Source organism: Phyllostomus hastatus, unplaced genomic scaffold (assembly GCF_019186645.2).
Source record: "Phyllostomus hastatus isolate PE091 unplaced genomic scaffold, TTU_PhHast_1.1 phas_scaffold_385, whole genome shotgun sequence".
Classification (NCBI taxonomy): Eukaryota; Metazoa; Chordata; class Mammalia; order Chiroptera; family Phyllostomidae; genus Phyllostomus; species Phyllostomus hastatus.
The window spans coordinates 12150112-12258282 of NW_025334026.1; the positions used below are offsets into that span (position 1 = coordinate 12150112).

Below are 108171 nucleotides of genomic sequence, written 5' to 3' on the forward strand. Positions count from 1 at the left end.
GCGCCTCACCCTCCACAGGTCTCTCCTCGGGCCGCAGGTCCTCACCGGGGCCTTTGTCTGAAAGAGAACACAGGATGCTGGGAAGCCAAGCTCATCATCCCCTGCACCCTGTGTTGCCAAAGTCAGGCCAGACAGGTGGGGAATGGCAGGCTGGCAGGCTCTGACACTGCAGCATGGCATAGTGACCCCCCAGAAGGGATCAGGGACCTCCATTTAGTACAGGCACCCCACCCTTGTCTCCATGTGAGGAGAGCAGGTGCACAGGCCAGGCAGCCCACCACATTTGGTAAGCAACGCCTGGCGGCCACTCCTTCATATAACACACTGTGTTCTGTTCCAGGCACTAAGGACACTCATGAACAAGAGAAAGCCCTGCCCTCCTGGTGTGCTGCAGACAAAACACAATGCCAAAGGGTGGTGATGCCAGTAAGAGAAACAGATTCACACGAGGTGACAGAGGGGAGGGACAGGTGGGGATGCACAGAGCCATCCTGGGCCAGGCGAACAGGAGTTGGACTGATGAGGTGGCTGGCAGGAATGGATTCAACCTTGTTTCCAGATGCTTGCCCGCAGGCGGCAAGGAGGCAGGACAGTGCACAGGGGAGGATTCCTGCAGGAGGGGAGCGCCTGGGCTGAATCCCAGTGTCCCAGAAAAGCAGTGGGATGGGAGAGACCTGGGCAGGGATGGGGTCAGACTGAAGTGATGGGTTTGGGCTGGAGGATGACATGCACATGTGGACACTGGGAGTGGGGTGACTGGGATAGGCCTCAGCAGAGACCTTTATTGCCAGGGCTCATAAACACGCAAGATAATACTTGGGACCCCTCACATGTGTCTCAGGAGCCAAGGGAGCTCCAGTGGGAATGGAGTTGGGAAAGACGTCAAGGAGAGGGGACAGCGAGCTCAGGAGGGGCGGCTGCCAGGTTCACCAGGAGGGCACAGGGGAGGGCAGGGGGCCCCACCTGGCTGGCTGTGCTGAGGCAGTTGGTGTCCACCCTGTGAGCAACGGGGAGCCCCCGAGCACAGGGCACCATCGGGTCACCATTGGACAGAGGATGGACTGGAGAAGGAATGGCTGGGAGCCCAGGGGCCATTCAGAGCCCTCTGAGTCATGCTGGTGAGGTGCCTAGAGGTTTGGCCAGGAAAGCAAGGACAGAGGAAAGGTGAGCAAGGGGGCTGGATTTACCTGCCCGCTTGCCTGCAGCCCTGGTGTTCTCTGGTCAGCCCCCAGCCCCAACCAGGGTGGCACCTGGTGGGTGGTCAGCCTGGGCAGCTGGTCTGGGGGTCTGCAGTGAAGCTTGTGTGCTAGGGAATGGCTGGACAAGGGGATTGAATCCAGGCTGCAGAGGTGACATGGGACAAACGAAGGGGTATCTGATTCTGAATACAAGTGGGCAATGCCTAAGGCCGGTCCAGCAGAAAATTCACAGAGGCAAAAAGTCAGTGACAGGAGGCGAGGCCTGGGTCACCAGGGCGGTGAGTCCACCAGCGTAACTTGACCTCAAACGTGACTTTCCATTCTGATTCCGAGAGGCCCCCGGTGCCCCTGCTACGCCCGGAGGCCCACACTTGTCTGGGTCCTGGAGGCTGAGCAGCAGCCGAGGGAGGGCTTCTGGAGAAAAGTGGCTTACTTTCCCGAGCCCGGCTCCCTCGGCCTCTCCCCAGGATGGAGGCTGCCAGTGACGCCTGCGGTTTGATTCTTTATGGTCTTAGTTATGTGTCAGGGAGCACAGGGGTGGGGCCCACACTGCTCCCTGGTGGCGTTGGGAGGCGGATGACAGGGAGAGGTCTAATGGTGGCGCCAAGGCTGTGATACACTTTCAGCACACTTTTGTGGGCTGTGCAGCCTGCAGGCCTGTATGATGGGCGTTGACCAAGGAACACTGCCACTCTTCTGCGGGACACCCGAGTCCTAGGCCCCCCAGACTCTTCCCTCTGAAGTTCTGCCCTGGGTAGGACTGATGTGTCAGCCCTGCAGGTGTGAACTCAGAGGCCCTCACTAGGGGCTCGTGTCCTGGAGGGACAAGGGATTTGCAGTCAGGGGCTCAGCACAAGTGTGGGCCTGGGGGCCAGAGAGCCCTCTACCACCACCACCAAGACCCACAGGCCTCGTCGAGGGGCTTCTCCCTTGGATAGGAGAGAACCTTGACCTCCCCACACCTGCAGACACCTGGGCAGGGGCAGAGACTCCACCTTCTGGCTGCTTCCAAATCTCCTTTTCTCCTGACCCACGTCTGCGGCAACAACCTCAGATGCCTCGTGGAGGAGGCTGGGATGTGTAAGAGTGGGAGATGCACAGAAGGCTCAGAGCAGAGCAGCCACTGTCCTGAGCACTTTCCTCATATCGAGTCATACAGCCTCCGATCAGCACTCTGTGGCATGGACAGTCACTAGCCCCATTTTACAGATGAGGAAAGTGAGGCACAGAGCAGTTAAGTAACTTGCCCAAGGGCACACAGCGGGGAAATGGTAGGGCAACCCAGGCTGTCAGTGCTGAGGTGAGGTCAAGAAAAAGGATTCACTTTTATTAAGCATCTACTATGTGTCAGGTGTGTTACAGGCACTTCTTCAGTTTATATTGACAAAACCTGAGAGAGAGGCATCACTGTCCCTATTTTTATAGATGAAGAAACTCAGGCTTAGAAGAGAAGCTCCATTCAAGGTTATTAAGATGCTTCAAGTCCAGTCAGCTGATGCCAAAGCCTCCTCGTCCAGGAAACCCCATAGGTTTGCTGCTCCCATGCCAGAGTCTACCTCTGGGAACATGTTTTGAAGTACCCTGGATCCACCTGGCTGGCATAGCTCAGTACATTGAGCGTGGGCTGTGAACCAAAGTGTCGCAGGTTCGATTCCCAGTCAGGGCACATGCCTGGGTTGCAGGCCATGGCCCCTAGCAACCACACATTGATTTCTCTCTCTCTCTCTTTCTCCCTCCCTTCCCTCTCTAAAAATAAATAAATTAAATTAAAAAAAAAAAGAAAGAAAGACAACTCATGGACTTGAGTTGAATTCTGTAGTGAAGAATTAAAAAAAAAAAACAAAAGAAGTACCCTGGACCCATCGCAGCTGAGACCATCCCCACCATGATGGGCAGTGGCCTTTAGGGGCAGGTGGGGACCGTGCTTGCTGTTTCACAAAGTCCTCAGGGGAGCCCAGTGAAGGGCTGAGCCTGCAGGGGGTGCTTGGCACACCCTAGTGAAGAATTAAATGAGCTCCAGTTTGGATCAAGGGAGACGTAAGGGTACATTGGGGAGTCCCTGTTGCTTTCTTTTCCCCTACCCCCTACCAACAGTCAACTGAAGGAAAAGAACTTGGGCAGCAGCAAAAGGAATTTAAGCTAGACAACAGTAGGCCCTGCCTGATGACTGATTACAATTTACCTCCAGAATCACTTATCAGGTGGGCCCCATCCCAGGGGTTGTAAAAGCACAGGAGAGGGCTTGGCTGCAGGTACTAGCAAGGTGAGGAGAGAGTGTGCTAGTGAGGGGAAAAAACCACTTGCTACCAGAGGGTGAACTTCTTTCCAAATAAGGTCGGGGGGAGGGGGCGGCTTTCAGACTCAGAGAAAGGCAAAAGCAAGCCTTGAAAGACAGACAGGTGGGAAGCTGGCCCAGGGGGCGGGAAGGACTTCAGTGAAGACCCAGAGGCAGGTGAGGTGGCAGGAGCTCCTGGGTGTGGGATGGCAGAGCAGCGAACAGGCTGGCTCGGTGGCTGGCACAGGCCGGAGAGCGTGCCCTGCACCGTGAGGGCCAGAGGTGGGGAAGGGTCTGAGCCAGAGACCCACCCTGTCAGACCTGACTTCTAGGATCATCTCCCAGGAGGCACCCACTGCCCCGGCCACTTGTCTTAGCCTCTCGTTCTCACCCCAGCCTCTAACACAGGACCCCAGGGTCCACCTGGGCCCTCTTCTCCTCTCGCCTCTCCCTCTCTTGTTCCTGGGCCCAAGGCCCTCCCAGGGCTCTCTGTCCTGTGCCAGAACTCCAGGAGGCCCAGTCCTGGGCAGGTGTATGTGTTCGGGGACGAAAGAGGGAGCTCCTCCTGCAAATGCCCAGCCTCTAAGAGAGGGGTCGGGTCCCCGTGGCTGTGGCTGCAGTGGCTGGGGAGGAGGGCAACAGTGGGGGGCTGGGAGCCATGAGCCATGACCCCTGCACACAGGAGACCCAGACTCAGGTCCGCTGGGACCACGCAGGATCAACCACTTAAACGGGCTAGTTCTAAACTGAAAATGAGGGAGGGGAAAATAAATCACCAAATAAAACCAAAAGACTATAAGGAACAGAGAACACAAAGTACAACACACAGCTCACCAGGAGGCAAGTGCTCAAGCATAAACAGAAGGAAGTCCCTGGAGAAGAGGACAGTGAGAACTGAGGCCAGAGCCTGAGCCATCACACACCGGGAAACGGGGGACGGGGGCTGGGGACTAAGTGAAGGGTGAAGCTGGAGACGGCTAAGTACTGCTCTGTGGAACCCAGGAGAGACCCGGGAGAGAACATCAGAAGTGACTGCATGGGTGATGGGCAGCTGGTTCCTCCCCTGGGGCAAAGTAGCCAGGAAGCCCTCAGAGATCAGGGACTTCCAGTCACCCCTGGGCTCCTGGGTGGGCAAGGCCTACAAGGGCCAAGAGTCAGGCAGGGACACTGGGAGCACCCTCTCTGTCCTCAAACACCTCCAGAAGCTGCCAGGGTGCCACACACCTGGTTTTCCTCCCACCTCCTGGGTTCCCCTCCTGGCATGCCTGCCAAATGCTCCTGGGTCCTGGGCCCTCTCCCCTCCCTGCCCAACACCCTGCCTCACTGCTAGGCAGTTGCTTGGCTTTAAGTAACACCTACATGCTGGTGACTCTCAATTGCTCTCTCCCCTCCTCTGCTGAGACGCCACCTCCCGCCTGCCTCCTGCATTACAGTGACCCCTCACCTATCACAGGAGTTACATTCCAGAGAGCCCCGAGATAGGTGAAAATCCACAAAGTAGCGGTATTATATTTATTTTATTATTTATATATATTTTAAGGCTTTATAAACCCCACCCACACTCCTATAAACCTTTCCCACTCTTATTAACCTTTCCCACACTCTTATAAACACTGCACATGCTCTTAAACACTTTCTACACTCTTAAACGTATGTAATTTTAACAACATATAAAATTCTATAAGGTTACTCACCAGTGAAATATACTACAACTTGAATGATGAACATCATGAATTATGTAGCTGTGCAGTACTGATGGCGATGAAGGTGATGATGATGAGATGAATGTCCTGCACAGCCAAGAAGAGTATTACAGCTCTTCTGAAGGCACCACTTCATCAGGCGCTTCATCAGGTGGTGCAGTATCTTCACCCTGGGCTGTAACTTCTATTTCCGCTGAAGGTGTAGGCGTAACTGATCTCTTCGTCCAAGTGATGAACATAGATGTGGGGAGTTGCTGGTGTTGCTTTTCATCTGCAGAGGCAGCTTCTCCATGCAGAGAAATGCTGAGTCCAAAGCGTCTCTGAAATTTGTAAAACCAGCCTGTGCTGGCACTGAATGAGGTTGGTCTGCTGGGAGAAGCACTCGACAGTCCTGTTTTTGTGTTGTCATTTTCATCTTCATCACGGTTGTGAACAGCTGTGCTTTCCGCAAAACTATCATAAAGTTTCTTTGCTTTCATCCTGATGGTGTTGGTATCCAGTGAGATATTCTTCTTCCTACAGTCATTTATCCACAGAGCCAGTGCAGACTCCATCCTCACAATGGCCTTATTGCGAGAAGTGACCACCCTCTTTGCAGTCTTGTTAAAAGTCATTGTTGCTGTAGACCTAATATTCTTCTCGTCTTTCTTTATGTAGCGAACAGTAGATTCGTTGATCCCGTAATGGCGGCCTACGGCAGCATAGCTTTTGCCTTCCTTTAACATGTCCAGAAGTTCCACCTTTTCTTTGATGGTAAGCATATTCCTCTGGCGCTTGGGTTCACTGCCAGAAGCCTTAGAAGGTGCAGAACGTTTGGGTGGCATCGTAGGGCTTGAAATAAATTCAAACTTTTACGAAACTTTCACAAAAACACAACATTGCAGAGCAACATTACGCGCAGTTGTCAGACATTGATGTGACGTGGACAAGGAGAGATGCTGAACATATGGACACAGTGTGCGAGAGCATACAGACCAATGCCTCTCACTGAGCCAATCAGCACCCAGGATACAGAACACAGTGCTGTGGTTGGTCGCCTTCCATTCCATCAGCCAATAGTGTGCCGTGTACAATCTCACACTGGCAAACTTGCACAAGTGGTAGCACCATACTGCATTTCTATTGTGTACAATATGGTATTTATCTGCTGATGAAATACATACTGTATTTTATTTCAATTTAATATTCTTTTAATATGTTTCAATAAACATTTTCATATTTTTATATCATTTTAAATATTTTAGGAAAAAACAAAATCATAAATATTATATAAATAACCTATGTACCTCAAAATTCTGCGATACAGCATAAACTCCATGATACAGAATTAGATATATTTAAAACACAGCTTATTGATTATGCTATTACAGTTGCCCCATTTCCACCCTTTCACTCCCCTCCACCCTGCATACCCTCTCCCACCCACATTCCCCCCTTTAGTTCATGTTTATGGGTCACACATATAAGTTCTTTGGCTTCTAAATTTCCCATACTATTCTTAGCCTCCCCATGTCTATTTTCTACCTACCATATGTGCTATTTATTCTCTGTACCTTTTCCCCCTCTCTCCTCTTCCCACTCCCCTGTGGCTAACCCTCCATGTGATCTCCATTTCTGTGGTTCTGTTCCTGTTCTAGTTATTTGCTTACTTTGTTTTTGTTTTTGTTTTAGGTGTGATTGTTAATAATTGTGAGTTTGCTATCATTTTACTCTACATGTTTTTTATCTCTTTTTCTTAGAAGTCCCTTTAACATTTCATATAATAAGGGCTTGGTGATGATGAACTCCTTTAACTTGACCTTATCTGAGAAGCACTTTATCTGCCCTTCCATTCTAAATGAAAGCTTTGCTGGATAGAGCAATCCTGGATGTAGGTCCTTGCCTTTCATGACTTGGAATACTTCTTTCCAGCCCCTTCTTGCCTGCAAGGTCTCTTTTGAGAAATCAGCTGACAGTCTGATGGGAACTCCTGTGCAGGCTACTGTCTCCTTATCTCTTGTGGCTGCTAGGATTCTCTCCTTCATTTTTACCTTGGCTGATGTAATTATGATGTGCCTTGGTGTGTTCTTCCTTGGGTCCAACTTCTTTGGGATTCTCTGAGCTTCCTGGATGGACTTCCTGGAAGTCTATTTCCTTTGCCAGATTGGGGAAGTTCTCCTTTATTATTTGTTCAATAACTTTTCCACTTGTTGCTCTTCCTCTTCTCCTTCTGGCACCCCTGTAATTCAGATGTTGGAACATTTAAAGATGTCCTGGAGGTTCCTCAGCCTCTCCTCATTTTTTTGAATTCTTGTTTCTTCCTTCTTTTCTGTTTGGTTGTTCCTTTCTTCCTTCTGGTGCACTCCATTGAGTCCCAGTTTCTTTCCCACCACTACTGGTTCCCTGTACATTTTCCTTTATTCCACTTAGTGTAGCCTTCATTTGTTCATCTAATTTGTGACCAAATTCAACTAATTCTGTGAGCATCCTGATCACCAGTGCTTTGAACTGTGCATCTGATAGGTTGGGTATCTCTTCATTGCTTAGTTGTATTACTTCTGGAGCTTTGATCTGTTCTTTCCTTTGAGCCACGTTTTCTGGTCTCAAAAAAAGAGACCAATGATGCTTGTTCTGCTCTCTGCTGGATTTCAGTCACTTCTGCTGCTTCCCCCAAGTAAACTGGGCCTTTCTGGTGCTGATTCCTGATTGGGTGGGTTTGTGCACATTCTAGGACCCTAGGGGTCTCTCCAGCGAACTCTCCTGTGAGGCTGGGAGTCTCTCCTGACACCTCAACCCCCCAGGTGTATTCAGTTGGTGTTTTGAGGCTTTATTTCCCCACCCTGAGACCCTAGGTTGCTCTGTTGTCTTGTTCCCCAGTTTCACCTGGTTTATCTGCATGTGAATGTGGGACCGCCGGTCCACCAAGTGCCTTGTGGGCCAAGCCCTCCACAATTTGTCACCTCGCTGGGTCTGCATGTTGCCACCTTGCATGCCCCGGGTCCGCCAGCCGCTGCCTTGCAGTGAGTCCCTCTCTTTCCAGGCCACCTGACTCCACCTCTCCTACTGGTCTGGATGAATGTGTCTATTTTATTAACTCCTTGATTGTCGGACTTCAATACAGTTCAACTTTCTGTCAGTACTGCTTGTTTTTTCCCCACCCTGAATTTTTGTTCTCCTTATTTTGGTTGTGCAAGGAGGCAGTGTGTTTACCTACACCTCCACCTTGGCAGGAAGTCCAATATATATATTTAAAAAAAACCCCGTGATACAGTGAAGCCATAATAAGTGAACTGCAATATAATGAGGGACGATTATATCTAATTCTGTATCGCAGAATTTTCGCTATATCACAGGATTTTGTGGCACATAGGTACTTATATAATATTTATGACTTTAATTATTTTTGCCTAAAATATTTGAAATGATATAAAAATATGAAAATGTTCATTGAAACATATTAAAAGAATGTTAAATTGAAATGAAATACAGTATGTATTTCATCAGCAGATAAATACCATATTGTACACAATAAAAATGGGGTATGGTGCTACCACTTGTGCAAGTTTGCCAGTGTGAGATTGTACACGGCACACTATTGGCTGATGGAATGGAAGGCGACCAACCACAGCACTGTGTTCTGTATCCTGGGTGCTGATTGGCTCAGTGAGAGGCATTGGTCTGTATGCTCTCGCACACTGTGTCCATATGTTCAGCATCTCTCCTTGTCCACTTCAGTTTATATGTGTTTATAAGAGTGTGGGAAAAGTTATTGAGAGTGGGAAAGGTTTAGAGGAATGTGAGAAGGGTTTATAAACCCACAAAATATATTTAAATAATAAAATAAATACAATGCCATTTCGTGCATTTTCACCTATCACGGGGTCTCTGGAATTTAATTCCCACAATAGGTGAGGGATCACTCCACACTTAATGTATGAATGTGTAGGGAGGGGGGGGGTCTTGTTTATGGCTCTTGACTAGGGTTGGGGTTTTAGAACAAGCCATTTTGCTCTGTTTATAAGAAACTAATAAATCTTAAACTACAATTTATTGGAAAGAAAAATATCTATTAGCAACAAGTTCCTCCCTGTGGAGAATAGCTCACCTATCATCTTAAGGCATGGCTCAGGCCCTTTTCCTCTTTAGCTAAATCTTTTAAAAAGACACATTCCTTTATTTAATACCAATACAGACAGGTGAGCTTGCTTGATTGTACCTATTCATCAAGGTGGTCGTTACCTTCCCCATTTACTCAGCAGTACCAGAGCATTATTAGAGAAATGCAGCAGAAGCTTTTGCAAATGATATGACTATTGTCCTACTAATGTTATTTATGTTATTGTTAATAGCTAAAAGATATATCAGAAAGCTTTTAAAAAATCAGTTATAATATGATCATGGTTCAGAGACTCATTCAAAATGGAAGAACTTAAAGTGAAAGCCATGCCTTTCAGGAGATGTAAACCCATACCCACTCCCTGGGGGGTAGGGGTGAGTACTGCTTGATCTAAACCCATCAAGACACTATCTTTCCCATGCCTGTGCCTGCTTCAGGAATAAGCACTTGACACAATTCTAACCAGAGAATTAAGGCCACATCCCAAGGTGTCCTTGCTCTCAAAGAAACATAGGTGGCTACTGTCTCTCCTGCAGAGACATATCTAGCTGTGAGGCCTAGACTACTGCATCTAGTTCAAGACCAGCCTCAGGAAACTATCACAAGGAAGGAAAGCCCTGGCGGGTGTGGCACACTGGACTGAGCGCCAGTCTGTGAACTGAAAGGTTGCTGGTTCAACTGCCACTCCAGGCACATGTCTGGGTTGGGTTGTGAGAGGCAACCCATCTATGTTTCTCTCCTCATTCTCCCTCCCTTCTCCTCTCTCTAAAAACAAATAACTAAAATCTTTTTTAAAAAGGAGGAATCTAGAAGAAGAGGAGCAAAGCCCCAAATGTCACAAGTTTCAATCACCCTATCTCTGATCTCCTTACTACATGAGATAAGCAACTCCCTGTACTAAGCTAATTTGAATAAGGGTTTTTGTTACCTCTGTAGAGACCCTAACTGCTGTCTTTCCCGTTCCAGGTTGAAAATTTTCTATTTGCTTTCATACTTGTTTGGCTGGCTACGGAATTTGAGATTCAAATCACTTGACTTAGAACTTGGAAAGAATTGCTTAATTAGCAGTACAACATCCTTTCCTGCTCAAAGTAGGTTTTTCATCAGTGTGGTTTCATTCTTTATGGATGACCTGGTTTACTCTCTAGACCCAAATGATTTTTTCCCCTTATCCTTAGGGCACTGAAATTTTATGAGGTGACTGATTTTTGATACTTTCCTTCTATTTTCACTTTAAGTCCGATGGCAGTAGATGACTCAGTATATCCATTTTTGTGTCTCACAGACAGAACCTTCTTTACAATTTACAAGACTAACAACCTTGTAACCAAATTCCATTGAAAACAATTTTAATATAAATTATTATGTTAGTACAGTTGTCCCATTCCCCCCTTTACCCTGCACACCCTTTCCCACCCACATTCCCCCCTTTAGTTCATGTCCATGTGTCATACTTACAAGTTCTTTAGCTTCTAAATTTCCCATACTATTCTTAGCCTCCCCATGTCTATTTTCTACCTACCATATGTGCTATTTATTCTCTGTACCTTTTCCCCCTCTCTCCTCTTCCCACTCCCCTGTGGCTAACCTTCCATGTGATCTCCATTTCTGTGGTTCTGTTCCTGTTCTAGTTATTTGCTTACTTTGTTTTTGTTTTTGTTTTAGGTGTGGTTGTTAATAATTGTGAGTTTGCTATCATTTTACTCTACATGTTTTTTATCTCTTTTTCTTAGAAGTCCCTTTAACATTTCATATAATAAGGGCTTGGTGATGATGAACTCCTTTAACTTGACCTTATCTGAGAAGCACTTTATCTGCCCTTCCATTCTAAATGAAAGCTTTGCTGGATAGAGCAATCCTGGATGTAGGTCCTTGCCTTTCATGACTTGGAATACTTCTTTCCAGCCCCTTCTTGCCTGCAAGGTCTCTTTTGAGAAATCAGCTGACAGTCTGATGGGAACTCCTGTGCAGGCTACTGTCTCCTTATCTCTTGTGGCTGCTAGGATTCTCTCCTTCATTTTTACCTTGGCTGATGTAATTATGATGTGCCTTGGTGTGTTCTTCCTTGGGTCCAACTTCTTTGGGATTCTCTGAGCTTCCTGGATGGACTTCCTGGAAGTCTATTTCCTTTGCCAGATTGGGGAAGTTCTCCTTTATTATTTGTTCAATAACTTTTCCACTTGTTGCTCTTCCTCTTCTCCTTCTGGCACCCCTGTAATTCAGATGTTGGAACATTTAAAGATGTCCTGGAGGTTCCTCAGCCTCTCCTCATTTTTTTGAATTCTTGTTTCTTCCTTCTTTTCTGTTTGGTTGTTCCTTTCTTCCTTCTGGTGCACTCCATTGAGTCCCAGTTTCTTTCCCACCACTACTGGTTCCCTGTACATTTTCCTTTATTCCACTTAGTGTAGCCTTCATTTGTTCATCTAATTTGTGACCAAATTCAACTAATTCTGTGAGCATCCTGATCACCAGTGCTTTGAACTGTGCATCTGATAGGTTGGGTATCTCTTCATTGCTTAGTTGTATTACTTCTGGAGCTTTGATCTGTTCTTTCCTTTGAGCCACTTTTTTTTGTCTTCATGCATCTGTTACATAGGGAGGGGTGGAGCCTTAGGCGTTCACCAGGGCGGGGCAAGCTATGTTGCTGGGTTGTGATGCTGTATGTTGGGGAGGGGTCTGAGAGAGAACAATGATGCTTGTTCTGCTCTCTGCTGGATTTCAGTCACTTCTGCTGCTTCCCCCAAGTAAACTGGGCCTTTCTGGTGCTGATTCCTGATTGGGTGGGTTTGTGCACATTCTAGGACCCTGGGGGTCTCTCCAACGAACTCTCCTGTGAGGCTGGGAGTCTCTCCTGACACCTCAACCCCCCAGGTGTATTCAGTTGATGTTTTGAGGCTTTATTTCCCCACCTTGAGACCCTAGGTTGCTCTGTTGTCTTGTTCCCCAGTTTCACCTGGTTTATCTGCATGTGAATGTGGGACTGCCGGTCCGCCAAGTGCCTTGTGGGCCAGGCCCCTCCACAATATGTCACCTAGCTAGGTCTGCGTGCTGCCACCTGTGCACCCTGGGTCACCCAGCTGCTGCTTTGCAGTGAGTTCTCTCTGCCCTGTGCGCCCAACCCTGCTTCTCCTACTGGTCTGAATGAATGTTTCTTCTTTAACTCCTTGGTTGTCGAACTTCCACACAGTTTAATTTTCTGTCAGTACTGCTTGTTTTTTTTTGTTTCTAAATTGTTGTCGTCCTTCTTTTAGTTGTCCAAGGATGCACAGTATTCTACCTAACCCTCAGTCTTGGCCGGAAGTCTCATTGAAACGTTTAGTTTAGCAATTACATTTCATTGTTTCCTAGAAAACTATCCTCCAATTGTTCCCTTTTAGAAGTATATCTAGTAATTGTTTCATGGATGTAATGGGAAGTGTCCATATATTTGTATTGTAGAAATCTGTTGATAAATGCCCTCTTAAGTTTTTTAAAACTTTTACTGTAATCTCAATAGAATCTAACAGAATAGAAAATACGAAAATGTATGATGCGGCTGTCATTTTAAAATGGAAACATTTATATATCCAATTCTGCACTTTAAAAAAAATTATACCTATAATCTTTTTAAAAATGTTTTTTCTCTTTATTTCTTTTTCGAGAAAGAAATAAAGGGAGGGAAAAGAGTGGAAGGGAGGGAAAAGGAGAGGGAGAGAAACATCAGTGTGTGGTTGCCTCTCACGTGGTCACCACTGGGGACCTAGCCTGCAACCCAGGCATGTGCCCTGACTGGGAATCGAACCGGTGACCATTTGGTTTGGAGCCCACACTCTATCCACTAAGCTACACCAGCCAGAACTGCCTTAGTTTTTTATTTTTATTTATTTATTTTTAGACAGAGAGGAAGAGAGGGAGATAGGGAGAGAAACATCAATGTCTGGTTGCCGCTCATGCACCCAACAGTGGGGACCTGGCCCACAACCCAGGCATGTGCCCTGACGTGGAATTGAACCCGTGACCCTTTGGTTCACAGGCCAGCACTCAATCCACTAGCTACACCAGCCAGAACTACACTTATTGTTTTAAAAAAGCTCCTTGTGCCCTGGGCAGTGTGGCTCAGTTAGTTGGACACTGTCATGTAAAGCAAAAGGTCACCAGTTTGATTCCTTTAAGACACATAGGTGGGCTGTGGGTTCAGTCCCCCATTTGGGTAAATGAGAGGAAACAGATACAGGTTTCTCTCTTTCATCCTCCCTGCCCCACTCTCTAAAAATAAATAAAATCTTTTAAATTATAAAGAAACAAACCTTGTCACAGCCTTTATTTCAATGCTAAACAATTTAGAGCATTCTACTATATTACTTTTTCCTCCCATTTTTATTTGTATTACTTCATTTATTTATTTTTAAAGATTTTATTTATTGAATTTTAGAGAGGGGATGGGAGGGAGAGAAAAAGAGGGAGAGAAAGATGAACCTGTGGTTGCCTCTAACAGGCCTCCAACTGGGGATCTGGATCTCGCATTCCAGGTATATGCCCTGACTGGGAATTGAACCCAGTGACCTTTCCGTCCACAGATGGCGCTCAATCCACTGTGCCATGCAAGCCAGGGCTTGTATTGTTTCATTCATTTTCAATCTTACAAGTTACATATATCTCCATATATGCTGTAAAAATTGAGACCTAAAAACAAGACAGTAATACTATACTACTACTTTTTTTAGTATATTTAGCAGGAAATTATTAAAGAAAAAGACAGTTGTATGCAATTAGGTGTAACAGGTGTTCATGTTCCAAAAGCCAACTCTGTCATAACTGACACAGACACCCCGACACATGGAAATTAAAACAATATATAATAATTCAAACTTAATTTAAATTTAGCCCTACTGACTATTTGTCAATAATATTTTAAAAAACTCACTAATCATGAACAAAGATAAAAGTCCAGGAAGTCTTACTTCTTAATCACAAAACGAATCCTTTCCTTTGCAAGTAATATCCTCTCAAGGCGAGGAATTCCGTAAGTAGACGGCCTTCTAAAAGGAATCCCTTCTGGAAGTCCTTCTACATAAAGATCTTCAACATGTGACTGGAAAAGAGGGTATGGGATCGTCACAGGACCTTTGGCTTTTATAGCTTGAGCTTTAGGGATGACAAGAGAAAGAGAAAAACCATTAAATGACAAGGATTAAGCACAAAACAGTTGACTATTTATTGCTCTGTAACTTTTATAGAACTTTGTATTTACTTCTGCTTATTATAGTTCAATCAGAAAATAGTACAGAAGAACTAAAAGGAAAAGAATACCAATGATGACTATGTAACTGGATCTGCAATTAACTAAAGTATGTTGTACAGTAATGTAGATATAGTCAGACTCTCTATTGAAATCTGAACCAAAAATGAACCCAGAAGAACACATCAGTTAATCTCAGGTAATGAATACAATATGGAATGAAAGAGGAGTATTTTTGAAACATTTAAAACATGAGTGTAAAAGAATTTTAAAAAACATAAACAGAAGATTTAACTAAAAATTCTAGATTTATTTACCCAAGAGGAAAAGAATACAAGAGTCTCAAAAATGAAAAGCATGGGGACTATTAAGAATCAAATACACTCAATAATATTGTAGTAACTTTGTATGGTCACAGACAGATAATAGACTGATCATGGTGATAGTAACTTTATATAATACATAAATGTCAAAGCATTATGCCATACACCTGAAACTAACATAATAATGTATGCTAACTATTCTTTTTTAAAAAAAAAGATTTTATTTATTTATTTTTAGAGAGGGAAGGGAGGGAGATAGAGAGAGAGAAACATCAATGTGCGGTTGCTGGGGGTCATGGCCTGCAACCTAGGCATGTACCCTGGCTGGGAATCGAACCTGCAACACTTTAGTTCGCAGCCTGCACTCAATCCACTGAGTATGCTAACTATTCTTAAATTAAAAAAGAACAGACTATAATGAGTAGATCTTCATTTTATTAAGCTATAAAGGGTCAATTTTTCTGAATAGGAGACATTTAAGTATCACTGAGTATTAAATATGTTTTTATGTGTGAGAAGAGAACTGAGATTAAGACAATGCCTTCCTCTCACTCAACTCCCTCTTTGAAACAGACTTTTGAGAGATGAAATGATATGATATTTGGGACCCTGGAATTTTAAAACATTCTTACATGAAAAAGAGATAGATGGGACAAAAGAGAAAAAAGAAAATCCTGTAAAATGTTAAAGGCTGTTGAACTTGAGTGATGAATATTTAGAGGGCCTTTATTCTTCACTTTCATTTGTGTTTGGAAATTTTCGTGATAAAAAGGAATTAAGAAGTATTAGTATGTTCATGCATAATACAGGCACATTTATAGTTCATATTAAAATTTCCACAGGTAAGCCTTTTGTCACTAAGTAAAACAATGCCAAGTTTTCTATGACTACAGACACATACCATACACATTTCACTCTTCTTTCAAAGGCTTCCGTCTCATTTAATTCACACAACACAGTCGCCTACAATGCTTTCTAGTAGCTGAAAGAACAGCGGAGATGCTCCTGACCCTGCCCGAAAGGCCCCAAGCAAACATGACTCCTATGGATTCCACTCCACCTCTCCTCCCTCAGAAATTACCATGACAACAGCTCAATTTTCTTTTGCTGGTATTTTACATAAAACTCTATTTGCTACATATTAATATCTGTACTAAAGTTTCAAGTCTACCATATTACATATTTAATATCTTTGTTAATATGCTACTCCTGAAAATCATATTCACATTGAACAATGCAAATAGCTTCCCCTAAGGCAATCACCATGTTATACTGCTTCCTGTGTAGAACATGTTTTCAGTTTTCACCCTTTTTTTTTTTTACATTTCATTTATTTATTTTTAGAGAAAGGGGAAGGGAGAAAAACAAAGAGGGAGAGAAACAGCCATTGGTTGCTACTCACGCACCCCCGACCACCCAGGCTTGTACCAGTGGCCTTGCAGTACTACGCTGAACCAACTGACCCACACCAGTCGGGCCAGTATTTGTTTTGAAGTGGACCAATTAAAATAACTGGCAAAACACTCTGACCACGGAGAAGTGAGATAAACCCCAGAGGGTGTGGCTCCGTGGATTGAGGGCAATCTGAAAGGTCCTCAGATGGATCCCCAGTCAGGGCACATGCCTGGGTTAGGCCAAGTCCCCAGCTGGGGATGTGCAGAAGCAACCAATTGATGTTTCTCTCTCTCTTTCTCCTTTTCCTTCCTTTCTCTCTAAAATGAATGAATGAATGAATGAATAAATAAATAAGAAAAGGGAGATAAATACTAAGAGAACCTTATAAAAAAAACGCTCAGAATTTTAACAAATACGTTATTTAATTCATTATTAAATTTACTCAAATTCTAATTCACGATAAATAGAGAAATGTTAATTTCAAGTTCATTAAAGTAAATAATGCCAATGTGGTTTATTGTTTAAATACTTAGAAAAATTTAGTCATATAGAATAGGACCACAGAAATTAGATTTCTAAGTTAAGTCACAATATTATACGATTTTACTTACAGTTGATAGCAAAGAATCCTCCAATAACAACAAAAACCTCAGCAAAACATGTATTTAAAAATAATTACAATTTTTTATTTTTCTTATTATCATTTCATCCTAACATGAGGACATTTTCATTTGCTTTTTTACTTTTTTATTTTTAGTTTTTAAAGATGTATTTATTTATGTTTAGAGAGAGGGGAAGGGAAGGAGAAAAACATCAGTGTGTGGCTGCCTCTCATGCCCCCGGCTGGCGACCTGGTCCACAACCCAGACATGTACCCCAACAGGGAACTGGACCAGCGACCCTTTGGTTCCCAGGCCAGCACTCAATCCACTGAGACACACCAGGGCTCATTTGCTTTTTTAGAAAGAAAGAGGAAGGGAGAGGGAGAAACATTGGTGTGAAAGAAGCACAAATCGGTTGCCTTTGTATGCACCCAGACAGGGGATTGTACACATCCAGACTGGGGGGTCACAAGTCTCTGTGCCTGGACAGGGGATGAACTCCCAACCTAGGCATGTGCCCCGACTGGGAATTGAACCCACAGCCTTTTGGTTGCAGGACAATGCTCAACCCACTGAACTATACCTGCTGGGGCTGTCACTATTTTTAAGGTGAGCATTTGATATATACCATCAGATGATGACAAACTCCTTGTTTCTTTTATTACTACATAGAGTACAGAATAGTAAAACAAAACTAACTTCTGATTAATTTAAAGTTACATATCAACATAAAGAAAATAAGGACATCTACATGAATACTAAATATAACATAACAGATTAAGATACACTATTATTTAAGAAAGTAATCTTCAATTAAATCTCTAAGAACCAGGACTTTGCAGCATATCTGGGTGGGGGGAGGGGCAAAGTCGGTTTACAGTTGTTTGTATGAAAAACAATGCAATTATTAATAAACAATACAAGAATAAACTTCGACCCTGACTGGTGTGGCTCAGTGGGTTGGACGTCGCCCTGCAAATCCAGAGGTTACCAGTTTTATTCCCACTCAGGGCACATACCTGGGTTGCAGCTCTCCAGTTGGGGGCATGCAAGAGGCAACCACCAATGTTTCTCTCCCTGTCTTTCTCCCTCCCTGCTCCTCTATGTAAAAATAAATAAATACATAAAATCTTAAAAGAAGAATAAATTCTTTCACATACTCACAACTGTAAATCTACTTTTCCCACCTTGCATATAAATAAACTCCCAAATATACATACTGAAAGTTTAAAAGAAATGCTTATTGATACCTAAAGGGAAAAAACTTTTTCTAAGCTTTGTAGAAATCTAGAAACAAATACTGTAACATCTGGACACACACTACCCAATAATCTTTTGAGGGACAGATATGTAAAAGTAAGGCACAGTTTACTAATAGAGCTGGATGTTCTCACGTTAGATGATCAGTAACTCCATTGTTAAAAACCTATGAACAAACCCTGGCTGGATAGCTCAGGTGGTTCCAGTGTTGTCCTGATACACCGAGGTTGCAGGTGCCACCCCTGGTCAGAGCACATACAGAAATCAACCAATGAATGCATAAGTAGGTGAAACGAGAAATTCATGTTTCTCTCTGTTTCTCTCTCTTCCTTCCCCTCTCTCTCTAAAATCAATAAATTAAAAAAAATTTAAGGAACGCTTATGAACAAAATATTACAAGAAGTTTTTAGTTTAGCTTACCATATTTTCTTTCAAACAACTCTTCGACTTGTTTGCGTAGATCAGTAATTCGAGCATTCCATTTCTCTGAAAATTGAAAGTTAAATCTCAGTAAGAAATACCTCTTTGGGGGTACTAATAAGTTCTGAGAACTACCTAACGTCTAATAACTGTTTTCTATATAACATATCCTCGTTTTTTAATAATCTATCTTCATTTATATAATTTTATTGCTTTCCTAAGAATTTTTTCCTTTTTGGTTCTTAGAATTTGTTCAATAGAGGCTGTTTTAAAATTGATTTTTTAAACACTTCATACCAAAGTCCCTCCTTTTAGCCTTATAACCTCTGAGAAGCAGGAGGGCAGAAAGACCGATACAACACAATAAACACTACAAAGGGAAGGCAAAAAAAGAGTGAAGTCTCCAAGGTCATTCAGGGATGTTTCTAAATCATGTCTAAGTTTTATGAACATGAGACTGTATGACAAGTTAAAAGATTAACACACCGTCTTAAAAGTATAACAAGCTACATGTTCTATGTACTCAAAATGGACATCACAAACACAATATGCCACTAATGTTTTCTTTAGTCCGTTCAAAAGGCTACTGGCAGTAGCGTTTCTGGTTAGATGAGCTGCTGACAGTTACACAAAGAAAAGAAAGAAAGAATGAAAAAATTAAAAAAAAAACGTTTTAAAACTAAGAAAAAATAATTAAATTACTAAGTCATGAACACTGATTTAAAGTCTACTAACTGTAATTAACATCACAAATGGAATGTCTTATGCTCTGGTAAGCCCAAACTATGTTTAAACAATGTAAAGTGACTTCAAACTGTCCATGGTTTTCCTCAGAGTAGATTATAAAACAGTAATACATTGGACAGCATGCCCCTCAAGAATGTCGAAACTTTTATCAGTAACACCAAGAAGTTCAGAATCAAAGAAAAACAGCGTGTGCTTAATCAAGAACTTACCAAAGTTGAACTCCCTCACTTTCCGCTTTTCCAGCATTGGCAGGTTCGGTGACTGGTGGCTGGGGCGGCTCGTTGCTCTTTGGTCTCTTGGTAGGTGGAGAATAATCATCATCTTGGAAAAGAAAACTGTCATCAGTGGGGGGACAGACTAAATGAATTACAGCCATCACTTGGTAAATCCTCAACACTCAAAAGATAAGGGGAGCTTGAAATCATTATTCCTGTACTGTCATTTTCAGCATATTTTTCCCAGTTACATTTGAAGTTTTCCTACTCTACTGGGGTGTGCTCAAGTGAATATACCTCATTTCCCCTGTCTTCTTCATTGTTTTTCCTTTTTTCTTGGCTTAATTTGAACTGTCACTGGAAATTTCTCCTCTCATTAACTGCTCTGAGATAACTGCCTAGAATTATACTCTTATTTTGTCTTTCAAAAAATGGTTTTGATGGAGACAGCTACCTACTATTACACAAATATATCAGAAAGGGGAGAGAAAATACAGCTTGACTGGAAAATTAGTTAAACTTACATAAAATTCAAGCACATAAACAAGGGAGGATGAACAACTATATATCAAGCACTTAAACACAGAATATAGAGAACTAAAGAAATATACCTATATTATTTGTGAAACAGGTAATACTGATTTGGTCAGTACAAAACCTATATAGAAGTGAGCAATCAGATATTTAGGCACAGAATACAGACTTCAAGAACACTTCTAGCAGGAGTTCATGTTAATTTGTTCATAGATAAGTCTGTAACGCAACACCGCTATGATACTTTAACATATCTAATGCTAGAATTAAGGACATTTGGCTCAAATAAAAAAAGTTCTCACTATCATCATATAGTCCCTGAAAATGTCACTGCACACTACTAACATTTCTGCTCAAATACCATGTGTAAATTATTGAAATAATAAGTTTACATCTATACTTTAAGTATAGGATAGAAAATAATTACTGTGTAAAAGATACTAGCAATAACAAAAGGTACCATTAAACTATAAGCTACCTTTTTAGATCAGTATACTTTTCATTTTCACTTTAAAGGTCAAGAAACAAGCTCAGAGAATGTTTGTTATACGACTTAATCATGTCACATCACTAGATAGTGCAGCAGAGATTAGTTCCACTAAACTAATAGGTAAATGCTCAAACAGATAACATGAAATCCAAGTTCAGCCTAATATACAATGTTTCCTGGAAGAGTAATGGGTAACTATTATATACGCTGTACATATTAATCCAGAAAATAATCTGCCTAAAGCCTGAAACATTGTGCATCTCATTGCTATCACAGCATTGAGTACAGACATTGTTGCTCAGGTGCACTGACTTTGGGTTCTTCCTATAATGCCCATGGATATCCCGGAAACCTGACTACAGGAGGAAAAGGTACCAATGTTACCAATACCAGATGTAGTGCCATTATGATCCAATTTATGTGCTGGCAAAAAAAAAAATGCTAATTTGGGGGACACTATTTTGGGAAAACATCATAAAGACAACTTACAAAACTATAAAAGCTTTCATGTGTTGAATACCACTGTAGAAAACCATGTTCAAATACAGAAAAAAATCCACAGTACAAAACTAGTGAAAAAGGACCAACTACTAGTAAATTAAAACATGACTATGTCACCTGGGTTTATAATTATTAAATTACAACAAGAATTAAAAATGGTCAAAAGACCTGTAATAGATTATTTAAGTAATTAGACTTAAACCTAAGTAGGTACATTTGGGAAAACATTAGGTATCATTCATTCACTTGGCCTTCAATTCTGGAGACATGCTGAAAGAATAAACCCTCTTTTCTAGCCTCCTAACAGATTTTTAGAACCCTAAGAGCATTTTTATGCTAGTTTTCAAAAGGTAAAAGGAAATATACTAGTTTCATCTATAAATATTATCAAAGCATTTTAAATATTTAATATGAATATTTCTTCCCAAAGATTGAACAATGATTTAAAACAGAAATATTTTCCCCATAGGCTAATGTTGCCTAAAATATTTATAGATCATCATTTAAACTGGTTAATTAAATTACATAAAATGAAAAAGAAAGTATAGCTGTAGGATGATAATGAAGAACTGCAATGATTATATTAATCTCAATGATCATCTACACTGTTTGAAACAGAGGCCAAGGTGAAAGGCCAAGAGTGCTTTTCTTTAGTGTCAAGACCTCACTTCTTCAGTCTAACCTAGTTTAGAACACAAAGGTTTTAGCAGTATAAATACATTGATAAAAGTAACCTCATTGATCATAAACAGAAAAAAGGCAAGTCTGGGAGAGTGTTTTTTAATAAGACAACAATGATTTCAAATCTTTAACAAAGATTATAAAAAATTAAAAAGTGTTACCACATTTCTGAAGGGACAAATAATGAATTTCAGTCTATTATATGTGAATGAATACAAACAGATTAATTATTTGTAATGATAAAATATCACACCACATATTACATTAAAAGAGTAATTCATTTAAATCATATAAATAAAACATAAAATTAAATCACAATAGCTATGAACTTAGCCACATCTTCCACTTTTTCTCTACTCTGCTGGAAAAAAACCAACCCTATAATTGGTATTAAGAAAGGATGAGAAATGTTTTTATTGACTGCAAAATCAAAATTATTTCTCTGCAGCAGAGAATATAAAGAAAACTCCAAGACTCTACCTCTAATACCTGGGTCCAGGAGATAGCACCATTTCTAAATATCATGGTGTTCCAATTTTATAAACAACCACTTTTGTGTAAAAAGATACATATTTCAGGATGCTTCAAAATTAAGCCCAAACTACTCATAGCATCAAAACTAAAAGCTTAAAAAAACAACTTTCAAAATATTTTTAATGTACAAAAACTATTAATCAGAAATGTTATTCTACCAGTACTGACACTAGTGATTCCATGACTTAAAAGATGGCAGCAACGGTCCCCAACTCAAAATTCGTACTTATAAAAAAACCTCTTTTTCTTTTAGCATCACCTTTACAAATATAGTTAGAGATAATACAGACTTCAGAGCTAAAATATGTTATATAATCTCATCGGTAAATGCATAAACAGAATATGAAGCTTTTTTCTGATACTTTTATTTTCATAACCAAATTGGTTGTGTTTTATCATACAAACTGTTACCCATTCAAAGTAAACAAAAAACAAATCAAAATCAACTACGCACTGTATCCCTTCTGAAATCACTCAAAGTCATTAATTACCCTTCACATTTCAAATTAATAACTGGCATTTTTCGCCCATGCATCCAGGTCATGACTCTACTCACAAAATCTTCACATGCTAACCTACTCAGTTACAGGTTCTGTGAACTCCCCAGTTACATTTACAAGATAAGCAGAGCTCTGACTGGTGTAGCTCAGTGGGTTGGGTGTTGTCCTGCAAACTGAAAGGTCCCTGGTGGATTCCCCATCAGCACATGTTCCTGGGTTGTGGGCCAGGGCATGTGACTGATGTCTCTCTCTCATGTCAGTGTCTCTCTCCCTCTCTTTCTCCCTCCCTTCCCCTCTCTAAAAATGAATAAATAAAAACTTTAAAAATAAAAAGATAAGCACAATAATTAATCAATGACAAACAGCATAGCATATCAGCCCTATCTGTAGAACATACCCAGAATCCAACCCCTTGTACCATCCTATTCTACCATCCTATTCTGAAGCACCATGTTATCTGCCCTAGATCATTCTAACAGCCTCCCAAGTTGGATTTCTGGCTTCCACTATGCTCTGCTCTCAGACTATTGCAACACAGCAGCTCTGTTTCTCCAAAGTGAAGGACAGAACCTGTTGCTTCTTTGTTCAACACCCTCCAGTGAACCTTGCCTACCTCACTCACTCCTAAACCCTTGGCGTCTAGTGCAGTCCTTCTCCCATACATACAAGTTGCTTGGCATTTGCAGAATGTTTAAATGAGCATTTCAATAAACGCAAGCCTTAATCATATGCAGCAGCCAAATATATACCTACATCCTAAGCATGAATTTCACAAAAAAGGATACCACCAGAGAATGACAGGTAATCCAACTCCTGAAGCTCTAAAACAGTGCTGCCCGAATTGTAGTCCATGTCCTGTATGAGGTGATGTGAACCAACTGCATGTTCAACTGCATTCTTTTGTTCAAATATTTATGTATATTTTTAAATGTATATGAGAAAGAAAGAAATATAAAAATTTCAAAGACAGTTTTACTTTGGAAGATACAAAATTCACTTTTAAATGAATCTGCATAAAATCAATTTAAAGGAAAAACTAAGTAATGAATAGGGTAAGGTTGGGCCACAGCAGAACGAACATATGTGAATGGCTCAGGTTTGGGAAACAATGCCCTAAAAGAGAACTGCATGCTTAGAAAACCTCTTTGAAAGCAAAAAACTTCCCATATTAGCTTGTTTCATAACAGCTAGATCTCAGACAAGGTTGAGCTAAGACATTCTCAGCACACATCAAAGATAAGGCTGTCAAAGACGGGAGAGCAATTTGATTTTACCCAAAAACATACTCATGGTGCTTATGAAATTAAGGCTTGCGCAGATGTATAATTCTAAGGGCTACTTCTCAAACCTAAGTCACACAACTTACAAAGGTGTACCACTGATTTAAGTATAGGTGGACCACCACAAATGGAAGAGCACACCACCGGCACTGGGTAAGGAATGTTATCCTGCAGAGATAATGCATCTGCATTAATGCCAGTCAGCCCCTTGGAACGCCACATAATTTCAAATGAATATATCAAACTTAAAGTAGTGTGGAAAACCTGACAAACTCAGACAACCAAGTCCTTTTTTTAATCTTTTCTATAAACTCTTTGGGAAATGCAGAAAGATACAACAGGAGAAAATAAAAGTCATCCATAGGCATGTGGAATGATCTTCATTTATCTTCTTCTTCCAGTATTTTTCTGAACAAAACTAACATCATTCTCTACATACACTTTTCCTTTTAAACTTGCCTTATTCATGAAAGGCAGGAATTCCTCCCCGCTCCCCAACTAAACATATGATAACAGGGACCTTTTTCTGGAACATTTACATTAAACAAACCAAAAAAAATCACAATTTCAGTGCCTGTATATTTTTTCTATTACGAAGATATGCCAAAAGATAATTTCTTAACTATAGATATTTAATGAGTTCCTACCATTGTGCAGTCTTTCCAGAAAACATAAATAGTATTTATTAAACATAATATGCACAAGTTCTCCTTTGACCTTCCTTGTTAATATCACAGACTTAAACTTTACCTTCCTTGATGTACTGATAAAAAACCGTCTAGGTGGCTTTATACACAGCAAAACCATTTAGGCATCCCTGAGAAATCATCAATGTTTTTTCTTGTGCAATCCTTTCACCTTCTTCTTGTACCATCTTGGTTGAAAGACAGACCCCAGTTTGACGCTGCTCCAAAGTCCAAGTCTTCACCTCCTTCCCCACCTCCGGCCACTTTGGAGGTTTTGGAGGTTTCCCTCGCATTGCCTTCTTCTGCCTTGGCATCTGAAGAAGCTTTTCTTCCTGTTGCCTCCACAACCTGATGACACTCTCTGTGGGAGGAGGTCCAAAGTGTCTCTTGGCAGCTGTTGTCATGCTTTTTAGCATATTTAATAACTTTTAGTTAAAGCTTCCAGTGTATGAAAATTGTTTCGACATTTTCCAAGGGATTTTCCCATAATTTCTCCTACCTAAAGTGTATGAAGAGAAATGTCGCACTGTTCCCCAGATGGTAATAAAGTCCGCATCCCCAATCTTATCAGCTGGATAACAATTGGCATCATCTATCTTACTCTGAGGATAACAATATATTGCTCTTCATTTCATTTTGTTGAACCGTTGGCCAAAACTGCTTTTGTTGTAAGTTCGCCATAAATTCAGCAAAACCAATTATCATATTCCAGGGTATCATTTTGCATATGGATATCGTTATTGCTTTCTAGACATACACTTTTAATGCATAAGCATACATAAAAGAATTCAAAGCATTTATATGATACAGAATTAGTACTATCTATGAATAATATGCATCCAAGCCCTGGCTGGCGTAGCTCAGTGGATTGAGCGCGGGCTGGGAACCAAAGTGTCCCAGGTTCGATTCCCAGCCAGGGTACATTCCTGGGTTGCAGGCCATAACCCCCAGCAACCGCACATTAGTGTTTCTCTCTCTCTCTCTCTCTCTCTCTTTCTCTCTCTCTCTCCCTCCCTCTCCCCCTCTATCCCTTCCCTCCCCAAAAATAAATAAATAAAACCTTTAAAAAAAATAATAATAATATGCATCCTTATTTTTCTCTAAAATTTTGGTACAAAATACACATTATACATGGCAAATACAGTAGCAATTTAATTAAGGTTGACATATAGTTTGTTCACATACATATGTGCCATAGAAACATCTACTCTGTAAAGTAATTATTTCCACAGACCTGGTATTTCATTGGTATTGTGAACAAAAGCCATCTAAATAGCAAAATTCTACTACTTGTTGGCAAGTTTGAATGCTAAAGCTTTTTGTAGTATGTTTTAGTTTAAAAGAATAAGATTTATCAGTCCTTCCAAAGACGTAAAATTGAAGATTGATGCATTTCAGGTTCATGAGCTATTTAGTTCATGATTATCATTAACATCTCTTTAAAAGTCTTATATTATAAAAAGCATGTGTTTCCTTTCCAAACAATTTTAATACAGCCGTTATCTGCTCTAAGATATGGTAAAAAATAACTTGGTTATTTTCCTATTTAAATCTTTGTCCTAATAAATTTTAATATAATCTATTTTCCCAATCTGTATAGAAAAGACAAAATTTTCAGTATTTATAATATTTATAAACTCTTAAGTTAGATTTCCTTTTCTGATGGTTAATGAGGTTTACAAATTAAAAAAACTAAATTTTTTAATGCTAAACTATAAACAATTCAAAACTGCTTTTAGGTTAGTAAAATTAGATTAATGATAAAAGAAATATATATATTATTTTGAGATTGAAGGATGAGGAAAACCTCATGTTAGGTGAAAACTACCAATATATTTATAGTTTTTTAGAAGCAATGAAGACATACATTTCGAGTAGTTAGTTGTTAAGTAGCCAAATACTATAAATAACCAAGTGACACCAAGAGGAGACATGTTATTAGACAGAAAGTGAGAGAGAGAGAGAGAACAAGATAAATCCGAGAAAAGCTATGCAGCAGTTAAAAAAAACAAGAAAAGATGAACTACCAAGATGTGTGGTTATGGTGGGGAAAAAAACTTATGGGAAATGTGATATATGTGTATTTTAAATGTTCATTATAATGTATATGTTGAAAGCATGTATTTTATAAAACTAACTATATACATGTGTATGTATCAAATTATTCTTAGATGTATACACAATCAAGTGAGTAGAGGGACTTGAGAACAGTGCAGATGTAAACATAACATAGTGTAATTTGTTGTTTTGTTTCAATATATTTCCTTAGGAAAGACATACTTTGAGGGAGAAAAATTTATAGGGGAGTAGTGTGGGACAATGTGAAAGGAAAAAATACATACTTCACTATTAAATATGAACGATGATACTGTTAACAATTATATTAGGTGAATTTTTAAATAATTCAGATGAGACTTCCAGCCAAGATGGAGGCATAGGTAGTCACACTGTGCCTCCTCCCACAACCAAAACTAAGGACAACAAGAATTTACAAACAAAAAAACAACCAGAACAGAGAGAAATGGACCGAATGGAAGTCTGACTCCCATATATCCAGATCGGTAAGGAGGGGCAGAGTCGGAGGCCTTCAGAGAGGGGTCGAGGGGTCCTGGCAGGAAAAAGCGGTGGCTGGCAGGCGCGTAGGGCACAGACGGCAGTTGGCGGACCCCACAAGCGCAGGGACAGCGCCTCCCCTGGGCGTGGGAGGCAACGAGCAGACCCGGTAAGGCGTGCAAGGCAGCTGGCTGTCTGCAGCCACACATTCTCGAGCAGACAAACTAAGGGAAAACGGGCAGCAACACAGACTGCACAACCCAGGGACCCAGCGCCAGGAAACAAAGCCTAAAGGCCCCTGACTGAAAACACCTGTGGGAGTTGAGGCTGGGAGAATCTCTCAGCCTCACAGGAGGCTCCTTGGGGAAACCCACAGAGTGTGAGAAAGTACACAAGCCCACTTGCCCGGGAGCCAACACCAGAAGGGCCCAATTTGCTTGTGAGAAGCGGCAAAGGGGACTGAAGTCCTAGAGAGAGCTGAACAGGCGCCGTTGCTCCCTCTTGGACCTCGCCCCCACATACAACATCACAACCCAGCAACTGGGGCACCCTGCCCTGGTGAACACCCAAGGCTCCACCCCTCATCGTAACAGGCACGACCAGACCAAAGGAATAAAGTAAAATAAAATAAAAAAGATGGCTCAAACAGAGTTAAAAGCCCTAGAGCCAGTTTTTTTAAGCGACCGAGAGATAGCCAACCTATCAGATGCACAGTTCAAAGCACTGGTGATCAGGATGCTCACAGAATTGGTTGATTTTGGTCATAAATTAGATGAACAGATGCAGGCTACGATAAGAGAAATGAAGGAAAATCCACAGGAAACCAATAGTGATGGAAAGGAAACTGGGACTCAAATCAATGGAAGGGACCAGAAGGAAGAAAGGAACAACCAAACAGAAAAGAAGGAAGAAACAAGAATTCAAAAAAATGAGGGGAGGCTTCAGAACTTCCAGGACATTTTTAAACATTCCAACATCCGAATTATAGGGGTACAGAAGGGGAAGAGGAAAAATAACAAGTGGAAAAATTATTTGAACAAATAATAAAGGCAAACTTCCCCAATCTGGCAAAGGAAAAAGACTTCCAGGAAGTCCAGGAAGCTCAGAGAGTCCCAAAGAAGTTGGACTCAAGGAGGAACACACCAAGGCACATCATAATTACATCAGCCAAGGTAAAAATGAATGAGAGAATTCTACAAGCACCAAGAGATAATGGGACAGTTACCTACAAAGGAGTTCCCATCAGAATGTCAGCTGATTTCTCAAAAGAGACCTTGCAGGAAATGGGCTTGGAAAGAAGTATTCCAAGTCATGAAAGGCAAGGACCTACATCCAAGATTGCTCTATCCAGCAAAGCTTTCATTTAGAATGGAAGGGGAGATAAAGTGCTTCTCAGATAAGGCCAAGTTAAAGGAGTTCATCATCACCAAGCCCTTATTATATGAAATGTTGAAGGGACTTATCTAAGAAACAGAAGATAAAAAATATGAACAGTAAAAAACGACATCAAACTCACAGTAACAACCATACATAAAACAAAGGCAAACTAAGCAAACAAATAGAACAGGAACAGAAGCACAGAAATGGAGATCACATGGAGGGTTAGCAACAGGGAAGTGGGAGGAGGAGAGGGGGGAAACGATATAGAAAATAAGTAGCATAGACAATAGGCAGAAAATAGACAGTGGGAGGGCAAGAATAGTATGGGAAATGTAGAAGCTAAAGAACTTATGACACATGGACATGAACTAAAGCGGGGGAAAGTGGGTGGGAGGGGTTGGGCAGGGTGGAGGGGAGTGAAGGGGGAAATAGGACAACTGTAATAGCATAATCAATAAAATATATTAAAAATAATAATAATAATTCAGGATAAACCTGCTCATCTGCATTCATGCATTATCTTTGAAGAAAAAACTAGGTTTAAAGCAACTTTGGCTATAAAGATTAGTTTAGAATATATTTGTACCTACTGATTCAAAAACACTTTTTAAGAACAGGTTATATGTTAGCCTAATAGTATTTTAGGAGAAAACTCCCTTTAAAAATTGACTTACCTATCATCACTTTCTTCTCCACTTTACTCAAGGAGATAACAGGGGTTACTGATACTAATTAGATCGAGCTAGCACAACCCAATAACAGAGTACAGAATTTGACTTCATGTGCATCCAGTCTGGTCATAGTTTTCATTGTTTATTTTCAATTCCCAATGACAGGGTACAGCCTGGTCCACTGCTCATTTTCACAGCTTACTTTTGTTGTCTAAAACTCCCAAAGCACTGGGTGCACTGCTGGGAAGTGGGCTGCTTTGGTTAGACATACACATATATGCATCAATTCTTATCACAAGTTTCCTTTAAGAATGAATGAAATGCATACTTAGAAATGTGAATGTGACAAGTGTTTTCATGACCAGAAGTAAACTTTTGGAATCAAGGCTTTTCAATAACTAACCTTCAATTGTCACCTCAACTTCAGGGTCCTCACTTGTTTCTGAAGGGACATGTTGAGTAGAATCTTGAAAAAAAATTCTAAAATGACATTCATTATAAAGCACTTTCTATGTTCCAACATTTTATTGATCTGATACTCCAAAAGCAGCCTACTATAAAGTTTTACTGGCATTTTATTTCATCTCATATTTACTAAAATACCTAGCCTCTTTACTTAGAAATAGGGATAAAAAAACAAAAAGTAGAAAACTTCTGGAAAACTATTAGGTAATACCAAGTTACCTGCATTGATGGACTCAAAAAACTTCTATTTTTAGGGGACTAAGGTTATAATAAAGTCGCAATTATTTCCCTAGTATAACTAGAAAACACTAAAATGAAAATAAAGGCTTTAATTTTTTCTTTCCTGTTTTTACTATTTCTCCTCTGCTTTCAGAAATCCTAGGAATGATTTAATTGTTAAATCCAACCACAGTTGTTTGCAGTGGGGACCTTTAGGTTAAGACAATGACAATAAAAATGCAAACAGGACTACATCCCCTAATTTTATATGCAAGATTCTTTTAAAAATTAAAAATTTCATTAATATTTGTATTACTGCACCAAACAAATATATGTACATCAGAATGTTAGTGCTAGAAGCTAGAAAGTATCTTTATCAACTCTCTTTGATTTTGCAAAGGTTGAGAGATTAATTGATTTGCCAAAGATTGTTTATTGGTTAGTAAAGGAATGAAGACCAGAACCCAGGTTTGATTCAACTCTATTAACACTGCCATAAAACAACAAAAATCTCCTCAAAAATAAAGTATGTAAAAGCCTAATATCTAATTATAGAATTGTAAACTGTGAAGTAATTCATGGTGCCTGATGAAACCTGCTCCATGTATATTATATATCGGTATTTTCTTGTAAATACCACCTCTGCAAAATAGAAATTTTGTTACATCAGAAGTATTTAATTATCTCCACACAGAAAAAAAAATTCATGTACACTATCTTCTAAAAAAACTGAAAAATCTAAAATACTGTTTAAAATGAGCATATTACTATTTCTGCAAAAAATGTATTCCAGTTAGAAACCTTACTTACAAAATTGAATTTGGAAAGATTAAGAAGTCCCTCCACTCAGAGAAGGTAAAAGATCAAAGTAATGGATTTTAAAAATAAAAAAAGCAAATATACAGACTATAAAGTTACAAAACAGACTTCATTTTTAACCTAGAAAAATAAGGTGCAACACAACCAGTCTATGAGAGAAGTAATTCTACAACAAGATTCGGTTAACTTACCAGTAATTTTCCTTGGGAACAATCTATAAAAGCTGTTTTTAAACGATATAAACCGCTTAGAAATAGGAAGCCATTCTACATCCTAACAGTTTAACTCAAGATTCCAGGAAATAAAAAAGCTGTACCACAGCTAAATATTCATTCAACCCTGAGAGTAAAGGAGGATGGCTGATAAATAGAGAATGTGGTTCATGGGGTAGTTGTGGGTATAAAATAAGCACAGAGGAAAACTTTCTTTTATTTATCTTATATAGCATATAGTATCCTACTTTCAAAATTGACACCATTGAATAGTTTGTTTAAAACTGAAATAGGGACTTCCAGCCAAGATGGGGGCATATGTAGACACAGAGTGCCTCCCCACACAACCAAAATAAGGACAACAACAATTTAGAAACAAAAAAAGAACCAGTACTGACAGAAAATTGAACTGTATGGAAGTCCGACAACCAAGGAGTTAACGTAGACACATTCATCTAGACAGGTAGGTGGGGTGAGTCTAGCAGCCATGGGAAGATGGGTCATGACAAAAAAAGCAGTGGCTAGTGGACTCCAGCGCGCACGCTGTGGCTGGCAGACCCTGGGCCATCCCACATTCATGTGCAGATAAACCAGGCGAAACTAGTGAGCCAGACAGACTCCAAAACACAGAGCTCCAGCTAGGGGAAATAAAGCCTTAAAACACCAATTGGAGGCCCTGGCTGGCGCAGCTCAGTGGATTGAGCGTGGGCTGCGAACCAAAGTGTTGCAGGTCCAATTCCCAGCCAGGGCACATGCCTGGGTTGCAGGCACGCCATGGCCCCCATTGATGTTTCTCTCTCTCTTTCTCCCTCCCTTCCCTCTCTAAAAATAAAAAGAAAAAAAAAAACACAAAAAACAAATGAACAAACAAACACCAATTGGAAACACCTGTAGGGGTTGAGGTGCCTGGAGAGACTCCCAGCCTCACAGGAGAGTTCCTTGGAGAGACCCACAGGGTCCTAGAATGTATGCAAGCCCACTCACCCAGCAATCAGCACCAGAAGGGCCCAGTTTGCTCGGCAGAAGCAGCAGAAGAGACCGGGATCAGGCAGAGTGGAGCAAGTGCCATTGTTCTCTCCCAGACCCCTCCCCCAAATACAGGGACACAACCCACCATGTGGCTTGCCCCGCCCTAAGGCTCCGCCCCTCACTACATAACAGCCGCATTAAGACAAAAAAAAATGGCCCGAACCAAGGAACAGATCAAAGCTCCAGAAGTAATACAACTAAGCAACGAAGAGATACCCAACCTATCAGATGCACAGTTCAAAGCACGGGTGATCAGGATGCTCACAGAATTGGTTTAATTTGGTTGCATTTTGGTGGAAAAATGAAGTCTATGCTATGTGAAATAAAGGAAAATACACAGGGAACCAATAGTGATGAAAAGGAAACTGGGACTCAAATCAATGGAGTGGACCAGAAGGAAGAAAGAAACGTCCAACAGAAAATGATGAAAAAACAAGAATTCAAAAAAATGAGGAGAGGCTTAGGAACTTCTAGGACATCTTTAAACATTCCAACACCCAATTATAGGGGTACCAGAAGGAGAAGAGGAAGAGCAACAAGTGGAAAAGATATTTGAACAAATAATAAAGGAGAACTTCCCCAATCTGGTAAAGGAAATAGACTTCCAGGAAGTCCAGGAAGCTCAGAGAGTCCCAAAGAAGTTGGATCCAAGGAGGAACACACTAAGGCACATCATAATTACATCAGCCAAGGTAAAAATGAAGGAGAGAATCCTAGAAGCAGCAAGAGATAAGGAGACAGTCACCTACAAAGGAGTTTCCATCAGAATGTCAGCTGATTTCTCAAAAGAGACTCTGCAGGCAGGAGGGGCTGGAAAGAAGTATTCCAAGTCATGAAAGGCAAGGACCTACATCCAGGATTGCTCTATCCAGCAAAGCTTTCAGTTAGAATGGAAGGGCAGATAAAGTGCTTCTCAGATAAGGTCAAGTTAAAGGAGTTCATCATCACCAAGCCCTTATTATATGAAATGTTAAAGGAACTTATCTAAGAAGAAGATAGAAAACATGTACAGTACAATGATAGCAAACTCACAATTATTAACAACCACACCTAAAACAAAAACAAAAACAAAGTAAGCAAATAACTAGAACAGGAACATAACCACAGAAATGGAGATCACATGGACGGTTAGCAACAGGCGAGTGGGAGGAGGAGAGAGGAGGAAAAGGTACAGAGAATGAGTAGCGTAGATGGTAGGTAGAAAATAGACAGGGGGAGGGCAAGAATAGTATGGGAAATGTAGAAGCTAGAGAACTTATGACACATGGACATGAACTAAAGGGGGGGAATGTGGGTGGAAGAGGGTGTGCAGGGTGGAGGGGAGTGAAGAGGGGGAATAGGACAACTATAATAGCATAATCAGTAAAATATATTAAAAAAACAACTGAAATAGGAACTGAGACAGTAATAATTATAATTCTAACATACTAAAGCTTTTCTTTCTTTAAAAAGTGTTAATATGGCACAAGATGATCAGGAAAAAAAGGGGCAACACTTTGCATCAGGAAGAGTTTTACTTACCACTTAAGTTTTCGTCCCCATATGCTTTACTAGTCAGTATAGTAAAAGAGGTATATTACATCTTAGGACTAAAAAGAAAATAAACCTGTTGGCTAAGAAGGTATACCAAAACAATCATCTTTTAATTTCCGAATAAGATGTCTTAAGGATAGTATTCTCTGTAATACAGAACACAAACATCATACAAATACAGCAAAATAAAAGTCCCTTTATTTCTAACCTTCTGCTGGTACTTCCATTTCTGCTCCTTCATTCCCCTCTGAAGAATGATGGCTTCCTAAAAAGAAAGTGAACCACATATAATAAACCAATAAAAACCTACATTGAAACACTGAAAGAAAAGAAACTAGGTAACAATGCAAACCATTTAAAATATATAATATGACATACACAAACTGATTCTTTAACTCAGTAGTTATTTCAAATAATGTGATCTAATTCAGAAAACATTTAACACTTCTATTTGAAAACTCAAAAAATTATTTTAAAATGTAAAATATATAGTGTAAACCTAAGTAGGTTTGGGGACTTACTGTAAGTTACTGTAACTATACAATATAACTACGCAGAGATGTTAGAATTTGAGAAATAGAACAATTAAGTTTCAATGTACCATGCTCATCTGCCAATGACTCACACATTAAAAAAAAACAGTAAATTCTTTTTTTGCTCATAGGTTCTATTAAGTCTAGATAAACAAGTTCAGGTTTTGCTGTGACATGTTTCCTGCTTTCCATTTTTACTATGGTGGAAGCTATGAAAACTCAATCCCCATTATTTATCCAAAGTTGAACTTAAAGGAAATTTGTAAGTTAAAATTTAAGATACTACCTTTAGTCTCAAAAGCATTTTAATGCAGGTAATATAATCTGCCTGCTTCTAAAAACTGGAACATAAAGCAATGTATCAGGTTAGGCAGTCACAAGGTAAACAGGCTCATCCTACTAGCGCAGAAGCTTTACTCATAAATAGGAAAATAGTCAACTAAAACATTAGAGAGCCACTTAGAATTAAGTACCCAAACTGCCCCCAAATAGTCATCCTCTAGCCTTAAATATATGAGCTGCTAACATGGAAAAGGTTGAAGATCCCTGCCTTTCTGTATAAATATACTACCTATGAGTAAAAAAATAAATCCCATGGGGGAAAGGGAAAAAAAATCAATCATTTACTTTGTCATCCATTGACAACTAATTTCAGAAGCTATACTAAACATACAACACTGAGACGTAGGTTCTGAATATATTTTACCTTGATTTTTAAAAAGCATTGATCAGTTTCAAAAACTGTCATTCAGTGTTCAGTGTTTTTGAATTTGAAATGTCATACTAAGGTCAAGTAGTTTTGGTTTTCGATATCTAGCTTTATGATACCATAATTATCTTGGGATTCTTTTCCACTTCATACTATGAAAACTCACCTGAGCTCAAAACACAAATCTATAAATCTAGATCAATGAATTATTCTTGAACCTTGAACTTTTTCCAATATATTTTCTCAACGCAGAGAACCTTCCTTCTTTTTTAAAACTTCAACATTTGGAGTTACGAAGCATTAGGTTCTCTGACTCTAACATCGAAAAAAACAAAGATGTGAGTGAGGTCAAAGGAATGGGAGGTAATGGACAAGAGACCAATTCTTAAAAAAGGACAGACTGGGGAAAGAATAACAACACTTAAGCTAGTTGTTCTACCCTCACAATTATTACAAGAGTGCGTGTAAACAATGATTCTTTGTGTCCTCTTTGTTCTGTCAAAATATGAAATAAGCAATTACACTTACATTCAAAAATCAAAGCTAAAGAAAATAAATCTAATGTGCTCAAAGCCAGCATAGATAGAAGCAAAAGCCATCACAAAGAGCCTATGGTCATCAAGTTAGGGAACACTACAAAAATTCTCAAAAAAGTATTCAATTAATGAACTCAGGGATTTATAAATGATCAATGTTTCAAAAAGCTAAGTATCAACATATCCTTATTGATATTTACATTACTAACTTTACAATAAAAACCTTACTTCTGACTATTGTGATATAAGGTATTTATAAATGTGTACTTTACCTTAAATATGAAAGTGTGTCATGTACCCATTTCAAGATTCATTACTAGATTCACAAAAGGGAAAATTGGTTTTGAAAAATTGTTGCTTGTGAAGTTCATTTATGTTTTTCAAAGAATAAAAAGGCCAATACATTTTTTCCTTTTCCATTTAGAAAAGTAATAATACAAATATAAATACTACAACACAGTCCGTCCAATATAAAGAAACATTGAATAAAAACAGTATGGGGGAAAATGGAAGTGAAAAGTTATATATACCTTGCAAAGACTTCGAAAGGGGGAGCTTGTCATCAACATCATCAGTTTCAGAAGGGCCTGCTTTGGAATACAAAGATAATACTTCAAAAACAATCCCAAAAATGTATTTTGGGTCACTTTAGTAAAGAAATTTGGGTGAAAGATATGGAATACTACAGCCTTTTCCTGAACAAAAAAAGGTAACATTAAAAAAAAAAAAAGACTGACAAAATGAGTGGTATCAATTTATAGTTTCAGTGAATGAAAAAATTGAGCTCAAATTCATAGACAGAAGAATTTTTAAAAATGACTAGACATGAAGTGAACAGGAATGATATGTCTAAAATGGTGAATATGGGTTCTTTTAAACAACAGTAAAAGGTTCAAAAAAGCAAACTGCAACTTTTACATCGTACAAATTATAAGTGCAAGGTTATTTTACAAGGTATATTTGTTCCTTCCTTGACAAATATTTGCTTAATCTTTTGTCTTACTGAAGAAAAATGCAGAATCAAGTTGTTATACCTTTCTTAGGATCTCTAAAGTCATGTGATTAAGCTACCAGTAAGCTTGAATCTCCTTTGAAATAGAAACATGACAGGGACTTCTGGCCAAGATGGAGGCATAGGTAGACACACTGTGCCTCCTTGCACAACCAAGATAGGAACAACAATTCAGAAACAGAATAACAACCAGAACTGACAGAAAATCGAACTGTATGGAAATCGGACAACCAAGAAGTTAAAATAGACCCATTCATCTAGCCCTGTAGGAGGGGCGGAGTCGGGCAGCCAGGCTCAGATCTCCGCACAGAGAGCAGAGAGCGTTGGGACCCGCACCTAAGGCATCCAGGGCATGCAAGACTTCAGTGAGTGGACCCTGAGTGTGCAAGCAGCAGCTGGCAGACCGCTGCTGAGGGGTGGCAAACAGCAGACCCAGTGAGGTGGGAATTGTGAAGCAAAGCACTGCGTGCAACCCAGGATCACAGCGCTGGGAAATAGAGCCTCTGGACATTGACTGAAAACACCTGTGGGGGTTGAGGTGCAGGGAGAGACTCCCAGGCTCACAGGAGAGGTCCTTGGAGAGTTCCACATAGTGCAAAAGCCCACCCACATGAGAATTGGCACCAAAGGGGCCCAGTTTGCTCGGGGGAAGAGGCGGAAGGGACTGAGGTCCGACAGAGAGCTGAGCAAGTGCCATTGTTCCCTCTCAGACCCCACCCCCACATACAACTTCACAACCCAGCAACTGGGGCGTCCCACCCTGGTGAACACCTAAGGCTCTGCCCCTCATACGTAACAGGCGAGAGCAGCCCAAAGGAAAAAAAAAAAGAAAAATATGGCTCAAACAGAATTGAAAGCCCCATTATCAGTACTTTTAAGCGACCAAGAGATAGCCAACCTATCAGATGCACAGTTCAAAGCACTGGTGATCAAGATGCTCACAGAATTGGTTGATTTTGGTTGCAAATTAGATGAACAAATGCAGGCTACAATAAGAGAGATGAAGGAAAATGTACAGGGAACCAGTAGTGATGGGAAAGAAACTGGGACTCAATGGAGTGCACCAGAAGGAAGAAAGGAACAACCAAACAGAAAAGAAGGAAGAAACAAGAATTCAAAAAAAATGAGGAGAGGCTGAGGAACCTCCAGGACATCTTTAAATGTTCCAACATCTGAATTACAGGGGTACCAGAAGGAGAAGAGGAAGAGCAACAAGTGGAAAAGATATTTGAACAAATAATAAAGGAGAACTTCCCCAATCTGGTAAAGGAAATAGACTTCTAGGAAGTCTAGGAAGCTCAGAGAGTCCCAAAGAAGTTGGACCCAAGGAGGAACACACCAAGGCACATCATAATTACATCAGCCAAGGTAAAAATGAAGGAGAGAATCCTAGAAGCAGCAAGAGATAAGGAGACAGTCACCTACAAAGGAGTTCCCATCAGACTGTCAGCTGATTTTTCAAAAGAGACCTTACAGGCAAGAAGGGGCTGGAAAGAAGTATTCCAAGTCATGGAAGGCAAGGACCTACATCCAGGATTGCTCTATCCAGCAAAACTTTCATTTAGAAGGGCAGATAAAGTGCTTCTCAGATAAGGTCAAGTTAAAGGAGTTTATCATCACCAAGCCCTTATTATATGAAATGTTAAAGGGACCTATCTAAGAAAAAGAAGATAAAAAACATGTATAGTAAAATGAGAGCAAACTCACAATTATTGACAACCACACTTAAACAAAAACAAAAACAAAGTAAGCAAGCAACTAGAACAGGAACAGAATCACAAAAATGGAGATCATATGGAGGGTTAGCAACAGGGAAGTGGGAGGAAGAGAGAGGGGAAAAGTAGCATAGATGATAGGTAGAAAATAGACAGGGGGAGGGCAAGAATAGTGTGGGAAATGTAGAAGCTAAAGAACTTATGACACATGGACATGAACTAAAGGGGGCGAATGTGGGTTGGACAGGGCATGTAGGTCGGAGGGGAATGAAGTGGGGGTAATGGGACAACTGTAATAGCATAATAAATAAAATAAAATAAAATAAAATAAAATAAAATAAAATAAAATAGAAACAAGACAAACTACCAGTTAATTCAGAATCCCCCTTTCCTGCAAATTCATACGCACTTTTTAATAACTTAACATGGTCCTTTCCAATTATTAACATATAAAGTATTTGGGGTTGATTACACCTTTACAAAGTGCTATAAAGATTATAACACATTTGCATATTGTTATTCCAGCACATTAGTAATGAAACATTTAAAAGAGAAAGAAAAGTGTTTTCAATGGCTACTTAACATGAAACCTCTTACATGAATATGAAATACACACTATCTTTGACTATTTATTTGGAAAATATCCTAAGGCTCTTTGGTTTGCTAATGCATGAGGAATTTCACAGAGGCACAAAACCACACATTATAAGCAAAGGACAGATCACAGAGGAACACAACTTTGTAGAATATACAAAAATTGTATTTGGAAGCATAGCTAAGAGCAAGGCATTGAATGAAAGAGACCCAAATTTATATGTCACATTCAGGGCCTCCTAGCCATGTGATCCTGGGTAAAGACATACAAAAAACATTAATTACATGATACCTAAGGGTACTAACAGACTTCTAAATGTTGCTTCAACTGCTTTTTCACAAGTTTAGGTATGTGGTATTTTCAACATTGTTCTGTTCTAAATTCTTTTTCATGAGGTCCTTGTTACATCAAAGTGTATTTCTTAGGCTTCCATTATACAGGACTTCTATTTTAAATAACCTGTTTTTACTAAGTTATAAATTACATTATGTTCAGGGAATGTTTAAAGGCTATCTGTGAACAAGTACAAAGTGAATATTTGTAAAAGTTCCATGATTTGTAAATAAATATTGATTTGATAGGTATACAGTTCTGGATATACTATAGAGTTCAAATATTCTACTTATCATTTACTTCTCAAAGACTGTGGATTTGTAAATATGTCATAATTATGTCAATTTTTTTTATTTTGAGGCTACATTGTTAAGTATACAAAATTAATGACTGCTTTATCAACTTGGTATCTTATTACTATATATATTATGTAATGTTACTATTCATACCTATCACTTCCTTTTTTGGCCTCAAATTAATATTGTTTAATTTATTCTAGCATACTGTCACAGACCATTAAAATTGCAAATGATCTATGATGTTTAATTTTAGGTAAATGTTTTAACAGCACACATTTGGATTTGACCCTGAGACCCAAAATGCTAGTAGTGTCTACCAATCGCTATGAAAATCGAGTATTACCAACACTCACATCTGAGTACCACTATCTTACAGGGAGACTGAAATGTATGCAGAAATATGTACAAGCCTATTTGGGGATACCAAAATTTTGGAAGAAAACAAATGTGCTTATGTAGAAGAATGAACAAATGATCACAATATAACTACCACAATGACAGTATTAAATCTACTTGTGACAAAATACATACATCTTGAAAACTTATACTGAATGACACACAAGAACACATACATAATAATATATATGGTATGATACCATTCATGTGAAGCTTAAAAACTGAGAAAATACTATACACAAAATATTTATACACAGATACACATGCAGACACCTCTGTGGGATTATATGCAAGGTAAAAATATAAAAGCCTTATCAGGAAGGACAACCTTCATTTCAATAAAACTTAAGGTTAACTCAAGAGGAACAGGGAAAAAGTGGTAATCTGGGAGAGCTCAAAGAAGGATGTCAATTACATATTTAACATGTTATGCCATGTGGGAGATGAGGACAACAAAAGATTTCCAGTGAACCTCGGCAGATGTACAATTTGTTGGTAGATTTTAAACATTTCATTTTAAAAAGCATTTTAGAAATATAATACAGCAATGCAAAAAATGGAGCACACCAAACAATATGTTTCACAAATTCTGTTTTACAAAAAAAGAGAACCTGCTGAAGGATTCTATTTACATGAAATACAAAAACAGACAGAACTAATCTAGGTTGTTACAAGTCAGGACAGGGGTTAGTGGCCAGGAAAGTAACCCAAGAGGAGCTTCAATGAGACTCACACCTAACAACAGACCTTTAGAACGCATGAAGCACAAGTGACAGAAATGAGAGGAGAAACAGACAAACCCACAGAGGCAACTGGGCATTTCTACACTACTGCAATTTATAGAACAGGGACACAGATATATGAGAAAGGATAGAGCACGTTTGTACCACTTTATCAATCAACCTTAACAAAGTTAAACAAAATTACACAAAGAATGTTCTCTAAGCACAATAAAAATAAACTGAAAATCATTAACAGAAAGATATCTGAAAAGTCCACAAGTTTTAATTTAGAGAAATTAAAACTATGAGAGCAAACTCATAGTTTTAAAAAAACTCTGTTTTTTTGTAAAACAGAATTTGTGAGACATATTGTTTGGTGTGCTCCAAGTTTTAATTTAGAGAAATTAAAACTACATACTTCTACATAAACCACAGGACAAAGAGGAAACCACAAGAGAAATTAGAAAATATTTTGAATTGAATGAAAATACACGTCAAAGTTCATGAGGTATTGCTAAACGAATGCTTATGGGGGGTAGTTTACGGCACTAAATGCTTGTACTGGAAAAGATCTCAAATCAACGATTTAAGCTTCTATCTTAAGAAACAAAATTAAAGCAACAGAAAACAAAGAAACATTAAGAGCAAACAACTCCAAAATAGAAGCTGGATCACTGAGGAAAAATATTTTTTGAGAAAACTCCAGAGCTGGACCAGTGGTTCTGTTTTGGGAATGATACTGTTCACCAGGGACATGGCAATGTCTGGACACATTTTTAATTCTCGTAACTTGGAAGTAGCTACTGATACCTACCTAGTCGTTAGAGGTCACGGAGTTTACTGAACATCATACAACACATAGCATACAACAAATAAACAAATATCAACAACAGTTAACTGTATGATCTAAATATCTACACTGTCAAGCTTGATAAACCTGAGCTAGACCAACCAAGAAAAAAATGAAAGGCACAAATCACAAAATTGAAAATGAGGGATCAGGATAAACCCTTACTAACATTAAAATTAAAAAAGCTTCAAGACAAAATACACAAATTCCTTAAAAGATATAATGTGCCAAATCAGTCAAGAATAAATACGTAAACTCAATAGTCTTATAAGTATAAAAAGAAATTTAAAAGTTAACCAAGTATGGGTCTTGCCAGTGTGGCTCTCAACTGGTTCGAGTGTCCTCCTATGGACCAAAAGGTCACAGGTTCAATTCCAGGTCAGGGCACATACCCAGGTTGTGAGATAGATCAGGGCACGCGAGAAGGCAGCTGATTGATACTGTAGTCTCTCTCCCTCCCTCCCTCCCTCCCCCTCTCTCTAAAAGCAATTTTAAAAATGTCCTTGGGTGAGGATGAAACATAAAAATAAAGAAATAAATAAAAATTAACCAAGTAGGGTTTATCCTAGGAATACCTGGCTGATTCCATATTTGAAAATTAATGCCAATTATCATTTGAATATTCTAAATAAGAAAAACCATGCAATCACCTCAACAGCTGCAATAAAAACCTTTCACAAGCACCCAATCACCATAAAAACTCTTCACAAACTGACACAAAAACATATACCCACAGCTGTCATACTGAAAGATTTTCTTCTCTGGACAAGGTAGGATTATCTGCTCTCACTACTCCAATTCAACATAACACTAGATGATCCCAGGCAGTACAACTAACACGAGGGGGAAAAAAGGAAAATAATAACAATGTCTATTTAGAAAAGCCAAAATATTGAACCAAAAAGTTGCTAGAGTAAGCGAATTTTAACTAGGTCACAAGATACAAGGTCAGAACGTAAAAAATCTATTGTAGTTAGCAATAGATAATTGGAAGCTGAAATGTAAAAGAACAGTACCACTTACTAACACCAAAAAAAAATTTAACTGTTTAGATATAAATCTTAGAAAGTATGTACAAGATCTCTATACTGAAAACAATGCACTGATGAAAGAAATCAAGGCGCAGCTAAACAGGTAAGACATACATGCCATGCTCATGAACTACAGGGTTCTGTATTAAGATATTTAACCCAAGTTACTCTATAGATTCAGCACAGCTGTCATTAAAATCCCTGACGGATTTTTTAACCAATCAACAGCTGATTTTTAAAATTCATATGAAATTATAAAAGTTAAAATAGGCAAAATAATTTTGAAAAAGAACAATTTTGAGGGACTCTTACAGTATGATTTCAAGACAATATAATTTTGGCAAAAGGACAGACACAGAGGTCAATGTAACAGAATATACTCAAGAAACTGACAGAGATGTAAAGGTAATGCAATGGAAAAAGAACAGCCTTTCCAACAGAGGATGCTGGGAAACTGGATACTCATTATCTTGCACTCTGTACAAAACCTAGGTCTAAACTGACAAGTCCTATGTGTAAACCCATACAAATTGTTATGATATAGAAGAAAAAATCTCTATGATGTTGGGTCAGACTAAGATTTCTTAGCTATGATACTTAAGCACAATCCATACAAGGAAAAAAAAAAACCCTAAGTATGCAAATCACACTGCAAAGGACTTTTACTCAGAATACACAAGGAACTATCAAAATTCAATTACTAGGAAAAATATCCAAACTTCATGGACTGTATCTGTCAGCTTGCTAGATTAAAACAAAACAAACAAACAAAAAAAACTAGTTGTCTAGCTCCCACCTTCTTCAACTGCATTTAAGACTGTATCATTTTAGACAATCTTTCTCCTCTCATAATATCTGATTTCCAACTCTTATTATTCAGGCATCATCTTAAAATCGCACTCCCAATTTCATAAGAGGACCAGAAAAAAAAAGCTTTCAAAATCCTGGTCGACATAACACAAATGTTAAAAACACAATATTAAAAAGAAAGGTAAACTTATTATTAAAAAAATTAAACAATCTGTTGAAAAAAAGAATATTAAAGTCTTTAATATATGTATGCATGTTTTTAAGGTACTAACAACTGCTATGAAGGCTAAATATCTTCCAAAATTTTAACTTTTTAATTAAAAACTTTCACATTTATCTCAAGCTTTTAGCCATGCAATTCCTAATCTCACAAGCAATAAAATGTTCAAAACTGACAGATAGAAATCATGGAATTCACCATAAAACAGTTTAACATATGGATACAGGTATTCATTCCCATGATTAAAACCAGAATAAATTCATTCATAACACTTTTATACTATTCCAGAACAGATAATGGCTTAGCTCTCTAAATGAACTAATCCTATATTATGCAAATGCATATTAAAACCAAAATGAGGTATCATAAGATATTCACTAAAAGGACTATACAGAATTAAGACTGACCACATAATGTTGACAAGGATGTGAAGCAACTTGAACTAGCATACACTGCTGAAGGAAATGTAAAATAGTATACTCATGCACTGTGCAAAGCAGTTTGGCAGTTTCTTAAAAAGTTGAATACCTACCACATATGTCCCAGCTATTCCATTTCTAGGAATCTACTCAGGAGAAAGGAAGGCATATTTCCACACAAGAATTTGCAAACAAAAGTTGACAGCAGCTTTATTTCCTAACAGCCCAAACTGGAAACAACTAAATGTCGATCAATAAACAAAGGGACAAACAAATTGCAGTATAGCCATACAATAGAATAATACCCAGAAAGAAAATGGAACTAGCTATTGCTATATGGAACACCATGGGTGAACTGCAAAACAATAGAATGGAGTGAAGCAATTCACAGCACACCACCCTCCAGGAAAAACAGTACATACTTGGTGACGATTCCATTTATATAAATTTCTAAAACATGGACACTAATCTAAAGTGATAGAAAACACATCAGTGGTTGCTTGGGGAGAGCAGCGAATTGACAAAGGGACACAAGGAAGCTTGGAGGTGATGGACATTTCATTATCTTGATTGAAGTGACCATGGTTTGATAGGCATACACAAAAAAACTAAACAGATTTTACTCTTTAAATGTTTTGATGTAATTTACACATGCAAAAAATTAAACTTTCTATGAAATCTAGAAAACATTCTTCTAAACTAAAGTCTATTAAGGCTTAAAAGCAAAATTCATTGTGAAATTATAAATTTTAATTCCTTCCTCATAATCAAGCAAAAAGACATGTAACAAAAAGTAGCTATAGCTTACTGTCTTACCTTTTATAGATTTTTAAGATAATGATAATGTTTACACAGTTATTTTTGTTGCACAAATACAATTATTAAAGTTTCAACACCCAAGCTGAATAGCTCAGTTGGTTAGAGCATCCACCCAATCCACCAAGGTTGTAGGTTTGATTCCCAGTCAGAGCACATATAAGAATCAACCAATAAATGCATAAATAAGTGGAACAACAAATCAATGTTCCTCTCTCCCACTTCCTAAAATTAATTAAAAAAATTTTTTAACGAACTATTAAAGTTTCAGAAGATCATTCATGCCTTACAAATATCAGAAACTGGAATTGAATTCTAGGTTGTGCTGCTTTTACTGTACCTTTCATAAATAGCAATGGCTTTTCTTTTCTATGTTTCCCCTGTAATTAAGTTTATTGTACTGCCTAATTTTTTAAATTTATTTTATTCTAGTATATATTACAGGTAAACGTGCCAATCAAGGAACAATAAATAAAATGTATTTCAAGAACTCAGGCAATTGATCAATTTAAATTTTCACCAGTAATACCTTTTGGAAAGAACAATTGTATTAGATACGAATACCTTGAATGTTATACAGATAGTAATCAGGATCTTCTGATTCTTCCTTCACTGTCACAGCTGCCATTTCCAAGGAAATACCTGTAAAAGCAAACGAAATTATATTACACTTCAGGACATTCAGTTAAGTGGTACAGGGAAATCTCTTCTGCCCTCCTAATAATGCAGTGTAATGCATATTTTAAACACTTTGAAAGATAAAAGTATGCTAGGCAGCAGGGGTTGGAGGTAGTAGGGGATGGTAGGGGGAATGACCCAAAATCCAACCTAGACAAAGTTTTAACTACTATTAATATTCTGGGATTTTTTGCTGCTAATTTTTTCTCTGACAGTTCTTGTCTTTGGAATTAAAGAAAATCAGTCACACTCTGTATTCATTCACTATTAAAAATACTTTTACCAGCCACTGAAAATTACTTGTGAGTATTGGTTTTAACAATCAATATTTCAGAGTAAAAATAGCATAATTTTTATCCATTTTAATAATGAAATACTCTAATTTTTTTCCTCCTAAAAAACTGCTTTGTTAATAAGGGTACAAAAACACACCTTTCTGTAGAATCCTTTGCCTACAATCAGAGGGGTGGTAAGTTGAAGTGCACTTTTGTAGCCAGATATAAAAGCAATCATGTTTTATAATTCCACATACAGAAAGGTCAAAATTAGGGAAAAGAAATCTTTGTTATTAAAACTGAAATAATGGCAATTATACCTCAATAAAGCTGAAGAAAAAAATAAAAATATATAGAACTCTGGTTAAAAAAAGAAGCAAGTGGTCGGCTTTGGGAGAAGAGTAATAAGAAGGGGACAGGAGAGGGCCTTCTTGGCGTATCACTACTGTTCAGTATCCTGATGTGAGTGTTTGGTTACAGAGGTGTGCTTTTTTTTTATTTATTTATACTTTATATGATATCTCAATGAAAAGTTTTAAGAAAGATTCTTAACAAATTCTTTAATAAATTCTTATTAAAGATATATTCCTCATATACAGGGTGGGACAAAAGTAGGTATACATTTGTTCATATGGAAAATAATACAATAATTAATAAGAATAACACAAGAGTAAAGGTGTATTCACAAGAGTAAAACTACTTTTGCCTCACTCTGTATCATGAGAAAATAGGGTGAAGCCCTGGCCAGGTGACTCAGTTGGCTACAGTGTCATCTGGTACACTATAAGGTTGCGGGTTCACCAACTAGTCAGGTCACATACCCAAGTTGCAGGGTTATGGGTTCAACTGCCAGTCGGGGTGAGTACAGGAAGCAACCAATCGATGTTTCTCCTTCTCTCTCCCTCTCTCTCTCAAATCAATAAACATACCCTCAGGTAAGAATTTTTTTTAAAGGGTGAAAACAGTAAAGGGATTAAAAAGTACAAATGGGCAGTTACCAAATGGTCACAGGGATGTAAAGTACAGCATGGGGAACATAGTCAATAATATTGTTAATAACTAGATATGGTATTAGGGGTGTCCTAGACTTATTTATAGGGGGAAGCACTTCATTAGTTATGTAAGTGTCTAACCACTGGGCTATATACCTGAAACCAATATAATGTTGAATGTCAACTGTAACTGAAAAAAAATTTTAATAATTAAAAAAATAAATGAATATCCTTTGTTGAGTGATCTAATGAGACTAGACCATAGGAGCTTTCAAAAAAAAATTGTTTTCCTCATATGATTACAGGAGTTAAGTAATACTCTCAGATAGCAAGCAGCAAGAAATAACAACAAGGTGGTGAAATCTGAATAGTCTAATTAATAAAAAAAAAAAACCCAAATGGGTGTCTGTACACATTTCAGACTAAGATACTCAACCATAATCATACCAGTCCTGTTAGGAACTTAATATTGCATTGGTGTCATGTGATTTGAGAAGCTTTGCAAAGAGTATTTTCAACTAAAGAAAATAGCTTTCACCCTGGTTGGTGTGGCTCAGTGGACTGAGTGCCGGCCTGCAAACTGAAAGGTCGCTGGTTCAATTCCCAGTCAGGGAACATGCCTGGGTTGTAGGCCAGGTCCCAGGTTGGGGGCATGCAAGAGGCAACCAACCAATGTTTGCCTCCCTCTCTTTTTCCTTCTCTTACCCTCTTAAGAATAAATAAATAAAATCTTAAAAAAAAGAAATAGCTTTCCAAAAGAGAGTTAGTTTGATATGCTAAAGGACATTTATCTCTAAAGCAACCAGCAAAGAAGGTGTTACTCTATGGGCTGCCATTGCCAATGGGGAAACTAGCTGGCTGCCAGAGCATGGTCAGGGAACATGTCTGGGATTCTGTGGGCTGCCTCTTCAGTACATCCTGTTTGTCAGTAAAAGTTAACAGAAAATCAAAACAAACAAAAAAAAGGCAGATCCACTGGGGATTCAGACCCTTCAGGAATAAAGGTCTGGGTCACCTCACCCAGCTGAAGAACTTTACCAGCTAAGGCCCTGGCTAACAGCAAACGAAACACAGTAAAATGGGTAACCAGTTAAGGAAGGTATAAATTCTTGTCATGAGTTGTAGAAACATGGACACTGTGCATAGTTTATTCCTTGTTATAAATATGTTTCTGTGAATATTACATATTTGGATATATTAACTGTTCTCCCTTATCCTTCACATTATTGCTTTACAGAAGTATATTGTTGGCATTTCCTTTACTGTTTAGCCGTTAGATAAGAAAATGCTCAAATGGGTTAGGAGTTATTCTGAAGAGGAATTAATACAGCTCATGAATGGACAGTAAACCCATCTCCCTGAGATGAGTACAATGACGGCTGGAGCACTGCATCACACTTCAGGGAGAGGGTGACGATGAATTATTCTGTAAAATGGAAAACTGTATACAATTAGATGGGAACAGTCCTTTGTTATACAAAGTTAAACTATGTGGAAAAGGGTGTGTGTGAACGTTGAGTAGCGAACGGGTAGCCTGTGCAGTCATTAGGCTGTTGTCCCAGTTCCAGATCTACCCTCTTAGGCTAGCAAACCAACTTAGGCTGAAGCAAACCAGCTGGCTCCTTGTGAGTTTCTTCCACAAAGGAACACAGCTAGGAGACCAGAGAGAAGAGGGACCTGCATCTTTCTCTTGGCTTCTTGTCAACACTCACTCACTGCTCGGTATACTATTTCAACCTACTGAAAGCAGACCCGTCCCATAGTTGGACTCACAATTTTTCCAACACTCCCAGAACAACTTTCAACATGTCCCCTAATAAACCAACCACAACTATATCAATAATCAATAATTTCCCAACTTAGAAGTCAGAATTAAGAGTTTTAGGGGTAGCAGCCAATTCCTTACCTTGTTACTTACATGATGACACCTTAGCATATTCCTCCTTTTATACAGTTAATAACTATAACTTGTTAATCTGTACATTAAAATTTTCTCCATTCAGCCCTGGCTGCTGTGGCTCAGTGGATTGAGAGCTGGCCTCTGAACCAAATGGCTGCTGGTTCCCTTCCTAGGCTGGGCACATGTATGGGTTGTGGGCCAGGTCCCCAGTGGGGGGCGCACGAGAAACAACCATACTTTGGTGTTTCTCTCCCTCTTTCTCACTCCCTTCCCCTGTCTCTAAAAATAAAAAATGGATGAAATCTTTTTTTAAAAAAAGCATTCAAAGGATTATTAAATTGTTTTCAAGTGTTTTTAATCCAAGTTATTATTTTATGTGGAATTTTTAACACTTACTGAAGTCAAACTCAGATTATGAATGTTTTGTTTTCAGTAGGTATGTAGTTGATTTTCTTTTTGTTCTATAAATATAACATCACCTTTAAAAGTTAATGGTACCGGACTTCTGGCCAGAATGGAGGTGTAGTTAGACACACTGTGCCTCCTCGCACAACCAAAATAAGGACAACAATTTAGAAACAGAAAAACAACCTGTACTGACAAAAAATTGAACTGCATGGAAGTCTGACAACCAAGGAGTTAAAGAAGAAACATTCATCCAGACCGGTAGGAGGGGCAGAGTTGGGTGGCCAGGCAAAGAGGGGTTGAGGCAAAATCCCCCCAAAAAACCAGCAGCAGCCGGTGGAGCAGGGCACGGAGCACAAGGCAGCTGGCAGACCCCGGGCAGTCCCACATTCATGTGCAGATAAACCAGGTGATACTGGGGAGCGAGACGAAACGCACAACCTAGGGCTCCAGCATGGTGAAATAAAACCCAAAACAACTGAAAAGACCTGTGGGGATTGAGGTGCCAGGAGAGACTCCCAGCCTCACAGGAGAGTTTGCTGGAGAGACCCACAGGGTCCTAGAACGTACACAAGCCCACCCACATGAGAATCAGCACCAGAAGGGCCCAGTTTGCTTGGGGGAAGTGGCAGAAGGGACTAGGATCCAGCAGAGAGTGGAGCAGGCACTATTGTTCCCTCTCCGACACCTTCCCGACATACAGCGTCACAAACCAGCGACATGGGTTGCCCCACCCCGATGAATACCTAAGGCTCCTCCCCTCACTACATAACAGGCGTGTCAAGACAAAAAAAAAATGGTCCAAACAAAAGAACAGATCAAAGCTGCACAACAAATACAACTAAGCAATGAAGAGATCACTAGCCTATCAGATGCACAATTCAAAGCACTGTTCATCAGGATACTCACAGAGCTGGTTGAATTTGGTTGCAAATTAGATGAAAAAATGAAGGCTACGCTAAGTGAAATGAAGGAAAATGCACAGGAAACCAATAGTGATGGGAAAGAAACTGGGACTCAGATCAATGGTGTGGACCAGAAGAAAGAAGGAAACATCCAACAGAAAATAATGAAAAAACAAGAATTCAAAGAAATGAGGAGAGGCTTAGGAACTTCCAGGACATCTTTAAACATTCCAACACCCAATTATAGGGGTACCAGAAGGGGAAGAGGAAAAACAAGTGGAAAAGTTATTTGAACAAATAATAAAGGAGAACTTCCCCAATCTGGTAAAGGAAATAGACTTTCAGGAAGTCCAGGAAGCTCAGAGAGTCCCAAAGAAGTTGGACCCAAGGAGGAACACACCAAGGCACATCATAATTACATCAGCCAAGGTAAAAATGAAGGAGAGAATCCTAGAAGCAGCAAGAGATAAGGAGACAGTCACCTACAAAGGAGTTCCCATCAGACTGTCAGCTGATTTCTCAAAAGTGACCTTGCAGGCAAGAAGGGGCTGGAAAGAAGTATTCCAAGTCATGGAAGGCAAGGACCTACATCCAGGATTGCTCTATCCAGCAAAGCTTTCAGTTAGAATGGAAGGGCAGATAAAGTGTTTCTCAGATAAGGTCAAGTTCAAGGAGTTCATCATCACCAAGCCCTTATTATATGAAATGTTAAAGGGACCTATCTAAGAAGAAGAAAAAAAACATGTATAGTAAAATGACAGCAAACTCATAATTATTAACAACCACAACTAAAACAAAATAAACTAAGCAAGCAACTAGAACAGGAACACAACCACAGAAACAGAGATCACATGCAGGGTTAGCCACAGGAGAGTGGGAGGAAGAGAGAGGGGGAAAAGGTACAGAGAATAAGTAGCATAGATGGTAGGTAGAAAATAGACAGGGGGAGGGCAAGAATAGTACGGGAAATATAGAAGCTAAAGAACTTATGAGACATGGACATGAACTGAAGAGGGGAATGTGGGTGGGAGAGGGTGTTCAGGGTGGAGGGGAATGAAGGGGGGGATGGGACAACTGTAATAGCATACGCAATAAAATATATTAAAACAATAGTTATACATTACTTTTAAAAGATGAAGTTGCTTTCATTCAGAGTTTTATCATAGAACCAAAATTTCAAAAAAAAACTGTAATGTAATCAAGTCATGAAGAGCTGTGTCCTCTTTAAATAAGCAAAATCACTCATGCCTCTAGAAAGGAAACATGGCAAGAAAGCAAGTATTAAGTAAAAGTTTCCAGATCACACTGAGATCTGACAGAACCTGAACAGTAAAAATAATTGTAACTATATAGTAGAAGTGGAAAAAGGAAAAGTACTGAAAGTAAATGGTACAGCCCAGACCAATGCAGCTCAGTTTGTTGGCTATCATCTGGCAAAGCAAAGGGTCACCAGTTTGATGTGTGGTCAGGGCACATGCCTATGGTGAGGCAGTTAATAGGTGGTTCTCTCACACATTGATCTTTCTCTCTGTCTCTTTTTCCCTCCTTTTCCCTTTCTCTAAAAAAGTAAATAAATAAAATCTTTTTAAAGAAAAGAAACAGAAAACAAAGTGAATAGTATAATAATGGTATCCTTGCCCTGGCCAGGGTGGCTGAGTTGGTTAGAGCATCAACCCGGACACCAAAGGGTTGAAGGTTCAATTCCCAATCAGGGTGCAAATGGGAGGCAACCAATTGATGTTTCTCTCTCCCCCCGCCGTCCTCTCTAAAATCAATAAACATTAAAAACATAATAATGGCCCTGGCTGGCGTAGCTCAGTGGATTGAGCACGGGCTGTGAACCAAAGGGTCGTCAGTTTGATTCCCAGTCAGGGCACATGCCTGGGTTGCAGGCCATGACCCCCAGCAACCACACATTGATGTTTCTCTCTCTCTCTCTTTCTCCCTCCCTTCCCTCTCTAAAAAGAAATAAATAAAATCTTTAAAAAAACTCAAAAAACATAATAATGATATCCTCATTTTCTATATGTTACCAGGAAACAAAACGAAATTTTAAAACTACATAAAATACAATGTGGTACAATGTGGTACTGGGATAAAAATAAATATTTGAGTTCAAGGAAATAGAAATAAAAGTAAATTTGGCCACATAACTTTTGACAAAGGTGCTAAGGCAATCTAATGAGGAAAGGATATCTTTTCTTTTTTTTTCATTTTCACCAATAACTTTATTGATTTAAATATCTTGAGTACATCAGCTATCTCTCACGTGGTAGAATGTTGATTGTTCTCATTTTTTTTAAATTTTTTTATTTTAATCATTGTTCAAGTACAGTTTTCTCCCTTTTACTCCCATTCCAGCCCACCCCCCCCAACCCTCCCCACTTCCCTCCCATTACCACCCTCCCCCTAGTTTCTGTCCATGTGTCCTTTAAATTTGTTCCTGTAGGATATCTTTTCAATAAATGGTGCTGGGAAAACAGTATACCTGCATACAAAATAATGAATTTAGATCTTTACTCGACCACATGCACAAAAATTAATTTTAAATGGATCTTAGGTCTAAACATAATAGCTAAAACTATAAAATTCAGAAGAAAACATAACCATAAAAATCTTTGTGACTTAGGCGGGCAAAGTTTTTCTAATATAATACTAGAAGCACAAGCCATTAAAAAAAATTGGAAAACTGGGTTGCATCCAAATAAAACTCTTTAGGCGTCAAAACAAAACAATTAAAAAATGAAGGGAAAAACCCTGACCAGTGTGGCTCAGTGTATTAAGCATCATCCCACAAAGTGAAAGGTCACTAGTTCAAATCCCAGTGAAGGCACATGCCTGGGTTGAGGGTTCAGTCCCCATTTGGGGCACATATGAGAGGAAACCAATCAATGTTTCTAACACTAATATTCTTTCTCCCTTCCTTCTTCTCTCTCTAAAAATAAATAAATAAAATCTTTTAAAAATTTTTAGGGGGATATAAGGGGACTAAATGGTAAGGGGGAAAATGCAATAAAATATAAATAAAGTTTTAAATGAAGAAACAAAACCCACGGACTAGAATATATGTATGAAACCTTATCTCTGATAATAGACCTGTAGGCAGAATATATAAAGAGCTCATATAACTCTAAAAAAAGGCAAGAAAACAAACAATCCAATTTAAAATTAGGCAAAAGATTTAAATAGACTTTTTAAAAAAGATTCTATTTATTTTTAGAAAGATATGAAGGGAGACAGAAAGAAGGAGAGAACCTTTGACATGTGAAAGATACATCATTGGTTGCCTCTCACATGCCCACAGAGAGGGACCTGGCCTGGAATCAAACCAGCAACCTTTCAGTTTGCAGGCCAGCACTCAATCCACTGAGCCACACCAGCTAGGGCTAAACAGACATTTCATCACACATGATATTTGAATAGTGAATAAGCATATGAAAACACACTCAAAATCATTAGGAAAATCAAATTATAACCACAATCATAGGACATTCTGGACACACTAAAAAGATCAATGATGGCCAGGTGTCAGGGGACAGAAATGAGAAGGCAGAGCACAGAGAATTTTTTGGACAGTGAAACTACTCTGTATGTTACTGTAATAGTGGATACGTGTCATCATACATTTGTTAAAATCCACAGAATGTGCAAGACACAACCCTAATGTAAACTATGGACTTTGAGATCATGATGTATCACGGTAGGTTCATCAATATGAACAATGCACCACTCTGATGTGGGAGGCTAATCGCAAGGGAGGCTGTGCATGTGTGGAGGTAGAAGGTGTATGGGAACATTCTGTACTTTCTGGCCAACCTTGCTAACACTGCCATAAAATGTCTATTTAAAAGCAAAAGAAGAAAGAAAAAGAAAAGAAACACCCTCTAGGACAGCTATAATAAAAAAAAGACAGATGATAACAAGTACTGACCAAGATACGGAGAAACAGAAACCCTCATACACTGGTGCTAAGACAAAAAATGGTGCAGCCACTTGGGAAAAGTTTGTTGGTAGCTCAAGTTAAGCACAGAATTGCCAGAGACACAGCAACACTCCTAGGCATTCACTCAGAAGAAAAGAAGACATATTTCCAAACAAAGATAAATAAGTGGATGTTCACAGCAGTGGTATTCAAAACAACCAAAAAGTGGGAAAAACTTAGATGTCTACCAAACGGTATTTGGATAAAGAAAAGATAGTATATTAGTAGAATGGAATAACATTCAGGTATGAACCACTTAAACGCACTATAACGTTTATTGAAGGTGAGCCTCAAAACATGATGCAAAGTAAAAGAAGCAAAACGTAAAACATTATGTACTCTTTGATTCCACGTGTATTAAATGTCTACTAAACTTGAATCAGTGTTGGGTATAGAGAGTGACTCAAAACGGGAACTAGGTTTCTAGTTGGGGTGATGGAAGTGTTCTAAAATTAGACTGTACTGACCACTGCAAAACTGTATACCTACTAAACATCAATGAATTATACACTTAAGATGGATAAATTCTCTGGCATGTAAAGTACCTCTCAATAAAGCTATCAAAAAAATCTATGTGAAATAACATTATGAACATAACATTTAAAAATAAGCAATCAGGAACCAAATATAGCAAAAAAAGCTTTGAGTTAACAGCAGTTTCCTTGGAGAGTAGAAAATGGGAGTATGCAAAAGGAAAAGGAGAATAAGAGAGTAGTATATTAATTTTTGTAAAAAAACAACAAAAAAAACCTAGCTGGCATTTTATATTATTATTCCAGTATAACTGAAAAGTAAAAACTATTAAAAAATTCTGTCCACAAAAGTGTAATTAGCAAATTTCTCTAGCTACCATTTATCAAACAAATTACTATCTTTTGAGTTTCGTATAATATGCTAACACTAACAAATAATGTCACCATTGAAATAAATTTGTACTTCTCATCAAAATAATAAGTAATGAGTCCAAATATAACCTACTATATTAAAAGGCTTCCTTACTTAAATTTCATAATTGCTTCTAAAAGCACCAGTACTTACCAGACTCTTCCGTCGGTTCAGTTTTCACTTTGATGGAGCCACAACTGAAAGGGAAAGGAAGCTCTGCATCGGTGAGGGCCACTCACACAGCATTCACATGCACTGCATCTCAGCATCAAATCATTCACCTGACCAAGCTGAATGCACACTGAATCAGCTTTTGGAATTTACGTATTTATTCCTTGAATATGACCTGTCGACTGAATGTAGTACTTTAATTCTAATTGAACATTTTTGGGGGTGGGGGGAGTATTAACAAAACAATACAGAGTAGCAAATTAACTTTCAAATTCCACTTTACCTACAAGGACTTTCTATCTACAATCTGATCATCAGACAATCACATCACTTTCACCCAGGAACTACTTTCATGCGGAACTAGTAAGTCAAAAACTGCATCTTCACAGGATCCCCCAATGATTCAATTGCATATTAATCTTCAACATGTGTGACATAGGCCTTTTCAATATTCCAGTAACTCAGTAATTTAAAAACTAAAACTTGGTGAAGTGTACAAGTTAATTAGTACTAATTAATTTTTTTACCTTCCACCTGGAGATAGCATTGACCTTTCAGTATCTGTTACCATCACACGACCACCTATATATACAAAAAAAGAGATTTAAGTTCTTACAACACTTGAAATATGACTAATACTCCCAAAGGTCCTAAATATAGAATGAACTGGGAGAAGGGAGTTCACAGTTGTGGGTCATACTAGAGTGAGTATTGCACTAGTTTATAAAAGTGCCTTTTGTGTTCCCTTATAAGGAAGGTAATTAGGGATGACAAAGATCTGACCAGTTTTATCCCCTCACCCACAGCACCCTCCCTTTAATGAAAAAACTCTTACTTTTGTCAGTGAAACAAACACAGCAATGTACTATTACTCTAGAATGTAGAGTAAGACTCTACTGATGTATAAACAATAAAAATTTCTATTAAGAGTAGAGCTGGTTCTGAGGACTCGGAAGACAGGGGCTGCTGACAAGTATATGGTTTCTGTTTAGGGTAATGAAAATGCTCTGAAGTAATATAACAGTGATAGTTGTACATCTTGTGAATATACTAAAACCCAATGAATTGTATACTTTAGCATCAAGAATTTTGTTCTGGAAGAACAGGAGGGAAGAAAGAAAGGAAGGGAGGGAGGGAGGGAGGAAGGGAGGGAGGAACGAGGGAAGGAGGAAAGGAAGGAAAGAAGGGGCTGCCCCCACCAAATGCTGATGAAGATGTAGTCTCATACACTGCTAGTAGGAATGGAACAATCATGTAAACTCAGTCCAGCAGTTTCTTTTTTTTTAAGATTTTATTTTTAGAGAAAGGGGAAGAGAGGGAGAAACTGAGGGAAACAGCAGTGTGTGGGTGCCTCTGATGTGCCCCACTCCACTGCAGATCAGACCTACAACCCAGGCATGTGCCCTGACTGGGAACTGAACTGGCGACCCTTTGGTTCGCAGGCCGGCACTCAATCCACTGAGTCACACCAGCCAGGGCTGTCCAGCAGTTTCTTAAAAAGTTAAATGTATAGCTACCATACGATCTAACTATTCCAACTTTACGTATTTATCAAAGTAATGAAAATATCTATTCACATGAAGACTTGCACTCAAATATGCATAGCACATTCTTTGTAACAGCCAAGTAATGAAAAACCATATTTTCACAGACAGGTGAATGACTGAACAAATTGCAGTGTACCAATACAATGGAATACCACTCAGCAATTTAAAAATATGGACTGCTGACACATGAAACAACATGAATTAAGTCTCCAAATAAGTCAAACCAAAAAAAGGTACATACTATATGGCTCCATTTACACAAAATAATCTAGAAAATGCAAACAATCTAGAGTGACAGCAGATCAGTGGTGGCCTAGGGAAGAGGGATGGAAGGACCAGAGGGAGGAATCACCCAGGGGTGTGAGGAAACTCTGGGGTAAAAGATGTATTCACAGTCTTGATTGTAGTGATGGTTTCACAGTATCAAAACTTATCAAATTATATACTTTAAATATCTGTGGGGTTATTGGATATAAGTCTCAATAAAGCTATTAAAATGTTTTAGAAGCAAAAAATATAATCCCACCACAATCACAACATTTCAATTACTTTGAGAGCTGGTATGGCAAAGAAGCCAAGTAATACAAACCCACCAATTGAGACCACTCACTAGAAAACACCCTACAGAAATACTCGTTAGTTCTGACTGGTGTGGCTCAGGGAGTTGGGCGTCGTTCCGCAAACCAGAAGTTCTTGGGTTTGATCCCATGTCAGAGCACACGCCCGGACTGCAGGACAAGTCCCCAGATGGGGGCGCACGAGGCAACCATGTATTGATGTTTCTCTCTCTGTCTTTCTCCCTCCCTTCCCCTCTCTCTAAACAAAATAAATAAACCTAAAAAAAAAATGTCATTGATTAATGCCCAGGTGACAACATTTGAAAGCAAGTTTCTAAAATAAAAGATTTCAGAAAATACAAATAGCAGACTTAAGTCTAATCTAGGAAGCTTTAAGGGAAAAAAACATAGCACAAAAAAAGCCTGAATTTTAGTTTAAACATGACAAAGAAACCTTCTTTCTCAGTCTTAAAAAGGACATGCACAGAGAAACAACAGCTACATCATAATGGCGGAAGCCTGGATGCCTTCCAGCTAATATCTAGGACAAGGTGAAATGTTTTATTGGATGTTCTAGCCCCATCAACAGAATTAAGAAATAAAAATCATTCATATTGCAAAAAAAATGAACTGTCTTGGTTTACACACAACATAATTCACCATGTAGAAAGCCCAGAAATAAAGTTAGGGTCAACTATTTCTTTTTTTTTAATATATTTTATTGATTATGCTATTACAGTTGACCCATTACCCCCTTCATTCCCCTCCACCTTGCACACCCTCTCCCACCCACATTCCCCTCTTCAGTTCATGTCCAGGTGTCATAAGTTCTTTAGCTTCTACATTTCCCATACTATTCTTGCCCTCCCCCTGTCTATTTTCTACCTACATCTATGCTACTTATTCTCTATACCTTTTCCCCCTCTCTCCTCTTCCCACTCCCCTGTTGATAACGCTCCATGTGATCTCCATTTCTGTGGATCTGTTCCTGTTCTAGTTGTTTGCTTAGTTTGTTTTTGTTTTAGGTGTGGTTGTTAATAATTGTGAGTTTGCTATCATTTTATTATACATGATTTTTATCTTCTTTTTCTTAGATAGGTCCCTTTAACATTTCATATAATAAAAGCTTGGTGATTATGAACTCCTTGAACTTGACCTTATCTGAGAAACACTTTATCTGCCCTTCCATTCTAACTGAAAGCTTTGCTGGATAGAGCAATCCTGGATGTAGGTCCTTGCCTTCCATGACTTGGAATACTTCTTTCCAGCCCCTTCTTGCCTGTAAGGTCTCTTTTGAGAAATCAGCTGACAGTCTGATGGGAACTCCTTTGTAGGTTACTGTCTCCTTATCTCTTGCTGCTTCTAGAATTCTCTCCTTCATTTTTACCTTGGCTAATGTAATTATGATGTGCCTTGGTGTGTTCCTCCTTGGGTCCAACTTACTTGGAACTCTCTTTGAGCTTCCTGGACTTCGTGGAAGTCTATTTCCTTTGCCAGATTGGGGAAGTTCTCCTTTATTATTTGTTCAAATAATTTTTCCACTTGTTGCTCTTCCTCTTGTTTTTCTGGTACCCCTATAATTGGGATGTTGGGACATTTAAAGATGTCCTGGAGGTTCTTCAGCCTCTCCTCATTTTTTTGAATTCTTAATTCTTCATTGTTTTCTGATCATGCTTCTTTCTTCCTTCTGGTCCACTCCACTGATGTGAGACCCAGCTTTCATTCCATCCCTATTGGTCCCCTGTGCATTTTCCTTTATTTCACTTATCGCAGCCTTCATTTTTTTCATCAAATTTGTGACCAAAATCAACCAATTTTGTGAGCATCTTGATCACCAGTGCTTTGAACTATGCATCTGATAGGTTGGCTATCTCTCGGTTGCTTAAAAGTACTGATTGTGGAGCTGTCATTCTGTTTGAGCCATCTTTCCCCACCCCCCTTCGGTCAGGCCAGTGTCTGTTACGTATGAGGGGCGGAGCCTTAGGTGTTCACCAGGGCAGGGCATCCGAGTCGCTGGGTTGTGACCCTTGTATGGGGGGGCAGGGTCTGAGAGGGAACAGTGGTGTTAGCTTCACTCTCTGTCGGACCTCATTCCCTTCACCCGCTTCCCCTGAGCAAACTGGGCCCCTCTGGTGCCAATTCCCATGTGGGTGGGCTTGTGTACCCTGTGGGACTTTCCAAGGACCTCTCCTGTGAGGATGGGAGTTTCTCCCTGCACCTCAACCCCCACAGGTGTTTTCAATCAGTGTCCCGAGGTTCTATTTCCCAGTGCTGTTATCCTAGGTTGTGCACAGTGCCTTGCTTCACAATTCCCGCCTAACTGGGTCTGCCGTTTGCCACCCCTCAGCAGCGGTCTGCCAGTTGCTGCTTGCACACTCAGGGTCCACCCACTGAGGTCTTGCACGCCCTGGATGCCTTACATTCCGGTCCCAAAGCTCTCTGCATGAGCCTGGCTGCCCGACTCCGCCCCTCCTACAGGGCTGGACGAACGGGTCTATTTTAACTTCTTAGTTGTCTGACTTCCATACAGTTCAATTTTCTGTCAGTTCTGGTTGTTATTCTGTTTCTAAATTGTTGTTATCCCTATCTTGGTTGTGCAAGGAGGCACAGAATGTCTATGTACAGGGTCAACTAACTTTTAACAAAGATGCCAAAGCAATTCTAGAGGAAAGAATAGTCTTTTCAACAAATTCTGCTGGCACAAACTGAGTATCAGTTTATGCCCTTACCATATACCAAAATTATCTCAAAATTGAAAGTATATCTAAATGTAAGAACTAAACCTATGAAACAGAAGAAAACTAACAAATCTTCAGGACCTTGGGGTTTGGCAATAGTCTCTTAATTTACAACATCAAAGCACAGTAATAAAAGGTAAAATGAATTTCACAAAAATTAAAAACTTTTGTTTCTCGAAGAACATTATCAAGCAAGTGAAAAGGCAATTTGTAGAACTAGAGAAAATATTTATAGGAAGAATATATAAAGAACTCTTATAACTCAATAATAAAAATACAAATAACCCAACTGAAACATGTAGAAAGGGCCCTGCTTGGTGTGGCTCAGTGGACTGAGTGCTGGCCTGTGAGCAGAAAGGTGGCTGGTTCAATTCCCTGTCAGCAAATGTGCCTCGGGTGCCTGGGTTGTGGGCCAGGTCCCCATTTGGGGGCATGTGAGAGTCAACCAATCAATGTATCTCTCACACATCAAAGTTTCTCTCTTTTTTCTCCTTCCTTCCCCTCTCTCTAAAAATAAATAAAATAAAATAAAATAAAACAAACCCCACAGGGAGAGGATCTGATTAGTCATTTCTCCAAAGAATATATACATTGAATGGCCAGGAAGTATATGAAAAGATACTCAACTTTAGTATCAGGTTTACACAAATCAAAACCACAGCGAAATACCATTTCACACTCATTGAGATGGCAAAAACAAAAGGAGTGTGGAGAAACTTGAACCCTCAAGCAATGCTAGTAAGAACATTAAATGGAATGGTCACTTTGGAAAACAGTTTGGGAGTTTCTCAGTTAAATGAAAAATTGCACTATGATCCAGAATTTCCACTCCTAGGTATACATATATCCAAGAGAAATTCAATCAAATACATACACATAAAAACTTGTTTAATTATGGTCATAGTATTAATGTTAATAACAGCCAAGTGGGAACTATCTAAATGTCTATCAACTGATAAATGGGTAAATGGCTGATATATTCATGCAATGGAATACTTAATATTCAGTAATAAAAAGGGAAAAAATGATGATATGCCCAACAGCCTAGATCAGGGGTGTCCAACCTTTTGACATCTCCAGGCCACAATGGAAGAGGAAGAGCTATCTTGGGCCACACATTAAATACACAAACACTAACAAGAACACAAAAATCTCTTAATGTTTAAAGTAAATTTATGATTTTGTGTTGGGCCGCATTCATAACCATCCTGGGCCAAGGTTGTCTCAAATCAATTATGCTGAGTGAAAAAAGCTAATTTCAAGGCCCTGGCCAGTAGCTCAGTTGGTTGAAGCATCGTCCCGAAGTGACATGTTGTAAGGATACAACCTGTGTGTTTCAATTATATAACATTCATGAAGTAACAGATGGGGATGATGGAAATATTTTAAAATTAGACTGTGGCAATGGTTATAAATTTCTGTTTTTTAATTTTTTAATTGTACATCTTCCAAAAATCACTGAATGATATACTTAAAATTGGTGCATTTTATGGCATGCCAATTATAATTCAATAAAACTTCTACAAATTAATCTTGTCATCATGATGAAAACAAAATAAAGATTATTTAACAGAAAACAAAATATGTTTGGGTGTGTATACATTATCCTTCCATTTTATCCTCACATTGGTTAAGAGGTTGCCAATGGCAATGGTTATTTATTTTGAAAAGTCTCAAATGAACCTTGCTCCAAGGAGTCCTAGTCTTCTATCACTCTTCCCATCAAATGGAATGGCTGACTTCCCCAAAGAAAATCCTGTTCAACTCCTCATTTCTTTAAGGGCTCATCTTAATGCTCTCTTCTTCATGAAAGCCTTCCTGGACTATGACAGAATCCTTCCTCCAACAAACTTCTGCAGCACTTTCTCTCGCCATTCCTGCAGCACGTCCTTGCTCGGGAGACTATGGATTTTTTTCATCTTTTCCATTAGACCAGCAGCACTCAAAACCTTTAATGCTTACACATAGTTGTGTATCCCCTCCCCACACAATCTTGTGCTTAATAATTCCATGCCTATGCAATAAATATTAAAGAAATGAAATCATATTCATACTGCAACCATAAAACTTTGAGTACACATCATAAACAAAGTAGCAGAGCTGAAAACTATTCTACTCGCAAAGACTTTTCATTGGTTTATATAAGTATCATAATGCCTCACTCCAAAATATCTTACATCATATTCTCAAAGGAAGTAAGAGAAATCATTACAACGTATTAAATTTGGCACAATGGATTCAGGAACGCAACCAGCTATCACGCAGGCAAAGCAGTCCCTTACCTAGGTGCTTCTTTGGCTCCAGGAAAGGTCTGCATTGAAAGAAAACAAAACAACTCTAAGAATACACAAACCAAAATTACTGGAGAGCATAAATTTAAGTGACTTCCACACTAAGCATGAGTTTTTCAAATATAATAAAATAAGCTGAATTATTCAATTTTATATAAATAGACTATTGATGGGCAAGGGACAAAAATACTTTACCTCTTAATGATAAATGAAATCCCTGCTTTGTTCTCCAAAATCCACTTCAGAGTCGCAAGATCGTAGTTCTCAGGGTGTTTAAAGGCAATTCCCTCTGGAAGCCCCTGCACCACCACAGCCGACTGATCTCGCAGCATCTTCTCATATGGAACAGGCACCACTGTTGATTTTCCTAAAGCTTTCCCTGGGGTAAGAGACAGTGGTGAGGTGAGGTGGGAAGAAGATAAACGTCATTCAACGTTAAGATTAAAATCTAAACCATCAGTTTATCATGGTTCAATAAATGCTATTCATGCTATCTTGTGGCATCTAATTTCAAAACTACTTTGAAATATCATAGGGCCCTAGTCCCATGTTAGCCAAAGTTCTAAACCAGCAACAAATCCAAAGGGCCGAAAAGCAAGTACATAAGATACTTATATAAAACCTACACAGATAGGAACAATGGTTGATTTCTTGCACTATTCTCTTTCCTCATGATGGTCCCACTCTGGTATAACACAATCTTTCCACTTACAATTCAGCCTCAGAACATGGAAACCTCACAAATCAAACTGCTACCACAAGAGGCAATTTTTGATTAATATTCTCATTGAAAACTTATTAGATGAGCAAAACCTACGTTTACAAATGACTGTATTCTGTCAGGCTGTCGGTATGTACAAGGCAGTGAGCCCATGGATGCTGGAACTCCATCCTCCAGAGTTCAATTTTATATACAATCTTACACCATAACCTATATCGCCCCCCTCTGACCACTTTTTTTTCTTAAAAGGGCTTTGGTTACCACATAATTGGATTAACAAAAGGTGGTTTTTTTCTAGGCAATTGGCATACATGTAAAAAACAAACAATTCCCTCTGGATGATTACAATGTGCCACTGCAGGTTCTCTGGTGGAGGACACTGATGGCAAAAGGCTATGCCTGTGTGAGGGAAAGTGGTATTCGGGCGATCTATGGACCTGCCCTTGATTTTGCTGTGACTCTAAACCTGCTCTAAGGAAAAACACAAACAGCTCTAATCCTGTATTTGTTTCTGGGTTCCATCAAACTGCAAATGGAACATAAGGCTGTTCCTAATGTTAGCACCCAAAATTTACAGATTAATTTATTCAATTTGTGAAAGTGTGTTGTATGATATTAAACTACCTTTTAGAAAACTCAGTCACATAATCTATCTTTCAGAAAATTCAAGTATATAACCTTACCATAGCAAAAGCAAAAATAGTCCTCAACAGTTTTTCTGAGTGCTTCAATCTCTACAGCATCTACACTCATCCGATTTGCCTGGGTTGTAGATTTCATTTTATGCATCTCTGCAGCCTTTTCCTCTTCTTCAACACCTGTAAAATAATTAATGATATACAAAGGCCTGTACCCATTTCTTATTATCTGGCTTTCAGTACGATTATTTTTCTAATATTCTAATACTTACGATGTATTATATAAGCACAGAAAGGAAAGGAAAGAGGGGGAACTTTAAAAATAAAAGCAAAACCCTTAGCAGGTGGCTCAGTTGTTTGGAATGTTGTCTGGTAGACCAAAAAGGTTATGGGTTTGATCCCCAGTTGGGAAATGTATAAGAAGTTAACTGATCAATGTTTCTCTTTCTCTCTCCTTCACCCCCGACAACTCCCTTCTTCTATCTCTAAAATCAGTAACCCGCCCCCCCCGACAACTCCCTTCTTCTATCTCTAAAATCAGTAACTATATCCTCGGGTGAGGATAAAGTATAAAAATAAAAAGCTAGCCCTGGCTGGCGTGGTTCAGTGGATTGAGGGCCAGCCTGTGAACCGAAGCTGCTGATTTGATTCCCAGTCAGGGCGCACGCCTGGGCTGTGGGCCAGGTACCCAGTTGAGGGCATGCGAGAGGCAACTGATCAACGTATCTCTCACACACTGATGTTTCTCTCCCTCTATTTCTCCCTCCCTTCCCCTCTAAAAATAAATAAATAAAATCTTGTAAAAATTTTTTAAAAGTAAAAGCTAAAAGTCATGTTACTTGAATGAAAATAAGAAATGATAATCATCTCTGACATAAGCATAGCTATAACTAAAAATCCTATAAATCAGTTACATGTTTTTTTTTAATTAATGAGACAGACAGACAGATAGACATCAATTAGTTGCTCCACTTATTTATGCATTCACTGGTTGCTTCTTATAAGCACCCTGATGGTAGATCAAATCCACAACCTTAGTGTGTGGGACCAGTGTTTTAACCAACTAAACTACCTGGCCACGGAAGCTACTAATTTTACCTTAAGAGTAATTTATCAGCTACAAACTTAAATAACGAAAGATTATCAACACAAAACATATTCTACGCTTGCAAAGTTCAAACACAACAGCCACAAGACAACTGTGGCTACTGAGCACTTGCAACGTTAAAAGTCCAAATTAAGATGTGTTTTATGTTTACCATGCTGGATTCTAAAAATAATATAAAAATAATATAATATAATATAAAATAATAATAGTACAAAAAATATGCAAAACATGCCATTAATAATTTTTGTTAATTACATGTTGAATGATAATATTTTAGATGTATGAGGTTTGAATATAACTACAAAAATGGATTTCACATCTTCTTTCTTTTTACCAACATAACTAGAAAATTTTAAATTTCACAAGTGACTCACATTACATTATTTCTATTGCTTTTCTAAACCGTAGAAAAGAGCTTTGAATTCTCCCCCAAATTTTCTAAAAACCTAAAGGTCAGGCTTAAGAAGACCTCTATTAATCCATATCTGAAAAATAATTTATAGAATTATCAGGTACCCAAGAATTCTATCCAAAAATTATTCACCATCCCATCAAATTAGTGTTAACAAAAAGAACGTGTGAATACTAATAGGCAAGGACTACAATTTGCAACTGAGGACAATTTCACTAAAGCTTAGCTCCAACCACTGAAGAAATCCATAAGCAAGACAGTACCCAGAACAGGAACAAATACATCTGCCAGTGGGATAACAGCATGCACGGGACAGATTGCACATGACATCATCGAAGCCACATTAGTATAAGCGAATATACAAACACAATGAAATTCTTAGAAAGTCATAAAATGATAAGAAATAGAAAAAAATTAAAGACAGATTACTACCATAAAGTTTAAAAGCTCACAGCTGGGTGGAGAGGAAGGAATATAATGAAGGAGAGAAAATGTTTTTTAAAAAGGAGTAAAAATATAATCGTCAATTGGAATTAATGAATTAAGAAACCTATTTTTCTATCAGAGAGATGCAATTTAAAACCACAATGAGAGGGACTTCCGGCAAGATGGAGGCATAGGTGGATGCACCGTACCTCCACGCACAACCAAGATTAGAACAACAATTTAGAGGCAGAATAACACCCAGAACTGACAGAGAATTTATCTGAATAAAAGTTAGACAGCCAAGAAGTTGAAGTAGACCCGTTCATCCAGACCGGTAGGAGGGGATGAGAGGAGGAGCGGGCAAGGGTCCCGGCCCGCAGAGATCGGGGAGAACTGGGTGCATAAGGCAACCGGGAGCGTGTAAGCCTTCCGGGATGCAGCGGTGGACCCTGAGTACGCAAGCGGAGGCTGGCGGACCCAGTGAAGTGGCATTGTGGACCAAGGCAGAGCGTGCAACCCAGGATCCCAGAGAAGGAACTGAGGTCCCAGGAGAACGGAGCTACCGCCATTGTTCGCCCCCACCCCCACATACAACGTCACAATCTAGCGACTGGAGTGCCCAGCCCAGGTGAACAACTAAGGCTCCACCCCTCACTGTAACAAGAGCGACCAGACCGGAAAAAAAAAAAAAAAAAAGGAGAGAGAGAGAGAAAGAGGGAGAGGGAGAGAGACATGTCTCCAACAGAAGAACAGATCAGTTCCCCAGGACTCATCCTTTTGAGCGACCAAGAAACAGCCAATCTATCAGATGCACAGTTCAAAACACTGGTGATCAGGAAGCTCATGGAATTGGTTGATTTTGGGTGCAAATTACATGAAAAAATGCAGGTTACCATAAAAGAGATGAAGGAAGATGCACGGAGAACCAATAGTGATGGGAAAGAAACTGGGACTCAAAACAATAGAGTGGACCAGAAGGAAGAAAAAAACAACCAAGCAGGAAAGAATGAAGAAATAAGAATTAAAAAAAAACGAGGAGAAGCTTAGGAACCTCCAGGACATCTTTAAACGTTCCACATCTGAATTATAGGGGTACCAAAAGGGGAAGAGGAAAAGCAACAGATTGAGCACATATTTGAACAAATAATAAGGGAGAACTTCCCCATTCTGGCAAAGGAAATAGACTTCCAGGAAATCCAGGAAGCTCAGAGAGCCCCAAAGAAGTGGACCCAAGAAGAAACACACCAAGGCACATCATAATTACATCAGCCAAGGTAAAAATGAAGGAGAGAATCCTAGAAGGAGCAAGAGATAAGGGGACAGTAACCTACAAAGGAGTTCCCATCAGACTGTCAGCTGATTTCTCAAAAGAGACCTTGTAGGTAAGAAGGGGCTGGAAAGAAATATTCCAAGTCATGAAAGGCAAGGACCTACATCCAAGATTGCTCTATCCAGCAAAGCTTTCATTTAGAATGGAAGGGCAGATAAAGTGCTTCTCAGATAAGGTCAAGTTCAAGGAATTCATCATCACCAAGCCCTTATTTTATGAAATGTTAAAGGGACTTATCTAAGAAAAGATAAAGAAAAAACATGTATAGTAAAAGGACAGCAAACTCAAAATTATTAACAACCACACCTAAAGCAAAACCAGAAGAAACTAAGCAAACAACTAGAACAGGAACAGAACCACAGAAATGGAGATCACATGGAGGGTTAGCAACAGGGGAGTGGGAGGAGGAGAGAGGGGGAAAAGGTACAGAGAATAAGTAGCATAGAATGTAGGTTGAAAATAGATAGGGGGAGGGTAAGAATAATATGGGAAATGTAGGAGCTAAAGAAATTATAAGTATGACACATGGACATGAATAAAGGGGGGATATGGGAGGGAGAGGATGTACAGGGTGGAGGGGAGTGAAGGGGGGAAAATGGGACAACTGTAATAGCATAATCAATAAAATATATTAAAAAGAAAAAAACACAATGAGATACCACTTCACACCAGTCAGAATGGCCATCATAAACAAAGTAACAAACAACAAGTATTGGAGAGGTTGTGGAAAAAAGGGGTCCCTAATGCACTGTTGGTGGGACTGCAGACTGGTACAACCACTATGGAAAGCACTATGGAACTTCCTCAGAAGACTAAAAATGGATCTGCCTTTTGACCCAGCAATTCCACTGCTGGGACTCTATCCTAAGTATACTAAAACACCAATCCAAAAGAACCTATGCATCCCAATGTTCATAGCAGCACAATTTACAATAGCTAGATGCTGGAAGCAACCTAGATGCCCATCAGTAAATGAATGGATCAAAAAACTATGGTACATTTACACAATGGAATTCTATGCAGCAAAAAGAAAGAAGGAGCTCCTACCCTTTGCAACAGCATGGATGGAACTGGAAAACATTATGCTAAGCGAAACAAGCCAGGCAGTGAAAGACAAATACCATATGATCTCACCTTTAACAGGAACCTAAACAACAAAACAAAGAAACAAGCAAAATATAACCAAAGACACTGAAATAGAGGACAGGCTGACAGTGACCAAGGGGAGAGAAGAGGAAATTTCAGGGGACAATGGGAAGGGTTCACGAACAAATTTAAAGGACACATGGACAAAAACTAGGGGGAGGGTGGTAATGGGAGGGAAGTGGGCAGGGTTGGGAGGGTGGGCTGGAATGGGAGTAAAAAGGAGAAAACTGTACTTGAACAATGATTAAAATAAAATTTAAAAAAAAAGAAACCTATTTTTACTTACCCATAATCTGCTTGATTTATCATAAATTGGATCTAACTTGATAATGAAAATTTATCATAATCTTAAAGACATATACATTATATACCTATATACATAGTCATCTTTATTGGTCTCTTTCTGTGTTTAAAACAAATGCTGTGTCACAGTTAATACAAAACTTATGGCCCTGGCTGGTGTAGCTCAGTGGACTGAGCATGGGCCTGCAAACCAAAGGGTTGCCAGTTCAATTCCCAGTCAGAGCACATGCCTGGGTTGCAGGCCAGGACCCCAGCATGAGGACTGCAAGAGACAACTACACATTGATGTTTTTCTCCCTCTCTTTCTCCTCCCCTTCTCATCTCTCTAAAAATAATTAAATCTTCAAAAAAAAATAAAAACCCAATAAAAGCTATGAACAGTGTTAGGTTAAACACAGATACAAAATTGCTATACTGTGAAAGGCAATAGGTAGTAGTAATGCCCTACAGTGACTTTCTCTGCTGCACTGGTGCCAGTGCCAAGTAAGTTCACCAACTGCACGACTCCCAACTGGCAGAACTCAATGAACCCTCAGTCAAGTCCATTCCACTGAGGGAGTTGGGGAGACCTGTTTAACACAGTATCATGAATGCACAGATAGACTTTTTTCAACACGTTGTTTATCAAGAAAAGAACTGCTCATCTGAACAAGAACTTTCAATCAATTCAAAATTTACGCTCTCTTTCATGTGTTTCACAAATTCAGAGTAAGGCCAAGCAAGGAGCACAGTATAATGAACATTTACCATTTTCTTAAACTCTTTGGTATTTATCCCTGTATGTTACCATGTCAGTGATTCATTTTGAGAATTTTGGTTTTTTTACATTTTATTTATTTTCAGAGAGAGGAAGGGAGGGAGAAAGCAAGGGAGAGAAACACGGATGTGAGAGAGAATATAGTTGCCTTTTCCGAGCCCCCAACCGGGCACCAGGCCCACAACCAGGCATGTACCCTGACCGAGAATGGAACCAGCGCCATTTCGGTTCGCAAGCCAGTGCTCAATCCACTGAGCTACACCGGCCAGGGCTCATTTGGAGCACTTTGCAATGTCTCCATGGATATTTCAGAAAGTGCTTTTTTAGTATACATCTCATTCTGTTTTAGAATATAATATGATGTGCTAATGCATAAATCTTTAGGTTTAATGTTTATGAAATACAAAAGCTAACAATACAATACTTACAGTATTTCACAAAATCTTTCTGAAAATCCTTTCTGGTGTTGACAAAAGCTCGTCCTCTCTCAGTTCCAACAACAAACATGTCTGTTTCATACACTGCGATGCAGGCCACTTCTGCCTTGGACTTGGCTAGTTCTTTACACTGAAATAGAAACAATGAAGTGATACATACAGATATAATTTAAAAGTACCGTTTCTGATGGATGAATAAAAAAATCTTATCACTTAAACAGTCTTAATACATGACCTGGAAAAAAATAAACTTTCTATTTTTTGGCTTTAAGTTATATACAAAGCCAAAGAGTCCCCATTTTTTTAAGGTGACTTTCTTTTGAATAGTTTTTTTTTTTAGATTTTATTTATTTATTTTTAGAGAGGGGAAGGGAGGGAGAAAGAGAGAGAGAAACATCAGTGTGGGGTTACCTCTCACATTCCGCCCCCACCAGGGACCTGGCCCACAACCCAGGCATGTGTCCTAATTGGGAATCCAAACGGTAACACTTCAGTTCCCAGGCGGCATCCAATCCACTGAGCCACACAAACCAGGGCTCTTTCTGAATAGTTTTTAACACTGATTTTAAAAAGAAGAAAGTACAGAATTTATAAGAAAAAAGGCAGCGATCCCTGAAAACAGATCCCATTTGATCTGTTAAAGGTCAAATTCACAAGAAACCGACTCAGGTACACATACAGGCTTACTGGAGAGCACTCTCAGTAACAACACCTGTGGAGTGTGAAGGGCGCAGGAGTCACAGGGAGTTGAACACAGACACACCTGCATCAGGAGCGCTCTGGAACTAAAATGGCCCTCCCCAAAGAAGCGGAGAGATCTTGGGCAAGGGATCCTCTAACGCACACAGTAGCTGGGGTGATAAGTGCCATCAGTCCTAAAGAGGGGTCTGGAAGTCACAGCATAACATCCATTACCCGTGGCCTGCGGGACTCTAAGGGCCCAGGATGGCTATGAATGTGGCCCGACACAAAATTGTAAATGTACTTAAACCTCATTTTTTCCTCATCAGTTTTCGTTACTGTTTGTGTATTTAATGAGTGGCCCAAGAAAACTCTTCTTCCAGCGTGGTCTAGAGAAGCCAAAAGCTTGGACACCCCTGCATTACATTATCCCACCTCCAGAAGTATCTCCATAGTTATACACAACTGGAATCACATTTAGGTGTGTATACTTTTACTAAGAATGGTTTTTACTAAGTATATTCCCATGAGATTAAATACTCTTTAAAATCTTAGTAAGAGTATACAATATAACACTCCATTTTATGAATATATAATAATTCATTTCATACGAACCTTATTGAAAATATTGGTGATCCTAATTACCAGTCCTAAAAGCAATACTGAAATATAATAATCTGGGAATAGAATATTCATGTGTATCTTGAATGACCTTCTCAGAAGAGACTGACACATGGAAACTTTGACTATCAAAGTAAATACTTTCTGCCCTGCCTGGGGTGGCTCAGTGGACTGAGCGCCGGCTGAGAACCAAAGGTTTGCCAGTTGACTCCCAGACAGGGCACATGCCTGGGTTGCAGAACAGGCCCCCAGTACAGGGTACGTGAGAGGCAACCTCACATTGAAGTTTCTCTCCCTCTCTTTCTCCCTCCCATACCCTCTCTCAAAAAATAAATAAATGAAAGGAAGGAAGGAGGGAGAGATGGGGGAGGGAGGGAAGGAAGGAAGGAAGGCAAGAAGGGAGAGAAAGAAAAGGAAGAAGGAAGGAAAGAGAGAAAGAAAATACTTTCTTTTTTATTCTCACCTGAGGATGATTATAGATTTTACAAAGAGATAGGGGAAGGGAAAGAGGGGAGGGGGGAGACAGACAGACAGACAGACAGACATCGTGAGAGAGAAACATCTATCAGCTGCCTCCTGCATGTGCCCTGACTGGGGATCAAACTCACAGTCTTTCACAGTGTACAGGACAATGTTTCAACTGAGTCATTGGTCAGGGCTGAAAAGAAATCCTTTTAAGGTTCTCAAAACCTACAAAAAGGGGAAAGCAAGGCTCTTTCAGTTTATACTCCCACTTGCACTTCTAAAAGAGCTAACAATTCCCTACCTAGCAAATATTATTGTTCAAGTTTCCAAGAAACATTTAAAAGGGTGATTAGTATAGTCAATAGGCCACTGATTGGTATTAAAATAAGAGTTTTGTACTTTAGATACTTTTCTCTCAATTAACATATCCTTTGCTAATTTTACTGTTGTGTTAGTAGTGTTTCCCCACTGATGCATAAAAATCCTCAATGTCAGGCGTAGAAAGCTGCTTACAGAATTAAATACACAATTACATCATTTTTCTGATTTTTAAATTTGTCTTAGTATAACTATTTTTCATTTTTACTCATCTAGAATTTAACCTGACACATGATAAAGACTAAATTTTTTCCCCAAACAGCCTGCTCTCATTCATTGAAAACCACATCTTTCCTCTATTTGTCTTTGATTTGTATAATAACCCTCTAATTTCTTAAATGGAAAGTGCTTGCATAATTGCATAATATTACTTTAAAACGTAATCTAGAATAAATAATGTTATACTTGCTGCAATGGAGAAATCTTCTGAACTATAATGAAGCCATAGTAGAGAACTTCCGACCAAGAGGTGAGGCAAAAGTTGTCCCCAGCAGGAAGAACCATGCTATACCAAAATTCCCTTACACTGCATTTGTATGAGATGCACTTTGGTTGCTCACCTGTAATAGCAGTGCATTCTGTTGCACTGTCCACCCTTTTAGCTGGACAGCCCCATCCCCAAAGGCAGTATTTATGAAACAACAAAGCAAGGTTCATGCACTGTCCAAGGATTAGATCACAGAAACCTATAGGCCAAGGGAAGGATGAAACCAGCCTATACACCTACAATTATACTTCATAACTACAACTAGGGGAACATGAGGAGAGATACTCTTACTCCTGCTGGTGAGGAGGAAATAAAAGCTGAGAATAATAAAGTGACCCACAAAGATGAGAAAACTCTAAAGACATTCTAAGGAATAAAGCAGATCCTATGTGACCCACCCTATGTTAATTCTATGCAGAGACCAGAAGAAAATATTTTGATATGAACAGAGTAGGTTTAATCTCTAAATTAATTAACATTAAGCCCCAAATTTTGGCAGTTTTTATGATTACAAGGAAGAAATAAGCGATTTTCAGAAAATAATGGTAAATAGCCACTAACCATTCTAAAATTTTGGTTTCTTTAAGGAGATCATTTTAAATTATTAGATAGAAAAAGAATTTTTGACTTCCGGCCAAGATGGAGGCATAGGTGATCGCACTGTGCCTCCTCGCGTAACCAAAACTAAGGACAACAAGAATTTACAAACAAAAAAAACAACCAGAACAGAGAGAAATGGACCGAATGGAAGTCTGACTCCCATACATCCAGATCGGTAAGGAGGGGCAGAGTCGGAGACCTTCAGAGAGGGGTCGAGGGGTCCTGGCAGGAAAAATCGGTGGCTAGCAGACACAAGTGCCCAGGGCGCAGACGGCAGTTGGCGGACCCCACAAGCGCAGGGACAGCTGACTGACTGGTGGCAGACCCTGGGCGTGGGAGGCAACGAGCAGACCCAGTGAGGTGTGCAAGGCAGCTGGCTGTCTGCAGCCACACATTCTCGAGCAGACAAACTAAGGGAAAACGGGCAGCAACACAGACCACGCAACCCAGGGACCCAGCGCCAGGAAACAAAGCCTAAAGGCCCCAGACTGAAAACACCTGTGGGAGTTGAGGCTGGGAGAGTCTCTCAGCCTCACAGGAGGCTCCTTGGGGAAACCCACAGAGTCGGAGAAAGTACACAAGCCCACCCACCTGGGATCCAGCACCAGAAGGGCCCAATTTGCTTGTGGGAAGTGGCAAAGGGGACTGAAGTCCTAGAGAGAGCGGAACAGGAGCATTGTTCCTCTCAGACCCCACGCCCACATAAACGTCACAACCCAGTGACTGAAGTACCCCGCCAAGGTGAACACCTAAGGCTCCGCCCCTCATTCATAGCAGGCGCTACCAGACCAAAAAAAAAATTAAGTTAAATTAAAAAGATGGCTCAAACAGAGTTAAAAGCCCCAGAGCCAGTGTTTTTAAGTGACCCAGAGATAGCCAGCCTATCAGATGCACAGTTCAAAGCACTTGTGATCAGGATGCTCACAGAATTGGTTGACTTTGGTCATAAATTAGATGAACAAATGCAGAGCACAGTAAGAGAAAGGAAGAAAAATGCACAGGAAACCGATAGTGATGAAAAGAGAACTGTGTTTCAAATCAATGGAAGGGACCAGAAGGAAGAAAGGAACAACCAAACAGAAAAGAAGGAAGAAACAAGAATTCACAAAAATGAGGGGAGGCTTCAGAACCTCCAGGACATCTTTAAATGTTCCAACATCTGAATTATAGGGGGTACCAGAAGGGGAAGAGGAAAAACAACAAGTGGAAAAGTTATTTGAACAAATAATAAAGGAGAACTTCCCCAATCTGGCAAAGGAAATAGACTTCCAGGAAGTCCAGGAAGCTCAGAGGGTCCCAAAGAGGCTGGACCCAAGGAGGAGCACGCCAAGGAACATCATAATTACACTACCCAAGATAAAAATGGAGAGAATTCTAGAAGCAGCAAGAGATAAGGGGACAGTAACCTACAAAGGAGTTCCCATCAGACTGTCAGCTGATTTCTCAAAAGAGACCTTGCAGGCAAGAAGGGGCTGGAAAGAAGTATTCCAAGTCATGAAAGGCAAGGACCTACATCCAAGATTGCTCTATCCAGCAAAGCTTTCATTTAGAATGGAAGGGGAGATAAAGTGCTTCTCAGATAAGGTCAAGTTAAAGGAGTTCATCATCACCAAGCCCTTATTATATGAAATGTTAAAGGGACTTATCTAAGAAACAGAAGATAAAAATATGAACACTAAAAAAAGACATCAAACTCACAGTTAGTAACAACCATACCTAAAACAAAAGCAAACTAAGCAAATAGAACGTGAGTGGAACCACAGAAATGGAGATCACATGAAGGGTTAGCAACAGGGAAGTGGGAGGAGGAGAGAGGGGTAAAGATATAGAGAATAAGTAGCATGGACAATAGGTAGAAAATAGACAGGGGGAGGACAGGAATAGTGTGGGAATGTAGAAGGTAAAGAACTTATGACAGACACATGGACATGAAGTAATGGGGGAATGTGGGTGGGAGGGGGTGGACAGAGTGGAGGGGAGTGAAGGGGGAAAATGGGACAACTGTAATAGCATAATCAATAAAATATATTTAAAAAAGAAAAAAAGAAAAAGAATTTTCCTAATGGGAAAAGAAAAAGGAATCTACAAACTATGTCATACTGCAATTTATGGGGTTAAACACTATCTAATACTAATCAACACTTAACACAGAAAGTACATAGCTTCCTCCTACTTAGAATATTTCATTTCAATGTGTCAAAAAATACCTAGCCCTGGCCAGGTAGCTCAGATGGTTGGAGGGTTGTCCCGTACACCTAAAGGGTGCAGGTTCAATCCCCGGTTAGGGCAGATACCTAGGTTGCATCAATCCCTGGTCAGGACACAAGCCATCACTGTTTCTCTTTCAAGTCGATGTCTATTTCTTTCCCCTCACCTTCCTCTCTCTCTAAAAATCAATTAATATATATCCTCAGGTGAAGATTTTAAAAAAAAAGAAACCAAGTCTGATGCTTTTTAAACAAAATCTATGAGATCAAACACAAGATTTCCAGCTACCTATTTAAAAAACATGATAAGCAAATTGTAATACTAGTATTTTGCTATAATTATGTTTAATATAGGTCTTTTGAAAAGAAAGAGCTAAAGGCTAACACACTACATGTTTAGAATCAGGTAGCAGAGTCAGGAAAATTATGAATGCACAGCACATCAAAGTAAAAGATATAAAATAGTGAATATGCTCTTATAGCCAAAATTCTGGTAATGTTCTTTATACAGATATAATAAAACATGAGCACCACACTATAATATACCAACTCATTCTGAGAAACTCAAATATTATACATAAAGTTAATGCTTGTAAAAAAAGGGATTACCTAAGATATTTGTAGATAAAAGTTGAAAGTAAATGTAAAATATTAAACATTTTAAAAAGTTAAAATATTCTGAAACTTGGTAATAAAATTTGATTTGAAAGGCTTAAATCCATACTATTACTCAAGCAAAATATATTATTCTTATTAGTAAACTGAAAACCATGTTTTACAAGAACAAACCAATCTCATCCACAAGTCCATATCCATCCAAATATGGGATGTTTGATAGAACTGTAAAGCCGTCTCACCATGGACTCAAGAGCTGACATGAGAAATGTTACCACCATCCTGCTCTCCGAAGACTCCTCATCCTCAACCGGCAGGCCAGACATTGCTACTTGGGCCATGATCCCTGTGTAAGAGAAGAAAGAAGAAAGTGAGTGTTTAGAAATCCTCAGTGTTCTGCTAAACATAACGTTATAGGTATGAGGTCCCCCACAGAGTGCTTTAATTAACACTGCATTAAGAGAAAAATTCGGCTCAAAAACCAAGTATTATTTGCCACCAACAGCTATCCTATAAATTAGAGCCTCTATCCTATAACTTTCCATTTAGTTTCTTTTTTTTAAGATTCTATGTATGTATTTCCAGACAGAGGAGAAGGTAAAGAGAAAGAGAGGAAGAGAAACAACAGCGTGTGGTTGCCTCTCACACTCCCCCACTGGGGACCTGGCCTGCAACCCAGGCATGTGCCCTGGCTGGGAACCAAATTGGTAATGATTTGGCAGGCCCTCACTCAATCCACTGGAGCCAGGGATCCATTTAGTTTTATTTCCATAAAATTAGGCCAGCATCATCCCCCCAAATAAATTCCAGAACAAGTTAAAATTTCTCCCAAGTAGAAGGAAGAAGTGATACACTTCACAACCTAGCAATAGTATATAAAAAAACAGCATAGGAAACAGATGCACAATTCCCTTTCTCCCATACACACAATGACTATAGAAACAGTACGTATAGTAAGCTGTGGCTGCATGAAGATAATTTCTTCTTTCTTACCAAAAAGGAAATGGTGCCCAGATTTGTGTGGCTCAGTTGACTGGGCACTGTCCTGCAAACCAAAAGGTTGCCAGTTCGATTCCAGCGTGGGCACGTGACTGGGTTGCAGGTTTGGTCCCCCAGCAGGGGCACATTCAAGAGAGAATCCATCGATGTTTCTGTCCCTCTCTCTCCCTCCCCCTCTCTAAAGATAAAATAGTTTTTAAAAAATAAAGGAAATGGGTTGAAGGACAAAGGTCATCTAAGATTTCTCTGTAATACAGCATATTACTCTCTTTAAAAGACACTTTCTGATACTTTGATATCAGCAAAAACCCTCAGCTGAATTGCAAGCACTATAAAAATACAACATATAATCTTTGAATAGCAAGTGTTGGCAAGAATGTGGAAAAATTGGAACCCTGTGCATTGCTGTTAGGAACATAAAATGATGTACGCACTGTAGAAAACCATATAGCAGTTTCTAAAATAATTAAACAGAATTACCATGATACAGAAATCCCACTTCTGGGTGTATACCCAGAGAACTAAAAGCAAGGATTCAAACAATATTTGTGCACCCATGTTCATAGAATTATTCACAATAGCCAAAAGATGGGAACAACTCAAATGTCCATTGTCATATAAATGGATAAACAAAATGTGATGTATGAGGTTTGTCTGGAAAATACCCAGCTGTTATTAACATAATGAGAACAGTTTGTGCAACATCCATGTAAAGTGGCAGCCAAGGAGAGTGGACTGGAATACACATGTATGAACAATGACGACTTCACTGTACTAATCAGTGGGGGCAGCAGATGCCATTGAGTGAGCGTGTGTACTGTGTGGCCATGGCATTCAAAATGACTGAGCAAAGCAGGGCATGGTGGTGCGTGCCTGTAGTCCCCACTACTTGGGAGGCTGAGGCAGGAGGACCGCTTGAGTCCAGGAGTTCGGGGCTATAGCGTGCTATGCTGATCAAGTGTCCCCACTAAGTTCGGCATCAGTATGGTGACCTCCTAGGAGCAGGGGGCCACCAGGTTGCCTAAGGAGGGGTGAACTGGCCCAGGTAGGAAACAGAGCAAAAGTTAAAAGTCCCATGCTGATCAAGATGACTGAGCAAGTAGAGCAATGAATCTGCATCAAATTTTGCATCAAGCTTGAACATTGTTCCACAAAAACTATTCAGATGATTCAGAGGGCCACAGCTATGGGCAACTGATGATGGGCAAGCCTCATTGTGACACTGAGCCCACTCATGCCTCACATCTCAGGCAGAGTTTTTTGGCCAAAATCAAATCACCAAATCACCCATGTGACTCAGCTCCCCTACAGCCCAGAGATTTCTGGCCTTTCCCACAACTAAAATTATCTTTGAAAGGAAGAGATTTCAGACCCTTGATGAGATTGAGAAAAATATGAAAGTGCAGCTGATGTATTCGGAGAACTGTGTGAGGTCCCAAGGTGCCTACTTGCAAGGGGAGTGAGGCATCATTGTCCTACATACAATGTTTCTTATATCTTCTTCAATATATGTCTCTATGTTTCATATTGCATGGCTGTATATACTTTCTGGACAGATCTCATATGCATACACATACATATACATACATATATACACAATGGAATTCAGCATTAACAAGAAATGAAGTTCTGACATATATGCTATGACATACATGAACCTTGAGAATATTCTATAATAAGGAAACATTATTCTAAGTAAAATAAGCCAGATACAAAAGGACAAATATTATATGATTCCACTCACATAAGACACCAAATTCATAGAGACAGAAAGTAGAAGGGTAGTTGCCAAAAACTTAGGGGAGAGAATAATGGGGAGTTATTGTTTAACACACACAGAGTTTTAACCTGGGATGATGAAAAAGTTCCAGGGACAGTGGTAATGGTCACACAACAACGAGAATGCACTAATGCCAGGGAACTATACATTTAAAAATGGTTAAAATGATAAATTTTGTTATGAATATTTTCTCAAAATGTAAAAGCAAAAACACCTCATGAAAATACTCTTAAGGCAAAACCTAAAGCAAATTTTTAAAAACACTCATGCTAAAAAACTGTTTTTCATCAATCAGTGTGCTAAATTAGATGTCTGTTAAAAGTTATCTCTTTCTGCCCTGGCTGGTGTAGCTCAGTGGATTGAGCACCGGCCTGTGAACCACAGGGTCACTGGTTCAAATCCCAGTCAGAGCACATGCTTGGGTTGCAGGCCAGGTCCCCAGGGGGGATGTGCAAGAGGCAACCACACATTGATGTTTCTCTCCCTCTCTTTCTCCTTTCCTCTCTCTCTAAAAATAAATAAATAAAATCTTTTTTTTTAAAGTTATCTCTTTTAATTTTGTTGAATTAATTCTAGTTTTAGCTAGAGATCAAGTAATCAAATGAAAGGATGGCTAAAAAATTAAAGACTGTAAGTTTGAATGCAAATTCTAAAAACATACCTATGTATATAATTAATTTACTGAATATGTGGTATCCCTTAACTAAAGCCCCAATATCCCAGAGAACATACGAAAACTACTTTGGTTAAAAATGTACCTAGCCCTGGCTGATATGGCTCAGTACACTGAGTTCTGGCCTGCGAACCAAAAGGTTGGCAGTTGGATTCCCAGTCAGGGCACATTCCTGGGTTGTGGGCCAGGTCACCAGGAGGGGGCGAGGCAGAGGCAACCACACAGTGATGTTTCTCTTCCTCTCCTTCTACCTCCCTTCCCCTCTGTCTAAAAATAAATAAATAAAATCTTTAAAAACAAAAAGTACCTAAATCTTTTCCTTACTATTAAATAGGATGATCTGTGGTTACTAAAAACTTACCTCTAGCCCTGGCTGGTGTGGCTCAATGGATTGAGCGCCAGCCTGTGAACCAGAGGGTCGCCAGATTGATTCCCACTCGGGGCATGTGCCTAGGTTGCGGGCCAGGTCCCCGGTGGGGGGCGAGTGAGAGGCAACTATGCTTGATGTTTCTCTCCCTCTTTCTCCCTCCTTTCCCCTGTCTAAAAATAAATAAATAAAATCTTTAAAAAATAAAAAGTAAAAACTGATCTCTAAAAATAAATTTTAAAAATCTTGGGAAAAAAACTGTTAAATATCTTCCATCTATTACCACGTAAATTAACTGCTAGACTAGATTTAGGCATCAACAAATAATAAAGTATACATAACTGAGGAAATGAAAGTTGATTAATAAAAAATGGTAATAAAACCAACTGACACTTATCACAACATATCTATGAACAAATAGAGGTAATTTTGTTCCTCAAAACAAGATCTCTATTATGAATGGAGACAGCATTAGGAAAAGCATCAAGCAAGAAAGTAATTAAATCAGAAAAAGTTTTCCCTAATTCTTTTCTCTTGAATAAATTTATATTAAAATAAAGCTCAGTCAAAATGGACAACAAATACATACTACTTTTCCACAATCAAACCATTCGCTTAAAATGCTGTCATTATTTCTGAAAGTTTGTATTTCTTAATGACCTCACTCTCCTTTTAATTCTCCAGCAAAAGAAAAAGTGTTCTCAATTTACAAATACAGTGACTTATCAAGGTCATATATCCACTCTCAGAGCCGGAACATAACACTAGGGCAATTTTACACCTATGTCCACTTCTCACTTTAAAATGTCATAAATTTGATATGATGTCATTCACACTTAATGTTAAGAAACAGGAGACAGCTGCCACACCAATAGTCCCACAGGAGTGCCACAAGCAATGAGAGGTCCTATCTCATTAGCAGAACTTTTCAGGAAGCATCTTCAAAGGCAAGAACCTTGAGGTCACCAAGTTCACTCAGGCTTGACAGAAAACAGCACATTCTGTTTGGGGCTTTCTGCTCTGCAGAAATGGGTGAGTTTGGATCACAACAGCAAATTCGCTGAACTGCTCTTTGCCAGTCCCAAGAGATTATTTGTTATTTCCCTTTAGTCAAGACTATTCATAAAACATTTTCCCCATGCCCATCATTCACTGACTGCTGCCTCTCTCTTCGCCCTTTCCCAAAAAGAAAATACTGCATCACACAGTGGCGATAACAAACACCAGAGGACATACCAGGCCAGTGATGTAAGCTTCTGAGGCATGAGGCACTGGTCCTCACAGAACCAGCCACCAAGAAAGCCAGTTGTGGGTTAACCAGACTACTAACAAAATCTGCAACTCCAATGGGTGGCACCCAGGCTCCCTTTCTATGAACAGAGAAGCAAGATTAAATCAGCCATTTCCTGTGAAAGTTCCTGACATTTCATGAGCGTCCTCATGTTCAAATGAGTTGGATAGACAAGAAAGAAAGAAACATCTAGTGATTATTCTCCCATGAGAGACCATGAAACAAAAAATTTAAAGGAACTAGAATGGGATATTTACTCTGCACTCGTAAGTAATGCAAGTAAGCATGATTTGTACCTCTGAACTTCATTAGTAATAGTTCTTTGGAACAAAAAGGAAAATGACCAAAATGATCATGTACTTCATAAAACATTAAATACAAAAAGGATGACTTGACCTCCTGAAATCTTTTTAAACAGAAATGGAAGAACAATTGAACTGAGACAATTCACATGTTGAAGCCAATGTTAGTTAGATAAGAAAACAACTTTGGTTTCTGCATTTGTAACATAATGTACTTGCTTCCCCCACTGTGATTGATGCTGCCTTGGGAGAGGAGTGGTGTGGGGAGAAAAGGGCATCTCTCTTTATAAGGAAGAAGGTAATCATCCAAGGCACAAAATCAGTAGTCAAGGATCAGCAGGAAGGGCATTCCTCCATGTGTGCTATGCCATAAGGTAGCCAATAGCCACATGTAGCTATTTAGACTTAATTTAATTAAGATTAAATAGAATTTACTTTCGGCCAAGATGCAGGCATAGGTGATCGCACTGTGCCTCCTCCCCCAACCAAAACTAAGGACAACAAAAATTTATAAACAAAAAACAACCAGAACAGACAGAAATGAACCGAACGGAAGTCTGACTACCATGCATCCAGACTGGTAAGGAGGGGCAGATCGGAGACCTTTGGAGAGGGGTCGAGGGGACCTGGCAGGAAAAAGCGATGGCTGGCAGGCGCGCAGGGCACAGACGGCAGTTGGCGGACCCCACAAGCGCAGGGACAGCTGACTGACTGGTGGCAGACCCTGGGCGTGGGAGGCAACGAGCAGACCCAGTGAGGTGTGCAAGGCAGCTGGCTGTCTGCAGCCACACATTCTTGAGCAGACACACTAAGGGAAAACGGGCAGCAACACAGACTGCACAACCCAGGGACCCAGCGCCGGGAAACAAAGCCTAAAGGCCCCTGACTGAAAACACCTGTGGGAGTTGAGGCTGGGAGAATCTCTCAGCCTCACAGGAGGCTCCTTGGGGAAACCCACAGAGTCGGAGAAAGTACACAAGCCCACCTGCCCGGGAGCCAACACCAGAAGGGCCCAATTTGCTTGTGGGAAGTGGCAAAGGGGACTGAAGTCCTAGAGAGAGCTGAACAGGCGCCGTTGCTCCCTCTTGGACCTCGCCCCCACATACAACATCACAACCCAGCAACTGGGGCACCCTGCCCTGGTGAACACCCAAGGCTCCACCCCTCATTCATAGCAGGCGCTACCAGACCAAAAAAAAAAAAATTAAGTTAAATTAAAAAGATGGCTCAAACAGAGTTAAAAGCCCCAGAGCCAGTGTTTTTAAGTGACCCAGAGATAGCCAGCCTATCAGATGCACAGTTCAAAGCACTTGTGATCAGGATGCTCACAGAATTGGTTGACTTTGGTCATAAATTAGATGAACAAATGCAGAGCACAGTAAGAGAAAGGAAGAAAAAATGCACAGGAAACCGATAGTGATGAAAAGAGAACTGTGTTTCAAATCAATGGAAGGGACCAGAAGGAAGAAAGGAACAACCAAACAGAAAAGAAGGAAGAAACAAGAATTCACAAAAATGAGGGGAGGCTTCAGAACCTCCAGGACATCTTTAAATGTTCCAACATCTGAATTATAGGGGTACCAGAAGGGGAAGAGGAAAAACAACAAGTGGAAAAGTTATTTGAACAAATAATAAAGGAGAACTTCCCCAATCTGGCAAAGGAAATAGACTTCCAGGAAGTCCAGGAAGCTCAGAGAGTCCCAAAGAAGTTGGACCCAAAGAGGAACACACCAAGGCACATCATAATTACATCAGCCAAGGTAAAAATGAAGGAGAGAATTCTAGAAGCAGCAAGAGATAAGGAGACAGTAACCTACAAAGGAGTTCCCATCAGACTGTTGATGGGCTGATTTCTCAAAAGAGACCTTACAGGCAAGAAGGGGTTGGAAAGAAGTATTCCAAGTCATGGAAGGCAAGGATCTACATCTAAGATTGCTCTATCCAGCAAAGCTTTCATTTAGAATGGAAGGAGAGATAAAGTGCTTCTCAGATAAGGTCAAGTTAAAGGAGTTCATCATCACCAAGCCCTTATTATATGAAATGTTAAAGGGACTTATCTAAGAAACAGAATATAAAAAATATGAACAGTAAGAAAAGACATCAAACTCACAGTTAGTAACAATCATACCTAAAACAAAAGCAATCTAAGCAAATAGAACAGGAACAGACCCACAGAAATGAAGAACACATGGAGGGTTAGCAACAGGGAAGTGGGAAGAGGAGAGAGGGGGAAAAAATATAGAGAATAAGTAGCATAGACAATAGGTAGAAAATAGACAGGGGGAAGGCAAGGATAGTATGGGAAATGTAGAAGCTAAAGAACTTATGATAGACACATGGACATGAACTAAAGGGGGGGCATATGGGTGGGAGGAGGTGGGCAGGATGGAAGGGAGTGAAGGGGAAAAATGGGACAACTGTAATAGCATATTCAATAAAATATATTTTTTTAAAGATTGTCTTTTTATTTATATAGAGGGAAGGGAGGGAGGGAGAGAGAGAGGGAGAGGGGGAGGGGGAGGGAGAGAGAGAGAGAGAGAGAGAGAGAGAGAGAGAGAGAGAAAGAGAGAGAGAGAAACATCAATGTGTGGTTGCTGGGGGTCATGGCCTGCAGCCCATGTGTGTACCCTTGTAACAGGGTGCAGCCAAGAGGGCAGCCTAAAATGGGGATCTGTAATAACATCCAGAAGAGCCTGGAGATAATTGGCTGCACGCCACAGGGCCACACCTGCCCAGAATCTGGCAGCTGTAGCCAATTGTGAGAGGAGCCGGAAATGGGGCTTCAGAGGAAGGTTGGCGCTGGGATTTAAACCGAGACGCGGCAGCCATTTGAGGGGGAGAACCATGCACAGCCCTGCAAGAGAGAACCACACAGCTTGAGCAGAGTGAAGACTCTCGCGGCCCTGAGGGAGAGAACCACGCGGCTCTGGCAGAGTGGGGACTCCCGCGGTCCGGGGAGACAGGACCACGTGCCTTTGCCAGAGTAGGGACCCCCACAGCTTTAGGAGATACGGTACTCTGCACTGGGCAAAGGGGGAAGGAAGGAAGGACTGTGTCTGTTTGTGGGTGCTTTAAGGGACTTTGGGATTTTTGATAAAGACATTAGATCCCTACTTTAAGTTTGTATAGCATTAAATAAACATTTCCTTTCCTTTTCACAAATCTCTGGCATTGAGAGACGTCTTTCCTCTGGCGGCGGACATAACAGTCCTGGGGGCTTCTTTCAGTAATACTATATCGTCTCAGGCCCCCCCTTGTTTGTTCTGTAACACCCTGACTGGGAATCGAACCTGCGAGACTTTGGTTCGCAGCCCATGCTCAATCCACTGAGCTACGCCAGCCAGGGCTAATAAAATATATTTTTAAAAAAGATTAAATAGAATTTAAAATTCCATTCCTCAGAAGCACTGGTACGCTTCAAGTGCTCAGCACCCACATGTGGCTAGTGGTTACTATATTGAAGTTCACAGACAAAGAGCATTTTCATGATCACAAAAACTTTTGGACTGCTATAGAGATTAATCTGTGTTGAATAAATTCTCATGCCCCCTTGAACCACTAGGGTGGTAGCTGTAGTAGAAGAATGAGTTAACCAAGTGAAAAGAGAACTTAAGGGAACACGAGCCAGTATACAAAGGTCCATCCAAACTCCACATGAGCATTCTTCACTGCCAATCTCCAAAGATTACTGGCACAAGGGTATCCACGTGGAATCGGGTAGCAAGGTAGATTCCGTGAGAAAAGGAACATAGAAATACAGTCTTGCGATAAGCTAAGGTTAACATGCATGTGAGACATCAGGGACACAGATTCTTAAGATAAATTAATAAAATTCTGAAGAGCCTAACCCGCAACGGGTGCAGTGACCTTCCCTCAATGATCAACTGGCACCAAAATGGAATCAATTTTCTTAACATCCTCGTAAATAAGTTAGCTTTTGCTTTTTTATTTCCATATTTTATAATTAGTAATACTGAAATATTAAATAAATAGCATGAACATCATTATAAATCTTCATACATAATGCCAAAATCTTTAATAGCTACCAGAAAAGTATATATATAGTAAATAAATCTCACTAACATTTTGAATCTATGACCTAATCACTATGAATACCTCATTACACTAAAATTGTTTAATTTCTCTGCTTACTACAGAAACACTTTTCATAGTTTCCATATTTCTTCTTGGGTGACTCATCATGTAAGCCATACTAAATTGATGTCTGATAATAACTACATATTTGCATAAATGGTCAAAAATTTTCTATTCCAGTCTGTTCTTTTAATTCTGGTAATCATTATGTAGATGCAGGTTCTTAATTATGCAGCTTTTCTATTATGTTTATTTTAATTCTATATTTGGAAATGCAGTATTTTTGTCTGAATTTTTCATTTAACCACATTTATGTCATTCTTTGTTCATTCTTTCTTGCATCTTAGACTTTTCTTCTGCTTGAAGTTAAATCCCTTATGGCAAACTGTTATTTACTAAAATTTCCCTTATTTTCTAAAGATATTTTCATTGAAATAGAAATCTAGGTTGACAATTACTTTTAAGATTTTATTTATTATGTTTAGAGAGAGGGGAAGGGAGGCAGAGAGGGACAGAGACATCAATAGGTTGCCTCGGTTTCCTCTCACACGAAGCCCCCCACCAGGGACCTGGCCCACAATGCAGGCATGTCTCCTAATCAGGAACCAAACAGGCAGGGTATCTTTCGGACTGTGGAAACAGTGCCCAAGCCACTGAGCCACACCAGTCACGGTGACAAGCAGTTTCTTTCAGCACACTGAGGTTATTTCATTATCTTTTGGCTTCCACTGTTGCTATTCAGAACTCATCTGTAATCTACTTTGAAGGTAATCTCCCCCCCAACCCCAACCCCCGTTTTTAAAAATGTTTTGTCTTTGGTTTTCTAGTTTCATTGTGTGTCTAGATACAGATTTCTTTTTATCCAGTATGTCTGTCATTCTCTGGGCTTCTTGACTAAGGATTACTAACATTCAGTTGTGGCAAATTCTCAAGGATTGACTCTTCAGGTACTATCTCGCCCCCTTTTCTATCTCCCATCCTACTGAGACACTCAGATTAACTCCATGTTAGTCCTTAAATCTCTTTCCCTCTTGTATAGTTTTCTCTCTGAACTAAACACTATCTTATCTTCTAACTTACCTTCTAGGTCACTAATTCTTCACCTCTGCTTATTCTGTTATTGAAACCACCTACCGAACTCCGTTTATAACTTTCATTTCTAGAATTTCTATTTGTTGCTATGCCACATTTTATCATTTCCTACTCCTTGAAGAGTTTCCAGCTTGACAAATTTCTTTAAACATAATAGGGATAATTGTTTCATAGTCTCTAATAACTTAAAAATCTCAAGTTTTATAGGTATATTTCTGTTGTTTCAGGTGGTTCTTGCTCATACTCATGGTACTCGATCCCATGTATTTCTGATTATGTCCTGACAACTTTACATTAATAAATTATTTTAAATTTGAGGCCCACCATGAAGGTAGTTTCCTCCAGGTACCTGGAAATACTACCTGCCTGGGATCACCATAATCCCAGTTCAAGGCTTCAGGCTCCTTGGACTACCAAGAAGATGTTAACCCAGACCGGCGCAAATAGGGATATAAGCTGGTTTACTTCTCAGGTGTCTTTTTTGCACCTCCAGCTTAATGACAAGAGTCTCCAATATAACCCCTGAATTTTGTGCAGGTTTTCAACTTTGATTTCTTTCTTTTTTCTTTTTTAAATAGTGTGCTATTTTGTCATTAACCAGAACATGTTATTTTTATTTGTTTGTTTTAGAGAGAGAGAAACATCAATTTGTTATTCCATTTACTCATTCATTGGTTGATTCTTGTATGTACCCTGACCAGGGATCAAACCCACAACCTTGGCTTATTGGGATGATGCTCTAACCAACTGAGCCATCCAGGCAGGGCTGAACTTTGATTCCTGAGCCTCTCACCTCACAAGGTCTGCAAACCTCAAGTCAATTTGGTGATACTAGCAAACGCCCACAGGGCAAAGGTAATTCTGAATTCTCATATTGGAGTTCCCATTTTCTTTTTAATATTAGCCTTTTCACATTACCCCTCCAAATTCCTCTCTACCTTATCAACTTTTTGGTATTTTTACCAACAGTTGGCTTTATCATTTTATAACATTCTTCTGAGTTCCACCAACTCCAGGAACCACACCTTACAATGGCCTTCATTCTCAAGAACAAGGTATGAATTAGCCACGTTATGAGGCTACAAATTCTCAATTCAAGCCATCTCAGGTAAAGAAGGGAATTTTTTTTATTTTTAAGTATTCAGTCTAAAGGTTGCACTGACTCTACTACACACAGCTAACCCTATCTCTACTCCCTCCCTGTGGGCCTGCCTCACTTGAGCAGATGAGATGGGTTTCTGCCCAAAAACAGAGGCAACAGCCACAAACATCTTCAAGTTGACCGCACACCTGTACTGTAACCCCAGACGCAACAGACTATTGTATCTTCCTCCTACTCTCTGCACAAAAGTTTTAGGAGTTTGTGTCACAAGCTTACCATAACCAAGCCTACTGTAGCAAGAACCACATGAAATAGGAACACAGGCAGCTACTCACAAGGCAAAACAGGACCCTCAGTGGAGAAAGGCATGAGAAAAGCACGCCAGGAACACAAATCACATCAGCTACCTAAGTCGTCTTCTTTCAATTTCCTTCATCCTTCCATTCTGAGTTTTTATGTGTTGTGTCCCTAATTTGATTTTAATCCTCCTTTATGAGTTTCAAAGATGAACTAATTGGCCTGTCCCTGTTTCATTTCCTTACCTTTTATCCTTGTCAGCTATTGTTTCATAGATACCTGCATGGCCTTCTTTTATCTTTCTCAAAACAGACTCCAGCCACTCTTTAAAACTTTCTTGTGTTTCTGGTTGGAGATCCATTTCAGGGATTAGGCTTCACTGTGTCCTTACTGGTCTGTTCTACCTCAACATATGCCAATCACTAATTGCACATAATTTTTTCATTTGCCCATATTTCTGCTTTGAATTTACTGATCCTTGTTGTTAATACTGAATAGCAGAATAACAAAAACTAAAGTGAGCCAAAGAGCTCTTGAAGATTTTCACACACATTATCATCATTCTTAACAAAAAAAACTGGTGTTGCTCTGAATATTTTTTATTATGTCGATCTCTAAAATATCACTAAATTTTCAACACACATCTGCTTCAAATTAAGTTTCAGGTCAGATTGGTAAGTGAGAGAGGTACCATAACCCTAATCTGTTGTTTTTTTTTTAATTACATTCATACCTTTTCTTCCTTGTGCTATTATGTTGTTTTCAACAAACATGTTCCCATTCCAAACTTACAATGTACAATCTAATCAAGAAGAAAATGTAAGATTTTAAAAAAGATTTTATTTATTTGTTTTTAGAGAGGGATGTGAGAGAGAAAGAGAGAGAAACATCAATGTGTAGTAGCTGAGGGTCATGGCCTGCAACCCAGGCATGTACCCTGACTGGGAATCGAACCTGTGACACTTAAGATATTTTAGTGCAACCATTTTGTTGTATTATTTTATAAATAAGCCCAACCTAGAAAGATTAGCTATCTTACTAAGGTCACCCAGTTAATTTTCTAACAAAGGACTAGAATCCATATCTCCAAATTCCAATCTACCTCTTTCATGCACAATAATAATCAAAGATGGGTTAAAAAAAAAACAACCCAAGGTAAATAATTATATAGTACATAGGCTGTAACACTAGGCAATCTTTATGAGGCAGTAAACTAACTGTCCCTCATTGCAAACAAACGGAAGCAAAAATATATCTTTTTTGTTCACGATACAAAGATTATGGATGAGTTGAGGAGTACCTGATTTATATCAACATCAGTCAAGTTCTACAAAGAAAATAAAGGATTTGGCTCAAAGATAAACATGTGGATGTGTTACAGAACAACTGTCTAATGAACATGTAACTTACAGCACAAAACATTGCTGACAGGCGCAAACAGACAAACTTATCCCCTTTAACAGATAAACAGTGTGAGAGTTGGGTTTAAATGACAGTTTTGGCCCTGGATGGTGTAGCTGAGTGGATTGAGTGCAGGCTGTGAACCAAAGGGTCACTGGTTTGATTCCCAGTCAGGGCATATGCCTGGGTTATAGGCCAGGTCCCTAGAGTGAGCGTGTGAGAAGCAACCACATGTTGCATCCAGCAAACACGAGAACAAATGTCGGAGACTTTCAGGGTATCAAAGGTGTTGCTTTGTTGTCCAAGTTTAACCTGTGCAGAGGCGAACTCTCAAAGTGTCCGGAGAAACGGTACCCACACGGGCTGCAGAAGAGAGTCGCGCCGAGTGCTCACATCTAGGTCCTTATATAGGGGTTTTGGCGCGAGCAAGCAAGCAAGCGTTTCACAGAAGCTGATGTAGCGGTTAGCTATTTGCTTACAGAGACCGCGTGCGGGAATTTCAAACTAAGCATTCTTGCATAAGGCGGGAAGGCAGGATATTTGTTCAGTAACCTAGTAATCTCCTGGCTCTAGCTAGCTAGGTTCCTATTTTCTCATGGTCTAAGTTTTTCTCTACTCCTTACATTCCCCCGTTTTCTTCTGGGGGTTTGTCAAACCCTTGACTCTTCATCATTAGGAATAATGGTATAGGGTTGAGATAGAACCATTAGCTTTACTACTTCTATTCTTTCTTTAATAAAGGCTATGACTTTATTTAGAATACAGGGCCCTATAGTAACTAATAACAGAAGCAAAAGAAGGGGTCCTGCAAGTGCAGATAAAAGGGTGGTTAGCCATGGGGAAGTATTAAATATAGAGGCATACCAGTTGGAGTTTTCTTCTTCACTGTCTCTTTCTTTGAGTCTTTTGGTTAAAGTCTTGATATTCTCCCTTATTACCCCTGAATGATTGGCATAAAAACAGCATTCTTCTCCTAAGGCAGCACAAAGTCCTCCCTGCTTGAGGAATATGAGATCTAATCCTCGTCTGTTTTGGAGAGCTACTTCTGCTAGGGAGTCTACTTGACGCTCTAGATATATTACCTGATCTTGAAGGAGAGAGATGTCCTTGGTAAACATTTGGGATAATCTCCTTAGGCTTAGTTCTCCCCGTATCAAAGATGCCGCTCCTAATGCTGTTGAACCTACTATACCTTTGGTAGCTACTATAGGAACTAATCATGGTGCACGAGTGACCCGTTGAGGAAGCCCTAAGAGGAAGTTAGGATTTCCACCATATAAATACACTTGTGATATTATGTAGGCACTTACACATAATTCTGGGCTAATTGCTATTAGACACTTATAGATACCTTGAGTACATACAAACCAAATACCTTCTGGTGCCTGCATGACCTGGGGCGCTTTCCTTGTAAGGGATACATTTTGAAGGTCTATACAATAGTCACTATAATTAGAGGTTAATACAAAATTGGCCAACAAATAACAAGTCCCTCTTCCGTGGAATTCAGCTAGAGTTAGCCCTTCCTCCATGATACATGCATCAATTTCTTCCATGTGTTCCTTACTCGGGCTCCCTTGTAATACTGTAATATTTGGGGCTAGTTCTCCCCCTTGGGAAGTATTTGCTCCTAATCCAATATAAAATGGAGGTCTAGGGCTTAAACATAACCAACAGGATTCAGTTACACTTGGCTGTGTACTGTTAAAGAAAGGAAACACTTTATCTAAAAGCTCTAAGACTGAATTATCTTGATGATGCGGTCTCTCTAGGAAGGGGTTAGGAGTACGGCCTATAACAGGCAGCCGTTGCTCGGCTATCTCAGGCTCCGTGGGAGTTGGACTAAGGTCTTCTGGACTAGTTGAGTTTTCGGCTATTCGTCTAGGAGGCTCCGTCGGGGGTCTCATAGGAGGCAGTCGTGGGGGTAGTCTGCCCCCAGCTCCTATAAATGGAGGCTTATATTTAATGGGTAATTTTCTCACAGTAAAAAATGTTCCTGGGTCAGTTCCCAATGTATACAATCTAATTCCCCATGTACGACCCTTAACCCACTCTGGGTCAGTTGGATGTAGAACTGTTATACTTACTGGGTTACAATTTCTTATTTTACATAGAGCAGTGTCTCCCTTGTGTCTGGTAAGCTTAATATGTGAATCACTTCCTCCTCCAGGGGTCCATTCTAATGGGCTTACTATTGTTTCACAACCCCAGCTTTTACAATAAAAGTCACCTTCATATCCACACCCTCGTGCCCGTTTCCTATCTGGAGTGGGACACCCATATGCTGTTGTTCGACTTAGTTGTTTGTGCAGGAATTCTTCTTCATCTTTCACTAATGGCCTTAAACGGCGCTCCTCCACCCACAATTTCGGAAGAGGTATACAGATTGCTGCTTCCCAATCTGTCAGAGAGTGATGAGTCCCACAGACTGTCTCCAAAAAGTTTAGAGAGATCAATAGTCAGGTTAAGTGTCTCTTCCCCTCCCCAAGTATAATTCTCAGCAAGCGCAGTCCCATCTGCCGTTCTAATTAAGACCCATTCCTGTCTCTCTAACCCTGAGCAGGCCAGACACCAGGATACTACCAGCCCTAGACAGAGGAGAAGGTGAGTTTCAAGGGTTCTCCTGGCTGTTGCTTGACTTGCCATTTTTGCTGGCTATCCCTGGGCAGTTGGGCTGGCTTAGTGTGGGAGAGATGGATCCAGTAGGGCTTCTCGGCCACCCGAACTGTGGAGGGGGTACTTAGCAGTACTTGAAAGGGCCCAGTCCACTGAGGCTCTAGGTTGCCCCTCCTATGGTTCAGGATCCACACCCACTGTCCAGGTTCTGGTGCTTCCGGTAGTTTGGCACCTTCAGCCTTATCCACCTGGATCGCCTGTCGGAGGGTCCGCACCTCACGTCGAATATGCTGCAGTGCCTGTAAGGACTTTAAGAAGTTATGATTAGACATTTCCAGTTCTTCAGTGGTCAGTCGGGGTACAAGTGGTACCGGCTGCCCAAACATGATTTCATATGGTGTCCATTTCTTCAGGTAAGGGGTACACCATGTCCTAAAAAGGGCAAAAGGGAGTAGCTCCACCCAGTTTTTGCCGGTCTCCTCTCTTAACTTAATTATGGTTTCTTTAAGAGTCCTATTCATCCTTTCTACTTGTCCTGAGCTTTGTGATCTATATATACAATGTAACATCCACTTAATACCTAATTTTGTGGCTAGTTCCTGTGATATGGCAGATATAAAGGCCGGCCCATTGTCTGAGCCTAGGGCAAGGGGTATGCCATACCTGGGTACAATTTCCCAACACCGTGGATGCTGTTTCTCCTCGGGTGGGGAATGCTTTTACCTACCCGGAGAAGGTGTCTAGTAAGACTAATAGGTACCTATAGCCATACTTTCCAGGGGTCTTTTCAGTGAAGTCTATTTCCCAGAGTTCCCCAGGAGTGCCTCCTCTATACCTAACCAAGGGAAGCAGTTTCTTACTTGGTGGGTTCACTTTAGCACACGTGCTACACCTGGAGACAATTGACTGGATAATACTTCTCATTCCTGGGCTATAATAGTACCGGCACATTAATTGCTCTAACTTATTTTGTCCTAGATGTGTGCTGGTGTGAATGTCTTTAATAATTTGCCTTATGAGTCCTTGGGGCAGGCAGAGTCTTGAGCCTGGTAATTCTATCCATCCTTGCTGATTCTGCGTTCCCCCCAGTCTCTTTCCATCTTGCTTTTCTTTGGGTGTATAACTGGGGTGAGGGGGCAGCATAGGCGGAGGTAGGAGAGGTAGTACAGTCTCTGGGGAGCCATACGCGGCCTCCCTCGCAGCTGAGTCTGCTAGCCAATTCCCCTTTTCGACTGGTGAATCTCCTTTTTGATATCCCTTGCAGTGGATAATGGCAACCTTAGTAGGTAACCATATAGCATTTAATAGAGTGAGGATTTCATCCTTATTCTTAATGTCCTTCCCTCCTGCAGTTAGGAGGCCTCGTTCCTTGTATATGACTCCATGTATATGGGCAGTGGCAAAGGCACATCTGCTGTCAGTATAAATGTTGGCAGTTTTTCCCTCCGCCATCTGCAGGGCTCGAGTTAGCCCAATTAACTCAGCCCGCTGTGCAGAGGTTCCTGCAGGCAGAGCCTTCTGCCATAATATTTCATCTTCAGTGGTCACTGCTGCCCCTGCATGCCTTAACTCGTCCGTGACAAAACTGCTACCATCCGTGAACAAAGTCAAATCAACCTTTTCATGTGCCTGGTCTTTCAAATCTGGATGGGAGCCAGTCACTGTGTCTAGAATCTGTTTGCAATCATGGGCTATAGTAGAGTCCGGCATGGGCAGAAGGGTAGCCGGATTGAGGGCCGTGGTCTCCAGGAAACGAACCGATGGCGAATTAAGCAGCTGTGCCTGGTAGTGCGTTAGCCGGGTGTTGGATAGCCACCGATCAGGAGGTGCCCTGAGGACCTGTTCAACATAGTGTTCGCTGATCACCTGTATGTCCTGGCCCAAAGTCAATTTGCTTGCCTCTTTGACTAGGACTGACATGGCGGCAAGTGCCCTCAGGCAGGTGGGCCACCCAGAGGCTACTGGGTCTAACTTCTTGGATAGATAGGCCACTGGTCTCTTCCATGGCCCGAGTTCCTGGCTGAGTACTCCTAGTGCAATTCCTCCCTTCTTGGCCACAAATAGCCAGAAGGGCTTAGCCGGATCAGGCAGAGCCAGGGCCGGGGCAGCCACTAATGTTTCCTTAAGGGCTTGGAATGCCTGCCTCTCCTTATCGGTCCATGTGAATGATTCCTCCTTTCCCCGGGTCAATTTGTGTAAGGGTCTGGCCAATTCTGCGAAACCCAGGATCCAGAGTCGGCAGTATCCTACCGCTCCCAAGAATTCACGCACCTGTCATTTGGTGGTGGGCTCCGGGATTTGCAGGACCGTCTGGATCCGCTGGCTGGACAAGGTCCTCTGGCCACCCTGCAAGTTATACCCCAAGTAACTTACAGTTTGAGTCACGATTTGGGACTTCTTGGCAGAGACCCGATACCCCATCTGTTCGAGATCCTGCAGTGTCTGTGGTAGCCACTTCACAGTCTTCCTCGCTTCTCACGGCTATGAGGATGTCATCAACATACTGCAATACCACCACTGACGGGTGTGATGACTGAAAGGCCCGCAAGTCCTTACTTAGGGCCTCATTAAAAATGGTGGGGGAATTCTTGAACCCTCGTGGCAGCTGAGTCCAGGTGAACTGGCCCACTAACCCGTTCTCGGGATCATTCCACTCAAAGGCAAAGATGTCTTGGCTCTGGGGTGCCAGCGGGATACAGAAAAAGGCATCCTTCAAGTCTAGGACCGAATAATAGGTGTGTGTTGGAGGCAACGAGCTTAACAGGGTATACGGGTTGGGCACCGTAGGGTGGATTGTCTCTACCCTCACATTCACCTCCCATAAATCCTGCACGGGGCGGTAGTCAAGTGTCCCCGGCTTCTGGACTGGGAGTAGAGGGGTGTTCCAGGCTGACTGGCACTGTCGGAGTATCCCTGCTTCGAGTAGGCATTGCAAGTGCCGTGCGATCCCCTGCTTGGCTTGTGCTGGGACCAGATACTGCTGAATTCTGACCGGGCTGGCAGTGCTCAACAATTGCACCAGGATGGGTGGTTGGTGAGCCACCAATCCAGGTGGACTGGTCTCCGCCCATACACCAGGCATCTTTGCTAAGAGATCGTTCGGGACCCCCGCTGTCTCCTCCTAACCTTCTTGGATGGTGGCCAGTAGGTATTCCTCAGACGGCGGAACAGTTATGTATAGGTTGACTCCGGCTTCCCGGCTTTCTGAGGAACCGTCTACTTGCCTGAAGGTAATGGTAGCCCAAAGCTTCTGTAATAAATCCCACCCGAGCAATGGGTAGGGGCAGTCTGGAATGACTAGGAAAGAGTGAGTAATTGTTCCTTTTCCTAGGTCAGTTACTCGTGCAGTGGCCCATGGATATGCTTCTGCCTTTCCCGTGGCCCCTACTATTTTGGTAGTTGCTTTCTGGATCTGTCCTTGAGGTTGCTTTAAAACTGAATAGGTGGCTCCCGTGTCGACCAGGAAGTCTATAGGCTTACCTTCGACTGTCAAGGTTACCAGGGGCTCCTGGGAGCCAACTGGAATGGAGCCCTGGCTTCGTCAGTCCAGGGTTTGGAGCAACACGTCGGGGCCCTTTTGCGGCTCTAATCCTTCTGCCATTAACTTGGGACAGTTCCGCTTCCAATGTCCTTTCTCTTTGCAGTACGCACATTGGTCTTTATCTACTCGCCGCCTCTGACTTCTCTGTGGGCCCCCTCCTTTTCCTTTACCCTTAGTTGGGGGCTGCTGTGCTGTCAGTAGAATTTTGGCAACTTCTTTTGCCCTTCCGACTTCTGGGTCATCTCTATTCACATAAACCTTTTGAGCTATCTCTAGCAACTTACTTCTATTCCCTCCTTCAAATCCTTCCATTTTCTGTAGTTTTCTTTTAATGTCTGAGGCAGCCTGTGTTACAAAAGCTATGTTCACCAGCCTTCGATTTTCCTCTGCCTCAGGGTCCAGGGGAGTATATACTCTATATGCCTCCATGAGCCTTTCTAAGAATGCAGCGGGGGATTCTTCTCTGCCTTGAATAACCTCGCTAACCTTACTAAAATTTGTAGGTTTCCTAGCTGCTGCCTTGAGCCCCCTGAGTAGAGCCCGGCGATACTGGAGGAGCACGTCTCTTCCCCCAGTAGTGTTGGGGTCCCAAGCAGGGGTTTGAGATGGAAGGATGTCCTAGACCTCCCCTCTTTCAGGCATAGTTTCTCCCTCCTCTCCGAGTATAGCTTTTGCAGCCTCCCTTACAATATGGTCTCTTTCCTCTGACGTGAAGAGAGTCTGCAAAATCTGCTGACAATCATCCCAGGTTGGCTGGTGAGTCCCGAAAATAGTCTCTAGGAGGGAAATCAGTCCCTGCGGTTTTTCAGAAAATGGGGGATTCTGATGCTTCCAATTATATAAATCACTAGTAGAAAAGGGGACATAGATCAACCGTGGGGGCGCCCGCGATGGAGCATCCGGCGCCGGGGGCACCTCCCGGAGAGGCAAGATGGTGGCCCCTCCCGCCCCATAAATGGCCCCTCCCCAAGTGTGTGGTGGGCTCATAAGTCCGATGACCCCTGGCAGAGAGGAATCTGGCTCCTCCCTACGAGGGTAAGGAGGAGGTGCATTCACTGGGTCTAGATGGTCCTCCGGTGGACCGGACAAAACTGGGTACAACCTAGGCTGAGCTCGGGGAGGTTCTGGGGCGGGTGCTGTGTCTTTTCCCTTCCCCCCATTTTTAGGTGTGGCCAGGCAAATCGCCCGCCTCCCCCGCTGGCTCCCTCGCAGGCACTTCTTTATGTACCCCGGCCTTTCTGTTGCAATGTCTACCCAAACATCAATATAAACAAATTGGTCGGGATGGGGAACCCTGTATACTGTGGCCCGCACTGCAAACAAGATGGGCAGATCAAAAGTACCCTCAGCGGGCCATCCCACATCAAAGGTGGGCCATTCCAATTGGCTTAGCGTCCGCAGGAACTCAGGATCCGGCGGTGGTCTGCCATAGCTTCGGGCCCGCCTCTGGAAATCAGAAAAATTCTTTAATAGACAATCAAGTGGGGAGCCAGGAGCCGATTCTTGCTGCCCCATCTTGGGAGGGCTTAAATTAAAAACGACCAGCACACCACACAGACAAACAAGGCAACAGACAAGGCATTTTCACGAAGACACAAACCTTGGACGTACCTAATATGCAACACACCACACAGACAAACAAGGTACAGAGCTCAGTCGCTTGCCTGCCTGGCCTGCCCTCTCGTGAGATGATGCCGATCTTGGCTAAGGTTGCCTGATCAGAGTCCGGGTTAGACTGCCAACCGTTATGCCGTATGATCTGACACAGGATTCGCAGGTTAGGGCCCTCTCATGCCCCGTAGGCTTTCCCGTGGGGCTACAGACACATTCATTTACACACACTCTAGTCTTAACGCCTACAAACTAAAGCTAATCGCAGCACAGCGAGGCGCAAAAGGAAGGGAATCTAACGTGACCGGTCTCTATTTAATTACAAAAACAAGATTCCAGGGGCGGCGTCCCGCCTACTACCGCAGGGTTATTTGCTCCGGAGCCCAGAAACCAGGAACCAAAAGAGGATCCTTCAGTAAATACTTACACTGCCCGTTCGGTCTCCGAACCGAAACTCTACCGAGGGAGATCTCACTGGGGCCTCCAAATGTTGCATTCAGCAAACGCGAGAACAAATGTCGGAGACTTTCAGGGTATCAAAGATGTTGCTTTATTGGCCAAGTTTAACCTGTGCAGGGGCAAACCCTCAAAGTGTCTGGAGACACGGTACCCACATGGGCTGCAGAAGAGAGTCGCGCCGAGCGCTCACATCTAGGTCCTTATATAGGGGTTTTGGTGCGAGCAAGCAAGCGTTTCACAGAAGCTGATGTAGCGGGTTAGCTATTTGCTTACAAAGACCGCTCGCGGGGATTTCAAACCAAGCATTCTTGTATAAGGCGGGAAGGCAGGATGTTTGTTCAGTAACCTAGTAATCTCCTGGCTCTAGCTAGCTAGGTTCCTATTTTCTCATGGTCTAAGTTTTTCCCTACTCCTTACACATCGATCAGTTGCCTCTTGAATGCACCCCACTAAGGACCGAAACTGCAACCCAGGCATATGCCCTGACCAGGAATTGAAATGGGAACCTTTCACTTTGCAGAACAATGCCCAACCAAGCCACACCAGTCTGGGCCATCTATCTGCTATGTAACCAGTTCCAGAGGCTAGCTATTTCAATTGTAAGTTCACTATTTGCAAGGTAGACATTAGTCTCTACAATACATTATACACATACATTACAAATGGCATACTCCTCAGCTGTAAAAAAAGAAGAAAGTTTTACCCTTTGTGACAGCATGGATGGACCTAGAGTACATACGCTAAGTGAACTAAGCCAGTCAGAGAAATACAAATACTGCATGATTCACTCATATGTGGAATCTGATGAACAAACTGAACAAACAAGCAAAATACCTAGAGAGTAGGATGACAGCTATGGGGGTGGGATGGAAGGAAAAAGGATTCATGGACATGGACAACAGTGTGGTGATTGCAGGGGGGAGCAGGCTATAAGTGGGATAAATGATAATGGAAAAAAAGACAATAAATAAACTTAAAACAAACAAACAAACAGCCCTGGCTGGTACAGTTCAGTGGATTGAGCGCTAGCCTGTGAAACCAAAGGGTCGTTGGTTCGATTCCCAGTCAGGGCACATGCCTGGGTCCCCAGTGTGGGGTATGTGGGAGGTGTCCACACTGATGTTTCTCTCCCTCTCTGTTTCTCTCCCTTCCTCTCTCTCTAAAAATGAAACAAATAAAATCTTTAAAAAAATACAATAAAGAAAAAAAATAAATGTAGATGTTCTGTCTACAAACCAGGGCTCATTTTAACCAGATACCCACCCTAAATAAGACCTCTTCACTACTCTCTGCTTCTATAATTATACTATAATATAATCATATACAATTCTTGCTAAGGGAAAAATATCATTTCCTTTGCCATATTACAAAAACAAAAACAATTTAACAATCACAAGGAGAAAAATCCCAGGATGAACAAGTCTTGGTCCTCCCAGACTTTATATTCTCCAGAGTTTCTGGAGATTAACTTTGTAGTCAAAACTGCAAAATTTTCATTTCCTTAGGAAATTCAATTTCTCAAAAGTATTAAACAGTATTTTTATGGCTAGTATTTACTGAATGCTTATTGTATGCCAGACACCATCCTAAGCACTTTAACTCATTCTATCTTCAAAGCTGTGAAAGAAAAACAGATTCTATTATCATCACCCCACCTTTAAAAGAGGGAAACTAAGACACAAAGATGGAAAGTGAACTGCCAAGGTAACGTCACTAGGAAGCGGCAAGAACCAGGCTTTGAATCCCGGTAGTCTGACTTCAGGACTTATGTCTATATTCACTAAGTGATATTCCCTCTCTCAGTTATGAATTCATTTTGCCACGCAAGTTATACACTTTTTAAATAAACCAATTCCCTAAAACTACTCTATAGTTTTAATCTTACAACTAAATCCTCCATCAACTCTTGACAATCCATGACTACATTAAACTTTCTCTCACTCTTCCACTAGGCCAACATGGGAAACAGCAGAGTAGTAAGTAGTTTCAGAAACAACCATCGAATACAAGGATGATACAAACAAAGAGAAAAAAGGAAAAAATAAAAAAACACCTGCAGTGATAAGCGCTCCAGTAAAGGACAAAACACAAGGAAAATGGGAAAGGCAGAAGGAAGAAAAGAATGGAGAATGAATATCAAGATAATAACCTCAGCACTTCTGATTTATCCACGTAATTTTTCCAGTCTGCATATATCCTCCAGAATACTAACTGTTAATGTTACCGCCCCAGGCAGGTAGCCTCAGCTATACTTTCTTAATCCAATAATCAAATAATATTCTTCAAATGCTTTGCTGCCATTTTAAGCCCACTGAATACAATGAATTTTAACTCTATAATTACAATGAACTGATTAATTGAATTTCTTATGTTCTTTCAGTTAGTAACAATGAATAAGTTTAACCCAAATAAATGTATACAACTTTTGAAGAAAAATGTTATGATCTTTAGTAGGTTGATATTAATAAAATTCTTGACAATTATCTTTCAAATAAATTGCCTCTAACACATTTTTGAAAAGTGAAATACCATTCTTAGAATAATACTTCTCAAAAAACTCTTCAAAAAAATGCTTTCCCCTAGACATATATAAAAATTACTTGATCAGCATCGGCAGAGCCCAAAGATTAAGACAATTTCACGTTAATTATAAGCACAACCCTTAAGAAGAGGACTGCAATATTTAAAACTCATGTTGTCTTTGTTTGAAATTTTATTTCTAGAGAGAGGGAAAGAGAGGGAGAGAAACATCAATGTGAGGTTGCCTCTTGTGCGCCCCCTAGGAGAGGTGGGGGCCCAGCATGCAACCCAGGAATCTGCCCTGACTGGTAATCAAACCAGCCACCCTGTGGTTCACAGGCCCAAGTTCAATCCATTCAGCTACACCAGCCAGGGTAAAAACTCACATTTTCAATAAAGAATAAAACAATGGTAGAACTGAAATGAAATGCAATGTAAACAGCTAGTCACCAGTAATCAGAGAAAAAGTTAAGTGTTTAGAAGGTTTTCAGTGTTTTATTCACTGCTCCTTTACATAATAACAACAGCCTGGGTTAGAGAGCTTGTCTTCTATATTTTATGTTTTAGAACACACCATCAAGCTAAAAATCATCAGAAATGATAGACCCTAATTGTAAACCAATCCCATTCCTCCTAGTGAAAGGTTTTCTTAGGCTCCTCCAAGGAATAAATGCTGATCAGCCACAAAAGTAGGCAGTATAGAGCTTTATTGGGGTTTGCGCACCCAGGTGAGATTTCCCTGTCCGCAGGGAACGGGGTCAGGAAAGCTACATGGAACACGGAAAATGGCGGGTTTTATTTTGGGTTGGCTCTCCATGGGACCTGGGGATTGGTCCCTTGTGAACAAAATGGCAACATGTCACTGATGGTTTCCCTTGCACCCTGGTTTGACGTGGGCCATCCCTTCTGGGTTACAGTTCAGCCGCCATTTTTATTGTAGTCCGGCCGCCATTTTGTCCTCCCCTGCCCATCCTGACACCTACCTAATTTGGCATTACTTTCCCCATTAAGAAATTCACTATATAAAAAAGTCTTTCTCAACAAGACTTGTGCCACAATAAAAAGAACCCAAAACCTATATTTTAATGCCAGACCATATAGTCATATTCTTAAAACTAAGCCAAATCCTGGGAGGTCTAAGTAGCTGAGGGAGGAGGGGCAGGAGCTCTGGCTGCTCTGCCAGCCTTAGCCTGGCCCAAGCTATCTCAGTCCCAAGCTCTAGCCCTATGACCCCACCTGTTCCAGTGCCCAGGCTTTGTACTCCAAGGTGGGGATGGGATGAGCTTTAGGCATCTCTGGAAAGAGAGAAATGCCTGTGCTGTGAATAAATTAACTAAGTGAGTAAGAGTCAATTATTGGATTCCTAATTTTGTTCTGTATTTAAATATCCTGGGCTCTTTTTAAAATGGAGACATTTTATTTTTTTAAACATTTAATTTTGTAATCATTGGTAATAAAAACTTTTAACTTTCAGTAAATTGTAAACAGCTCAGCTTATTTTTGTTTCTTTAAGATCTAGTTGTTGTTTTTTAAGATTTTATTTATTCATTTCTAGAGAGAAGGAAAGCGAGGGAGAAACACAGGAAAAGAAACATGGATGTGTGAGAGAACCAGGGATCAGCTGCCTCCTGGACACCCCCAACTGGGGAGCTGGCCCTCAAGACAGGCACCTGCCCTCCCTGGAAATCGAACCCACAACTTTTCAGTTAGCCGGCTGATGCTCAACCCACTGAAACACACCAGTCTGGGCAAGATCTAGCTTTAAAGTAATGAAATGCACCCATCTATAAATTTCCCTCACTTAAAACTTAATCTGCCAGTGTGAAAGGTTCTAAAGTATCAACACCACCAAGGAACTCGTTAGAAATGCTAATTACTTGGCCCCACCCAGGGAGGGACCTAGCAATTGTGTTTTAAGGAGTCCTCCAGGGGATGCTGATGCTCAAAGTAGTTTGAGAACCAGTGGCTTCCAGGTTGAGAGTCAGGTGGCCTAGATTCAAACCTTAGAGTCAAGGTTAACTTGACAGGGTGATCGAGAGTAAATTACCCAGCTTCTCTACTCTTGTTCCTCATCTATAGAATGGAATTACAGGATTGTTCTTTAAAGATTAAATAAGAAAACATATGGTAAGGGCTTCAGAGCAATGCCAGACACATAAAAAGTATTCAAATGTTAGCTGTTGTTAAAGCACTTGAACAGTTGTAGACCAGGAGGAGGACACAGGCAGAAAAGCCTTGAGTTTAATACCTAGTGAGTAGGTCAGACTCAGGAAAACAAGGCAGAACCAAACACATGCACACAGGAGAAAAAAGATGGTTGTCTAGAAGGGGCAGGCATACTGACTGGGATAAGGTAAGAACAGCCAATTCTGACCCAACAATATAGCCTTTAAAAAAGTGAAGACATATAAGCAAGAAGAACCTGAAGAACAGAAAAAGTCATTCTAGCCTACAGGTGTGAACGAAGATACTGAGAAGCAAGCTAAAGGAAAGCACAAGGCAGTAGACTACACTAGCTTAAGAATGGACAAAGCAAAAACATTTACAGTAGTCCCCCCTTATGCACAGCGTATACATTCCAAGACCCCAATGGATACGTGAAACCGCAGACAGTAGCAAACCTTGTATGTACTATGTTTTTTTAATACGTACATACCTTCCTCCTTGATCAACTTCAACTCTGCCGGAAATGTGGCAGCAGCTTCTCCAACAGCAGGCACAGCCTCTGCAGTGTTTACATTTCTCAGTCCAAACCTACTCCTGAATCTGTGTAACCACCCCTTACTTGCAGTAAATGGCTTGGTGTCACTCCTTTCAGAGGATCCCTTGCTGAAATGTTCATACAGAATCAGTGCTTTCTGGCGCAACATGCTGCCGTCAACAAGGACACATTTTCTGTTCATGTCTTCCACCCACAAACCTAATGCCTTTTCCATCTTACTAAGCATTTATCACGCACTGTGGCAGTAACGTTGGCAGTTTGAGGTGCAACAGCAAAACTAGCACGAATTTCTTTTTCCTTCTTCACAATTTCACGGATAGAAGATTCGTTCTTACTGTAGATCTTAGCAACCTCAGCATAGGATTTTTTTTCTTTCCTTATTAAGTCAAGAATTTTCACCTTTTCACTTAAAGGAAGCACTTTTCGGCTTCTTTTTGGCATATCCAAATTGGTAGCATCAGTACTCTTGCCCTTCGGGGCCATAATTAAGGAAAGTAAGTGTTAGTCGAACACCAGCACTGTATACCAAAAGAGTTGACAAGCGGCTGGTGGCGTGTGAGTGTGTATAGACTGGACAAAGGAATGATTCACATCCCGGTGAGACAGAGCAGGACCTCATCACTCTAACCGGAACAGAGAAAGAAATATAAAACTTACGAATTGTTTATTTCTGGAATTTTCCATTTCTGACCTCGACTGGAACGCGGGAAGCAAAATCGTGGATCGGAGGATGTCTACTGTAGTAGAAAGTCAGTCATCCCAAATGATAGGCTTTAGGTGGAAGGAGTGAAATGCAAGCCCTGCCTCCTCAGGGCAGTCTCCTGTACATTCTCATTTGCAAACTAGCTTCCCCTTTTGTCTCTTTAGCACCCAGAGACTACTCTTAGGCACTGTGGCCCATCCATCAATCCATTGTCTGCAGCAAAGTTGAATGCAGAAAGGGTGAGAAGTCTGCATCGGGCCCCACATTCGCTGAAGTGAGCACTACTTGAACTGGACCAGACATCTGAACACTCTCAGCCGCAAATTAGCACAAAACCATAGCACTAAAGAATAAGTAAATAAATAAACAAACCTCGCTTTAATAAAGAAAAAACTTGGGTAAGCAAATATGGAGGGGGGATGAAAGGCAAAGAAGACATTTTTTTTTTTGTCTTCCTCCCCCACTGAAACCCGCTTAGGTGCTGGCCCATTACAGACGGCTTATATTCGTGGCCTGAAGGCTGAGGTTTTCCTTCCGGTCATTGTGTTTATTTCCCCCACCAAAACCGGCCCAGCAGGGCAGGCGCGCCCGCCGGGCGGGGACAAAGCCCACCCCAGCTTCCACCTGGGCGAAGGCAGTGAAGAACCGAGACACGGAGTAGCAACGCTGCCCAATCTCACCCGCCCGCCGGCCGAAGTTACCAAGCACAGAAGCACCGCGGCACCGCCCCCGCCGCCCGGCGGCCAATCCGGAGAGCCTGCTGCCCGAGAGTACCAGCCCCGGAGACACAAGTTAACGCGACCCCACAGATCGAGCCTGACACCGCGGCGCGCACCCGCACCATCCGAGCCGGCCAATCAGCAGTCGGGCATGCGCAGCCGCAAGCTCGCTCGCGCGCTGGCCTCAAGGTTGAGACCCCCCACCATAACATGGCGCCGGCGCGCGCGCCCCTAACCCATGGGTACGGAGGCGCGCGCGTGCAACTGTCGCCCCCTGGAACCACGTCTGTTCCTGCCCAACCCCCAACGCCAGCCGCCCGAGGTTGGGGAACCGAAGTACCCCAACTCGGCCGCCGACAGTCCCTAAACTCTCCGTGCAGGTCCCAGAGGGGCAGTCTCAAATATTAAGACTGCTCGCGAGGGCAACTGGGGCGGGGGGCGGGGGATGAGGAGACATGGACTTACCCGAGTGCAGCCGCCTCCAGGCAGCGCCGGGGTAGGGGTGCTGAAGGAAAGTGAGTGTGAGCCGTGCGCAAGCTGTGGCGGCGACGGAGCAGCCTCAGGCTGAGGCGAGCTGACTAGCGGGCAGGAGGTGAGAAGGTAAGGGCCCGTGCGTCTCAGCCGAGCTTCTGTCAGCGCTGCAGGGCCTCGCTTAGCGCCCGGATCCAATCGCGAGGGACCCAGAGAGGAGCCGGGGTAACCGCGGCAGGCGGGCGGCCACGGCTAGAAAGCGCGTGTGGGGAAGCCGGGTAGGGGGCAATCAGTGGCCCCTTTTCTCTGTTCTCCGAGCTTCTCTTTCTCACGCTCCTTTTTTTTTTAAAAGTTTTAGTCCACCGCCCAGCGGGAGTTGTAGTCTCCGATGTGTACCCCTTAAGCGATGCTGGGGGGTGGTGGACTACAACTCCCAGAAAACCTCGCGCGGGCGAACACCGTGCCTTGGACGCGGAGAACTCTGCACCCTGCCCTCCGTGTAAGGATTGTCGGTGGAAGCGCGGTGTGGTGGGATAGAGAACGTGGCTGCATCTGGAGCCTGTTTGGCCCCCCGGGTGGGGGAGGGGAGCAGGGGCCAAAATCCAGACCGGTGGTGGCTCCTGCCTGTTCCTTGCGGAGCTCCAGCCACCTTCAGCCGCCGCCGAAGACTCGCACTTGCTCTTGCACCCGAGATTCCCTGCAAATTGCGAGACCAGGACACGGCAAAGGCCGGGGATCCCCAGGGTGACCTGGAGGCCTCCTTGCTCCTCCGGGGGATTTTCTCCGCCCTGCACCACCCTCTGGGACACAAAGAACTCCCGTTAGTTTTGTAAGCTTGCCTCAAAAGAAACATTTTGCCCGGACTTTGGACGGTGGGGGAGTGGGACTTCTGTTTTTATTTACCTCCTGCGGCTTTGCTCTCGTCTGCACTTGATACTTAAAAATAAAGTTGAGGAAAAGCCATGGAGTGGTAACAGACAACCTGATTTGTAGCCCGTTTTGTTCAAAGACTAAGCAGTTTTACTCAAAAGTATCCACCCACCCCATCCCCGCCAGTTATTTTTGACTTCTCAACTGTCATGATTAGCTCATGAATTTTGGAAATGCAGAGACATTACTGTTAACCTAAGTTAAAGTCAAAAGTTTAAAAAACTTGACCCAGAGATTATATACGTTAATATAAAGTGCGCGATTGACTGATTTTGTGATTTTTCTCCGCACTGGGGATTCAAGCAACGCCGGCCATCCTTCCCCTCCCCCTCCCCCTCCTCGGTAGGTGGCGACCACAGCAGCGCCTTTTCCAGCCTGTGCATCTGGCAAGAAAACTTTGCAGCCACTCTTGATGTGCAGCAGTCCCCCCTTATCCGCGGGAAAATACCTTTCAACACCCCCAGTGGATACCTAAAACCCCAGATAACACCAAGCCCTACATACACTGTTTTTTTCCTATACATACCTTCCTCCTTAATCAACTTCGACTCTGCCGGAAATGTGGCAGCAGCTTCTCCAACAGCAGGCACAGCCTCTGCAGTGTTTACATTTCTCAGTCCAAACCTACTCCTGAATCTGTGTAACCATCCCTTACTTGCAGTAAAAGGCTTGGTGTCACTCCTTTCAGAGGATCCCTTGCTGAAGTCTTCGTATAGGCTCAGTGCTTTCTGGCGCAACACAGTGCTGTCAACCGGAACACATTTTCTGTTCATGTCTTCCACCCACAAACCTAATGCCTGTTCCATCTTAACTAAGCATTTATCACACACTGTGGCAGTAACTTTGGCAGTTTGAAGTGCAACAGCAAAACTAGCACGAATTTCTTTTTCCTTCTTCACAATTTCACGGATAGAAGATTCGTTCTTACTGTAGATTTTAGCAACCTCAGCATAGGATTTTTTTTCTTTCCTTATTAAGTCAAGAATTTTCACCTTTTCACTTAAAGGAAGCACTTTTCGGCTTCTTTTTGGCATATCCAAATTGGTAGCATCAGTACTCTTGTGCTTTGGGGCCATTATTAAGTAAAAAAAGGTTACTTGAAGACCAGCTCTGCGATACCCAGTCGGTTGATCTGATAACAGAGACAGCTACTAAGTGACTCATGGGAGGGAGCGTCTACAGCGTGGAGACGCTGGACAAAGCATGGGAAGATGTTAGAAAGTGAGTTGTCAGACAAAAGTTCATTTGGGCAAGATTACCCTTGTCATCATTTAAAATTTGGGGGGGAGATAGTGCCCTTCTTCTATGAATTTGCTTAATGCTTCAGAGTGGAATTTTGTTGCTTTTTCACGAACAACTCCAACTTCCTTGATGTTGAAGCAGTTCCTAAAACTCTTAAATCCTAAAGCAGTTTCTAAAACTTTAGCTGGCTTTGAATTGCCTCTAGACAAACAGCTGGCCCTTTGGGACAATGAACAGTGTATGGAACGCTATGTGGTTTCAACAACATCTGGAGGCCAAGCCTTTTTCTCAGCGTACTTATTTCACTTAGCATAATACTCTCCATCAACTGATTGATGTTTCTCCCTCTTTCTTTTTTAAAATTTTGTTTTATTTTCAGAGAGAGGGGATGGGAGAGAGAAACATCGACTGGTTGCCTCTCCCATGTCCCCAACTAGGGACCTGGCCAGCAACCCAGGCATGTGCCCTGACTTGAATCGAACCAGGGACCTCTAGGTTCACAGGCTGGCACTCAAGCCACTGGCACACCAGCCAGGGCTCTCTCCCTCTTTTTCTCCCTTACCCTCTCTTTAAAAATGAATAAATATAGAAACTTAAAAAAAACAACCCACATTGGATCCTGATCTGATCATATGCTATGAACTCTGCAGTCAGCCACGAACCTGGAACAATTCCCACCTTTTCCACCAAAATAGAAGGTTCTAGTCCCATACATTTTCCAACAGATACCTCCAGGGAAGCTGCTGTTGCCTAAGGAGGGCAAAACCAAGGCAATGGTCTGCCCTAGTCCCTTAGAAAACCACCAGACCAACCCAAATGCTCAACCCGCAACTTCTCACAAGCCCAGATATTGAAAGACAAGATTGCCACTGACCACTCTGGCACCAACCCAGCCGCTCCCGGAGCCTAGGCTGCTCTCCTCACAGTTCCAGTGGGGACTGAGGAATGGGCAGTACAGCTGGTTATGAAAAATCAGCAGGCTCTCCCTCCCAAGCACTCTCTTGGTGGTTATACATGTTTGGTTAGTTTCCACAGTTTTGAAATTGTTGATTATAATTGTTCTTACCCGTTTAAAGTTTACTTCAGCAGAGGAGGAACTGACGCCTAGAGCTTCCTCCTGCACTATTTTGTATGACACAGAATGGATCTTTTTGGTCATAGGACCTTTTTCCCCAGTTTTATTGAGATATATTTTATATATAACATTGTGCAAGTTTAAGGTGTACACCATAATGATTTCATATATGTATATATTGCAAAATGATTACCACAGTAAGGTCAATTAACACATCCATCACCTTACACAGTAATCTTTTGTATTTGTGAGAATGGAGTAGATTTTTAAAAATGAACTTAAGTGCACCCATTTTAAGAATACAGTTCTAGCCCTGGCTGGTATAGGTAAGTGGATTGAGCATGGGCCTGTGAACCAAAGGGTGGCCAGCTACATTCCCAGTCAGGGCACATGCCTGGGTTGTGGGCCAGGTCTCTAGTAGTGGGGTGCATGAGAGGCAACCACACATTGATATTTCTCTCTCTCTTTCCTCTTCCCTTCCCCTCTCCCTAAAAATAAATACATAAAATAATTTTAAAAGATTTTATGTGTTTTTAGAGGGGGAAGGGAGGAAGAAAGAGAGAGAAACATTGATGTGCAGTTGCTGGGGGCCATGGTCTGCAACCCAGGCATGTACCCTGACTGGGAATCGAACCTGCGATGCTTTGGTTCGCAGCCCACGCTCAATCCATTGAGCTACGCCAGCCAGGGCTCAAATGAAATATTTTTTAAAAAAGAATACAGTTCTCTATCTCTCTTAAAGTTTCACAGAAAATAGAGTCATTCAATAGTCTTCTGTATTCAGGAGACTGTCTTCTATTACTCAGGAGGGGTTTTTTATTATTATTATTATTTTTTAAGATTTTAGATTCACCAGGAATCACACCAGTGACCTTTCACTTTGCATGATGATGATGCCCAACCAACTGAACCACGCCAGCCAGGGTTTATTTGACTTTTTCAATTTTAATTTCTTGATAACAGAGCTCT

The 108171-nt window shown here is 40.7% G+C and overlaps 2 protein-coding genes across 2 annotated transcripts; both read right to left on the reverse strand.

Moving 5' to 3' along the window:
• Window positions 1–33743: 33743 nt before the first annotated feature.
• LOC123806338 (general transcription factor II-I-like) lies at window positions 33744–104295 on the reverse strand. The gene is made up of 10 exons (XM_045819390.1): window positions 103950–104295; window positions 75437–75540; window positions 69132–69270; window positions 63267–63401; window positions 62058–62241; window positions 61854–61882; window positions 55257–55311; window positions 54712–54755; window positions 45101–45178; window positions 33744–33805 (listed from the first exon to the last, which is right to left on the reverse strand). The coding sequence occupies exons 2-10, from the start codon at window positions 75533–75535 to the stop codon at window positions 33744–33746; spliced, it is 825 nt and encodes a 274-aa protein (XP_045675346.1). The 5' UTR covers window positions 75536–75540; window positions 103950–104295.
• On the reverse strand, window positions 91182–103934 carry LOC123806293. The gene is given in 4 exon segments (XM_045819334.1): window positions 91182–91887; window positions 91889–93655; window positions 93657–96196; window positions 101997–103934. Coding segments are annotated over 3 exon segments (3108 nt in total). The 5' UTR covers window positions 94292–96196; window positions 101997–103934.
• Window positions 104296–108171: the final 3876 nt, after the last annotated feature.

Coding starts and splice junctions, on each gene's coding strand:
- LOC123806338 (XM_045819390.1), bottom strand. CDS start 75,535: ATGGCCCAAGTAGCAATGTCTGGCCTGCCGGTTGAGGATGAGGAGTCT. Junction 62,242..63,266: donor CTATTTTTGCTTTTGCTATG/GTAAGGTTATAT, acceptor CTCTTACCCCAG/GGAAAGCTTTAGGAAAATCA. Junction 54,756..55,256: donor ATGCTATCTCCAGGTGGAAG/GTAAAAAAATTA, acceptor TTTCCCTTTCAG/TTGTGGCTCCATCAAAGTGA.